Raw genomic sequence first — 143,679 nt, forward strand, 5'->3', positions numbered from 1 at the left:
CATAAAACACCTTAACAACGATTTCCTTAATTTAAGGTTAGCAACACATTGCCTTAAGTGGAAAAAAAGTGAACAAATGGCAGCGTTTTTTTGAGCCATTGGAGGAGGAAAATGTGCCTTGACAAATTTTTAGAGACAAAGACAACCCACTTCACTTGACCATATGAATGACGGCGCCGCTTAAACAGAACCGTGCAATTTCCATCTGGCACCGAACAAGAAGTCATCAAGATGGAATTTTTTAGGCAGCATGGCTTTCCACGTATCTGTGGCGTTATTGACGGCACGCACATGAGGATTCAGGCACCCTGATGTGCGTGCAGTCAGTAACGCCAATTTGGGTTTCTTCGTTTAGGCCTACTGTCCATTTCTAAATTTGGTTCGCTAGCTAGTTGATTATTATTATTATTAGGTAACTAGTTAGACTATGTGAGTTATTTTACTATTTAACTTGTTAAAATTGCCGTTAGAGATACAGTAGCTCGTGAATCCGTTTAACGTAACCTCCTCAACAAGGGACATCCGAGCCACATCCGAATCCTTACTAACTTATAGATTGTAAAGTACTAACCTCATTAATATACCAACATGTTAATATTACTAATGGATTAACAAACACTAGTTTTGGGTTTTTGATAGTTTAAATCACTATACTAATACATTAACCATTCTCCCCTTTTCCATGCTGCGCTGTAGCTCCGCCCATTTTCTTTCTAGTCTGCCCTAACGCTGAGTTCTGCAATTGCCTGAACCTGTCTCTTGCTCTAACTGCACCTCTCTCTCTGCACATGTTTTACCTGCTAAACCCAGGGCGTCTGTTATCATTGTTGTCTATGTGATTCCAGTCTGCGTTTTGTCAGTCCCCTGTCATTTAATTAGTTATCCTAATGTTCTTCACCTGGATGTTGTTTGTTACTCCGCCCTCACTCACGTAACCCCTCCTTGATTGTTACCTTCCCCAGTGTATAAATGTCAGTCTTTTCCTCCAGCTCCCTGTCAGAACGTTGATCGTATTCACTGTGCCGATGTTTTGTAAGCCTTTGTTTATCGCGATTCCTGAGACGCCTTTTCCGTACGACTTCTCTTTTGCCTGCCCCTTTTGTTTGATTGCTTTCTGGTTTGACCTTCGCTTTGTTTTGACTTCTCTTTTGCCTGTTCCTTTGTACCTTCGCCTATCTGATCTCCTGGTTTTTGATTTTTTGCCCGTTTATCACTATTCTTTTGGAAACTCGATTTTGTACCGTCCTATCTCTGATTACCTGGCTTTGAACTTTGGACTGAATAAAGACAACGTTTTTTGGATTTCCCTGGTCTGCATTTGGGTCCTTGCACAGAACATTACAACCTCATTGTTTTTGTATTTTGATTTATGTCAAGTGGCTGCTGTAACTGTCATGGTTCTGTGTTTCCGTCTGTCTTTCCATGTTGGGCCGCCAGATGGCGGCACTTCTGTTTTGTGTCCTGCTCCCCCTGTTTAATTGTATTATTGCTTTCAATTGTTCAATTATTGGTTTTTGGTTGTCTCGTTTTCCCTTCCCTCTCTGTGGCCTGATTGTGCATTGTGCCCTGCTGTGTCTCGTCAGTGTCTTGTCTATTTAAGTTCCCTTCTCCCTGACTCAGGTGCTGGATCCTTGGTTGTGTTTTTGTGTGTGCTTTCGGTCATGGTTCTGCCCTGTGTGTTTGTTCTTCCGTGCATTCTTGGATTTTTGGATTTTCTTTGTTCGCAGAGTTTTGTACATTCACTTTGTGTTTTTTGAAGAGTTGCCCTGCAAGGCCTTTTGTTCCCTTTTGTTCTGTTTTAAGTAAAGTCTTTGTTTCAATTACCGTTTGGAGTTTTGAGTTTTCTCCTCACTCTGCGTTTGGGTCCTAACCCCCCACGCCTGTGACAGTAACACTTTAATTTCCCTTTGGGATTAATAAAGTACTCTATATGATTGGCAGTTTAAAAACTGGTATTTTTATTAGGCCCACCCTGTACTAGTAGCTACATAAATTCCAAGCAAATCATTTTGATTAATGTCATACTTTGGTTTTGTAGACTTGCATTTTTGTTGTACCCTCTGCTGGTCAATGTTAAAAACTACACAAGTCATATTTCAGAGTAATCTAAACTTCAACTTTTCTTCTGTTCCCTCATTTCCCCCCACATCTTCCCTCCTATATGTACTGTATTTGTTTAATTGTTTAAATTTGTCTTTTGCAGCCCCCCCTCCCCATGCTTAATTTTATTTTTCTGCCAACAGAACAGACAGTGAAGAAAATGTAGCTAGCTAGGGGTTAGGTGTTGACAAGTTGCTAGCTGGTGTTTGCAGACTGCACTGAATTGTGATGATTAGCTTGGCTAGCGATGGCAGTGGTGTCTTATTCGGGAATCAACTGAATGCGTGTTCTTAAACTAGTAAGCATCTGAACACATTTTATCTCCGTTTTTTCACTTAAACTCGGGATCAAATCCTCTCCGTCCTCTGCCATCTTTACATTACAGGCATTTGCTCTTATACAGAGCGACGTACAACAAAGTGTATAACCGTAACCAGGGACAAGTGTGTTGAAAACCCTAGAGGGAAGTACAGTTCCAAGTGCAGGAAGCGACCGCGTAGTTTAACTTGGACCCTGTAGGATAATCTGATGAACACAAACAAAAGCAGCAGCAAAACTGTCTAAAAGTCTACGCAACATGCCTATCTTTTCATCAAGTAAAATCAAGCTCGCGTGTGTCTGTATTCCCTGCAGCAGACAAGTCGCAGGCATCAACCCAAGGATTGGTACGCGATGTCACCGTCATACGGAAGTGCTTCTGTCGGCTACACCAAAGATATTTTATATATTAAGCTTTGAGTCTCTCTGGCTACACATACAGGTCCGTGTATGGCGGTGACGTCACTCACTGATCCTTAGCAGTTTTATTTCAGACCACAGCAGAAAGCTCTGCTGCGCTTGAGCTTCAGAAATGCTTGGGAAAATGTAGCTTGTGTGGACGCTACCGCACTACTTGGTCAAAAGAGCTTTGTTACTGAAAAGCTATTTGATTCAGAAAACAGCGACGCTACCACCACGCTACTGAGAAATGTAGTTAAACTAGAAACGCCGCTACTTGTAGCGACGCTACTGTCCAACACTGACCATCTGAGTGAAATTAAGTGTTTTGTTGTGCGTGCTCTTAATTGTCATCTTTTCACTTACCTGTGTCTGTACGCTGCTTTTGCTCTTTGCTGAGTAGTCCTTTTGTTTTTTGTAGTTTTTTTAATGCTGCATTACAGCTCAAACCTGAAAGAAAGAAAATGGCCAGATAAGTGCCAATATAGAAACACTTTCTTTATGACAGGACATGAAAAGCTTATTACAGAAAGTTTACAAAAATATAACCATTTATTTGTCATTTGATACTGGCCCATTGTGTGGACTGTACAGTTTGTATGTGCTGTGGTATATAGTCAGAAAGATTATAGTTAGAGTGTTGTTATTACAATATTAAAACACATCTCACATCAAAGGAGTTTGACACCGTGCTGGCAAAGTCGATAAATAAAACACAACTTTAAACTAAACTTTAAACTTTTAAAATCTGAAAATACAGTAAACAGGATTTTATTATGATAAAAGATTAATGCGCACTCAGGGTGACGGTTATTCTTAATCAATGCTTGAGTCGAGTAGGTCTATATTAAGATACTAGTTTGGCCCAAGGGCTTGCCATATTCCGTAGCCTACCACTAAATGGCGAAATATTGTCAAAATAGAATAGATAACTTAAATTAGCGTTTTGACTAGTCATTAATGAATTACAGGTATCTTTAATGTGAATCCGGTCACGCTATTAAATATTAAAAGGGCTTGCCATACGTTAAATTATTTTAAAGACGTCTATACATATTTCTTGCACGTCTTACTCAAGACGATATTTGATCCACGGCGCTTCATAATCTCGTCATATGCATGACCCAGTTAATGTTACAGTCATAATATAGCACTGCAATCAACTACCGTTTTAGCGTCACTTATCCACATTTTTCACAACGCTCACGTTTTCAGTAACTTCTGCCAGTCAACCACTTCGGCACTCATATCACCCTTCTTAAACACTAGCTACATGTAATTACATGTAAGTAGTCTATACTTTTGCGTGCTCCCTCTCTCTACTAATTGTATTTGTAACCAGCAGGCTTCCTTACCATGCCGTATTTCAATAAAGGGCGATGCCGTCCCGCCAGGGCGTAACTTGGCGGGATGACATACCTGCCATCCCAATAACAAGAAAATACAGTTTGAGAACAAATTTAGCTGGCTAAAAACCAAGCATGGTAGCAGTTCTTGAACAGAGTAAGATTAACGTGATGTCAGTGTAAACACAGCTAACCGACTCTAGTAGGCTAAATATCTTGCAAAAACTAACATTATTTGTAATGTTGAAATACCCATCTTAGCTCAGAATGAGCTACAGACTAACTATAAAGGCCAGTTCAGATCAGTGATTCGCAACGAGACGAAACGGTTTTAGAATGTAGCAGAGAAAATTGCAGCGGTGTGAACTGGTTATTTGCAGAGCGTCTGAAGCCGTTGCCTGGGGTCTCAAAAGACCCACATTGTCAAATCGCCAAGTGCAGTTTTAGAACGTTTACAATCAGACGTCTTGTAATTTTGCAAGTTGCATCCAGTCTCGTTGCAAATCATTGATCTGAACTGCACTGTAAAAAGTTTTCTTGTAAAATTAAAAAAAAAAAAAAAAACAGTAAACAGCTGGCAGCAGGGTTGCCATTATGTTACTGTAAAATTAACATTTTCTTATTGTCACTAACATTTACGGTTTTGTACTGTTAATGAAAAATGCAGTAAAAACTGTTTTTTTTTTATTACGTTCACAGTATTTTACTGTTAACTGACTTGTTTAAAAATACATCATATAGCTGTTTTTTTACACTTCACTGATTTGTTTTAATGAACTATTTAGTTTGTATTTTTACATACATTTTAATAAACCTATTTTTTTAAAACCTAAATTAATACTGACTATTATACACATTATACACATAGGAATAGTCACACTACATATGATTAAAGGCACTTTTGTTAAGAAAAAGGCTATAATAGACCTTACTGGTTGTCAGTCTTCCCAAAGTCTAAAGCTGGCAACAAGCACAGAATGCAAACCATAACAAAATGTTCTTTGTGAATGAAGAACAGGGCTAAATCACTGATTTTTTTCAATCATGTGATTACATGTGAGAGAAAAAAAAATCCACAGCTTCTTATTGCACTGAGCTTTTTATTTTAATATAAAGTTGTTGTCTTTTTGTTGGTGACTTTGCCGGTTTTCTTTGATAACACTGTAAAAGGTTTATACTGTCAATACTATCATTATGCTTCATGAATTCACTGGCAAAATACATGTGTCTACACGTTAACTTAGACATGTAGAAATTAAAATGAGCTCCTTGTGTTGTCTGATTAATCGGCAATCATCTATGAAATTCTAGCTAGCTGCTGAATCCTTCTATCACGATGTGCACATATTCTGTAATGAAAACAAACTGGAAACATCACTGATAGACTTTGCACCGATTTATGAATTAAATAAAATTGCTACTCACCAAATAATTTAAAAAAAGATGGGGATGGATTAAGAAAAGAAAGGATCCAGCTTCACATGTGGAGTCCACGTGGAATTGCTCTTCCCAAAATGCCAAAAATACTGCATGATACCGTTACGTAAAATAGAGCCTACTTTGGACGATTGACTAGCGGTTAAGTGCTTTATTTTAGGAATACATTATAGTTCTGTTAAAAAAACAGTCAATGGAGCGCAATTTAACAGATTTTGTTTTGTATTAACAGTAAAACGCTGTATTGAAAAATAACTGGTTAATACTGCTAAAATACTGCTGTAACATCACCCACCGACTTTACATGGTCATGGAGAAAAGCATTTTCAAATCGCGGAAGTGCAGTTTTCGGCGCCACTTGAACCGTGCAAGAACTGGAAGCTGAACTGAAACCCCGGTAACGTGTCAGTTCATTTCTACTTCAGTTATTTCTATCGAGCTGAAACGTCTGACGTCTCTGATTACTGGAACTCGCTTTAGGATTGTGCGTATCTTAGTTCTTTAACGGGAATTCGTGATGAAAACACGATTTCTTAAAAACGAAGTTGAAATCGTCCGATTTATGGCTTCTAAAGGCAACAGCAGCCATCTGCAGCTTCATTAACTAATAGGCTAGTTGTTAACATTAATTAATGATGTACAAATCCATTAACAAAGCATTCGATTAACTTTTATTATTTAGTACCCTTATTGAAAGTACACACCTTTAGCTAATGTATTTGTTAACTGTTAACTAACTAATGGTAAGTTTAGCCCATGACAATGGACTTCATTTATCATTAGTTAATGCTACAATCCGTAATCGAATTCCGCCCACTACTGCTGCCGTTGTTTTGGTCAGAAATGTATAGCCTACCGATCTAGCTAATCATTTTCTTAGCTAGAAAACATCATGGCAGCTTCTGAATCAACTTTGGATGAGCCACCGAGGACGAAGATGAAACGTCGTTGTTGTCAGTAGCAGCTCGTGTTGTAATATTCAGCTAAACACAGCGCGGCGCATACATTACGGATTGTACTGTTAATAAACAGTTAAGAAATACATTAACTAATGGTTTGCCATTTCAAACCATTTGTTAATGTCTGAAAATACTTTGTTAATGTATTTGTGCATCATTAATCCATATTAACAACTACATTAGTTAATGCCAATTCATGTAACCTTATTGTAAAGTGTTACCAGATAGTCTTTGGTAGTCAAACTAAGGGCTTTGTTCTACCCTCTATTGTCAAACTTTTAACTTTTCCACGTGGGAAGGGAGGCAGCCACTCATAAACAAGTGTTTACAGTGGATTTTATCGTGACATGCATTGTTATACAACGGTATGTTTAATTCGAATGTTATCCACTTTAATCACGCCACAGGACCCCGATCACTTTAATCCTATTTTATAGTCTCTGCTTTAATCACGCCACAGTACCCCGCTTTGTCTCTGTTTTTCTCCTTCTGCTTGTAAGCGCATGCGCACTTCCTCGCACACGCTTGAGGGAATAATTAACCTCCAGCAATTAGTAGGAGTGCGCATTGTCACCACGCAGCGAAGCGTGCCCTATTGATACAGACACTGCATTGAGTTCCACCTCCTGACACTGGTCCATTGAGTCCCTCACCACAGCATTCATTTATCAAAAATGTTTTAGACAAATCACGTTGGCTCTGTTTGTCCTGGGCCATTCCATATCATTTAACACGAAAAATGTAATTTTGATAGCCATCATCCCAGATTGTTCTGAAATGTTTTCTGCAGTTAGAACAGATAAGCATTCATGTAATATTATTTTGTTGAATGATAATTTAATGTTAGACTGCAAGCTAATTGAGATGCCCAAATTGGGTATTTGGTACAGTTCACATATCATTCTGCATAGTAGCCTACCCAACACCCAATTTGTGCAAAATGTTTCCTGATAATGATTAAGACGAGGAATAATAATTAATAAAAATAAAAAACATGGTCAAAATACTATTTCTTCACACTATCTAATGTATTCTTAGTGAATATGGGGTTGGTTATTTTCCTGTGTGGAGAATGAGTCACCTAAGTAGTTTATTATCAATATCTTAGTACCTGTTTCTGATGACAAGATGCTGCTGCGATGGCCCACCCTTATGGGGTATGTTACAAATCCATGATCATGTTTAATTTACATTTTATTTTATAGACGGTTTTATCCAAAGTGACATACAGTAAGTGCATACCATAGGCCTTTGGAACAACTACAGAACACAAGTCTGATATGGTAGAGTTCTGGTTAAGTATCAGTTGTCCATAGCCATGGACATCAAGTCTAGTTCACACAGTAAGCATAGGCAGTAAAGTTATGGCAAGTCAAACTAGAAGTGAAGCATGCTTATAAAAGATATGATGAAGAGCTACAACATCAAGAGTTTGGTACAAGTGCATGTCTTCTCTTACTCTTTACAGGTTTGCAATGGTAACTCTGGAGGCTTCACCTCTACCTCCTGTGAGTGTCTCCATGGGAAATACAAGAGCATCCATTCAGCTGCTTTAACTATCTGGGCCATCTATAATATCAGCTCCACAGATGTTGAGTGCCAGTGAAAGAAGCCCAAACCTGTGCCATTGCAGAAGGCCAGTTCGGTTCAGCAACTATTTCCTCCAGTCAGAGATTACAAACCTCTGGCTAGAAAAGTAACCCCAGATGACGGTAAGTGGCTTAAGAGTCAGTTTCAGGGTAGATTCACTGGAATTTCTTGGCTTCTGTCTCCTGAACCTGAAACTCAGCCTGAACCTCTGTTGCAGCTGTCTATTGAATGTCTCATAACCAACCATAAGCACCTAGGCAAAGATGGCATCCTTGTGGCTATGAAGATGTCAGTGGAGCAGAGAACTGCCATACAGTTTGCTACGGTGGGGCAGAGGGATAATCCACTCTGGCATGCACTGAGGAAAGGTCAGTTGACTGCAAGCAATTTTGGGTATGTGCTAATGGCGAAGTGTGTCAACTCCTCTCTCATATTCAAGGTCTGTGGATATCAGGACATCAACAGAGTAATGGCTGTACAGTGGGGCATAGCCAATAAGCAGAAAGGGATCAGTACCTTTGAGGAAGCCACAGACATGGAGGTCAGAAGGTCTGGTTTGTGGCTGGCTGACTCCAGGATCCTGGGCACCTCCACTGATGGTTTGGTAGGGGAGAATGACATCACTGAGGTGAAGTCCCCATACCAGTGGGGTGACCTCACCGTTCAGGAAGCATTCCTTCCTATTGTCATCAGGAAGATGGCGCCTACTGCCTCAAAGATGACCACCACTACTGGCACTAGGTACTGGGGCAGCTTCACATCTCAGGAAAGCACATCTGCTACTTCACCATCTGGAAATCCAGGCAGTGTGTCATCATGCCCATCCTCTGTGATGACTGTTGGCAGCCTAACTTGGGCATCCTGTAGTTGTTCTACAACGAGCACATGCTTCCACAGCTTTTGTAGGACTCATTGGCCTAAAACACTATCATTTTTCAAATAACAAATAATTTGTATATTTTGCCCTGAGGCTTGTCAGTATATGGTTACAGGGAAGCTAATGATCCAAAACAATCAACAAAGGAAATCAAAGCACAATGGTTGCTTTATTGAAATACTAAAAAGTAATGGAATGTGTTAAAGAGCAAGTAAACTATGTCTTAGGAAGGGATGAATTAATTTTTCTAACAACTTTACAAGCCACATGTAAGATAAAAAAGTTTTTTTTTTTTTTTAATGTAGCTTTTATTGAACCAAGTGGTGCACATGAAGATTAGAAATGTATTTTATCTTTTTAAATGAGAAGTGGCCTAGAGGCAACAAATAATGGGTCACAGATACTCAAACAATGATTTCAATATCTAGGAGCACATGCTTCCACAGCTTTTGTAGGACTCATTGGCCTAAAACATTATCATTTTTCAAATAACATATAATTTGTATATTTTGCCCTGAGGCTTGTCAGTATATGGTTACAGGGAAGCTAATGATCCAAAACAATCAACAAAGGAAATCAAAGCACAATGGTTGCTTTATTGAAATACTAAAAAGTAATGGAATGTGTTAAAGAGCAAGTAAACTATGTCTTAGGAAGGGATGAATTAATTTTTCTAACAACTTTACAAGCCACATGTAAGATAAAAAAGTTTTATTTTTTTTTAAATGTAGCCTTTATTGAACCAAGTGGTGCACATGAAGATTAGAAATGTATTTTATCTTTTTAAATGAGAAGTGGCCTAGAGGCAACAAATAATGGGTCACAGATACTCAAACAATGATTTCAATATCTAGGATATACAGTTCATGACGATTCACTTTGACAATTTGATAAGTTAAAACAAGTACAAGTTTCCAGCTGTTGTAGCATAACTGAATGCTGGTTTGTTTAACTCTGTGTAGTTTTGTGCCAGTTTGAAAAGTAAGGTAGGTGCTGAAGTATGAGGGTAATAATAAAGAAAGAACCTTTATAAAAAAATATATACCTGGGGCTCAGGTTTTTTACAACTTTTGTAAAGTCAGTTCTTTTTTCCAGAACTTCACCTTGTGGAACAGGTGCAGTTCATCATCTCTACATCTCTTGACATCTCATGATATCAAGAATACCAATTTTTAAGTAGTTCAAATGTAATTCTTGATATCAAAAATTCTTATTTTAAGTAGTTCAAATTGAATTCTTGATATCAAAAATAAGTTGAATAAAAGCTTAAATGGCTGCACATGAAAGCAGAGTGAGATTCAAAGGAGTCTGTTCTGTAAAATGCCATGTGACTGAAGGTCATAATCAGTGATGATCAGTCTACCTTAAGACAGGTGGGGGGTTGGCTTAAGGTTGTTGAATGACACCTGCCTAATCCAAACTCTACTCACCGTTTTCCATATACTAAGCCTGATCTCTGTTTTCGTCCGAGGTCCATCATGTCCACCAACAGGGCTTCTCATTCCACCTCTGTGCACCAGTACAATTATTTGAATGTTTTCCCATCCGGTGGGCGTGGTTTTCAGAGTATCTATAGCAGTGGAATGTGCCATTGTGGTACAACTGGAGGAGCTGCAGCTAAAGGTGGATCTGACTGTACAGTCATTAGTGGTGCTACGGGGGAGGGACATAATACCACCTTAACTAAACCTGGACTCAACTGAACCACATACCTGTGCACAGGACAGAGAAGTTGGATGCTTCGAATGTGAAGCTGACAGAGCCAAACTTCAAAAGACAGATGGTAGGTTACTACTGTTGCTATATTCTGTGATCTTTTATTACACTTATTGTGTTTTAATTGTGTTTGTAATCTCGGCTACATTGAAAATGAGGGCCTGGCCCTCAATTGTACCTCCGAGAATTTAAATAAAGGTTCTGACTGAGGTTGAAGATATGGACGCTGTGAATTTCCGGGGTCCTTGATCATTTCAACTGCGTAATGCCTGGGAGTTCATTATCTTGTTTCTGCAACAGCTTTCCAATGAAATTGGAATTGATAAATTAAAGTATAATACCTCTATTGCACATATTTGCTTCGAAAAGCTTAGGCTGCAATTTGTTACAAGAATTATAACATTTCCCTGGCAACACAAATTGTTTATTTGTAGCTTCACATGTATTTACTATCTGGAAAACAATCAGTCATACAGATTAGATGCAATGGTACTGGTACTTATACTCCAGCAATTTGGTCAGTCTAGCAAGTGGTAACTTTTAAAATCCCTTCAGACAAATAACACTACACTAGCCCTTTTAACTCTATAGCTATTTAAAGCTATTTAGTTATTTAAAGTTAAAAAAAAAAAAACTCACATAGGGCATGACATACATAAGGTAGCCAATTTCTATTCCAAATTGGTTTCACCCATCAATTTTGAAAGAACAATTGATCACTAAGCTGATGTCCGGGTTGTACACACACTCACACACACAGAAAATACATACTGGAGCTGTCTGTTTCACTCAATATTTCAGATTGCGCAGCTCGGCTTGACAGGTGGATTAACAATGAGAAAAAACGTCTGGCGAGTTTGTGGCCGAGTTTTCACAAAAGACTTGGCAAGCCACCTCAACTGGTGCGGCAGAAGTGACTTAAACAAGATGGTCATCAAGAACACAAATGCGAGGGCGCTGACTACTGGTAAGTTTAGGAGTAGCATCCACACCCACTAGTGCTTAATGATATTTACTGATTCAACCTCAGGCCTGTGAACATAGATCTGAGAGATTCTTCATTGAATCCTGGGGAAACAGGTGGGTGCCACGCTTGAGAACTTTGTGTTGACAGAACAATTTACAATCCCTTTAATCTTTGTATCGCTCATAAACTTTGCTCTCTCGCCTTATCAATGTTCTGTCAAAGCCAGATTTGGTCAACTGCCAGCTGGATCAGAGGTTAAAGTTAGGTTAGGGCTAAGCATGTTGTGGTTCTGATTAAGGTTAGGATAAGGGGTTAGAGAATGAAAGTCAATGGCATGTTCCTACAAGGTAGGAAAATATGGCACGACCTATCCACAGGTACTCTCAGCAAATCTCATGTCATTCTCAACAATATACAAATAGACATAATGTCACCATTAACTGGTTGTTGAGCACTAACATTAATTGAATCTCGGTTGAGATCTACATGTTATGCTGCTGCAAAACATTTTAAAGTCTAGATAAGTACCTGTTAATAATGTTACTTGAGGTTGATAATTGGTAAGTGATAATCCGTACAGCCGTGTTGAGTTTCTGTTATTCATTTCTTGATAATTATCAGTACAGCCATGTTGGGTTTCAGATTCAACTGATGTGCAGTTGACTTTAGTGAAAAATGGATGCAGCTGAGAGCCACTTGATATTTGACAGCTATTGACAGTAGTTGATAATACTTGCTGGCCAGTTGCTACATTGCAACATTGAGCGTCAGCGTTGGACAGTCCTAAAAAGTGTCAGTAAAGTGGGATCGGTGTTTAATTTTGTAAAGCAGTGTTTTAACTTCCTGCTTCCCACCCTAAAAGTGGTGTCTCCGAAGGGGAATCTGAAGCTGCTGCAGAGACTGAAATAGCACCACTCTCAATTTGTTTCTGCCACACATGTACAGTCATTTTGATAAATATCACACCTTTTAGAGGATCAATCCTGCGCCAATTAATATTTCTCTGTCATCATTGTGAGTTGGCTTCTGTCTGTCAAGTTGGTACACTCGTGGTGGAATTTCCCTTTAATCACCCACACTAGATACTAGAGAGATGCATAATACCTGCGTACTAGCAACCTGTCACAGATTGCAGGGACTTGCTTTGCACATAGTTCTGCTTTGAAATGGCACTGAGCAATATGTCAGGGAAAGTGATGGCAGTTGCACTATATTTCTGTCACTTATCGTTTGAAAATCAAACTAGCATTTGGAATCTAGCGAAATGAGTGTTCAAACTGCCATGATGTGTTCCAATTCAAAATTGAAGTGCAGTTTTCTGTCTCTCAAGGGTGATATATTGAAGGCCAAGTCACCCAATAGGAAATGGGCGTATGGAACATTCTCAAATAGTGCTCATGGATTGACAAATTTTAACTGTGCATGTGTTATGCCCCAATTTCTTAGCAGGATATGACAACAGTGACATCTCCATTTAGCTTCCTTGCTCTCTCTTGCTTGCAGACTATCCAAACCAAATCGATTACATTAAAATTGTGCTAAGAGGGATCAGCAAGAGCACATTTATAATAGAGGATTCTGACCGCATAAACGTTCTTATTTACTTATACCACTTACATTTACACCACCCTTGTTAGCATTATTATTATTATTATTATTATTATTATTATTATTATTATTATTATTATTATTCTTCTTCTTCTTCTTCTTCTTCTTCTTCTTCTTCTTCTTCTTCTTCTTCTTCTTCTTCTTCTTCTTCTTCTTCTTCTTCTTCTTCTTCTTCTTCTTCTTCTTCTTCTTCTTCTTCTTCTTGCCTTATTATTGTGGTTGGTATCCAGCTTAAGTTTGCATTGCCGCCACCTGCTGCTCCGGAGTGTGGATCAAAGCCTCTATAACAGTGGTGTCAAACTCGTTGCCATGGAGGGCCGTGTGTATGCAGGTTTTCATTCCAGCCTCGGATCTTGATTATATAATTAGTTAAATTATTTGCTGAATTAGGGATGCAGGTTTGTGCACAATGGTGACCCGACGTCTATGGTGACCCGCATTGTCTAAATAAAAATTTTCTTATATTCTGTGCTTCAATGCAGTTAAACGCATATGGCTGAATGAGTAATTGGACTCAATTAAGGCAGCATTAATTGGTTGGAATGAAAACCTGCATACACGGCCCTCCATGGCAACAAGTTTGACACCACTGCTCTATAACCTTTCCCCTAATCCTGTGACTTATTATCATTACGTGACAGCTATTTTGACTGATATTTTCCACAATTTTCACAAAGCTAATCCCTCATTTGCGCTTCCCGTACCTTAGCTAACATTACCTCCTTTACCTGTGAAACCATCCCTCAGTGCATCATGACATATTCTGCAGTTTCTTCAACCTGACATAAATCACATAGCCCTATTGCATGCATTACAATCATCTTTAATGTTTCATTTAACAGACTGTGCCCTAGCCTTAACCATGTAATGATGATTTACTTTCACCTGTTTGACCCAACCTGTCTAGTTATATTGACTCTTTTCTGAATCTGATATGTGTCTATCTTTTACATTATTATCCCAGTGAGTTTGCCATATTTCTATTTCCCTAGTTTGAGTTATGCATTTTGCCTCTGCCTTACTGATTTTAATTGGGGCTTCTCTTTACTCTTTCCCCAAAGTACTCTTGGTGAGAACATCAACAGACTTGTTTCCCCTTGCCCCAAAATGAGGTGGAACCCATATAAAATTTACTGTAATGCCCTTCTGGACTATTTTATTATGTATTTGTAGATTGTCAAATAATATGTTCTCCCTACTAGAATTAAATGACTTTGATATCGCTGAAACCATTATATGGTTGAATCTGTGCATATGAGGACTTTCTTAGGTTTAGCTTTGATAACCCATTGTAGTGCATCTCCACTGAACAGACACTAAGAAATTTTGTGGTGTGTTTAAGTACTTCCACTTTCTAAGCTGGACAGAGCCCTGGTCTCACTGCAGTTAGAATAGATAATGTGTTACCAGTTATTGTAATCACCTACAGTTGTGGTTGCATGCCAGCTAAACCACTCCGTCTCCGCCTGCAGATGGCGCCCTAATCCCACCACCATTCCACACAACAACTGACTGACGAGTTTCTAAAGAAAGCTGTTTCTTTTTGACCATTTTTTAAACCAAAACTGATACTAGATGATGTAGCAACTGAAAGAAAGATATTTTTAGCTTAATTAAACAGCACAATTGCTTTCAGCTGCATTTGATATAATGGGCTCTAGTACCAAATAAGTACATTAGCACGGATACTTAAAGATGAGGTAACACTGTGTACTGTCAGTACACTGGAGTAATGGCTTCTGAAAATGTGGCTTTGCAACGATATGCAAAGATTTAATTTAAAAAAACAACAACAAAAAAAAAAAACAGTTATTTCGAACAGTAATAGTAATTTGTAACATTATCTGTCATGGTTCTGTTTCTGTCTCTGTTTTTTCCTGTTGGGCCGCCAGATGGCGGCACTTCTGTTTTGTGTCCTGCACGTTCCCCTGTTGGTTAATTGTATTATTGCTTTCAATTATTTTATTGTCTCGTTATTTAATCATCGTCCCCACCTGCCTCTCGTTTCCCCTTCCCTCTGGTTTGATTGTTCTTTGAGTTCACCTGTGTCTTGTTACCCCTGTCTATTTAACTTTGTCCCCTTGATTCGGGAGCTGGTTCCTTGTGTTTGTTCCCGACTTGTGTTTGTTCTGACCGTATGTTCCTGCCCGTGGTTTTAACCTGCTTGTGCTTCTGCCGTTTGATTTCTGTTCTTGTGAAGTTCAGTTTTTTAATATTCTTTTAGTTTTTGTTATATGGCCCTCGTAGCTCTTTGTTTGTTCTGTTTTTTGTTAGTAAAGTCTTATTTGTATCTACATTTTTGAGTTTCGTGTTTGTTCCCACTCTGCGCTTGGGTCCTAGCCCCCGTTTCGTGACAATTATCAATGTCTTGGCTGTATTTTAAAAATAATCTAATGCTACCTTGGTGAATGAAAGTATCAGTTTCTTTCAAAAACATAATTTCTCAGTGATTCCAAACATTTGAATAGTAGTGTATATATATATATATATATATACAACCAATTAAAAATTAAAGGAAAAACCTGAATAAATGAGTGAAGAAACATATTGAAGGCAGAAGACTGCTCAACTGGGTTGTGTTTCAATAGGAAAAGTGACTAAAGTTGCAGCTGCATTTAGATCTATGGGAAAGATATCAGTAAATAGGCTGGTACTTAAGATGTGAAGTGACAAAATAAATGGTTTTTTTAACGTATTTTTTCAAATATGTATGTTAGACCCAGCCTCATTCCTGCAATGGTCCGATCATGACAGTGTTTTTGTCCTACAGCACAGTGGGGAACATTGTGCTGATACAATATGGGCACTTATCTCAAAAGATATGAGACCTGGATAGATATTTTCCACTTCAGATTCTGAATACCCTCTGAATGACCTGAGTCATGGAACAAATCCCTGCAGTTAAATCCCTTTTTATTTATCTGTGAATTATCTATTTCTAAATTTTTTATTTTTTTATTTTTTTATTATTTTTTTATTTATTTATTTATTTTTTAATTTACTGTTAATAAAGTGTAGATATATATATAATATTAATAATATATTTAATATTATGTTACGCAAAACACAAATCAAGATGTGCTAATTGGTCTGTTATCATCTCCAATTATTTTAATATTCTAATGCCATAAATATTGATATTTTCTTATCTCCAGTGCTTATAGTTATCTTCTTATATTTATTTATATGAACTTACATTTCTGTATTCATATTTGAATACATTATGAGATTAGGTATTGTACCCACCAGTAGACAAAGCTTTTAGCATTATATCAAATCAAACTTATTTGATGATGTCATTATTTTTGACTGTGATGAACCAGGAGAATGACTGTTCCTTGGATGCCTGCAGCCTGAAGCAGGGCTACCCTGACTGGTAGCTCAGTCAGCCTATGATCCACCATGTCGTTCATCTCTGAAATTGATTACTGAGACTCCTAAGGCTAATTAGGAAAATCCCTGACTTCAAAGTTGTTTTTGCCAATTTATTTTCATACATGCAAAGACTGCAATAGTGTTTTGAGAGGCTATGGGAATTTCCCCATCCCCTCCCAAATCGAGCAAGCAGATCATAAAAAAATAGTTCATTGTTTCTTCTAGAAAAACTGCAGATTGAAGTAAATAGTCTGCTGAAATAGTGAACTAACTGTCTGGACAATTCATTGATTGTTGTATGAGTATAAAACAGTCCAAAATTATCATTTGCAGATGTGTAAGTCATCCTATTGGTTCATGGCATTTGAAAAGGGAGCTTTAAAGAAACCACCCAGTTGAACTTTACCACTTAAGTGCCTTATATTACATTACATTTCATCATATTGCACTCTATTTAGCAGATGATCTTAGGACATATGAGAAGCATGAAGTTGATTTCACATGATTAAAATGAGCAATAGTGTTAACAACATTTCAAGACCAGTAATGATGCAATATCACTAAAATGCTAGTGCAAGTTGTATCTTGACAGAGAACCCATATAAAAATTGTCAATATATGCATAAGAGAAACATGAAACCATAAAAATACCATAACCTGAATTTGTACAAAAGGAGGGAGGGAGTGCTATGGGATGTGGATGGGAGAGCAACCAAGATAAAGTCTGAAGAACTGGATCTTCAGTCTGCATCAGAAAATGGCCAATGATTCCGCTATCTTGACCACTTTGGAAGTTTATTTGACCGCTGTTTTAGGTGCAGCACAAGCAGGCATTGTGACTGGGGGAAGTGGCCGTGCAGAGAGGGGAGAGCCACTTACCTCAAGGTTGTGCAAAAGAAAGATCCTGGCTGAGTTATAGGGTTTGAAGATTTATTGAAAGCACAGTGGAGTGGTTGCATTTACTGCCCTGTATGCTAGTACCAACGTTTTAAAGTTGATATGAGCTGCAACAGTTTGGCAGTGAGGTGAGATGACAAGTGTTACATTTACTAGGCTAAATGTGAAATTCAAGGACAATTGTGAATCCTATATTTTTTTTTACCAATCAGCAGAAAAAAACTTCAGAAAAAGCCAACATCATCTGCTCTTTCCTTCCTGCTACAGTAATTTCATCCTGCCTTAATCATTGGCCTTGTTTATGGCCTGCTTTATGGCCTGTGATTGCTGTCATTCACCGGTCACCAAAAGCATTTTCTTCCTCCTCCAGCCTTTTATGATTACAGCCTGAGGTTAAGACCGTGTTTACAAAAGACAGACAGAAGAAGACCAACCCATTTACAACAGTATTGAAACCTTGGCATTCTGTTGCCTCAAAATGGCAACAGAATGTACGACTGTGTAATAGGTAAAGAATCTGAATCTGTAACCTGAAGGTCGCAGGTTCGATTCCCAGGTTGGACACTGTTGTTGTACCTTTGAGGTACTTAACCTGCATATATCTAGCTGTATAAATGGATGCAATGTGAGTTGTTCTGGAGTGTTGGCTAAATGCCTGTAATGTAATGTAATGCCTCAGTAGTTTAACATGCGCTATGAATCCTTACTTTAGAAATTTCCAGGCCGTCCTGCTCCCACTGACTGTGCTCCTGTTCAGTAGGTTTAGATAGAGCAGATGAAGATTTAGTGGCCAGTGTCAATTTTTTTATTTAAACATAGGCCTAGTATGGAATTGTAATTTCCCTCATCTGTGTTCATAGTCAGCCTGTGTGTGGAACAAGGATAAGTGACGGCATCTTTTTTGTTCTACAGAATGCAGCATTTTTGTTTTAGATCTGCCTGATCTAATGAGAGACACCTAGAAGTGAAGGGAAGCTGTGAAATTGTGAGCTGTAAATATGGGACATTGAATCAAAGTAGTTTCTCTGATGTATTCATTCTTGGTGTTTGCAACAAGGGGTTTTGGACAACATAAGCTAAGTGCACAGCATTTTAACAACAGATTCTGATTGCTGATGAAAATCGGTGCGATTTTGTGAGGTTTTCCACAAGCTATTATTCAAGCTACAAACTTTTATTCAAGACAAAATGTTTAGCTTCATGATAAGTATTTTTGCGATAAAATATAAACATGATAAAGCATATCAATAAAGAAATCGCTACTTATTTCAGAATTTATATACACAAATGGTGTCTTACTCATGACTGAACCAAAATACAAACGTTTAACAAATGTGGCCTTTGGGAAAAGCCAATGGAGAAGAGCAAGCAAGATGAAGCAAACAGAGCCGGTGTAGACGCCACAAGTAACATGCTGTGCTGCGTTCTGCATACCTGTGGCTACTGTGCGTGTAGTAGAGATCAGCCCTAATCTGTGAAGATAGCAACTACAATGTGAATGCTAGTTATACCGCCTACAGATAACAATGTGTGTCCGGGTATCACAGCAGTCATAAAGCAGTTCACAGGCAGGTGAAACAGAAAACACCTGTTATCTAGCTGAAACAAGCCTATTTTCAGACACTGCATAGCCTACTGCAGACCAAATAATAAATATGCCAAGAGCATTAATACAGTAAATAAAATGATTTGTGTGAGTTATTTGGAACTGTGAGTTTGTAGACTCTCCTAAGTAACTTCACTGGGTTTACTTTGCCTGAAACCATTTCTCTGGCGATAGGATTTATTGTGCGCATACATCATATACATATAATTGTAGAAAGTTATACAGTGTCATGAAAAAATAGTTGCACCCTTCGTTATTTCCTCTATTATTGCATATTTTATCTCTTTGAATGGTTTCAGATCTTTTGACGAAATGTAATATTAGGCAAAGGGAACTTGAGTAAACACAGAACACATTTAAATTGTAATTTCATTAATTAATGAAAAGTTATTAAACACCCACATGACCAAGTAATCTCCCCATTAAACTTAATGAATGGTTGCACCACCTTTAGCAGCAATAAAACAACAAGTGTGCTTGTAGAAACATTGTGGTGACTACTTCACTAAGGTTCAATATCAGTGAGGTTTAGATTTAACACGGCTGGCTGTAATCATGTAATCATCAGTCAGAATTTAATTTTGGTTTAATTGAGTAACTGAGGGGGCAATTATAATTTCACATGAGTGATAGGGGTGCTTGATAACTTTTTTCATAAATGTACATGTATCATTAACACAGATGACTAACGCAGACAGATATATAATAAGCACCAGTAGTTTTCCTGGTTTCTCCCTGTGACTCATCTTGGAGACCCAGTTTTACTGCACGTCAGTACTGATAGACTGATTGACTGTAACCGGATAACTGCCAGTTCAAGGGCAGGTGAGTGTTGGAAAACATGGGAGCCATAGTTTACCCCCCCCCCCCCCCCCCCCCCCAACCCACCCCGAGGTGTCTCATCTTGTAGTGGGCCAGTTACAGACAATCTTGCTTGTCTACCACCAAATACAGTTAAATTCACTTTGTGTAGTATCTTCTACCCTCTACTTCAGTCCAATTTCCCCACACCTTGTTTCTTCCCCCCAATGTCTGCTTACATCCCCCTGTGATGTGTATTCATTTAAGGTAATGACCATTTGGCCCTTTGTTTCCTTTATGGAACAGGGTATAATAATTCACTGTCATTCTCCGTCATTTGTTGGTTGTTTGTTTATCTGTACTTGGGTAACAGACCCACTAGTTCCTTAAACTACCTATTTGAAAACAAAGAAGTGCCTGCATTTATCTTTCTACTTACAAAAGTACGGCAGAATAAACTGAACTCTTAAAAATTCCACAGTGAGGGGTTAGCAAAAGGGTAACAGGTACTGTTTAAGGGTATGTACTGCTTTGGGGACACATGTACAGGAAGACTCACCAACAGACACTCAAGCGCACTGGCGAGCCGGAGACACAGCCACGCACACACTCTCTCTCACACAAACACACACAGACAGATATGCTTACATGCACACACACAGGACACAAACACACTCTGCGCAGGCCCCATGGCATTTATGAGCTGTGTGCTTCACACTGTTTAGCAGGTGATAAGAAGAATCACTCCCCACTGAATGCATTTATCTCAGTATACATTTATTTATTTAGTGACTTATATCTCCACCTGGGGGAGTTACTACATGCTTTAATGTAAAATAAATAAGAAATTGTATTGATTATGATATTATATATGATTCAGTTAATTGGAAGCTTTGAAATATTGTGAATGGGTAGAGGGCCAATATTGCAGTTTTGGGGGATTTCCAACTGCTTTTCTTTTGCAGGAACTGGTGATTGATTAGTGATAGACACGGAGCAGATTTTCCATTCACCCATGACCTGATGACCACATAGGAAAGTACTCAAAAAGATTATTTTGGACGAGGCACATTTATACATTTTTTATGGTTTGCTCTCAAAACTGTCCCAGATTCATGTTGAAGGGGACAAGGAAAGATCTGTATAATTTAGTAGTCATTGCCATACCATATAAAAAAACCAGAGTATTGTTTTGATTGCATGAACTGCGCATGACGTCTACCCCTTAAATACAATTACAGCACATTTCAACTAATGGTGGCTGGCAGCATGTGGTTTAAAAGAAAGTATCTATGTGTCTGTGCCCTTCTGAATTGAGCGAGGACACTGCAGGCATGAGACTGACTGAATACAATAGAGTATTAAGCCATATAAAGTAGCATAACAGACTGGGAAACATTGGTGCTTCAATTTGGTAAAAACATTGTGTACAAGGTCTAGAAATGTGATGACTCTGTGCTAGTGGCACAATAAAAATAACAGAGATCTGGATCTTCTCGGTATACACTGACCAAGTACCCACAGTACTCAAAAGAGAATCGGAGGAGCTCAAAGAAGCATCTTATTGTATAAAAGGATTGCATAAGAGAAGCATATGACCCTGGTGGGGAGGGAGACGCCCGGGCTCTATATAAACTGTGTTTCCAGCTCACAGGTTCACAACCGTCTTCAGATCTGTCATTCTTTACCCCCCTGATCTCAGCTATGGCTTCTGTCAATGCGAAAGGTAAGCCATGATTTCCAGGGTTATGGATGGGCTTTGCTACTGGCTTCTAATTTTAGTCCTTTCTTATTTCAATAAGACTGTGGATGTGTGTAATTGGCACAAATTTGTGCAGAAAAATTCAGCCCAAACAGTCCTGTGATTCAGTCCACTTGTTAATATTTTGTTTTCATGCTAGAGCTAAATAGGACTGAGCCACCCTGCTTCATGGCAATAATGCCATACTTGAAATATGTGTACATAAAATATCCATAAAAATGTTTTTTTTTTGTTTTTTTTACAACTACAAAAAATTTTTTGCAGAAGAATTTCATTAACGATTAATTAGGTGTACTTTTTCAAATGTTCCAAAATGGTGTGTTCTATCTAGAGCGTAACAGACCAAAATTTTGCCAGTATAGATAGAACACAGGCCTTGCACGTTGACTGCATAGTCACTACGTTATTTCCTAGAGAGAATGAAAAGACATTTGAAAGATGGCAGAGACGGAGTGACAGCAAACAAGCGAGTCATCGCCTGCTTTTCAACAAGTGTCAATCACAAATTAAGCGTGTTTACCTTCGGTACTTCAGTTTTGTTTAGAATAATTTTGTGGTTGAATTGCATGATGGCACCACAAAACCGGTGGGTTTTTTAAAGAGAGCCAGCCTTAGCTCAGAGCTTGTGGACATGCTAACATTTCTGCATTGCAATGCTGTGGAACCACTCTACCTTCATGGTTGGACTCCTGTTGAAACCAATTGATGTGTTGAACCCATTCGATATACAGTAACAAAGTAGCAAACACTTTGTGTTTTATGTTTTAATAATAGCTGTGTGTAATATCACACATGCTGTTTGCGGTGTTGTCGTCGCTTTTGGTACAATCTGGCTTGTTGAAAATTAATTTATCCAGTAGGTGATAATATAAGCTTTCTAGCAATGTATAACATGTCTAATTTTACTTTTGGAATAGCTTTCATTTTTATAAACATTTTAGTTTTAAAGCCCAGAATAACTAATAGTTTTGTCTCATCATCACCACCTTACACATTCACTTTGTGATAGCAGTAAAAGACACTGCACCCGCGAAACGTTATCACTGAGTTCTGTCATTTTATAATTACATATTACTATTCTTGAGAACATCTTGAGTATAGCTAACCCATATGTTTGCTGATAGACCTAGCTGATGTTGTTTTCTGGATTAAGTTCATTAATATTTTTTTTTTTTTAAAGAGGAATTCTATGGTTCTTTTCTTAGATATAACTGTAGAGTAATAGGCTCTTGATTCTAATTTTACAGGAAATTGTATAAATGTGAGGTCACATGCACAGCTGTATGAAGGCAGTATGAAGTCTTCACTCTCATGGTGCCCTCCCACTACCATGTGTATTTCATTGCCTGTGTGTGCACGGAAGCAGTCTTTCCTCGTGAGGTTATGATCCATATGTTGACAAGATAGTGAAATGTGTTTGTCAATAGTTAATTATGTGAACAATATAGTTGATTCTAGCACTCGTCGTTTGCAGTTACGGGCTGAAAAGAATATTTGCTATTCTTCTGTAGGTGCGGCTGTTCTTATAAAACTATCAACGGCATTACGAATTCTTTTTGCATGTTGTCCTCTAAATGCATTTGTAATGTTACTATAGGAGGTACCAGGTTGAGAGGTAACTGTTCTTGTGCGGAGCACAAAGCCATGGGGAAACAAAGAGTTCTTGCGTGGGGTGCAGAGTTATAGGGTAAGAGTGTTCCTACATTAGGTACAGACTGTGTCCTTCTTGCAGGTGCGAAGGGTTACTTCACAAATGAGCACGGCCTGCCCTGCATAGAGAAGCTGGTGCGCTCGGCGGATGAGGTCCCGGACCCCATTGGCACCACTGTCTGTGGCCACATCCCAGCCTGGATCAGTGGCAGCTTCCTACGCAATGGACCTGGCAAGTTTGAGTTTGGCAACAAGAGGTGAGCGGGGGCATAAGTCCGAAAAGGGAAAACGTAAGACCCATAAAGAGGTGGGGTTAATGAAAGTGGGATGGCAGACAATATTTATATCAAGTCGGTCATCCTCAGGTGTACAACTGTAAGCCCAGAGTAGTGACCACAGGTGTTATGAAGGCAGACATCAGTATACCAGGCATATGTGTACAGCACAGGTTAATAGAGGGTTAACATGGCTAACACGGTAGGCTGCTTTTGTAGACCTGCATTCAAATGCAAAACTTAGAAAGCTGATGATAAGAACAGTCTAGTCCGCCCATTTGTGGTCGGCTCAACATTTACCATTTAATACATTTTACTTTTGGTTAAATTGAGCATGGAATATGAGCCTCACGATGTGCCATTGTGATATCCTGTACCCCCCATGGGGGAGCTGTAATGCCATATATAATATTCATGGCTGCAGCAAGCTCTAAGCACCTTTCTCTCGGCAGCTTTAACCACTGGTTTGACGGGATGGCACTCATGCACCAGTTCAGGATCGAGGGTGGTCAGGTGACCTACAGGAGTCGCTTTCTGCACAGCCACTCGTACCGGGCCAACAGTGAGCATGACCGCATTGTGGTGTCCGAGTTCGGCACCACCTCTGTGCCGGACCCCTGCAAGAACTTTTTCCAGCGCTTCCTGTCGCGTTTTGAAATGCTGCGTGAGTCACAGCCCGTCCTGAATTACAGTGCCAGTTGCCTGAACTTGGATCTCATGAATCTTTCAGTGAGGAGGAAGTTCTGAGGTTTGGTGATGTTCCAGCACTCTACCCACTAAACACGATGACAGAAATGTCTCTCATACTGAAGAAAATAAATTAATTTCAATCACTTTTTTTTTACAAGAACCAATAATGTACGGTCACTCTGTACACAATGACGGCAAATTTTTCATTCACATGAACCCATGACAGCAATTTATAGGACAGGTTGTCTTTGGAAATACTCTGCTATACTTTGTCTCAACCAGGGACTAAACTGCAAAAGAGTGTCATTACATACTATAACCAATGAGAAGTAGGACATTTATTTCACCAGTGTCATGACATTTTATGTGAACATGTGGGTGCTCCTGAACAAAGTACACAAACGGCACATTAGATTCTGCAAAGTCAGACTGAACCCAGAGCCTTTTCAGTGACTGCTTTCAATACATTTTCAAACTTCGTTCATTCCATTTTGCACTGACAGATTCATTGTAGAGACCCATGATGTGTTCAGTGTAAAGGTTCATTGTAAATGAGCATTACCTCCCAGTGAACTCTCTGTGAACTGTTTCCCTTGCAGAAACAGATAATGCTAATATCAGCTTCACCAAATACAAGGGAGACTTCTATGTCAGCACAGAGACCAACTTCATGCACAAGATAAACCCTGAGACCCTGGAAACAAATGAAAAGGTACGCCCCGCCCAGTGACACCTGTGCAGAAGAGATCTCCTCACTTTATCTGATCTCATCAACTGCTGTAGTTAAGTATTAGTTAGACTCACTTACAGAGCTGTCAACTTAACACTGGTCTTGGATATATTTACATTTCATTCAACTAAAACTCTTTTTGGAAATAAATTTGAACTATTTGGGCTAATGCAGAAATGTGTTTATTTTGTAAATTTTGTTAATACTTTATCCACGCTTTAAAGGAAATTCAGACACAGCTGTTTTAAATGATTCAATGATTAAAGGTCCAGGCAACTGGATTCAAATTGTGGTTATACTCCCCAGAAGTGACAATTGATTGTCTTCTTAATATTTCTTTCGGGTTTTTAACCCAATTATAGCCATTAAATTGTCATAAACACTATTAGATTATTGTGACCTTTTCAGCAGATAAGGACAGGGTGCCTGTGTATCCTGCTTTCATTAACATTCATATCTGTAAGACACGTCATATGCAAACCATTCCTCATCGCTAGCTAGGTTAGAGTCGGTTAGAGCAGTAACCTTACACTACCATATAAAAAGGAAAGAACATAAACAAGGCTTTACCATCGTATAGTTAAACCTGAAGATCATTCAATGTGTAATAATGTTGGAATGCTGAACTACTGTACACTAACATTAGACTGTATAGCAATCTCAAACTCCGGACATTACACCCAAATAAAGAACGTCTTTGATTCAGCATGACTAAGCTTGAAAGCTATTTAATTGTCGTTACTTAATGGTAGGCCTACTTCTGATCCACCGTGTTCTGTGACTATTTCCAGGCAAGAATGGGCACTGCAAATACTGTATGTGTTATTGTAATATAGTGCCCATGGTCTCCAGAAATAAAACCCATTTCCTGTAGGTCTCTTTATTTTTGTGAAAAGAAAAAAAGCATATTGCTTTCTCTGAATCCAGAAAAGGGGCAATGCTTTGGCAGTTTCGAGTGAGCTTGCCTTACCCGCACAAAAGTGGCAAGCGAGTCATTTACATATCACATGCAGAAACGATTTCACTGGACTTAAGGTTTTTGTTCCGTAGCCAACACCCAGTTAACCCAGCGCACTTAAAACCAACAATTAAATGATTTGCAAAAATCATTTAAAAATATTTCTCGGCCATTTAGCATTAGAACAACACATCAACAAAGAATTTCCAGATTTCAGTTTCCTGGACCTTTAAGTGAATGTGGAAGTATTTGGGCCACATGCAATTCCAGAGGTATGTTCTTTTAAAATGGTAGATACTGGTATTGAGGTCTTGTGCTCAACAGGTAGACTGGAGCAAGTTCATTGCGGTAAATGGGGCAACAGCTCACCCACACAATGACCCTGATGGCACCACGTATAACATGGGCAACTCCTACACCAAAAAAGGTCAGTGGCATCCTGACTTTATACCAGCCACTGACCACACAAGTCAGGGGATTACTGCGTGGTGGCCATTAAACTGAAATTGGTTATGTTATATTTAATACTGTGTCAGTTACATTGAAACCGGTTATGAATGTGTCTGCTGTACTGTGTGCTTTACCATGAAACAGGTTTGAATGTATGTACGGTGCAATGTGAATTAGAGTGAAACTGGTTATACATGCAGTTGGAATACTGTGTGGAATACTGAAATGGATTACTGTAAAAATAGTACAAAAAAAACCCTCAATTTCCAAAGTTCACATCCAACCCTGTCTTATTTGGATTACATTAGTTTAGATGGGTCCAATTGGAACATGTACACTGAAAATTAATTTAACAGCTAATTGTGTAGCTATCACACCAAACTGTGTCTCTGCTTTCACACCAAACCAGAGGAAACCGTCCTAAATCACGTTTTCTCTCAGGTGCATTTTACAACATCATCCGTGTACCCCCGGAGAAGGCCAGTCCAGAAGACACCCTAGAGGGAGCCAAGGTGATCTGTAACATCCGATCAGTGGAGAAGGGGAAACCTTCCTACTACCACAGCTTTGGTGAGCCCCAGAGTCACTCATAAGCACATCACATATTATTTACCAATTTCAGAAGTATAGAAACGTTTGGGTATTTACTTGCATGCATGTTTCAGAATGTAGTGTAAAAATATATACATTCGCACATTCTCTTATTGTGCATTTCATATTTAATGTTACTTTTACATGAAATCTCTCTTTGCACAAATCCTGCTCATTGACATGTCATTGCTTGATTGGTCATAAGGAGGACTCAATTTCACAGCAAAGTGCTTCAAAACTCCTCCTAAACCAGGAGACAATAGCAAACATTACAATAAAATGTGGTCAGACGTGAATGCTTGTTTTGTGTTGAGGGAACGGTCAGGTCTGGACAGAACACCTATTGAAGAGCATAACTGTTCATCTCTTGGTTGTGTCATTTCAGCAATGTCAGAGAACTATATAGTGTTCATCGAACAGCCAATAAAAATGGACCTGAAGAAAATCATAATGGGAAAACTGTGGGGAAGAGAGATAAGCAAAGCAGTGTACTGGGACCCCAAGCAGGACACCGTGTTCCATGTAATCAACAAGCACACCGGCAAGGTGTGTCCTGGCATTGCAGTCACTGCCCCGTGGCTATGCTAATGCTGTCTTCACTGTCCCACATCTCTTAATATAGTTACTATAGAAACAGATGTTCAGTGTGTATTTAATGCATGCACAGGTCATCAGTATGCACAGTTAGGAAATGTTGTATTGACAATTTTAGAGCTGGAATAAGCGAGGGGGCTTAGCAGAAGTGTGGACTTGGAAGGCTCCAAGACTTCACTTTGAAGTCCAGGATAATGAAACAACGGTACTACTAGAGAACTGTGTACCCACTGGCTGCAGAATGCTGGTAAACCTAGATTAGGGATGATGGTAGAGACCTACTTCACTGGTATTATCCCCCATCAGTGGTCTACAGTGCAGACTATAGTGCTAGCCCGGTGTATTCTTTGTATTCTTTGATGATGCAGGGCTGACAGATCAATTAAATTGCGGTGAATGACTGCTTGCTCCTGTTCTGTTGCAGGTGAGCGCAGTCACGTACTACACCAACCCCCTGTCCACCTTCCACCAAATTAATGCGTTTGAGGAGGACGGTTTCCTGGTGATGGACATGTGCGCCACTGATGATGGAAAAGCCATCAACAATTACAACATCCAGAACCTGCGTCAGTCAGGCGACGCTCTGGACGAGGTGTGTCACATAAACCCACGCTGTCACACTGAATACTGAACACATATAAAGATACACATAGATACTCTCGCATACGCTTGTTTCATGCATTCAGGTATAAATTCACCTACACACACAAACTGGCCAGAGAGCATGATTCTGATCGTGCTTGTGGTCTTGCCCTATGTGACTGGCTGGTTGAGGTTGAAGCTTGGCATTTCTGTTGAAGGTGTACAACACCCTATGCAAAGTCTTCCCCCGTCGATTCGTCCTGCCTCTCAATGTAAATGCTGACACCCCGCTGGGCGAGAATCTCAACACCCGCAGCAACAGCTCTGCCACCGCAATTTGCATAGCCAAGAACAAGGTGAGCTGGGATCAAGTGCACGTTTGTGTTTCAGTTTGAAGTGGGAACGATGTGACATTAACAAGGAGCAGTGCTGTTCAGCAGTGTAACGAGTCTTATCTGCAGGTGTGCTGTGTCCATGAAGATCTCCATGGTGATGACCTCAAAGACCTCGGCGGGTTGGAGTTTCCGCAGATCAATTACACCAAGTACAACACCCGGCCGTACCGCTACTTTTACGGCTGCGGCTTCAATCACCTGGTGGGCGACTCCCTAATCAAGATGGACCTGCAGGACAAAACGCTGAAGGTCAGGTTCCCTCTGACAGTCCTCAATAGCCTTCCACTAAGGCAAATACACAACTTTTCACACCCCATGCTATCCTTCCACTCTCACACTCTCCGCCTTTTTTCATATTCTGTCTGGATGTGATGATGGGATGTAAGAGAATAAATGCAATGCCACCAGCTCATGTTCTCTCTTTCTTTCTGGTATCAGTTGTGGAAGCATGCAGGGCTGTACCCATCAGAACCAGTCTTTGTCCCATCACCTGACGCCGTGGAGGAAGATGATGGCGTCATTATGTCTGTAGTCATCACTCCCACAGTGGTAAGAGCAAAACTGTCCTGGAGGCACATGCCTGCAAGTCACCAAACCACAGACAGACTTGTCTGGCACATATTCACCGCTGAACTACAGACTAGCCTAACACATGTACACATACCTTTGCACCACTGAACAGAAAATGGGTCTCTTTACCATGACATAGCCGAAATCTCAGATGCATGAGACAGTCAGTCACAGTCACCACACATCAGAGTATGGTTATGATGACATGCCACTGCATTTTTACATTTGTCGAAACCCAAAACTTTAGAACCCACCGAATAGTTTAATAGGGTGTATGCCTATGGAATTCAAACACAGCGGACTGTTTATGAGCAGTTCAAATAAAGGGTTTTATTCCATGTCACAATATCAAGCTGCCCCCTCCAATCTTGCTGTAAATTCTGCAGATAAAGACCTTTCACTCTTTTTTTTGTTTTGACTACTTAATGTATTTTACCTGTTATTTAAGTGCTTTCAGATAAATTGGTGTTTGTAATGACTTAAAACAATGTTTTTTTAAAGATGTGAATAATTACTTTTAAATGGTGCAATTATTTATTTATTAAAATCTAATGTTAAGTACAGTTTCACAGTGACAAAATAAAAGACAATAATAGGTTTCATAATCTGGCCTGTGAGTAATTGTTCTAAAAGGGAGTCTGATGGTGACCCAGGCTGATTAACAAGTTATAATTTTTCCTAGGAAAAGAGCACCTTCCTTCTAGTTCTGGATGCCAGGACATTTGAGGAGTTGGGCAGAGCTGAGGTGCCAATCAACATCCCTTACGGCTTCCATGGCATGTTCAACTCCACAGCGTAGGCCAGCCTCCGACCCAGGGCTGAAGAACTGTATTCACCGGCAGCAATGTACAGAGAACAGCAGGGCACGCTGTGCCTACAGAGTGGTGCACAGCACAGCTGGCACAAAGCCACTGCACTATCCTGCAGCACAGCTACTCAGCGATATAAACCTATAATATATAAATGCCTAACAGAGCTGCAACACCACACTCCACACCAGACCTGGGTCAAATGCCTATTTGTTTTGGATTCAAATACTTTTCTGTGCTCTATTGATCTTGCCTGGTGTAACTGAGCCTGCCAATATGACCAGAATGCGAGGTTTGCAATTTCGAGAGTATTTAATTAGTTCCAATACACTAGACAAGACTATGAATCCAAAACAAATATGTATTTTACCCAGGTTTGCTCCACACACATTAATGACACAGACTCGTGTTTTACCATGGGTCCATTGGATTTGGCGTTTCAAACCAAACCGTTGCCATTCAACATTCATGGGTTGCACTAATTTATGTCTATATAAATCCATCTTGTGCCTTTCAACAACAAGCAAATTATGTGGAAATGACAGTTAGGATATGTGAATAATTGTGAAGCATTAGGTCTAGTATGTGCATGACTTTACAGCCTAGTCTTTTTCTTTTGAAATATGGCAGAACTACTACTTGTACAAACTGAACTTTTCTGTTTTCTTTTGATCCTTGTACTGTTCAATTTGTATATCATTTCACTTATGATTTGTTTTGAATTATGACTATTGTTGTATTATTTTATCCACAAGATCAAGTAACATGATGATCACATTTTTGAGAAAATGAATGAACTGAATGAACTGAAATGAAATGAAATATACATTTGCTCATGCTCATTCATACATTTGAGCACATAATCATGTGCAACCATGAAACATCTCTAATATTAAAAAACAAAAATTGTAAAATTATGGTGTGCTCATTTGTTTTTATCAGTTGATCACAAATAAAACATACGTCATTTTTACTGAAATCTCTAATCTTTTTGAGGGATCCTCCAATCTGGACACTCAAATCCATATCTGGCCCTGACTGTTCTACTCGGGAGCCTTGTCTTTCCAGTACTTAACGCTGTATCAAAAACACTGGTAAAATATACTATATTAAATCCTTTTTTGATGAGAAGAGTGAACACTAAAATGCTGGATGCACATATCAAATTCGTGTCAAAGTGCAATTTACTTAAGAATAAGTATACCACACCTCAGTTACAGAAAGGAATTCATGCATTCAAAATTCAAGTTCAACAATAAATAAAAACATTCCATCTACATAGTACATTTAGTCAGACTGGGCAGACAGAGAAAATGAGTTTGCAAGTTCTTATAAATTTCAAATAACTGCACTTTGAACTTCTTTAGAACAGCAGAAACCAACTTGTTAACATTTTAAAGTTACAAACATGCCTTAAAGATCCCACATGCTGACTTCTTGCTTGCGCGTAGGATAGTGAGAGGACAGTGATGTTTATCCCTGGCTGTGCGTATGTAAGGTAATGACAGGACAGTGGTGTCTATCTCTGGCTGTGTGTGTGTAGGGTAGTGACAGGACAGTGGTGTCTATCTCTGGCTGTGTGTGTGTAGGGTAGTGACAGGACAGTGGTGTCTATCACTGGCTCTGTGTGTGTAGGGTAGTGACAGGACAGTGGTGTCTATCTCTGGCTGTGTGTGTGTAGGGTAGTGACAGGACAGCGGTGTCTATCACTGGCTCTGTGTGTGTAGGGTAGTGACAGGACAGTGGTGTCTATCACTGGCTCTGTGTGTGTAGGGTAGTGACAGGACAGTGGTGTCTATCCCTGGCTGTGTGTGTGTGTAGGGTAGTGACGGGACAGTGGAGTCTCTCTCTGGCTGTGTGGTGGGGCAGTGTGAGAATGGGAGGATCTATCACAGCAGTTTGTCAGAAATGACAGCCAGTGAACGCCTCAGCTGCTCCTTCCTCTCCATAAGATGGGACTCCAGTCCCTTCACCTCTTTCACTATGTCCTCCAGTTCTCTGACTTGCGAACCATCTACGGCTGCCCTCTCACTGCAAGAAGGATAATAATGGGATCAGTAAGAGCAATACTGGACTGAACTGACAGTATACAGTGCCTTCCATGGATCTCTTAAGTGCTTTACAGATATTGGGGAATTTGTCACGCCAAAGAATTTGTAATGAGAATATCAATCACTTCTGTTTTATATATTTTGTACCGTAAGAGGGCAGACAGGAACAAGTACAGAACAAGTGGCACTATGAAGCTCTACCCTAAAAAACTCGCATATAAATTTATAACAAGAAAATATTAAGACTCATTTTCAGAGTCTTTAGAGATATTTGAGAAATATAGGTATTTTATTTTTTAATTTATTTACAAAGTGTGGTTTTGTCAAATAAAGCTTTAAGTTTATATATTTTATATCTGATTAATTTATGCTTGACATAGATTGGGCATTTGCTTAACTACAATGTTCCGCTGAAATTTGCTACTTATTACTCATTGGCATGCTCAGTCAATCAGGATTAGGTAATTGCAGTGCTTGTGTCTTGGCCTTAAAAATCCTGTAGAGAGGGGAAACTAAGACCTGTCAGCATATATGCTAATATTTATTTATTCATTCATTGGACAATGAAATTTAGTTCATTACAAAGTCTTTACAGAGTAATGGCTTTTAAGGTGGGTTTTATTCTGATTTCAGACACCTAGCCCCATTGGGTCCCATTTAATTGTGGACCTCACACACTAGTTCATCTGCTGCCCTCTAGCCATAGCTATAATATACGGCAAGTAACAGAATGAGGCCGTGAGTCAGCCTACAGTCTAATTTTAAACAACATTGAATGACCCTGTAACTGGCATTATATGCTGAAAAAGACAAAAATATATATATTTTAAAATAGACAACACCTACCTCATAACTTCTGCAAACATTGAAAATAAGACATTGACCTCTCTATTAGTATCTGTAAAAAGGAGAGGGGAAAAACTGAAATGTTTCTATAAAACTCCATGCAACAAAATACGCATTCTTCTGCTGCAATCTTAAAACTATGTGGAATTTGTTTCACAAAAGCCTGGAAAGTATCAATGGAACATTGGGTGAGTATAAGGTTTATTGTTCTGAGATTATATTTTAGTTCCATAAAATGAAATGAATACAGGAACTCACCTGTCACTGCAGCCTGAAAAACATTCAAGCTGTTTAAAGCAGGAGATTTGTCACACAGAGGTCGTTTCTTTTTCATGGGAGAACTTTCACAATACATGGGTGCTTCCTCAACCTGTCAAACATATACCACTGAATTTATTTGTTTATTAAATTCATATTGTGCAAAACAAATATTATTACACCCGCCAGCCATCACACCAACAAAACCAGGGGTAGGGGTTGGCTGTCCACAGGATCATACATTTATCTTTCTTGTAACTTTTTGGTGACTATTACCATTACTGTTACTTACTATTACTACTGGTGACTATAACTATTTAGTGCACTAATAAGAACATAATCCAAACATATTTTCTGACCTCTTTTGTCATTTTAGTCTTTGGTCCCTTAGCGTCCACTCCTCTTCCGGTCACTGTCTTGCCTCTTCCTGTCATTTCAACCTAATGTATCAATTTACTTTTGTTGTTAACCTGCGGGTTTTGGAACAGAAATGTTACGTTTGTCTGTCTACAAATAGCAATTTTAGATAGCTACTTTGGTAACGTTATAGATGGATGATTTGTACTCCCCATATATCACTGCTTTAACGTTTAAGTCACAGAGGTTGGTGGGTTAGCTACAACAGCAACTCAGTTTTAAATTAATATTGTCTACGAAGAGTAAGATACAGAATATAAGCACCACGCTGTGAAAAAATGTATAACGTGATAGTTGTAAGAAAGAAAAAAAATGACTCAGTTAACATGTAGCTAGTCTAGCTAGCAAAGTATCATCGCGACGCTGTAGTCTACTTAGCTAGGCTACACTCCAAAGTTTGCTTGCTAGCAAACGTTACGAGGAAGCTCGGTTAAAATATTTAAATAGCCACAAGACTTCTACAAGTAATAATTTGTGAAATGCAATTACGATAAGATAACTTTCTTCTATAACCAGCTGAGTATATTTATTTCTTATTTCATACTGACGTGCGGACAAAAGAGTAGGTGTAGACTACCTAGCTAGTTTCAAGCTCGCGCATCTTCCTGGCGCTCGAGGGGAAAAAACGATCTTTCGCGTGTCATACAGTGAACTAGTGATGTTGACAACGATAAACCTAGAAATGTCGTCTTGTGTCGGTTATATACTGTATGTTTGCATGTAGTTTGGAGAATGTTCGGGATTGTCCGACCTGAGTCAATGGAATAGCGTGTGAAGTAGCGCTTTTTTGCTGTGGTGTTGGTGACATACAAGCTATAATCTTTGCACCTTTCCTTGAGGGGAAAAAAGATGTCAATTCATACACACTACACATCTAATATACTTTGATGTTTGTTTTTATTTTTCAATAATAAAGAAAACTAGAGGAAACAACCACTGGGATTTAACAACAAAGACTTGGGGGCTTTAGCCACACTAGTTTAAAAGAAAAGCTTAAAGTGTGTGCCGGAATTACCATGTGAATTTTATAAATTGCTTTGGCTAAACATGTCTGCTTAACAACTAAATTGTAACTTTTGATTAACTCAAGGAGCTACATGACATTTCAAGAAAAAATTCTTGTTATTATGAAGTGCTGTACCAAAGAGAAAATAAGACTTTTTCACAAAAAGCCACACCATTTGACTATAAATGAATAGATAAATAAATAAATACATAAATAAATAAATATCAGGCAATCAAGTTTTTAAAAAATGAGATTATTACTCCTGTACAAGGGGTGTAGTCCTCTCTAGTCTACAGGAATATTCTAGCATGTCACACTACCCCATCCCCTCAGGAGACAGCCATCCGACTCTGGGGCTCAGTGGCCTGCTGTGGGTCAGGCCCTCTATGAGGACGGCGGGTCAGAGTTAGAGTAGTGTAATGGGTCTAGGAGGACAGTGAGAAACAACACTGATCTGTGTCAAAGGCAGGCATGCCTAAGCCCTTATTGGCTGTAGTAGGGGGAATGAGAAGGAAATGAAAAAGAAAGGAAACTATTTTTATGACTTACATACATTTGCAATATACACCCGTCAATATGGATATAGGAGCTTTAAAACTACATTACACATATTACAGCACAAATGCAGGCTCCTGCACTGGACATTAAAACATTTGTTCTTCTGTTTGTGCTTTCCCTGCTGCCCTCTCCCTTTCCTGCCCCCTTCCCTTATTGGCATCTGTGCAAGTAACTGCATGTCCTTCCCTTGAATCGGAGGGAAAGTGCCTTGTCTGGTGCTTGCTGTAAATGAAAGCAGGTGCTCTCAACATGGGTGAGAGGCACGATGCTTGATCAGATCCGGTTTCATAGTAACAGTCAGTCTTTGGAAACCTGCTCCAGCAGTTATTTTCACTCTAAAACTGACTTCATTTCATCCTTCAGTTCACAAAGCTACTGGCCTGAGGCTCAGGATCTTTGCATTGGAGGGCGCAGGAGGACACCGCCCCCCCACCCACTTCTTAGTCATCAGTGGTGGCTGGTGCTCCATTAACGTTAGCGTTGGCCTTGTTCTTTGATCTGGAGTGGAAGGAAAAGCGTTTGATGAGGCGTCGGGAGAAGCTTCCAGACTTCTTGCGCGTGACGGAGTTCTGGCCCAGGTTGGAGACGTCCTCGTGGGACCGGCTGAGGCTCGGGTCCTTCTGTTGTGCTCTTCTCCGAAACAGGAACTTTGTGCCACTGCGCAGGAAACCCACTGCAACACCACAGGAAGTTTGAGCTCACTATACAGGAAGTAAATTGTTACAACAGAGGAAGTCATAGAACATTCAAAGGATGATAATATCAAAGATTTCTGAAATGCATTCTGCTGTGCTCTCCTCCGAAACAGGGACTTTGTGCCACTGCGCAGGAAACCCACTGCAACACCACAGGAGGTTTGAGCTCACTATACAGGAAGTAAACTGTCACAACAGAGGAAGTCATAGAACACTTCAAATGATGATAATATCAAAGATTTCTGAAATGCATTAGTAGTTTACAAACACAAATACTAATCACCAGTTGTACAGATTGTTTCATCAGAGCTTGTACAAGAGCCATATGGTTTACATATGACGTGTCTTATGGATATGAATGTTAATGAGTGCAGGATACACGTCCAACCTGTCCTTATCTGCTGAACAAGTCACAATAGTTTAATATTGTTTTTTTATTTATTTAATGGTTATAATTGGGTTACAAATTTAAATAAATATGCATGGTCACTTCTGGGGAATATAACCACAATTTGAATCCAGTTTCCTGGACGTTGAAGTAGAATATTAATGCATATTTGAAATGTATTGTTTTATTATATTGTTTAATTGTAAATCACCTTGATCAGCTGTCCTGAAAAGCTCCAGATGTAAAGTTTATTATTAGATAACAATGGTACACTAATGTGTATTATATATTAATATGGAGGTGTGTCACCTTTGTGGTCCTTGAGACTGCGTGTCTCCAGGGCCCCGTTGGAGCCCGTCTCAGACTCCAGGTCATCAGCGGAGTGACGCTCAGAGTTACTGGAGCGAGCTGCCTCATCACAGCTCTGCCACACGACCCTCTGAGAGCTGGACCTGTCGCTGTTATTTCCCAGCAGGGAGTGCTCCCCCTGCAGGCCAGTGTCTGCTATTGAAGTGCAGCCAGATCCTCCTGCTGCCATGGGGTCCTGAAGCACCAAAACACTCTTTACCCACAGCACCAGAGCCATGTAAAGAGTTACAGTTGACCTCCTCAACTCGACACAGTATACGTGGTTACACCTTACCAAACTGCTTATTATCATTGATGCACAAGGTGAGTATACAGCCTGATTTATACTTCTGCGTTGAATCTACGTAGAGCCTACGCCGTAGCCTACGCAAGTGGCCTACGCCGTTGTGAGCATTTTTAATTGTGCGTGGTCTGTCTGTGTTGCTCTGCAATACACCGCCAAAACGCTAGTTGGAAATGCGTAGGAGGAAATGCGATGCTACCAAGCGGACCAATCACAGTTGTTGTGGTCTGCGTCGCCGCGACGTGTAGTTACATTTCTGGGGAGGTGCACGTCAGGCCACGGCGTAGGGAACGCGGCTACGCCGTACCTATGGCGTAGATTAAACGCAGAAGTATAAATCAGGCTTAACACATAAAGTCACAGTAATGAAGAGCTAGAACAGCATTGAACAATTAGCAAATTCTATATTGCTTTCATAACCTCATGTATAGTAGGTTGAGTATAAATGCTGAGCTCATGAATATTGACAGGGTACTGAATCTGACCTTTGACCCCGCAGTGATGATAGTGGCACCCCTTTTTGATGATGCCTGCTTCATAATTAGGTGTCTAATGGCAGTGTCATCTATGGGGTCTAGGCCATTAGAGAGGAGAGCCTTCACTGTGGACAAACACAGCAAAAAACGCAAGCATCACAGCAAGTGCAAGCAATATATTGGCTACATTTACACATTTTTAACCTTCGAGCAGGCGTACAATATCCCTCCCCAAAAAATGTAAGCCATTTAAACTCTCCTGAGGTCTGTCCCTAACTGGACCAATCACCGCACATCTGTTATAACAGCTGAACCAATCAGAGCATGCATCTGAACTCACAGCTGCTGGTGGGACTGGAGTTTCCACAGGGCTCTCTGAGTACTGCTATTTCTGCCTGCTTCACTCTGTGAGGAGAACAGGAAGGAGAACCAGTACCTGCAGAGAAAGAAAGAGGAAGAGAGAGAGAGTCTTTCCAATGATCTACCCAACATCACAATATCGGCCTGTTCACACCAAATAATATCAGTAGTCATACAACTCCCTGACTTCCTGTACAAATACTGTGGGAAAATTCCAATTCATTTCTAGCATGTCAAATAAATTGTAGTTCTAGACAGATTCTTAATCATTGTGTACATTATGAGTAACATTCTGGAAGATCTTCCAACTCTCCCGCCAGCAGGAACAGGGATACGGAATGATTCTGACCTGGTTTGCAGGCCAGAAACTGTTGTGTCTGAACAGTAGGAGCCATGCTGACCATCTTGCAGTCGGGAATTGGGCTGTTGTCTGTTTCCACCTCCTGCGTAGGGTTTGGCAGTACACAGAGCTGAGTGTCACGGTGACAGTTCTGGGCATCGCCTGCCTCCAGGAACACCAGCTGCAGGGGGAAGTGGACTTTTAACACAGTTGGAGCAGTTTTATTTTTATTTATTTACTTTTGTTAGAACACCACTAGGTGTCCAAGAGAGGAAAAAGACTGAACCTACTATACTATACCATCCTATGACAGCAGTCATAACTAATGGGAAAATTAAGGGGGGAAATTATGGACTTCTGATTAATATATTTGTGAGATCTTTTATTTGGCTACTTGAGCACAGACATGAGACATTCAAAAGTCGATCACTTGCCTCCAGGATGACAGTGGCTGTGGGCGGGAGCCCGGGGCCTGTGCTGACTGACAGAACCTGTCGTCCAGTGGGAGTTCTCCGTGAGAAATTCAGGGGTATGGATGCTTGGCCTGGCAGGAACTCTGTCAAAAAAAAAAAAAAAAAACACCAAGCTTTGCTTATGCAAGTCCTGAGATCAGCAGAACTTACAACAGCTTCCATATAAGATGTGTGGATTGCAAAAAAGCCTTGTGTGCAGATTCTGTTCACATGAAAATATTTTTACCACCTACATAAGCATCCTGCAGTGTGCACCTGTATAATGATAAGCTCTCATCATCTTTTCTCATCAGTGACTTTTATACTGAAAGGAATCTTACTTTCCCCCATGCTGTTCCTCTCCACCAGCCGTATCCTCAGCCCCTTGGTGTCTGCATCCAGGTCGCTGTGAAACCAGTAGTAATTCAGAGCTGAGCCCACAGACAAATTCACCGAGTAGTGTTTTAGTGTGCAATTCAGAATCACTAAAGTAGTGTTTTAGAGACATTCTAGCAGCTTCTAGCATTGCTAAATTAGGGACAGCCACAGGCCAGGTTCTTACAAAGCCACATCCTCGTTCCACTCCAGCTCCGCCCCTGGTCTGACAGGGGCAGGCAGGAAGTCACTCCTCGCCTCCTGGGTTGGTGGGTCCAAATCAAATGCACAGCAGAGCTCCCGCAGCTGGAATAACTGGCCCCCTGAGGACACAAACTACCACCGTCACTGTCGTTGCTCCGTGTGAACTAAAACCTTTCCCCCTCCCCCTGTTAAAGCCTTACGCCTTCCTCCTGTTGAAGCCTTGGCTCCATCTCCTATGGCTTCTCCTCCAGCTAAAACGTGACCTCCCTCCCCTCCTACAGCCTTACCCCCTCCTGTGAGGCCAGTCACTCTGAGGTGATGGACTGCAACCCGTTGCACAGGGGTGCCTGGTGGAGGAGAGCTCCGCCCCAGAGTCTGCCTCTTCGCTGGAGACTGATGAAAGAAAAATACAGGTGAGGTCACCCTTCCATGCTCAGTCCACAGTGAAAACCAGCAGATGGCAGGGAGGAGAGATGTTTACGTGTGTGAAGGAGTGCAGAGAGGAAGGGGTAGGTGACTCACTGCTGGGCCTTCACAGGCTTTCAGGTTAACCATCATGGCAGGGTGAGTGCTGACAATGGCATTCTCCACCAGATCCTCGATCATGTTGACATCCACCACTTCCTCACATCCCTGAACAAAGCACAGCACCCAGATGTCGCTTAGACAGCAGATCACATTCCTCATTAACTGACCCAGTTCAGTCTATCTGACCTCGCTGAGTTTTATACCGCGTGTGGATGGAGTAGACTGGCCCAAGATCAGTCTATATCACCTCTTGATGCGCTCGGCAGGGGGACACGGCCAGAGATAGCAGAGGCTGCTGGGAAAAAGACCAGGACACCAGAAGACCCTCTTCATCCACTTCCTCCAGAGACACCACCAGCTGGAGAGGGAGAGTAGAAATATGGTTCTAGTGTTTATGTGTTTTGAGAGCAAGAAAGGTATAGTGATATCTCAGTCAGAATGCTTCAATACAAGACAATGAACAGATCAAGGGGCAGAATGGTATTTCAGTTCTGAAATATGTTTCTATTTATTTGTCTTTATTTTGAAAGTTAGTAATAGATGCTATCTCACCATTCACCAATACAAATTACACAAACTGGTATTACCTGAAACTGTGCTGGTGCTATAGTGACTTGGTATGTATCCACGGACACCGCTGCTGGTGATTGCTGAGTGACAGTCACTGGGAACGTTAATGTGCCAACTTTACAATCGCACTGCAACACCTGGAGCAGACAGACAAAGAGAAAGAGAGGGGGAAGCAGTTATGGATAACAGCCAACAGACCATAAAATAATGGTAACTAAATGACCCTGCATTTAGAGAAGTATTTATTTACAGTTTAAATGATCCAAACTCACCATAGTGGATGCTGATTGGTCCATGCAGGTCACCTGACCGATGGAGGCAGATGGGGGGAGCTGCAGATTGTCCTCAAAAGTGATCTGTATTGAGCACTGCAGAGGGAGAGGAGCACCATGGCCTGGTTAGAGTATTCTCAAAAGGTTCTTCCAGCCTATGAACCTTCTTAAACAGCAGATAAAAGGCAGATGACAACTTGGATACGCTTCTGTTCACAGCTTCAACAACATGCTGGAATATCGTGAGGAGAGATGATATTGGTGGCTTCCATCATAAATCCCTTTTTAATAATAATCTTATTAAACTAATTTCTAAAATATGACAACAGCCTTCACCAATCTGAAATCATTTCTAAATTACATAAAGAGCCTTCAACTCTCTCCCATAATCCAGCAGTAACCCTCACTCACTGTATGCACCCCAACGGACCACTGACCTCACCACAAATAGCCTCTATGCTCTAGATCATTCCTGACCCAGAGCCTTTCTCTCTGGTCCCCAGAGCCTCTCTCACTACTCCCCAGAGCCTTTCTCTCTGCTCCCCAGTCTCCCTCACTGCTCGCCACAGCCTCCCTCTCTGCTCCCACAGCCTTGCTCTCTGCTCCCACAGCCTTCCTCTCTGCCCCCCACAGCCTCTCTCTCTGCTCCCCAGTCTCCCTCACTGCTCCCCACAGCCTCTCTCTCTGCTCCCCAGAGCCTTTCTCTCTGCTCCCTAGTCTCCCTCACTGCTCGCCACAGCCTCCCTCTCTGCTCCCACAGCCTTCCTCTCTGCCCCCCACAGGCTCTCTCACTACTCCCCACAGCCTCTCTCTCTGCTCCCCAGTCTCCCTCACTGCTCCCCACAGCCTCTCTCTCTGCTCCCCACAGCCTCCCTCTCTACTCCCCACAGCTTCTCCCTCCCTGCTCCCTACAGCCTCCCTCTCTGCTCCCCACAGCTTCTCCCTCCCTGCTCCCTACAGCCTCCCTCTCTGCTCCCCACAGTCTCCCTCTCTGCTCCCCACAGCCTCCCTCTCTGCTCCCCACAGCCTCTCTCTCTGCTCCCCACAGCCTCTCTCTCTGCTCCCCACAGCCTCTCTCTCTGCTCCCCGCAGTCTCTCTCTCTGCTCCCCACAGCCTCTCTCTCTGCTCCCCGCAGTCTCCCTCTCTGCCCCCCACAGCCTCCCTCTCTGCTTCCCACAGCTTTTCCCTGCTCAGAGGATCCAGGTAAGCCATCTGCTAAGGCTGCTGTTTCTCACAAAAGGCCACATTTTTACCTAAATCTGGTTGGCAAACCCAGGACACTCACAGATGCCAGGGTAAGTGTCATCTGACCAAGCCACAGCCTGTGACAACCGCATTACAGTTGCAACAACAGAGCCTTCAACAAACTGCAACATACTGTGCTCTTTACATGTCTACATACCGATATGCATGTTTCACTGAGCACATGCTCCATCCTGTGACCTTCATATACATGAATGTACACTTTATGGCATTGTGACAGTGGCATAACCACATATTGCATGAATACATACACCATGTTAACTGTGCACTTAGCCAGATCATTGCTCTCCAAAACAGAAGGGGGTGGGATTCTGAGTGCACCCGTAAAACACAAACTTTCAAACAGGTACAATCAGTGTCAACAAGTCTGCCACTGCAGCAGTGTCACAGAAGTGGCACAAATTGTTTCACTATTTGAGAGGAACATAGTAAACTGCACTCTTTCCCTTATCACAGATTGTCATTAGTGACTTTCATTCATGTTTGTTCAGCTATCAACAATGCAGAAAAATGCATTAGGCCTATATCACACTAAATCATTAGTTCCATTGACAACTGTATTATCATATCACAAGGCCTTCTTTTCTCTCCATATCCCCAGCAAATTACTAACACATACAGCAGTTAATCACCCTGCCTTCCCATGTCAGAATCTATAAAAAGCAATAAACCAGATAGAGACAGTGCCACCTCTGACTAGCTTCAAGAAAGAATTCACCCAGCACTGGTCTCACAATGTGAAAGCACCTGAAGCAGGCAGTTACATAAGGAACCCTTCCAGCTCTTGATAATAATGCACTTCAACTCCCACACCTCCCCTTTCCAGAGCCTCGGTCCAGATCCTTCAATCCCCTAGCATTGTGTGCCCTAGAACTCCCTCTCATCTCACTTCACATGTTCTCTCTCACAATCTTTTATTCCATCAATGTCTCACTCTTCTCTCTCAGCCTGCTTTACTGCCATGACAATAACCATAACTTCACATGAAAATCACAAAAATGTACAATGCACTGCACAGATGACAAATCTCCACGTTAAACAAGCATACAGACACGGAATGTGAAAGTGCTTACTTGTACACATTGTAAATCGAGATGCAAGAGTGTAATTAGTGTTAGTCCTATACGAACCAACGGCTCTCTGGACCATTTAAAATCCAAAGGCACCCAATCAGGACACTGCTGTAGGTGATACCTTCTTTCAGCTGGGATATTTAACCTACGTCCTGATTCAACACACTCTTAAAGGTCTCACTGTCCTATCAAAGAAGAACATGTCCACATTTCCAATCCATGTTATTAGCCTGAAACATGAATTACAGGTGGTAAAATTTAGTTGTTGAACTATATCAAATTGTGTTACTTCCTATGTGTTCACTGAAATCCTTTTTTATTTTTATTATTTTTTTAAAGTGAATACTTCATTTCCCCCGTATACTAACATGACGAAATACAGTAGTCTCTGCACACAGTAAAATGTTCAGTGTTAAATCAACTTTTACAGAGTACACACGGTCCCAGTTGGACTCATAAACTCTGCTAGAGTTTAATTAACAGTGGACATTTTACTGTGCCTGTACAGCGCAAAAAGTTCTATTTCTACATTAGGACTCAGCAAAATTACAAGACTCGATACTACTGAGTCTGACTCAGCCCAGTCCGACTCACCCCGTGTCGACACGCTTGCTCGTTGAGCGCTGTAATCCAGGCCCGCTGACAATTTTCTCTGAAAGACCTGAAGGAGAAAAGAGAGGACAGCAAGCTCTTGGCTCCAGCTGCGCACACCCCCTCGTCTCCGGCTCCCGCATCCCTTCTGATCCACAGTTTACGTAAGGAGCTCCACACGCAACGCGCCAGGACCTGGGGTTTCAGGTTCCCTGGCAGAGCCCACGAGGCAGCATCAGCAGTCCGCCCCCCAACATTGTGCTGTACCAGCCACAAGAGCACTGTCAAGACGGAGACAAGGAAAACAGCGACCAACAGCATCCAGCCGACGTCCTCAAACATCGTCACAGCCGTATGCATTAGACGGTATCACAACGCCCTAGAACGCTCAGTGATGGCATGTTGATGCTAAGGGAAAGTTTCGGCAGAGCAGATTGTGGAGGGTTAATTATCAGCTAGGCAGCCCAATGCTGCTACATCGTAGCCATATTTCATGCGCACATTTCTTTCCTATCAATTCCAGCCAAAATACTAGATTTTCATTGCACAGTTGCTTTAATTGCTCCCGTCGAATCCTTACTTATTGGCTAGTAGGCTAATTATCAAGAAATATATTTGCCATAATTACACAGCAATCCATTAATGTTCTCTGTTAATTAAATCGAATGTCTAGGTCCTGGCCGGATAATTACAAAACCAACTACACTTTCTCTCATTGCTCTTCCTTAATTTATGTGGAAAATGCTTTATTTGAATAATTTTTAAAACAATTACGATTGGGTATATGGAAAATAACGACACGAATCCGCTGTCAAACGTGAAAATTTTGCTGCTAACATCGTTTTAAATTAAGATATAAATACCGCCAAGGAGCCCTTGAGGTCAAAGTCGCCTATGTCAAACTAGCCTTGCAATGATCCGAGATGTCCAGCTCACGCTCTTCTACCCCATGTCCTCATTGATTTGTGACGCTCACGCAGTTACTCAAGCATGCTAACGGGTGATCACGTATGTCTTAGCTAACCTGTTAGAAATTTAGCAAGCTAGCTAACGTCAGTCATAAAAATGCTCTAGTTTAATATCTTCGTTTAACTGTAGAAGTGCATTGTTGTTGTTTCAGATAATTCACCGAAGTCAACGGTAGTCCGAGAATAGCTACTGATGTCCTCCCTTTTGAAGCATCACAGGAGCTGCATGCGCAAGAGCAGGAATGTCAAATCCATAGTTACACAGCGCCAGCGCTACACATATTTAAAGGGCGCGCACGTGTGTATCCACCAAAGGGGTTTTACGGTAAAATGCCTGCAGGGGGCGCTAATACTTTGTAAACTGAACTCAAAGTATTACAACAGTAAATGCGCATGATTGTGAGCCTGACTCTTAACTCTCTTTATTGCATGGAGGACTTCAGCCTCCCGCTCGCCTCCTTTCCAACTAAAACATTAGTTGTAAATAACGATGAGAATATCTGAGTAAACTCGGGCCTACATTTTCACTGATATTTTTTCCAGCATGCATACAAAGTTTTATTTATTTAGAATATTGAGCACGCTCCATTACAATGTGCTCAAGACAGGTCTCTGGAGTTGTTCACCCCGTAGTGATAGCAGTACGAGAGAAAAATAGTTCTGCTTGCTTTCATACTTCTCTGTAGACATGGAGTGATTGGACTTGAATTTCTGGTCAAACACTGCATTAATTAATCAATTACTGAGGTAGAAAAGAAAACCATTGTACTACTGGCCTTCAGATTATGACTACCTAGGGCTTAGACATTGTTCTTTATAATTCAAGAGAGTATGTAGACAAAATTGCAGCTACTATTATATAGATTGTTGCTGTTTTTTGGGCAGAATATTAAATGCATGTATTTGAAATACAACAGAGCTGGGGTGATAACAACCCTTTAGTAAATGAAGTTAAAATGCACCTGTTTTAATTAGGATTGTTTATTGTAATTGTTTTTGCATTCGGGTACTGTTGATTTATTTTTAAGCAGGCTCCCATTTTGTTGGGGCAATCCAATTTCGTGTTAATGTAAACCAGCATTATCCACACTGCAACTGGCACAAAGGGTTGAAGGCCAGCTCTACTCAGATTAATCTTTGGTGGTCTGCATAGAATACTCTCAGACAAAAGCCTACATTAAGGGCACACAGACTCTGTGAATGCAGCCTTGTTGCTTAAAGAGGTCACAAGAGGAAAAAAAGTGAAACAGAGCAGGCAGTGTGTGATCTCAGAAACCTACAGTAGTGACAGACACTTTCTCCCACTTGTCTCAAATGCTTTTTAATCAGAGACATGGGCATGTCAGTCTCTAAATCCACTCAATTCAGAATAAAATAGATTCTTGATTCAAACTAAGTTTGCGTTATTCATTTATGTATCTTTTATTTAGCCCTTTACGAATCCGTTAGCAACAGCCTCTCAATGCTTGAATTTGAGAGATAGAGAGAATTTGAATTTGAGAGATTTACAACAGGAAGACCTTGTAAAAATACACACACACACACAGACACACACACACACACACACTTGTGATCTGGGGTCTGTACAGGCCACCGGTGTAGACTGAAGTCACTGTCATGTTTGTGGTGCCAGCTTGAGATGATGTGTTTTGTGACAGGGCGCATTATCCTGCTGTGGCAATAAAGAGATGCACATGGTCAGCAACAATGCTTAGGTATGCTGTGGCATTCAAATGATGCTCAGTTGATATTAATGGCCTAATGTGTGCCAAAAAAACATTCCCCACACGACCACCAGCCTGCACCATGGGCACAAGGCAGGATGGATCCATGGATTTAATGCTGTTTACACCAAATTCTGGCAATACCATTTTACCAGATTTAACAGCCCAGGACACATTCAAGTTTTGGTGATCACAGGAGTAGAACCTGATGTGGTCTTCTGCTGCTGTAGCCCACCTGCTTCAAGCTCCAATTTGTTGTGTATTCAAAGATGGCCTTCTACACACCACTGTTGTAAACATTTGCTATTTGAGCATTTGTTCCCTTTCTGTTTGCTTGAACAAGTCTGCCCATTATCCATTGATCTCTCTCATATCAAGATATTTCCAGCCACAGAACTGCCAGACACTGGATTTTATTATTTGTTTGTTAATTTCACCATTCCCTGTAAACTAGAGACTTTAGTGCATGAAAATCCCAGGAGGGCAACTGTTTCTGAGATGCTGGAACCACCATGTCCTGGTTCCACCTGTTTGAAGGAGCAGGCTATTTGCATTAACGAGCCAAATGCTGGGAGAAACAAAGTTCAACAATGTATGCAGATTCTGGAATGCCCTGGGATCATGATTCTCGTTCTTGTCAGTTGATGTAGACATGTTTTACAGCCCCTGCTAACAGTATTGCCCAGCATTCCTTACTCCATTACGGTAACATCAGTGACCACAGGCGCTCATCAAAGACAGGTGCTCATCAACCCACCAACTGCCTGTTGATTTTTTTGAAACTTAATGCACTTGTTACAGTTTCTACAGATTGATATAATAAATTAATGTTTAAAAAAAGATTTCTTCCACTGTTCTCGGTTTTCTGTGATTTTCAACAACTTTTCCATGACTGCTCCACAGCTTCAGTCAATATTTTCTTTGACAAACACAAAAGCCTTAGTGATTAATAATATGTAGTATTTTCCCATAAGTTTCCCATGTCCCAGAAATGATCATTTCACTGGTCTCCTGAAAAAATGTGTGCATGTCCCCAGACCCCCCTACAGGGTTGCAGTTTCTCAGGGTTTATGCATTTTTCTCCCCAGCATTCAAACTAAAGTTACACCCTTGGGCAGGGCATTTCTCCTCAAGCTTTCTTAACCAACAACTTCACCGAATATCACTGCTTCTGGAATGTGTCATACACTTTTAAAACAGACTCTCAAAACACAACACATACCGTGCACACCTTCAAGTCTAGTTAAGGACACACATATTTTGTGTTAGTTTCAACGCAGTCTGTGTTAAAAGTCTCCCTCTGCAACACATCAATTGTATATTTGTAGCACAAAGTAGTAACTTTGACACCAAATGTGTTGAAATTGACAGAAGCAGAAAAAACATATTAGATATTAACACATTTTTTGAGAGTGGCGTCACTGAAGTTTCCAATTTTTGAACCTAACAAATTAATTTCATTGCTATTTGCCCATCTTAGCTCATCTTTAGCCGTTGCTCACTATGCAAATTAAGTCATTCACATGCATAATAGCTGACGCTAGCTAACGCCTGTGAAGCACACACTGGCTTACACAAGACATTTGGAGTCAACCTGCACTCTTCACGGACGGAGATTTTTACATTTCTGTTCAGAGCTTTAGAGAAGAAGACAAACAAAAAAAAAAATACACACAGACTCAAGATTACTTATATTAGGCCTGTGTTTGCTAACTAAAGAGGTGCAATGGTGAGGGTAGATTCTCCACACATCTGTGCAGGTAAAGCAGCAATTTAAACTTTTTTATTTGCATACGAAGTTGTGGTCTACATGTGTAAAGATAGACATGATATTTGTGTTGTTATGTAACAAAAATTAATATAGAAATACTTAATTCCAAAATCTTAAGGGTTCCCAAGCAAATTCTCTCATTATCTTTCACTGAGGCCAATAAAACGATGCTGCCTTTTAAAATAGCCTCATTAATATTGCTTTGTTAATGCCATTCAGTACATTTGAATATGTCTCCATCTCTGTCGTAACTGACGGGAACAGATTTTTAAAAATAAGCAACGTAGATCTACCAGCAAATATTGTATAAAAATACTGTTTTTAAATATGATATTTTCTTTTAGGTCAAATTTCAAAAGTAATAACATATAGGAAATATGAATATGCATTCACTTTTTATATTACCTATTAGATTGCGTTAGATTTTCAATATGATTGTTTCTCTAAAGTAATCTAAAACGAGAGAGTTCTTACCAGTGACTTGGAATGTGAATATTAAAACGGCTAGTCTACTGCATAGGTGAGAAAAATTTCAATGATTTAGAGGTCATTTTACTGTTTGTCATGGGCATTGGATCGTGATCAGATAAAGTTGTGTCCCTCCTGATTATAGATATTAACATGAGTGGAGAGCCTGTAGAACCCACAGATGCCCCCAATGAACAGGCGGGTAAGGATGTCCTTAGGCAATCCCTGCATTAGACAGAGGAAATTCTATCTCATTACTAAATAGTTACAGTATACTACACCTCAATTTGTGAAGAAGTTTATGTTCATGTGAAAAATTATATTTCTTTTGTGCTCTTTGCAATTATAATTAGTAATAATTATAAATACCAACATGACATTTTCTGAAAGATTTACTTTTGCCTCAAAAATGATTTTACCACTTTGAATATTAATTGTATTTATGCTATATTTATCATGCTGATGATTGTATATGCTTTTGTCACTGCATGTTAACATGTTCATAGAAAGATTAACTTTTGCCTAAAATGTTTTAAACTTTTACCCAGGGTAGTTTTCTTTGTTTCATGTTTCAAATGAACATACAGCATTACTTCTGTTGCAAAATATATTTATATAGCCTATGGTAGTCTCTTAATGATGGAAACAATTATAAATAAGTTATAACTTATAATTTATACAGTACATTACAGCTCTATATTCATTCAAAACCACATGGCAAAATCACAGAACAGAAATGTATGTACAATAATGATTAATGTCGTCAAACACAAAAAAAAAAAAAATTCTGCAAATCCACCCTATAGCTAATGGTCCAGCTGCAGCTACAGTGATACAAAGGACCCTATGTGAAGTGTGCAAGGTGTACAAAGCTGTCAAAACATTTACCGGAACATATCACAGCTGAGCAACATATAACAAACATATCACAAAAAAGAAGCATATTGCAGCTTTCACTGTGCATAGATAGCAGAGCTATGCAGAAAATGTACAAGAGGGCCACTAAAAGGTGATATCTCCCCTGAGAGCAATAACAAGAGTGCGATTTGTTCCCTGGGTTTGATATGTGGGTCTTATCCAATCAAACCAATTATATGGCAATGCCCATGGTTTGGGACCCCAGACAGATTGGCTCCCGTTAGAAAGCTTTCTTTCTCACATATATTGAGATTTGTTATGGAACATTACATTGTAGATGTTAAGTCCTATCTTGGTGTAAAAGCTTTTGTGAATTGATTTCTGAGAGAGTAGTATCTTATGATCAGCCTCTCACTGATGAAGAGAAAAAGATGCATTCAATCTATACTTTCATAACTGAGGAGAGAAGCAGGTCAAGTGGAAGTGGATGTAGCTGAGCATGAGGCCAGTTGTAGATTCATATATAGATAGATATATATAGTTGCTCAGTGTCAGTGTCCCTCCCACGTTCGTCTTATCTCTGGTCCTGTCAGTGAACGGGGCACCTGGGGGCCTGTAAACATTCTCCCACAATGGCCTGCACGGGTTACTATGGATACAAAGCTCTGCCATTTGCATGGGTGGCTAATTTGCATATTGGAACTTGGGATCCAGAGCAGGATGATTTCCATATGATAGGACAGCAGCACTGTGTACCTATCTTAAATTCAAATGAGGGTGATTGCTAAAGCACGAGAGGCTAACCTACATACCTGACAACACTGTAGGGGTTGTAGAGGTGAAGAGAAAGAGAGAAAGGGAGAGAGAGAGATTACATAAATATAAATATTCAACATCAGCACAAGTGGATGCAATGAGAAAAATTATCACAAATACCAAAGCAAGCTGAAAACTTTATTATTTATGAAAAAAGTTAGTACAACACCTGTGCTACATAGAACCGGAACTTGTTCGGATATGAAAAGTGCACTAATATACAAACATTCCTTATGTTCATGTAAAACCAGAATGTTTGCCAGTATAAATAAAATGTGTGATCACCTCATCGTTGAATTGAAGAGCTGACACCATAACTGGCATGAGGAGTGTGCTCTCTGCTTGTTAAAATCTGTATTCCATCAACATGAGCGTGTAAGTCCAACAGCTCCGTCCGTGAAGTGATTTATTCCATAAACTTTATTTCAAGAATTTTCAGTGAACACATCGGTATGTCAGTTTCTTACTGCAACTGAAAGATTGGTTTGGTTTCAGCTGCAGTAAGAACACTTGCACTTGGTTGTTGCTGCATGCTACTGTGATGGTGTGCTTCATATGCTTAAAATCACTTCTGTTTTCTCTATGTGTTTTCATACAGAAAGTGAATAATATTGTAGTTGTTGCTCACTGAACATTTTAGGTATGGTGTAAATATTTGTATGTGATGTTTTCACAGTATCAGTACAGTACTGAGTCTGTTGAACAGTGAACTGTGTGCTGTAGTTTTCTGCACTCAGTGATATGTTTGTTTTGTTTCAGATGAGCGAAATGGGCTCGATTTTGCCAGACAGGTAAGCACAGAGAGCTAATATGGTCCCGGCTGTATTAGACTCAAAATATGACCTCAGTTGTGTTAGACTGGAAATGTGACCACAGTGTATAAACGATAATGTACTTTGGGATTTTACATGATACGCAGAAAAGAAAAAATCCACGGCTGCTAATCACCCAAAACAAATGGGTGATTGGGTGATCTAAATGATATTTAGAAAAATCCATGGGCACTAGTCACACAACACAACAGGTTCAATTCAGGGTAGATTAAAAAGCATGTTATTTAGTATTCAGGCGTGCTAGTTTTGCCTTTTAAAGAATATATGAATCATGAGCATGAATAACAGGAGTACATCTAATGTCTATTTCATTTTTATACACATCTTCAATCTTCATCCATTTATGTTTTATAATATGTGTGTACCTGTATATGCATATAATGGCACATAAATTTACATAAATGCATATGCATGCATCCATGCACACATGCATGCACAGATGCTTGGAGATACACTGTTGATTGTGATGCGTTTGTCAGTTGGTCATGTTCTGTTCAGATAATATCAGGGAGTTACATCACACACTGGTTCTGAGAGGTTTAATCTCACAGATACTAATGCTCTCTGCCTCCGGTAATGAACAGCTCAGCAAGCGCTATTCAGAGCTTTGAGGGAATTTACATGCAATTGCCCAAGGGAGAGGAGGTGTGTGTTTTTTTGAGTGTGTGTATGGGTGAGGTGGGGTTAGGGGGGTGCCAGTGTTCCAGTTCTGCATAAACATCATAGGAGCCAAGCTCAGGGGCACATCACAGGACAGTCAGACCAGAACCAGAGAACAAAAGAAATATACACTTACCATAATTATTGTTATTTGAGCTTACGTTGTCTGGTGTTTGTACAACACATTTCTTAGCACTCATAAATATTTAACATGAGTTTTAATATTTTTAAGTTTCACAAGATATCTGCTCTCCACAAAAGTTACACTTTTTTAAATTTATGTTTGTAAACATAAAGATATAAAGTAACTGGGTGCTTAGAAGAGAGGCAGGAGCATTGGGTGAAAGAGCATGGTGCTTATAGAGAAGTCGAGTGAAATAAATGTTCTTGTTTGTTTTTTAGATAAAGACAGAGGATCTCAACACCTCCTCACCAGCACACAAGACATGTTTCCTTACTCAAGAATCTCCCAAGCCCAACGAGCACCTGACAGCGGTATGATCCTCTTGCTAACGCTAACTCTCCCAGTCACTGAAAAACTCCCTGTAACGTTTCCTGAATGTCCATGGCTCCATTTTCCATGGTACAGTATGACATCAGCAGACAACATTCTCCTTGCTGGGTGGTCCTAGTGTTACTCTGTCAGGAGACGCAGGGAATTTGAAAACGTATTGATTACAATTTATTTTTAGTCAAAGTATGAGATGCATGTATGAGGGCAGTTATATTGACATGTATGGGGCAGTTTTCCCCTAATATAGTGCCCGGTTCCACAGGACTTACCCCCACTGCACCCCCTTCAGCAGCTGGTGCTGGTGCCAGGGTCTCACCTCCCCTCTTCCTCACCCTTCCTCCTCTCTCAGACCCAGAATGGGCACCAAGGTAAACAGCCACCAACCGATTATACAGATCTGATTCAAATTTGAATATAAGAAATATAAACAGTTACAATTACCTTATAAAATCACAGAATAACTGCAAACACATACAGTATAGAGGAAATAACTTCTCTATACTGTTATTATAAATTATATATTAATTATTATTTATATATTCATATAAATAATAATTTGTTTATATTAATACATCAGTCCAGACAGGTGCAGGCTCTACAGAAGGAGAAGCTGTTTAATTAGTAACTTCTCACCCTCTTTCTCTTGTATTTAATGATAACTGTCATGAATTTGGTGATAAGCAGCTTGTATTTGGTGATAATATGGCTGTGTTTGGTGACAACCGGCCTGTACTTGGTGATAATACGGCTGTGTTTGGTGATAAGTGGTCTGTATTTGGTGGTAATATGATTGTGTTTTGTGATAAGTGGCCTGTATTTGGTGATAATATGACTGTATTTGGTAATAATAAGGCTGTATTTGGTAATAATATGATTGTGTTTGGTAATAATAATATGATTGTGTTTGGTGATAAGTGGCCTGTGTGTGGTAATAATATGACTGTGTTTGGTAATAATAAGGCTGTATTTGGTAATAATATGATTGTGTTTGGTAATAATAATATGATTGTGTTTGGTGATAGGTGGCCTATATTTGGTAATAATATGATAGTGTTTGGTGATAAGTGGCCTGTGTTTGGTAATAATAAGGCTGTTTGGTGATAAGTAGCCTGTATTGGGTAATAATACAGCTGTGTTTGGTGATAAGTGGCCTGTGTTTGATAATAATAAGGCTGTATTTGGTAACAATATGACTGTGTTTGATAATAATAAGGCTGTATTTGGTAGTAATATGATTATATTTGGTGATAAGTGGCCTGTATTTGGTAATAATAAGGCTGTTTGGTGATAAGTAGCCTGTATTGGGTAATAATATGATTGTGTTTGGTGATAAATGGCCTGTGTTTGGTAGTAATACGGCTGTGTTTGGTGATAACGCTCTGCTCTCTTCCCACACAGCTCTGCTATCCCTGCCCTCACAGTCCCAGTCAGGCCTGCTTCAGCACCAACCTGGCTTGGCCCTCACCCCCCAGGTACAAACCCCAGGCATCCATAACTGGAGCATAACGTCATGGTACAGCAATTAAATAAACTATAATTTTCTACAATTTCACATTCAAAAGATAGTTTCTGAAGTTTTGCAAACAGTGGTGTACTCAAACTCAGAGGTGTAGCCATCAGCTTTACATATCACCCAAGAGCTAATATGTTTTGAGGTTCACTGTCAGTAGGGGTCCTTGGAATAGTCTGAACGCTGAACCCGCTGATCCCCCAATCCCCATATGGCACCAATGCCTGAGATCACCATGTTTTGGGAGGAGACTGCCTTTTATTCACTGATATGTACGTTTCTGTCACTGAATGCAGTCAGCGAGTCGCGCGGGTTCGGCAGCGGCTCCCCTGGAAGGCCACCTGGGCATGGCCCACCTGCAGGCCCCCAAACACCTGGGCATGGCCCACCTGCAGGCCCCCAAACACCTGGGCACTGCCCAGCAGGATGAAGCGACCGACCTGGAGGAGCTGGAGCACTTTGCCAAGGCTTTCAAACAAAGACGCATCAAACTGGGCTTCACTCAGGTATCGCCTCTGCCCTGGCACTTGCCCAGTGAGGTAGATTCAGGTGACCCCCCTCCCCCCCTTTCAGGTGCACTCAGGTACCACCCCTGTTCATGACCCACTCCCCTATACATGATAAGTATCAACACTGAGCCACAAAGTAAATGCATTTTTAAGTTGTTTAAACTTAGTGCAAAGTCATATAATGTCACTGAGCGATTTCAGGGGCAGAGAATAGACTTGTTTGCTTTGAATGCTGGACATTACAATTCTTCTCTCTCAGTAACTTCATGTTTCACACACCACAGCGTGTACTGTATTTTCACAAGAAGTTTATTTATCATCTCAGTACAAATGTCAAACCATGTATAGGTGGCTGTCATGGGCTAGTAAAATCGTCCTTTTTAGGGGTATTAGTATTCCATTACATCCATTTCCATTAGCAATTTCTTTTAAGTCACTGTCTCCATGCAATGTGAGATTCTCCAAACTAGAAAGAGGGGAGGTAAAATACTTTCTGGGTTCTGTGAAAAATATTCAATGGAAACCATTTCAATGATATATATATTGGTGTTTGTGAGACATTTTTATTGCTGTCAAGTTGGTTAGGTTATGACAAAATATTTTAAATTTTTTCTTCTTTTTGTAAAAGGTATTTTGTTCTATTTGTACAAGCAAGGGAGAGCAATTTGATAAATCACCCATTTCCTTGATTTACTAATTGGTGCCCCCATTTGTTTCCTCAAAATTAGTAATTCATACCCTGACATTATACTGAATCAGTTCCCTCAGATTATACAGTAAATAATTCTTCCAAATTACACATTTCTATGCTTGTCATCATCCATTTAATGTTATCAGCACTTCACAAGAATACACTAAATGCCTTTTACATGCATGGAATTCTACACAATACAGAAGATGAGTTGCCACCATAGCCAGAAAGACAGAAATGGAAGTCATTTTAAGAGAACATCAAAGTTTAAATGAAGGAATTAATTATTCATTTGAGGCCACAAATGAATAATTTGATTATTGATTTGAGGGCATTGATTATAAACTTCTGGGAACAAATTAATTTCTGGGCATGAATGACTAATTTGATAAAATACTAATTAGTTAGGAGGATACAGATTACTGATTCAAGCTTTTCTCCCCTGACCCCTGGGGGCTCCATGTATTTGAAATTATTTTAGTTTATCTCTACATGTGTTCATAGATGAAAAACTGAATTATATTGTGACAAATTTAAGTGATGACTCGGGGGCTGGTCCAGTTTCGTGAGCTTTTCTGGGGTCCCCTGGCAGGGAGACGTGGGCCTGGCCATAGGGAAGCTGTATGGGAACGACTTCAGCCAAACCACCATCTCCCGCTTCGAAGCCCTCAACCTCAGCTTCAAAAACATGTGCAAACTCAAGCCACTGCTGGAAAAATGGCTCAGTGATGCAGGTAAATAAACGCACGCACAGCGTGTTTCAGATTACAGTCTTTTCTCAGGCTTTTTCAAAGGTCGCACGGCTGGACTTGAACTGCTGATGGCTCATAATGAACATATGGATAGTGCCCTACGTACAGGCTAGGCTGGGAGACACCCCCATAATAAGTTCTAGATGATTAGACAATGGTTATAGCAAGATACAAATAAAGGTGCAAAAAACTTGTGCAAAATATTAGTGGCATTTTGGGAACCACACACTCAAAATAAAGATAAGAGAAGAAAAAAACCATATGACATTTAAAGCTAAGTTATATTGACAATACAAACAATGCTTTTTGCTGTTGCTTGATCAGGTATAGTCCAAATGAATATGTATGTTTCTAGTGTGGTGGATGAATACTATTGCTTCAGAACCAGGGCATGGTGCCGGTTTGGTCATATAGAAAGTATACATTCAAATTCAGGTCAGGTGTCAGTATGCTTTTGCATTTTAATCTATTTAAAATAAAAACGTAATAAAAAAATAACAGGACTCAATGCAATATATCTACATGCAAATGCCATGTATAACAGTGAATGAAGCAGATGCCCCTTTTTTGCTCATCCAGGAAAAAAGATTCTCTGAAATCAATAAACATACAAAAATACACATTCTCATTAGCTTGATGTGTTTGGGCCTCTACTTGAACTGCTTGATTATTTTTAGAAACATTCTATAACGAAATTAGGATGTTTAACTGAAAGTTCCCCTCTACACCCCCACTACCGTCACCAGAAAACTCCCCCTCAGACAGCAAGTCCAGTAATGAAACCATGCCCCTGCTCATCGAATGCTTTGGGAGAAAGAGGAAGAAAAGAACGAGCATTGAAACCAACATTAAACTAACACTGGAGAAACACTTTGTGCATGTAAGTGAAAGGCAAACTCTCACTGCTATAATTTTAGGGTAGGGTTTTTGGTTTGTTTTTCATAGAATTGTTTGTCAATATTGTGACAGTAAAATACACTGAATCAAAGCCGCACTTTAGTTCTTGAAGGTTGAGGTTGTTCTAGTCACTATAACCATCTGAATAAGCTGAATAAGCTAATTTTAATTCAGTTGAGTCTTGTGCTGCCATTTACTTGTATGATCCAATCAGAAAAGGTTATTCTGCATAGCAAAGCACTGTGGTTTGTTCAGATCCCACAGGGTGCTCCAGCAGTGTTCCGCAGGTATTTGTGTTGTGTGTGTTGATTGGAACCCAGACCCGAGTTTGTGCTGTCTGTGTTGCCCAGAACCCAAAGCCCTGCTCAGAGGAGATTGTCATAATCTCAGATCAACTGGCCATGAAGAAGGAGGTGGTCAGGGTCTGGTTCTGTAACCGGCGACAGAAACAAAAGCGGATCTGCAGCCTGTCGCCTATGAAATCCCCCAACTACAGCTCTCAGCTGGTGAGGCCTCTCACATTCCCCAACACTGGCACTGTCCCCACGTCTTACCCCATCGCATAATCTTTCCCTCTGTCTCCACCTTTTTCCCTCTCTCTGCATTTTATCCATCTCTTTCAAGTGTCTGTTGTATAATGTAATTCAAATCCGTGCAGTATTTGGACCATCGATTTGGACAGGTTCAGAGTGATGTTTTTCTACTTCCTGTGACAGGCTCCTACTTCCAGGTCATTCTGTCCTCTCAATGAAAGTGGAGGTGAGTCCAGTGAAATTATGCTAACAATAACATTGTAACTGAAAACATATGAAAAGTCCTGTCTTGGTATTTTAAATGAAAGTGTGTGTGCTATTTATAATAGATTTCCCTGCACTCTGATAGGACAGAATTTCATTGGTATTTCAAAACAGAACTGAGATTTTTTAATCAACTGAAAAAATCTTTTGAAACACTCTGAAGCTGATGTACCCAAGCCCTTAAATTGGTGGCTTGCTTCGTTATGCTGTATTAAAATGCAATTCGCTATAAGGCTTCTCCAAATCAATCCAGCTCTATATGGACTCTATTACCACTGCAATAAAAATAAATAACATATGCGTTTAATAAAATATGGCGAGTTTTTTCCTGTAAATGCTGATTGACATGGAGGTGATTTTGTAAAAAGAGAAGACTGAAGCCAAGGTGATTTTCTTTAAGACTGATACTGAGATGATTGTGTATAACTGAAGAATGACACTGAGGTGATTCTACTTATGTAAATCCTGACACTCGGTGGATTTTGTTTAATTGAACTTTTGTTGGAATGGGCACTGATGCTGGGGTGGTTTCTTTTTAAGCGACGATTGACACAAAGGTGATTTCACTTAACTGAAGACTGATGCTAAGATGTTTCACTAATGCTGACAATAGGATGACTTTGTTCTCCAGTATCGTCTGGTTCCTCCTCCAGTAGTCCCAGCCGTGGGCCGTCCCCTGGCGCTGTCCCCTCTGGCATTAACACTCTGACTGCGCAGGGCAGCAGCCAGTCCCTTAACATTACAGGGTGAGTGAAACACAGCTACATCCAAAAACACTGACACCCGTTCAGTAACTACAACCTAAGATTTGGGCAGAGAGTTGTATCACAGAAACAGACAGGAAACAAACCATTACAAAAAGCAATTTCTCTTGGGATTTAAAAAAAAGTTATTTTTATTCAATTGAACTTACACCACAATGATAAAAGGTCAGTTTAAACTAAAAAACAATGAATGTAGCTATTAATTGACGTTATTACCACCGGTTGAGGACTAACAGAAATTTTACGCCATTTTCAGATCCTGGTATCGAGCATGGAACCACTTGTCCTATCTCCATTGAGAGCGCCATGTACAGAAACACATGCGGAAAACCTGCCAAACGTGCTAAAACTATCCAAACAAACACTGAAACCGACCACACACAACCATGCTAAACCAGAGAAAAGACACTCAAGACCAGTAGCCCTGGGAAACAGCCATTTTGTGAAACCTTACTCTGGTATAATTACAATAACTCAGAGAAAGTTGGAATTTATGTAAATATATGAACGGTTTTTATTTTTTTAGACAAATGAAATAACTTCAAACCATCCTTTCCACTTGTTCTTGTATAAATTTGACTGCAGCAAGTAACAGAGGATTGAAATCAAGAAGCATTTTGTGTGCTGGAGATTGTGATTCCTCTATCCTTATGAGGCTATGTGGGTACACTGGGAAAGACTCGTACTTATGTCAGGCTGTTTACAGCATCAATCATTTTAAAAACCGAAACCATGATTGCATCGTGAATCTTGACTCATGGTGTAAAATGCTAAACCTATGAAGGTGTACATAATCACTGTTTAGAATTTTACTGCAAATATTACCACATTCCACAGTTAGGCCTAATAATGGAGTCACTTTCTTTATATTTGTATTTTTCTACCATTTTTTATGTATCTCTAAGAATAAAGTGACAAATAAAATATGATAAAAAAAAACTATTAGAAAAAGTATCGAGTATGTTTTGTTTCCATGCATATGTGAGATTTATATCAGAATTATCTGACAAAAATTCCAAAGGCTGCAGGTAATATATTATGGCATGCATTATTGATGTAACACGTTAACTCCACAGTCTACGAAAGTATTCCATAAAGCAATCAAGGCAGGTGTTAATTTGAGGGAATAATGTGTAATGTGTGAATCATGTGTTTATATTGTGCCAAAACCGTTTTTCTTTTTTTGAACATAGACTGAGTGTCGCAGCTAGCCTACATTATTTGCACCAGAGCATTTTGTATTAAAATCACATACGAAGTTGGTTCACTTAATTGACCCCCAATAGTGGTTTAGGCTACTGATCGCCAGTTTGTCCATGAACTCCAAATTGTTACAAATGAGGTTAAAATAAGATTGTGGTACATTGCTCCATCCAGTAGATGTCGCCCGCACCCAAACCGGTGAAAACCTCCAAAGAGCCGTCTTTCCTGACGTTGTTGTTGACAACCGGTCCAGTGCCAGCTACGAACAGCTTCAACGTTATTTCGCTCCTTTGCCTGCACCACAGCGTTGTCTCTAGATCAGTATTTATTTATTTACTTTAAAAAAAAATTTTTTATTAAGTAAGGCTCTCGGTTCGTTGAGTGCCGTTATTCTGACTTGCTGTGTGATCAGACTGCCGAGGGCGCGGGTCTGCTGCAGGTAGAGGTGGTGAGGGGAGGCCGGGTCGTGCCTTTTTACCTGAGGGGTCCTTGCGCACTAGAGCTACAGAAGATGCGGGGGCGAACCCTTGGATTTCCAACCTGAACTATGGTCACAAAAATACAGCAGACAGAACTACCGGCTCACAGATGGAACCATAACAAGTGCAATACAGGTAGCTAGCTGTTTGTCGTCTTTATTTTATGCGTGATAGACCGTTAGCAAATTGTTATTTCAGCCCTGGTGCACAGCTGCAGAATGCAAACTAAATGCTAGCTTACCTAAATTAATCGAATGGTTGCTTGCTGTGAATGTGCAATAAATGTGTTCGTAGAGGATTTCAAATATAAGCTAAATAATATACGCTGTAATAATAGATCGGAAGAAGGCTCTGTCTAGACAGATAACAAGGATTAATTTCTGGGGTCAGCAAAATGTAACATGGAGTCCGGAGATGTTGGTGATATAGTACTAGGGAGGACAATCGAAAAATTTATTTCCGGAAATTAGCATAAGTATTGTGATTAAAATACCAGTTTAGCCTTAAATTAACGTATTGTGAACAGCGATCGTACATATATGGAATATTAATGTGATATATTGGCTGTTTTGTGGCCTTTTAGCTCGCACTTTCCCAAAATTCCATCAATGATAAGATCGGGACTCCGACGGCACCGAAAACCGATAGATTTCACTGAACATTCGACTGTTTACATTTATGGGGTTCAGAACGAGTGACATCATAATAACTCTTACTGGTTGATTTTACGCGGTCATTTATGGCAGTTGGTTCTCTCAGAATTCTGACTGAGAGCCAGGTCAGTATTTTCACTGGACACTTGATACATCCCGACTTATAACTTCAAAGTCCCAAGTCATTTGTGAATGGTTTAAATGGATTTTGAAAGTAGACACTTCATGTTACAAGCATGCTAAGGGATTTGAGTGTGCTGTGAAGTTTAGGTAGCAAACAACAAGGCTGAATCCTTCTGACGTAATTTACATAGCGACTATATGCTCAGATCGCCTAGTTTCACTCACTACGGCCAAGCGGAATCGATAAGCTTTCAGAAAATATATAACTTTTAAAGATTTAATTCAGTCTTCTACTGGGACTTTTGCTGTTTATCGAGGGTGTGACAGAAAATTTCGGTGCCGCTGACTATAATCGAATGTTTTTCACATTTACCGTTCGATTGACCAAGTACCATTCAAAGTATATTTTTATGGGTTAGTACTGTCAGATTGTGCTAGGTACTTCACATTAACCTTGTACAGCGATCAATAAAGGCTAACAGCACAGTACCACTTAATTCTAGTAACTTCTATCACCACTGTAATGAACTAAAAAAAGGTAACAAACGACCTTTTCTGTGAGAAATGTATTGTCAAGCTCACGCGCATACACTGCTGGCGACATTCTAAAGCTTCGTTTTGCCCTCCCTAATAGTACGAATGTGAGTAATAACGGTATGCAACGACGCCCCATAGTAGATACAATAATGATGTTGGTTTATTTTGAAATTTTGACAATTTGTTCGTGATAACTGGATAATATATCCTAGCCGTATAGTGAAACAACCGCCCACCACTTCACTTCACTACAGCCTATCCATAGGCAACTAAGGCCACATTGCCAAGTGTCGTGCAAGTGCACAATTGTCACCTCCTTACAAAGGGCATTGTTTTTGTTTAGATGGGAGAAAGCAGTGAGGGTTACGGATAGAGATGGGTTCACAGGCTGGGCGTCGAGCCCCGACTTCGGGGTGAATTGGGAGTCGGTGGTATGACTGTATGAGGAGCAGTTACTCGCACGTGTCCGTATTTGCACTTACATTCGTACACAGAACGCTGTAGCATTCTTGTGTAAGTCTGTTGAAACTCATATTATGCCCTCCTGAATATCAGACACTCCTAAACAGAGCAGCACGTGACGCCAGTAATCTTAAGGTTCGAAAGTCAATCAGTTTATCAGCTTACTCATGCCACTGGGTCAAACCCAGTGCGGTGTTGCGCCTTTGTCAATCGCTTTGGCGAAATGTTTTAGTTAAACAGATCATGTTAGTAGCCCTTACAGTTTTGAATATCGGTGCCAGTCATGTAAGCCTACAGGAAAACACTTTGCCTGAGTTTTATTTTTTCCTCAGACTAAATGAGAACATAAAAAAAAAACATTTAAGAGGGTTGCTGTTGAGCATTGTTATGAAGGTAACAGCTGCAAGGACTTTTGAACCAGTTTTGAAACAACCTGCTGTGTGCCAGAATTTATGTTGAACAGAGAGGGTTGTTTGCTGCTTCTCCAGACAGGATCATTTCTCAATCCCAGAATGTCAGACCCCCCCACCCTACCCCCCTCTCCTTACCCGTGTGGATGCTGGTCAGCGCAATATTTGTGTGGAGAAAGGTGGTGAAGCACACATTGGTCAGCACAGTGTCAGGAAAGCACAGGTTGGTTTGTGTGGTGTAAATTCATCTGGAAAACCATGGCTTGGTAGTGCTGACTTGGAATTTCTCCAGGGTGAATTTGGAATAAAGCGTAAGTAATCTCTTTAAGAAACCAATGCTGTTAGAGAGATGGGAGACAAGGACACTTTGGGGTAATTGACTGGGTGGAGGCAGTCTCTCACACACCATATTAGAGGAAATATTTTTGCAACAAGTATTTGATTCCTAAAGTGAATGAAGACCAATGGTGGATAGCTGTCGGTGTTTATATATGAAAGGTGTTGTTAGGAATGTGAAAAGAGGTAAATGTAAAATGTCTAGCTGCGTGTTTATAGTTGAAAACTGGTTATCTTCTAAACTGACAGTTTCTAACTCGCCTGACATCAGACGTAGATGACATGAAGAATACAAAGCAGGACTGTAACTGCACAGAGCTCTCTGCTGCAGACAATATTCTTTTAGGGTTCTTATGAACATATTCCTTATTTTAGGGTAATGTACTGTAAGAAGGATGCATAAAATCAGTTTCCTCTCAGCTGTATTACAATATTTTTGGTCACTCGGTCATTTAAAAAAACAGGAGAAATGTGTTACATGCTCTGTAAGTGTCTTATTTCTTCAAAATAAAGTTGTTGTCCATTAATTCATATTTTATACTGAATCAAAATACGTTTTCAGTGACAGGATAGTCAAGATAGTTCTTGATTTTTTGTTTTTTTTTTTTGTTTGTTTTTGACCCATTCTTTCAATGCTGCCTAGTCAATGGAAGTGTAATTTAATTCTGTATAAATTCATTTTACCAAGGTAAAGTTGGTAGTGTTGACTTGTTCTACTTTGATTTATTTTCTGTTATCTGTTAGGATTGTACAGTTCTTCACTGAGATCAGTCAAGGATTAATATTTATTTCTGCTGTCAAATTTTGCAATGACTCTTCTTATACATTTTTTGTAATATTTTAATTTTCATATCAGATCCAAAAAAAATAATTTTACATTGACAATACCTTTTATATCGATAAGGTATTCTATACATTACATTTCTTTGGCAGAAGCTTTTATCCAAAGCGACATACAAAAGTGCATACCAATGGTCTTTGAAACAACTACAAAACACAACTGTAGATACTATACATACTGCAGAATGTAAATACATGCATGTAGGCATGTATGTAAAAGTTCATATATGTTTAAGAGATTGGGTTATGCATACCTAACATATGCATTCTGTTTATTATTATTTATTTTTTTTACAAAAGATGGAGCTTTATTGCTGCCTCAAGCTGCAATAGCAGCTGTTTCCATATTAAGTTCTTACTCAGACAGCTGCCAAGACATGCAGGTTTCTAGGGAAAATGGCGATGAGGAAACTCTCGGGCCAAAATCCACATTTGACTGTAGTCATAGAAAATTATGGAAACCCCGCTGCAGATCATATTAAATTGTGCTTGTTTTAAATTTGTTGTTTACCCAGCCAAGAGATGACATCATTATTTCTGGAGGTGTGTGCCAGCCTGATTGGCTGGATCGCTCCCTATGCTGTGCTCTGTCACCTGAATGGTCACCGTGGCTACGAGTGGAACTGCCGCCTGGTCACGCTGTTCCACGGCATCCTGGTAGTGTGTGTGACTGCGTACATAGGCTATGTGGATGGACCCTGGCCTTTCACACACCCAGGTAAGAGACCCACATCCATTCCACTTGTTTTTATGCTTTAATTCTGCTCTTTGACCTTCTGACCTGCATGAAGATAATGCCCGACTAGAATATTTTCTCATTTCAAGATGAGTTTTTCTTATAAAGAAATAATACAGTAGACATTCTTATATGTCTTTTCAACAGATAATTTGTGTTTGAACAAGCTTTCTTCCGGTGTTATTTCTAAACTAAAGAAAAATAAAATGTCTGAATTTATTCTTTAACTAGCTTTAGTACTTTATCCAGCTTTAGGTGTGTTAAATGACTGGGTGATGTGGTTGTACTTGTGATTGTTATGTGCATTATTTGTGTGTGTGCGTGGGTGTGCGTGTGTGCGTGCGTGTGCGTGCGTGCGTGCATGCCTGTGTGCATGTGCAGGTACGAAGAACACACCACTCCAAGTCACCGCACTGGTCCTCAGCCTGGGCTACTTCATCTTCGACATGTGCTGGTGCGTGTACATGGGCACGGAGGGGCCGGTGATGCTGGCGCACCACACGCTGAGCATGCTGGGAATGGTGCTGATACTGTGGCTGGGCGAGTCGGGCATCGAGTCGTGCGCCGTGCTGTTCGGCAGCGAGATCACCAACCCCCTGCTGCAGCTGCGCTGGTTCCTGCGGCGGCTGGGCCGCTACGAGGGGCTGCTGGGCGACGCCGTGGACCTGCTGTTCGTGGCGCTGTTCGTGGCCATGCGCATCCTGCTGGGCGGCTACATGCTGTACTGCGAGCTCTCCTCCGCCCGGCCCCGCCCCGTGGTCAAGGCCGGGGGCGTGGCCATGTATGCCCTGTCCTGGGTCTTCATGGTGGACATCGCCCGCTTCGCCCACCGCAAAGCCAGCACCAGGTACCGCCGCTGGCAGGAGCGCCATAAACTGTCCAATGGACACGATGGAAAGGTGGACTGAAAAACTCCATAATTCTGATTGGAGGAAGCACCTAACCCTGCCCCTGATTATCTTAATATTAATTTCAAATTCCCTTAACCTCACTGCTCAGATTCAAGCAAGTTCTATGAAGGTTAGACCGAACAGTGCTTCTAAGTTTCTCCATTCTTCGAAGGTAATAGTCCAACTTGAAGAGATTCATGGCGAGCATTTTGTTTTCAGATGTTCGTCTGAAATATTAACGTAATATTTCAAAACATGAACATGAGAAAGAAATTGTCAGCAGTGTGCAGCAGTTCTAATTTAAACATAAGGACATGAGTCAAAAAGAATGCCTTTGTTTATATCCCCATGAAACATAATCAAGTCTGCAACACATCGGATGATTTGAGGTATTTTACAAACTTATTGTTGAGATTTGTCTCTTAGCAACGGTACCATCCCCATCACTCTTTGACCAGTGTGCTGTGGTCCATTTTTGGGTAGGGTGCAAGCCTACTTAAAGTTTAGAGAAAGTAAAGGCATCCATCCCATCTGAGTTAACTTGGGAGGATTGGGGAAAAAGTCTGCTGTACTGCGAACAGTTGATTATAATTTTCTCAGATTGTATTTTCTGCTAGCGGGATACCTTTTGCTCATGTTGACATTTCTCGCAGACCTTTTTATTACAATTTTTTCTATTGGTGAAACAATATTTTTACATTCTTGGTGCAATAGTCTCAACTCTTATTAAAAAACACAGAAGTGTGTTTTTAAACTGAAATATTTCCAAAACTCCACAACTCCTCTGTACATTTGTACAACTCTATAAGTAAACTTCTCAAACTTATGTATCTTGCTTGAAAATATTCACATAAATACTTCAGAATGATTATTTCTCCATTAAGAATGTCAGCAACCTTCTAGGAAAAGCTGAGAAATGTACAACACCACTGTGAAATGGATAAGAGAAGAAGAAAGCTGACACCAGCAGAGAGCAGGTCCGGAAGCATATTCTGGACCAGGCTGTGACGTTAGTTGTGACTGTTGTGACTTAAGTTGTGGTTGCACACTACGGCCTGCTGTGGTACAATATATGGCAATATTAGACTTTTAATTGAAATTATCTGTTGTTGTCTTCATTAAGTGTACTCAAAATGTTGAGAGCAGGCCCTGTGTTGGCTTAAAGTAAGTATCAATTGACTATAATTTTAACCAACTGACCAAATGTTTTGAGTAGGATTTTATGACTCAGTGATAGACAGCATGTGGCACTGAGCAGTGTAATAACTGTTCATGTAGACAACATTGCTCTGATGGCACTAGCTTTTCAGAAGGGCTTCTTTGCAAACAGCAGGCTTCCTTCAGTCTGGTGTACACTATGCAGTGGAGAATGGTGGCATAACATTGCAGTAGAGTACATCCCTGTATGGATATCACATTTTTGCCCCATGTTGCAGTGGAAATTGAAACAGCTGCTTGGGTATTTCACATGTTTAAAACTGTTTAATGTGAATATGATTTTTATTATTATTTTCAAATGTTCAAGTGTTTGTTTGTTTGTTTGCTTTTCTTTTGTTTGCACTTTAACAATTGTGAAAAGGCTCCACTAAGAAAGCCACTTGAAATGCTTGTGCAATCCATAGAGGTTCCAGCATTTCTTGTAAAACTGCCATCATTTGTGAAATAGCGGTATATGGTGATGACTTCAAAATCTGTCAGCCCAATTCTTGGAGCACTGTATAATAGAATAATAAACTGCTATGGTCTCGTTATTAACAAGCAACGTAGTGCATCTCCAACAAGACTGAAGATCATATTTTTAGATGGAAGAAATGTGTTTGTCTGTATGTATTTTCTATATTTTTCAAGTCTCGTCTGCTCACAATTTTGTATGTTTGAACAAAGCTGTGTTGTCATTATTAAAACTGTCCACTAGATGCCACTGAAGGCAAATTTGTAAAATTTGATCAAAACATTCTAATCAGTCCTTGTTCCTTGTTAACACTGACATGAGGTACATCTAACTAAGCCATTCAGTAGAGCTGTTGGTTTTATTTAGTGTGCATATGCTTATTAAAGTGCTAATGTCACCTTATTAACAGTTGTTAAATGATTGACAGTTATGTGCACTTGAAACATTTTTAATGAATCCTGACTGAAAACATACGCACTGGTATGATAACTTTTACACAGCAAAAAATAAATGTTTATGTATATAAAAGTAAAATATATTGGTATTCGTGATTTTTTTTATTTTGTGAAAATGGGAGGGGTTGTCTATTCTAATTATATCTTCAGCATTTCATTACATATACAGTATGTACAACCCCAACTTGTGAAATAAGACGTTGTGACTAGAAGTGTACAGTATATACAGTCATTTGTGATGACAACCTGTATTGAATATAGCAGTTATATGCCACTTTGGTCTCGGGTGGATATGAGTTAATTTAACCAGATAATATTGATGAATAATTACAAAAACCTGATCCATATTGCAAAATAGTTGGATTGCCTCTAAATGGTTTGTTCAGTGTATTGCAGTATATTTTGTTTAATGTACTGCAGTTTATTTTCAAACATATGGCAATTCCCTTATAGTGTAAGTCCTGCAGATATTGCTTGACAATACGACCTAATGTGGCTGGTTGCAGGGCCATGCAGTCACAGTATTGATGTAAATCTATTCTGAAATGATTCTTTGAGATATAATTTGAAGGCTGCCTTTGGGTTTTTGCTTTTAGAGAATGGAACACTATTCAGCCGAGTGAGCAGCACTATGATTAATGGTCCTGGCGTTTTTGTCTGTTAGGAGAAGCTAGGTGATGTTAAGACCCTATCTTTTGGCACAGCACAAAGGAAGAGCATTGGGCTACATAACTGTAATCAGCACTGGGGAGTGGTATCTAGAGGTGAAACTTTCGTGTGAAGCCTTTACCCCGACTGAATGGAATTGATTAGGGTTTTGTTTTAAAAAATTAATATTGATGTTCATTTATGGTTAAAAACCGTCAACCAAATATTGGGGTTAAAAGCAGTGCTCCCTGCATGAATTCTGACTGTTCTGATATGCTTTGGTTGTTAAAGGAATGGCAGTAAATATCATTCCCACGCAATGTTTTCTGGATATTTTTCAGTTTTCTGCAGCACTGTAAGTATGCGTCATTTAATTGTGCTGGTAACAGTAAGACAAGTACAAGGCTGAAAAGGAGTCTTATTTCTTGTAAAAGAGTCGCTCTGCTCTGTTCTACTCCACTAGTCAAGTTGCTTGACTCCTGCACATTACAGGTAAAATCTATTCATTGTACACTTGAAACTTGATTATTTGCTAAACTGATGCCCTTATTCAGACTCCTGAACCTGCAACTTCTACTTGCAGTTCCATCAATGCAAAATCCATCCATTCAAAACCATCCATAAAACAATCCTCCAAACAAAGGCAGCCAAAATCAAACTGGTTATATTGATGTATTCTCAGACATATTGGACCAATTAAAATGGTCTTAGTAATGCCTTAAACCTCAGATTTAGACCATTGATCTAGACCACTGTACTAACAGGAATTGTTGTTGATAATGGACTGAAATCAATGTTTAATGGTATACAGTGGCCATACAGTTGGCCAAGTTTAATGCAATTTCTTGGCTCATGTACAAGAAAGCTAACAAAAGATCTAGTTATTCTGGGTGTGGCTTTTGCATTTGAAGTCTGTTACTGTTGTCTCAAATTGAGGAAAAAGTGTCAATGCCAATAAATCAGGCCATCGTGAACATTTTGAAAAAAGTAATCAGAGATATAGCCAAAACCAACTGTGTCAAAATCAACTGTTTGATATTGTTAGGAAGCATGAATTCTGAATGCAAAAAGCCCCAGAATCAAACAGGAACTGAAGATGGCTGCAAGCAGCAATACAGGCCTGGCAAAGCACCACCAGGGAACATACCCAGTGTCTGGTAGGTCACAGACTAAGGTAGTCATTGAATGCAAAGGATTTGCAACCAAGTAATAAACATGACTACTTTATTTAATATTATGTAAAGGAATATAAGACTAAAGGGAAAGAGTAGAAAGTGTACTCAGCTTTTAAAAATCTCATTTCACAAAATACCGAAGGGGAGTAGACCTATACTCTTATCTGTTCTTGGGCAGACCTTATTTTCTCCTTGAAAATAATAATAAATAAAAAACTGTGTTTTGATGCGTAGCACATCACCATATCCACAATATTGGAATGAAATTAAAAGAGAATCGCATTATATACTACTGTAAACTTTTAAAAATGAAAATACCGAGTAAGGTGTGCATCGAGGAAGATTTTTCAAACCACCAGACTCATAAATGTCCTAAAAATCCCCATCCTCTGCCGCATATTGCATGGCACTTAAATATGGCAGATGAAATTGAGTGTTTTTGAAAGTCTGAGTTATTTGCAGTCGCAGACAACGTTAAGATGAAGGAAGAAAGTTTATCACCGATGTTGTGAGTTAGCCTAAACGGGCTCGGTTCAGATGGATGAATCTGAATGTCAGAGGCAAATTGGAACATCATAAATAAAATACACGAAAAATGTTTATTCCCTGTAAATAATTATAGGCCTATATTGAATAATGCCGTATATAATATTCTTTTTAAAAATATAGTTGTAGCTGTTTTCATCGTCACACGAAAAACAGTTATTTTTGTAAGGTTATATGTATTGAAACGTTTAGCCTAATTATTACACCTGTTGTTGTAAAATATATTTTTGACAACGATAATGTTGCTCAGTAGACGCTTTCACCAAGATGTCTTCTAGCTACAAGCCTTTTTCCTGTGGCGGAAGTCTACACACAGAAACGAGGGCGCAATTGGCCGGGCGGAGTGATTGGGAGACACTCTAAATTTATTGAAAGTAGTAAAATGTTTTGAGGGAAAAGACAACCGTGTAATATCATTGCGCTATCCAAGTAGGCTATTTAAATATTATCTGCATTTCGCGTCAGTTGTTCACAGACAATTTAGTTTTGTGTTTTGTTTGTACTTGCTTGTTCGCGGCACAAAAATATTAACTTGGCAGCAAGGGAATTCCGCTAAGAGCACAGAAAAATGACTGGATTCTAAAAACATGGAGACAAGAGGAGCCGCGATCTGAAAGCAAGTTCTGTAAATTTTGTGCCTCGAGTGATAACATCGGCAGAACGCTGGAGATCGACTGGATTTTAACATGCATTGGACAACTAAATCTCCTCGCGTTGTATTTTTTTGTTGCGAAGAATTTATTCGAGACTTGACAAATGAACAAAAATAGAATTTGGAGTAAAGCAAAGCAAAGTTTTAGGCAACGTCTGTTTTTTGTGAATATTTTGGAATTTTGTCAAAGGAAAAATATATTGCATAAGAGACTATCTTTTAATCCACGGACATGAGACCGGTAAAGTTTGGTTAATGGCAATAAACGGAAAATATTGGAGAACATACTGGTTTTTAGGTAAAAGCCCTTGCTACCCATAGTAACAAGGCTGGCAAACTGAGAGAGGCCTGCTCGAGACGGCTCTTTTTAAATTAATGGTAGCCCACAGACAAACGTTCACAGCTACTGGTATAACATTAATCTTTTCCTGGAATACTTTTTGACGGATTCATTTCTTCTTCTGCATAAGCTTATGGAATCTGAAAGACAGGAAAGCGACTGGTCCCGGAATATTTTGTTGGCTAAAAGGGAATGCTAACAACCTCTGACGGGAAACCGAAAATATGATCTAAAAACCACACCAAGTTAGCTTGGTATTTTATACCAAAATTAAAACGAGGTCGAACAGGAATGTGGAGACATTCGTGTTGAACGACAGAGGTTTGTTTGAGTGTCGAAGAGGTAAAGTCTTCAGTGCAGTTATTTTGTGAGGAATTGCATTAACAATGGGAATCGCACTTCTCTGGCGGAATTGACAAAGACGACCGCCAGACAGCGAGAAGGAAGCGTGCCGTGGAATAGCTAACAGTAGCCTGTTACACAGGACACAGTCGTGAAATGATCATCGCCCACAAGATAGACATATTTTAATAAATTGTTCACTCCTCGATACAGGTATATGCGTTTGATGACGATTTTCTGTAAGCCTGTAGTTTTTTTTTAAAAATCAGCGAGGGAGAAAAATAGCCTACAAAGGCTAGTCTACACTGGACTTGGCAACGGCGATCAATCGTTGATGTGGCGTAATGGCAGTTAAGATGAATAACTGATCGCTGAGAAAAACGCACGTCTTTACGGATGTTAAGGAGAGACCTGATGCTTCCCAGAAAGACGGAGGGTTTTTTGTCTGCAAAATGCTAATTGGATAAAAGTCGGAGAAAACTAAAACGAAGCCCAATGAGCGGCATACAGGCTACAGTGAGTGACAGGTAAGGAGCGTTATGTAATCCACGTCGCACTTACGCCCTTGTTAATTAGCACAACCAGCCTGTATGATGTTGGGTGTAATTAATCTCTTGTTATTGGAGTAGCTGCCAAGCGGCTGCATTGAAAACCATGCAGTCATAAGGGTGTCTGAAGTAGCCTGTAGCCTTGGTCTGCCCTGTGAAATGGCTATCAAGCAAAGGCGCTATTAAATAGCCTTGATTGCAAAGTATGATGCTTGCTTGTCAAACATCCTCTTTCTTGAATAACAATACGTGTATTCTGACGTTTTTCCTTGACGTTACTAGTACAGGAACATTGTGTTGCGATTGATTCAGGTTGCAGCCTGCTGCAGTTATGACTGCTAGTGTGATGTTCAGACTGACAACCTGTGCATAGGCTATGTAACACAGTCTGTAAAATGAATTGCGTTTTAAGCAGAGATACAAAACAAGAATACGAGGTTAATTATTATTTACTTGCCCTCCTACTTGGGTAAATGTGAGGTGCGCAGTTTTGTTTCTTGTACTGGTAAATCGAACTGGTCAACTTTCACCACAACTTCAGGTCATATAGACTAACACTAAAGGGATGTCTGGGGACGTAATATGAGGTTAAATAGTCTTTAATTGTAACATTGTATCCGGGCATTGCCTTGGTGTTTATTGGTTGATTTCCGGCTCTACTGGACAGCAGTGACTGGGGAAACATTTGTCTCCTCGACGTCGGCACTAAACGGCAATGGACACTGATATGTGTTCACCTTGTACAAAGTTTGCCACAGTAGATTTTTAGTGTCCCGAAGGTGTTTAAAGAAATAGTGTTTACTCACCGTTAAGGTTCACCCTGTGCCGTGAGAACTGTGTCAACACCTTGTTGCACAGTACGACGCCGTGCCGTTACTGTGTTGCTTGCGTAGCTTTGATTTATAGGAGCTATGAGGTGCGCTGGGGTTGAATGATTTCATTTGAACTGATCCCTGTACTCGGAAGTAGATGTTTTTGTGAGAGTGCATTCGTTTTTAATCCGACCATATTGATCAGCCTTAATTGCATTGTCCTCAGGAAAGTACTGAATGAAGCATATGAAGCATTGTTTTTCTTTCATTTCGTAACTAAACTGAACGTGATGACTGCGTTTCAAATCTGAGACTCATCATGGCTAAAGGTCAGCTGGACTCTCAGGACTAGTTTGAACCTGTGTGTTGAATAAGGTTAACATAGCTTAATTTATTTTCTTTTATTTAAACTAAGTCCTAGAATAAAACTCGTAATTGACTACCTGAATGTATCTGGCATTAGTGCCAGTACTATGGGCTGTGTGTGTAGTTCCATGGGCCATGGCTTGTGCAAACAGTGCAGTCAAGCAGCTGATATGATATGATCGGTCTTGACAGTCGAACTGAGAAGCTCTTCAATTTGGGGATTCTACTAATTGTTCATCCCATCTCCCTGCATGAACGTGAACACAAATCATCTAGCACTGTCTCGTCTGGCGCCCACAAGGTCTGGTGGAGGTGCATGTTTTTGTTTTAGCGCAGCTCTACGATGCCTGATTCAGCTAGTTAACTAATCATGATCTTCTGTCAAGACCTTGATAAGTAAAATCAGGCGTCTCAGTGCTGGACTAAACAAAAACCTGCATCCACTTTGGGCCTTTTCCAAAAGGCTGGACATCCCTGATCCAGCTGGTCAGCAGTTCCACCTGTCGTCTTTGGCCAAGGCCAAGCATTACGTGTTCTTTCCCACCCATGCTATTATAGAGACTAGGCAGCGGGACATCAGAGATGAATTGACTGGTTGGAGTCTGTCACTATTGGGTGTATAAAGATGCTCGTGCCGCCATTATGTAGGATGATTGACACCTGTATCGCTCGTCCCTCTTATGGACGCAGCTTCACACAGTGTTCTGGCCCAGAATGTCGGAGGCAGCCAGAGGAGCTCACAAAGCTTCACTATGAGGCTTCGCCACACAGTGCGGATGGAGAAGAATCTGTTTACTGTCATGATGGAGTCTAACAGAGGGAGGCTTTGTGTGGAAACGGGGGAGTGGTGTACGGGTATGGGGTTTTACAGTGCGTCTCAAATGGAAAGGACCGGTGGCCAAAATGGAGGAAATTGCTTTGGGCAAGAAAAGCAGGCATTAGTGTGCGTAACAAGCCTCCATCAGCCTGAGAGTCGAGAACTGTGGTCAGAGAAATGAATCGAAAGAGCTGACTGCCAAGGGGGGCATTGTGATTTACGGTATGGCTCGTTTGGTTTCGGGCCCTTTCACTTAAAGGGGATGGATACCATTTTTATTTGACTGTATTAGCATCCTTATTGTAGTACGATTGCTCGTCAGATACATGCCTACTCAGTCTTTTGTATTCTCTCACAAAGGGTATGCTGTACAACTGTGTTGGCTCCATTTATTCATTTAGCGTATGTGAAGGAGAAGAAACGCAATGGAATAAAGCAAATACATACTTTGAAAAGCATGTTTGGATTAAAGCGATGCTTTTTGTTGTTAAGCCGTTGTATAAGCCTGATAATGACCAAGGGACTGCGGTTTCAATACAGGCATGATATGGCTTATTGCCTGTGTGCTGCACCCCAGGCACGAGCACCTGCGTTCTGTGCAGCCTGGAATGGGCCTTTGGCAGTCTGACGTGCACAGGGTGGCCAAACTGAGCCGCGCGGGTCCATGAGGGAGTTGGTAGTGACATTCACATGGCTGCTAGCACTGAAGCGCTCAACACCTTGTTTGGGGAGGACTACTACACTGATAACGCTACCAACTACGTGGACTTCAGTGAGCCCTGCATCCCACCAAAACAAAATCCCTTGCAGTGGTGGAGAACCAGTGAGCAGCGGTTCAAGAAGCTTAGTGTCCCAGCAAAAGAGTTCTTGAATACCTGCTACCTCCGTGCCTGCGTAGAGGGTGTACTCAACAGCAGGACTACTTGTCTTCCTGAACAAGAATGACTAGATAGATGGCATAGCAAACTGCAATCGATAGCCCCCTTAATTTGGTGGGGGTTTTCTTACATTTAAAAAAAAAAAAAAAAAAAAAGTTTTGCTTATAAAATTCTTTCTCATGTCTGACACTGGCTGTGTTTACGGACACAATAGGCAAAGCATTTTGACTTTATTGTGGAAAAACTTGGGTATTGATTTGCATCATTATGCGCTCATGCATTTTCTATACAACCAGTGGTGCTGCTCGGCCAAGATGTGTTGTAAAAATGGATCCTTCCATATGATCAAAAATCAATTTGGAATAAAATGCATTAGGCCTATATGGTCATTCAATCTGTGAAATAAGTGAAAATCACCATCCCTAGTACAAATTAAATTGTTCATACTTTTTGCAGTTATAAAAATTATTCCAGATAAAATGAACTGGATTTTTTTATGTGCAACTTCCTGTTCAGGTAACTGGAAATAAAATCTCCAACATGCATTTTTTCTCTCTCTTGTACTGTAAGGCATAGTCATGGCTTGGTGTGGATCGGGTAGGCCCTGCCCTACGATACAGTATGGCAAATATTTACTGTCATAGAAGTTTCAAACTTGACAAGGGTGATTGTTCTGGTTTGGCAGTTGAAAAGTAGTCTACCACAGTTTACGAGCACAGATAATGTTACCCAGTACAATATATGGTAATGTGTCAGTTTTTAGGGATGCTAGCTATCTAAAGCCTTTGAAACTGCAATTACAACAGTTGACTTTTTCCCACTGCATCTTAGCTTGGCTGCAAACCAACAGTCCTGGTGTCCTTAGCCAGCCAGTATTTCAAAATGTATTATTAATACTTGTAATACTTGCCTGGCAGGGAAAACTCTGAGACATTATTGGGTTGATCAGGAAAAATAGGTTGTTTGTCATTGTTTGCTCATCCAATACTTTACTGCAGAATAGGCCGTCTTCCTCCATTGATGTCACTGGACATTTTTTGCGAAGATGGTTGTGATTGATTAGTACTTGCTGCCTGCTTGCAGGGTAAACCAGTTCTCTTTCCTGTTTCCCTGCTGCTGCTCATCTTAATATTCAGGCTTAATATAGACTTCCTGAAATTTGCAGTGGCAGATCTCTTTTGGCAGATTTGCTTGGCTGGGGCATTTCACACACACACAAGCCTTGCCCACCGCTGCCTGCGCTTGTGCTTCCTCTTGTTTGTTGGTATTGGATTTCCCATGTAGCATAACTAGCATTGGCGGATAATAGGTTGCTTGGACTAAATTTGTTAGAATTCTGTAAAATGGCGTACCCACTCCTGGTTAGCACAACATTATGGTAGCTGCTGTTAGCATTCACATTATTTTTGACAGAAGTGACTATAAGTTGAACTGTGGGTGTCCAAAACAATAATTCCAGCCTAAATTCCACAGAATTTGAGTGTTGTTATTTCTATGTTTAATACTCAGTTTGTCTGGAACAACTGGAAGCACATGCCAGGAGACTATTATTGCAATTTGTCTCCAATTTGGAAGTGGAGAATGTAAACGAACACCCATTCATATCATTTTTGAATGGCAGTGACATGTTTCTTCCACTAGCTGGGAAATTTCTGATATGACCTCTAGACGTTGTATGGTTTATATTGTGATGTTTTCCATAGGTAGATTATGGGATGGTGAACAAAATGTACAATACAGATTCTTGGGTTCCTCTTGGATTAGGTTTATCGACTTGTTGGCTAAAACATTCTGTTTTTAACAACTCTTGACATCTGCTTAAGGTAATGTGCTCTGCAAAGAGATCTGGTGTTGAATTAGCTTTTTTTGTGAACGAAAGTGGTTTAAGTAGAATTTATTTTGTACCATTTATTTAACCTGCATCATGAACAGCTTTGTGTGGGTGTATCCCAATGTTCATTCATTAATTAGCTTACTTGTGAATTGGGCCTAGTTGTAGCCTAATAAGATAAATGCGTGGATCAGTATTGTTTTCTCATGAACATAAAATAAATAAAAGGCGGAATTGTGTTCTGTTTCATTAATCTTTATAAAGGAGACCCTCAGAGCTCTGTGTAGAATAACATAGGCTACCTCATTGATGTTATTCATTTTCCGTTTAAAAGCGTGAATGGATTCCACTCTTTGGGCTGTGAGTCTTTGTTTTCACTGAGTGCTGGAGGCTTACGCCCAATGGGGAAACGCGGGGTCTGATAGTTCATCTTTGAAGCTATAGAATATTTTAATATTAAAGTCCTTGAAAGACATGCCCCTGTTGATTGGGGGCCAACACAAGATTCAGATTCCATTAACGGCTCAGTATAGCCCAGGCTTTAAAAACGTGTAACCATGGAAATCTGGCATTCCTCTGTTTACACTGGACCTAAAGTGAAACCTTCATGAATAGGTTGGGAATAGGTGGCTAACTATCAGTCCTCTATTACCCAGCTCTCTGTGGACATGTGACTGGTTGTGTATTTCACATGCAGGTCAGTTTGCTTTGACTTTCACAGAACTGCTTTTTATAGCTGGATCTTTATGATGTGGATACCATTTGAAAATGGACCGTGTAAATGATAGCCTAATAAGCATCATTTTGTTTGTGAATCTTGGTGAAAGCAGGGCCTCTCAGTTTGGTTTTTATACCAATTTTGGTGGATATTTAGGTAGACTGACGTAGACTGATTACTCAAATTTAAGAATAATTTTTTATTGCAAATTTTTTACTAAGACTACTTTTTGTACTTGAGTTGCATGCAGTTGCATCAAACCATAGTGCATGTAATGGCCTGTTATTGTCATTCTTTTAAAGAAGTAGTAACATTATTAGCGAGTGCCTCCCAACATCACAAGCGCTCCATTGAATTGGTAATTGGATAGCCTATTTGGTTTACTGAACAGTAATTGTAGACACTTTCTTACTGACTGCTTTAACATTTGCTAAGTGTAGTCTCTTTGCTATTTAATAAGTTTTGATGAACTGATTTGTTGAATTTGAGCTGCTGATTTGTTCTAACTGCTTTAGAAAGGAAGTCCTGTAAGTTCATGTGTTGATATCGAAGTACGTTGATATCTTAGTTTTTACCTATAATAACATGGGAAATACCATTATGTTACGAACTCAACTCGCACCATTCTCAAGACTTGTAACTGTGCAGTGTTTAAGTACATGAAAAACATGCAGTGCTGTGGGCTGTATTTCAGCAGTTTGAATGTGAAAGGCCACTGGGAATATCTTCTCTGATGCTATGATTATAGGGCTGCTCTAAAGTGTTTTTTATTTCCTGTAGAATTTCTGAGTCAGGAGAGCAGATTATGTAAAGCTACCAGCTGCAGTGAAAGCTGTGAGTGTGCCTTCAGAAAGCGGTCAGTCCACTGCCAGAGCTGAGCGACTGGGCAACCAGGCCACCCGAGCAAAATCCTAATGAATCCTAATGAGTGGCTGAAGAGTGAGGAATGAGGGATCAAGGGACTGATATTGAGGGAGAGGAGGAGAGGTAGTGAGGATGCTAGGCTGTGAAGGAGAGCCTGAGAGCAGTAATGAGGGCACTAGATTACCAAGGGGAGAGGGTGTGAGGTAATTGGGGATACAAGGCCCTAGATTACCAAGGGCAGAGGATGTCTTTGCACATCATTCCTGTCTGTCTGCCTTAAATTAGCAGTGGGATGCAACTGTCTTCAGCCCTTCCTGGACTTCCTGGGTGTTTCCAGAGCAGCCGGGGGTGTGTAGAACGTGCTTTGGGGTTTGTGGAGAGCTGCGGGGAGTGCTTTGTCGCAGGGTTTTGCTGATCTGTACAGTTTTCGGAGGCCCTCCTGGGAAGCAGTGACATCACTGATAAACAATGTCTGTCGGCTGGGCAACCAACACTTTCTGACTGAGCGGCTGCCAGGGCAGTTCTGAGATGTGAAACAAATCTGGATTTAGTTGCAAGTACCACCACTCATGGGTATATAATTTTGCTTGTAAGCTACTTACAACCAATGGTAACCAATCTCCAAGTGAAACTACTCAAATAAGGAATTAATATTTGTAAAAAGACCTGTGTCAGCCTCTGTTGTTTTTGTGCATGTCAGGTGGTGCACTTTGTATTAGATTTTTTTTAGGGGAACTCCACGTTTCACTCACATTTTACTCAAAATCAGGAACCCTCTAGACTCTTCGTCAGGGCCTCAGACTTGGTTCAGAATACTGTTTACAGTGGAAAACAATGGGGGTTGTCACATTGCTGTGATATAGTAGGGCTGGGCGATGTGGTCAAAAGTTGATAACGATAAAAGCTAATATTTGATAAAAATATATTTCCTTTTTTCCCTCATTGAGTTTTGGCAGTGCATTATGCAGAGATATTGGGTCGATGACCTGTATAATGCTCTCGTCCTTCCTGTTCCTTAGTGCTGATGGCAATGCAGGGCTAGAAAAGGCAGTGACAGTTGTTTGTTGCTTGGGTCACACTCACAGCAGTTGTACCAGTATCTTGGCTGGTACAGGCAACTGGTACTTTGATGGTGCCTAAAACTCACTGTTTATGCTCTAACTAGGGGTGTAACAGTACATCGAACCGGGTCGATGTAGGCTATCTGTTCAAACTAGGGCAATGATTTAATTAGCCTACAAAGTCTAATTATCTGTACAAAGTGTAAAATTTGATCCATACCGTTATGAATCATAGCAAAATACTTATTGAATCCCCATAATCTTACGGCAGTTTGCTCTCTTATGACACTGCCAACATGCTGTTTACATTTCCAGCTCACCACATAATCACTCGTGCTATTGCCGTTTTTCATTCTGTTAGACATGATGTCAATGAGTTTTTGCGCTCACAACCAAAATGAGGTTGAATGTGTACGTCATAACAGGATTGTGTTAGCTGGATCAGAGTCTTTTCCCGTCCTGTTGAAGCCTGGGGTTTACACCCCAAGCTCTTGCGAATGGTACGGTTTCCGATGGAGGAAAAGACTTGTTGTGTTGCCTGTCTTTTTCGCCGCTGGTCTGCGGCATGATGTTCAACTAACGCTACTGTTTACCTTGTCCGACTTTAAGAAACCAAATGACTTCTGGGTGTCTGTTTGGCCTTTCTTGCCCACAGTTTCTTCATCCTTACGGTGGTGGACTCATTTGCGGTCACTTGAGCTTTTACTCATTATTATCGACTCGCCAAGTGAGCTTACTCCTCATTAGCTACAGAAATAGTGTGTATCTCTACTTGCTTACTGTTCCATACGTTTATTTGTGGGACGCGATTGGTTATTTGTGTAGCATTTTCCTGCAGGCTATTGGTGTGATCAGAGCTGGCCAGGAGCGCTGCCTGGGATTTTGGACCCTGTGAAAAGATTTTGTATTGGGCCCCACCCCCTCAGGCCCCGCCCCATCACTGCACAGTTGCAGCGCCAGGGCCCTTGGAATCGTCCTAACATCGCCTTTGGAGCCGGTACTGTGTGTGATGTCAATTTGGTCAGAAGAAAACGGACACAGTTATTTTTATCGAAAATTACGCTCAAGATTTTATCATAGGTATTTTGGCTGTCTTTATTGCGGTACGTAGTGATATTGATTTAGCTCTCTGCCCTATGACATAAGAAGCATAAATATGCCAATGTTTAATAGCCAGGTCAGAGATTGAGAAAATTGTTTAATTGCATAAAGCATCTTATGCTTAGTGTAATTGGTGAAAACACACACAGGCTTTTAGCAGTGGTCTGGTCACTTCATTGTATTGCATGTCTGCCCATCAGCAAGCGCCCCTAATCAGAGTCATAATGGACCGAGTTGTCCATGTTCTTTAATAAGATGATGGCCATTTGACTGATGCTGGAGTCATAGAATGCTTACTCCAGCATTTCTCCAGTATTTCTCTCAGGCAGTGAAGTCAACACACTGTATAAACTGATTAAGAGGATCGATATTGATCTTTTCTTCTGTCCTTGTAGTAGCACGCATGAAGCTCTATGGGGCAGACCAAAAGGTGGAGTATGTGTGTTATAGGCTAACTCTGCAGAGATAGGAGATAGACTGATCACCTGTCCGGTGATTTTTGTTATGATAGTGCTGTTAGAAATGTGTGTGTGCACAGGTGCGTGTGCCTCGGTGATGCTTGTTTGGTCGGTGTGTGGGTTGTGTTCATGGCTGGGGGGGGGTGGCAGGGTGGGGGGGGGGGGGGGGTTTGTGTACATCACTCAGTCTCTCTTTCAGCTGGCATCGGAAGGGGGAGGGAAACACAGTGAGGGGCATCCTGAGGCTGTGACCTTCCGGCTGCTGCTGGATTTACATTTTTTACGACAGAATTTTACAACCGAATAACAATTTAAACTACTATCCGCCAGGAGAATATCCTGTATAATGTGAAGCTGTGTCAAACAGTGTGAAATAACTGCAGAGCTGTCTGTGTAGTTATGCTTATGCTCTGCTCCCACCACAGTCCTATTGGATCACCTCCTGTGGCTGAAGCTTGAGGGATTAAAACAGCAGCAAGACTACTGCAGTACAGCAGTTACCCTGGAATACATCCCACACCGGAAAGCAAGCTTTACCTTACCCTGCCGGGAAAATACTCATTTTTCCCTGGCTGAATTTATAGTTGGACAAGGTCTGTCCCAGAATCCAAGTCTGTAAACCTATGGTATTTATGAAATCCACTAATTCTGATGGCAATTCGTCTGGACAGCACAACCGCTCGCTGCTGGTGTGTCTTTCAAAATTCCAATCAAATCCAGTATTGCTGATTCATAGCTTTAAGCCTTAGTATTGGTGGGGTTTTCCCCTCATAACTGAAATGTTTCCATTTGGCTAAAGAGAGGGTGGTGATCGGATGTCAACATTCTCACCAGGGCTGAAGAGTGAATTTGCTGACAGGCAGTGTTTCCACTAATGCCAAAATGTCTAAAATTTCACACACTTCAGTGAGAGAAACTCCTGCCTCATGAATAAAATATTTGAGACATTTGCGGTAACATCTAATCGTAGCCCTCAGATTTGTGGTATAAGGCCAGTGAAGAAATAATCACAATAGATTGTGTTTATGTAGTGGCATTACCAATTACAAAGCACTTCACAGTGCAGAGAAGACCTTAACCTTAACCGCTACTAATTGCTGCTGAGTTGGAGGAGGAGGGAAAATAATTGAAGACAATTAAGCTTGGTCCCAATGGCTTCCAGGATGCAGAGAAAGCAAATGAGATGGTGCATTTCAGCTCTTGGGCTCACAGTCGGGTAATTAGTGCCGATTCTGGCAAATCTCGAAAATACACGTGTATTGACATGTGTAGCCTTATATTGAAGGGATGCATTGCTTGAAACTGCTTGTCATGTTCTGAAACACAAACACATAATGACCCAACCCATAGTTGTGCTGCAAGTGCCCTCAGCAGGTGAAAAATCTGACATCTGCCAGGTCTTAGCTGAGTCAAGATATAGCAGTATGTTGAGGCTCTGTAACCACTGCAGAGCCCTTAGAAAAACTTCATGGTGTCAAAGCCAAAGCCAGCAAGCCAATTGGGTTTCCTGTCATTTGGTTCTTATTTTTTGGATTGTGGTTCTGCTGACCATATATGTCTTAAACCCAATTCGCACGGGACTAGTATTAGCTACCTGGGGACCTCTAGTAACTTGTAATAATTGCGGAGGTCGTCTGTGATCTTAATCCCGTGCAAATCTGCCATGTCCCTAATTTGTAAAGTAAAAATTCCACCGCAAATTTACCTGCCGTATTTTGCCAAACACAGAGGTCATGTGATAATATTAGTCCCGTGCGAATCTGCGTCTCGGTGATTTGGGGTCGTATTTTACTGTTACGCAGAGCAGAGCCTTGACATTTTCAATCATATCCGGGGGGATAATGTCAGTAAATTTGAGTAAAATACAGACTTCACTTATCCCGTGCGAATGCGCTGCACGAAACACAGATGTGGGGAGGTAATTTCTAAATCACATGAGGTCCCCAGGTAATACTAGTCCCGTGCGAATAGGGCTTTAAATGATATTCAGAATATCTGAAATCAGGAAAAATAAAACCTGAAAGCAAGACAGTAAAACTGGCTTTAGGAAAAAAGTTAACTGCTTTTATAGGGCCCTATTAAAGTATTGAGATTGAGAGCCAGGTGGGAAGAAAAGAACCCTCAATAAAGACAAGGTTTAGGCCTAACTGAGTCAATTCATAGTAGCCTAATCATAGCTACAACTGTATAGTTGTACATATAGCCAGGGAGATTCTTATGGCAGTTCTGTCCAATTGAGATTGATTACTTTCACGAATGCTGATGAAATGGGGCCTCTCATCTATCACTCCGCCACAATGGAGTTGTGCTCCCTCTGTTTAATCAAAATGGTCACGGTGGCCTTTGGGTTTTACTGCTGTAATGAGCATTTACTGGAGCTCCTGAAAACGTGACAACTTTCATGTGGAAGAATGATGGTGGCAAATTACAGCCCGGCTAATTGAAATTGGTGTTCTGTAATTGAAGGACCTTTATTTAACAGTGGGGTCATGTCGCGCAATGTTAACTAAGGAAGACGGCCCTACCTACCCTGGAGGAGTCCTGATTAATCACATCCTCACTGGACAGTCTGCTCCCGTATGAAGGGGCGACATGGCACAGGAGGTAAGACCGATTGTCTGGCAGTCGGAGGGTTGCCGGTTCAAACCCCGCCCTGGGCATGTCGAAGTGTCCTTGAGCAAGACACCTAACCCCTAACTCCTAACTGCTCTGGCGAATGAGAGGCATCAATTGTAAAGCGCTTTGGATAAAAGCGCTATATAAATGCAGTCCATTTACCATTTACCATTTAATAGTTTTACTGGCTAAAGTAAAAGAAGAAGAGTGGTATTCATCCATTCCAGACCAGGGGCCAGGTTTAACTGACAGTTTCTAATGGTACAATGATAGTGTGGCTGCGTAGTGGCAAAAGCACATTTCCGCAGGTTCACCCCAAACCTGTTGTTTACAGTGGTCCCTTAGCTCTGTGAGCAGTCAGTCCAGCATGTGTTTGCACTCAAACACTTTAATTCTTCAGCTTCTGTTGACCAAACACAGATTTTCGATTCGTTCTGTGCTTTTAGGTTTTCTTTTGTATCCACAAGGGTTTTTTCCCGCCGTGTACATGTTGTAGCCTATATCAGACCACTGAGAATGCGTAACCTCAACTGTGAAATGTCGTTTGCCCTCGTGTTTCCCGGATACGAAGCGATATTTTAATGTTAGTCATTCAAGCCGTAGTCAACCAAATAGAAACCAAAATAATGTCAAATGTAAGTTTAAAAAAAAAAATCAAACATTATTAGTCATGTTATTAGGATTATTTTGTTTTTATAACAATCTGCAAATTTTGTAAATGTTGGAACTTTGCTGCTGGGTAGACTTTCATGATCAGAAGTTTTCATTGACTGAAAATTTGGCCCCCAGATCCCCGCCGTATGAGCCATTGCTCCAGAAGGGAACCTAGAGGGAGCACTGGTTTGTATTGGCTGTTTTATTGTCACTTAATGGAAGACCATTTGACCCTGGGACAGTGTGAATGCAGGAACTAATTGAAAAAACAAAGACCAGCTCAGTCTCACCCACCCAGTCTCAGTGCCACCTACTGGCTTGGAGTTTGCTGACCGTTCCACCTGAATATTTTAAATAGGTGTGTTTTAAGAAGTTTCCACACCTCTGGCCATGCAGCCTTAACACCACTGTGGACCTGTCCACAGGTGGGTCCACCTTCCTGATTAGGAATGTATCTGCCAAATCTGGGAGTCCTGTGAAGCAGACTTATCTGCCATTGAGTCCTATAGAGGCTGTGTGGAGAGTCCCGGCAGTTGCCATGCGGGGTGGTCACTTGATGGCCCTGTCATTTTCCTGTGCTGTTTCCATGTAAATACAATAACTCACAGTGGTTACCCCAGTCAAACGCATGGAATTCATTAGTCTGCCCGTATGGTTGGCAGGACCTACAGCAGTTGCGTAGCCAACTGTGTAATGCCCTGTGATGTGTTTCTGTTGGCTTGTACCGGTTCTTCTGATTGTGGTTATGTGGTAACGGCATCAGCTATTTTTGCTACAGTGTTGGTGAGTAATGTGTACAGAGTATGACTGTAGCTGTCTGGTCTGGGTAATGCTGCCTGGTACCTTAAGAGTGCCAGTGGTTCTATGTCAACATATAGCCTGTCAATATCATTGTGTGTAAAATGGCAGGGGTGTTTTATATTGTACAGTAGCGAGGCAGCATGTAAACAGTGGCATATTTTAGCCAGTTTGCCTTATTTACCATCATTGTTAAACAAAAGCAAACTTTGGTATCATTTTGCTGTTATGATAAATGCAAATATGAAATAAAAGTAATGTTGGTGATACTAGAATCTTTAAACACTCAAATCATTGTGGGCTGATGGCTTGGTTGTGTCCCTGTTTGCAGACTACACAGCTGAGAGCGGAGCTGCGGTTTAGCGAGCTGTGTATTGTGCGGTCTGTAGTGCAGTCTGTACTGCTGATGGCAGTGCCCAGGGTAAACTCAGAGGCCTGTTCTATAGCACTCCTCAGCCTGGTCTCAGCTGCTCACGGCTGGTAGCTGATAACCCAGTGGGCGTGGCCGCAGCTCATGCCAGTGCTGATATTGTGAGCCCCTTTTCCCCTGGGGAACTGAACGAGGGCGGGGACCACACTGTTCTTGGAGCACGTCTGTGTTTGCTTCCCACCGCACCTCGAGAACCGGGAAGATTAGGCAAAGCAGGAGGAAGTGGGGGGGGGGGGGGGGGGGTGCTAGACGTACATTTAACCATTCACTGGTCCATCTATGAGCTACTCTCTGGTTATTGTGGTCTTTAATTTCTTTTGTAATTTCTTTTCCTGGCACTATTTAACTGAGTGGTGTATGCCTGTTTCAGCTGAACGTGTAGAACTCTTTTGATACGTCTTTTTGTTACAGGTAGCCAACTCAAATTCTCTCTGAAGTAAACCAGTAAACTGATCAAATCTTGCACCTTGTTAGTCCATGGTTTTCGCTGGTTTTGTCATACCTTTGAAGATTCGCTTTCTCTTTTGTTTTTGCTGTTGCTGGTATTTTGAAATGGTGCTTGGTCTGCACTGCGATTTTCACAAATATTGTGTTTGACCTATCTGAGATGTTCAGTACTGCACTCTCCACCCAAAGAGTTTGCTGACCATAGAAAAGTACTCCCTTGTGAGCGGGGACTAAAAAAGGGGATAGGAACCATGCCCCAGGCATCAAAATCGGTCTGGGTGGAGAACCAGAAAGTTCCGGAAAAGGTTCCTCCTGTGGAAAAGGAGCTGTAGAGGACTAGCTTCTTGCTGGAGCAGCCCAGCTCCAAACCGCCAGGCGCTGTGGCCAGACGGGCGTGTGCGTCTCCTCCCTCCTGCCGCTTCCCTTCAGCATTGTGCAGACAGGAAACCGTTCTGCACCCAGCAGACCGTTACTAGCAGTGCTTTAAAAATGCTGCACTGGAACTGCAGCTGAACTCCTGAACACCATGCTGGAGTGGAGTGGAGAGGTAAATGCACCATGCATGTAAATGCACCATGCAAATAGTTTGGCTATAATAAGCACGCCGTAGTGCATTAATGTGGATATCGGAAGCACGCCGTAGTGCATTAATTCGGTTAGTGGAAGCACGCTATAGTGCATTAATGTGGTTATCGGAAGCACGCCATAGTGCATTAATGTGGATATCGGAAGCACGCTATAGTGCATTAATGTGGATATCGGAAGCACGCTATAGTGCATTAATGTGGTTATCGGAAGCACGCCGTAGTGCATTAATGTGGATATCGGAAGCACGCTGTAGTGCATTAATGTGGTTATCGGAAGCACGCTGTAGCGCATTAATTCGGTTAGTGGAAGCACGCCATAGTGCATTAATGTGGATATCGGAAGCACGCTATAGTGCATTAATGTGGATATCGGAAGCACGCTATAGTGCATTAATGTGGATATCGGAAGCACGCTATAGTGCATTAATTTGGTTATCGGAAGCACGCCATAGTGCATTAATGTGGTTATCGGAAGCAGGCCATAGTGCATTAATGCGGTTATCGGAAGCACACCATAGTGCATTAATTTGGATATCGGAAGCACGCCATAGTGCATTAATGTGGTTATCGGAAGCTCGCCATAGTGCATTAATTCGATTAGTGGAAGCACGCTATAGTGCATTAATGTGGTTATCGGAAGCACGCTATAGTGCATTAATGTGGATATCGGAAGCACGCTATAGTGCATTAATGTGGTTATCGGAAGCACGCCATAGTGCATTAATGTGGTTAGCGGAAGCACGCCATAGTGGATTAATGTGGATATCGGAAGCAAAGTGGCCTGCAGACACTGAACAGAGCAGGTCTTTGGCTGGAAAGGCCTGCTGAACCATCACAGTGCATAGAAGCTGCAGTCTACTTGCAGTGGGTCTGCACTTTACTTTGGTGATATTTGTGTGTGATTTATTCTTGACTTATGAACCTGTTTGTTGCATGGCCTCCTTCTGACCTATATTTGGTATAGACCACTGCTAAATTTGTACCTACATTATCCATTTTGGTTTGTGGTGCCGCTGTCCGTAGGTGATGATTGGGTGTGCGGTACATTTGGTTTTTGATCAGGCTGTTCAGTGTATATGAGGTTGACAAAGGTAAATACAGGAGTATGTTACAGCAGTGATGAGATATATGTAAACTCTGAATCCACAATGGTGAGGAGGGGGCGGGGACGGGGGCAGATCAGCTTGTCTAGCTGCGCTGGGAAGAACTGCTTGGAATTTTTGGTATTTTTGGCATGGATGTAATCTTTGGATTTTTGTGCACAATCCTGTGTCTATAAATAGCCGACAGGTTCTATCAGCTGGCAGATTCTGAGTGTAGCCACAGCAACACCCAGCCTGTTCTGGAGAACTTCATCTGTCTGAGATCTCTTACCTTTTCCAGTTTTGCACATTGTTTGAACTTTTATTTACACATATCTCATGTGTAATTATGGGGGTTTTATAAATGTTAAATATGAGCAGCTTTCAGTTGTGAGTTCAGTTCTAGCCTGTACTGTTTCTAGCCAAATCACCTGCAGTGATGTGACTTGTTGAAGACTGGAGGGTGTGCCAGCAACCAAGAAAAAATTGTACTTTCTCTAATATAAGGTGCCCACAGGGATCTGCCGTTTCTAAACTGTTCCCTGTAGAACCACAGGTAGGTAGAGCTAAGAGGAAAGACGTGGGCAAAATATGTGATCATCAGACTAAAGTCAGGTGGTGACATTCGGACTGCCAGATTTCATCCCTGACATCTGATGGCTCAGGAGCCTCGTAGGTGTGTACTCGGCACATCTGGATCAGGTTTATTAGTGAAGTGTGCACCTGAAGCACGTACGTCCGAAAATATATAAAATATATTTCATATTTAATTGCATGAAGAAATGTTTCAGCATAGATTTTAAAGTGCTCATTTGTGTTTGTAGTTGATCAGCTAATCCATATTTGACCTGTCATAGTCCAGCAAATGTGGTGAATAAGAGAGAGATGTGGTTCATCATAGCTGTCATGGTTGAATTTGTTTCCACGCCAGAATCACATAACATCTGTGATCTGGGGGTCTATGAGTTTGTCCTTCTGGCTAACGGAACACACGCGTATTCTTATAGTTTCGAAATGTATGGGAAATCTGCTGCTGGTGTGGGAGGGGTATTTTCCCCGGTACAGAAGTGGGCGGGGCCACAGAGGGTCTCTCACAGAGGCGTTAATGAAGAGGGCAGGTGGGCCGGCCTCACGCTGCTCTGCGACTTCAGCAGGTACACACAACCTCTCCACAGAGAGCGCGGAGCTGCTAACGGCTCACCCCTGTGTGTGTGTGTGTGTGTGTGGGTCAGTCTGTGTGTGTGTGTGTGTGTGTGTGTGGGTCAGTCTGTGTGTGTGTGTGTGTGTCAGTCTGTGTCTGTGTGTGTGTCAGTCTCTCTGTGTGTGTGTGTGTGTGTGTGTGTGTGTCAGTGTCAGTCTGTGTGTGTGTGTGTGTGTGTGTGTGTGTGTGTGTGTGTGTGTGGGTCAGTCTGTGTGTGTGTGTGTGTGTGTGGGTCAGTCTGTGTGTGTGTGTGTGTGTGTGTGGGTCAGTCTGTGTGTGTGTGTGTGTGTGTGGGTCAGTCTGTGTGTGTGTGTGTGTGTCAGTCTGTGTGTGTGTGTGTGTGTGTGTGTGTGGGTCAGTCTGTGTGTGTGTGTGTGTGTGGGTCAGTCTGTGTGTGTGTGGGTCAGTCTGTGTGTGTGTGTGTGTGTGTGGGTCAGTCTGTGTGTGTGTGTGTGTGTGTGTGTGGGTCAGTCTGTGTGTGTGTGTGTGTGTGGCTGTGGGTCAGTCTGTGTGTGTGTGTGTGTGGGTCAGTCTGTGTGTGTCTGTGTGTGTGTGTGTGTGTGTGTGTGTGTGTGTGTGTGTGTGTGTGTGTGTCTGTGTGTGTGGGTCAGTCTGTGTGTGTGTGTGTGTGTGTGTGTGTGGGTCAGTCTGTGTGTGTGTGTGTCAGTCTGTGTGTGTGTGTGTGTGTGTGGGTGGGTCAGTCTGTCTGTGTGTGTGTGTGTGTGTGTGGGTCAGTCTGTGTGTGTGTGTGTGTGTGGGTCAGTCTGTGTGTGTGTGTGTCAGTCTGTGTGTGTGTGTGTGTGTGTGGGTGGGTCAGTCTGTCTGTGTGTGTGTGTGTGTGTGTGGGTCAGTCTGTGTGTGTGTGTGTGTGTGTGTGTGGGTCAGTCTGTGTGTGTGTGTGTGTGTGTGTGTGGGTCAGTCTGTGTGTGTGTGTGTGTGGCTGTGGGTCAGTCTGTGTGTCTGTGTGTGTGTGTCAGTCTGTGTGTCTGTGTGTGTGTCAGTCTGTGTGTGTGTGTGTGTGTGTGTGTCAGTCTCTGTGTGTGTGTGTGTGCGGCTGTGGGTCAGTCTGTGTGTGTGTGTGGGTCAGTCTGTGTGTGTGTGTGTGTGTGGGTCAGTCTGTGTGTGTGTGTGTGTGTGTGTGTGTGTGTGTGGGTCAGTCTGTGTGTGTGTGTGTGTGTGTGGGTCAGTCTGTGTGTGTGTGTGTGTGTGTGTGTGTGTGTGTGTGGGTCAGTCTGTGTGTTTGTGTGTGTGTGTGGCTGTGGGTCAGTCTGTGTGTCTGTGTGTGTGTGTGTGTGTGTCAGTCTGTGTGTGTGTGTGTGTGTGTGTGTGGCTGTGGGTCAGTCTGTGTGTCTGTGTGTGTGTGTGTGTGTGTCAGTCTGTGTGTCTGTGTCTGTGTGTGTGTCAGTCTGTGTGTGTGGCTGTGAGACAGACGCCTCGTCCAGCTTTGCTCCGCCCCTACGCGTGAGTCACCTGTCTGTTCACAGCTGCTCAGTGCTGTGCTGCTTAGACTCCCCTAATGCTGAGTCGGGGCTCAGAGAATGTATCTTTTGCAATATAAAAAATGATGGCTTTGGAAGTGGTTACTGTCATATGACAAACCTGAAAATCAAATAGTGCTTTCAAACATTATTATTAATTTTCCTGGTTTGTTTTGAATAGGCTGTAATTAGGCGAAATGGTGGAAATGAAAATGGCACGATTAGCTTTCCTTATGGGTAACTCCTCAGCTCCCCCTTCACTCCCTAGCAAATAGTCTAGCTGTTTTGATAGGACCTACAAAGACTCATCAGATTCATCCAGTCTAGCATCATTCCAGGTTTAGGATTGATTCTCAGATGACAGGTATTGTCTCTCACGCATAGATTACAGAAAGAATGTGGATGACGTGACTGTGAAGTCACCCAATGAGGGCTTATGAAAAGCATTTTAAAACCGCGGAAGTGCAGCTTTCATCTCGCTGTGCAGTGAGGCAAACTGTCTCTGATTCGTCTGATTCGTCCACAAAATATGGAAATATTCTCTGAATGTCACTATAACTTAACAAATCAGCGCATGGGGAGACACTAGATGAAGAGTAAACACCTACGTGTTCTTGTGGGGAAAAAATGATTGACTTTGCATTTTGACCGTATTGGTACCATTGACTTTCATTGAAATGGGTGGCTGAAAGACCGACGCTGGAACCAACTGCACTGTCACTAGTGAGCAACGTCTCCCAACAAGACCAGGAAGTGAGCTTCAAAAACAAATCTGGTTTTTGGCCGCTTGATCTTACGTCACCTTTTTGCCCCTCAGTTGTGCACACTGCAAGCAAACTTAATTCCTGTGCAGCCAGAGCTTCAAGCCTGTCAGCTTGAGTAGCTGTGAGAGATTGGACCCGCTGCAGTACTCTGCTGTGTAATCTGCTCCCTGTGTTAGGAGAGGGAGTTGGGTTATTGTGCAGTGTGCTGCTACAGTTTCTGTAGAGCGTTTGTAATGTATGTGGATGGAAACAGGGGTGTGGCAGGGTGGTGGTAGTTGGATGTTAAAATGGTGGTGATCATTGGGGTTGGGCACTGCTGAGCACCACTAAAAACAGCAAGGTTCCCTCCCCCCCCCCCCTTACACCCCATCCAGCCCGCAGACATGAGTCACTGTGGTCTGAACACGTCACACATGGGGAACACCAGCATCCCCGCTACACTCACCCAGCTGTGTTCCTGAACACACCCAACCTTCCCCACACCACTCTCTCCAACACACCCAACCTGCCCCACACCACTCTCTCTAACACACCCAACCTGCCCCACACCACTCTCTCTCTAACACACCCAACCTGCCCCACACCACTCTCTCTAACACATCCAACCTGCCCCACACCACTCTCTCTCTAACACACCCAACCTGCCCCACACCACTCTCTCTAACACACCCAACCTGCCCCACACCACTCTCTAACAAAACTTTTCCCTGAGGTTTTAATCTTATTAGGAATATCTATGTGGGGCAGGGCAAGCACATAGAAAGGTTAAAGGCATTTCAACATTTGACTAAAGCACTGCAGATATAGCACACTGCCTTCTAGTCATTATACAAAGTGTGGGTCTGAATGTTCATATATTATCCTTGGACCTCAGTCCTATCCCCCATCAACATATACACATGCATACACACACACATACACACTCACAGACATATGGACATGTGCACACACACAACACACACACGCACGCATATACAGACATGTAGACGTGCACACACCCACACACACACAGACATACAGACATGTGCACGCACACGCTGCGCACAAGCACACACACACACACCGCTGCCATCATAGTGATTGTGCTTCGAGTGACCGGGGATTGTCTGTTGCTTTCACTTATAAAGGCGGCTTAGCCCTGTTTGTTGACCAGCGAAGCAAGCTTAAAAAGAAGTTAATTGGGTATGGGGGAGAGATTAGCCAAATCCCGTCCCCTTTCCCCCCTCTTCCCCTCGCCCCCGTCCTTCCTCCTCTGACTCAGGAAATGGGAGTTCAGCCAGCAGCCCGCACTGTTTCCGGGAATCCGTCCCATGATGCCTCAGTGCAGTCAGCGGACACGATATGAGCACCATTGTTCGTGCAGCCACAGGAAAACTGTCCGAGCCTGTTTCCAAAAGTGAGCTTCAACTGCCCAATCGCAGGCTCAGTGTGGCCGACTCAGACTTCAGCCAGCCAATCACGAAGTTTGTTCCCAAGCTTGTGAGTGGAACAGCACATATTCCTGAAAACGGCTTGTGAGAGGCGGGCTACACTATTGCAGCTGGAGTGCCTGTGTGAGTGTGTCTGTGACTGTCAGATTGTCCCTTTCCTAACAGACTCTCTGTGTCCACAGGCCCAGCAGTCTTCTCACTACTGACCCTCCTGATAAGAAGCTTCTGTCGCACGAGTTTGACACAACAGGTAAATGCCCCCCTACACACACACACACACACACATGCACAAAATGCAATCGTTGATGTACCAGCTGATATGATATTATTTCATGTTGATAGAACACCCACATTGTTGCTGTTCTCACATCATACCGTGCCAGACTACTTTATCTTCAACATCTGGTCACACCCAGAATGAGCATGTAGCTAACCCAACAACAGTAGTGTATCTGCAAGATACCATTCACAATTGTAGCCATACCTTTCAAATTACACTTGTGAAATAACAAATGACCATTTTATATCTCAACTAATCAAAGATGCACATGGAGCATAGAAAATGTAAAAAAAAAAAAAAACTGATGTGGGAATTATTTACTGAACAAAACCCCTTTATAGGGAATTCCTTTGAAATCAGTGGCACCTCCCAATCCAGCCAAGAAGCTGCTGACAGCTTCTGTAACTTGATAGACAGTTTAGCCTGAGTGGTTCCATTAACTCTTATAAACGGCCACTGGAGCTTCTTGGTTGTTGCAGCGTGCTTCATTAGATTCCCCTGGAGTGTTTTGTGTTTATTGTAATAGTGAGCAAATTATTAAATATGATAGCTTGTTTTTTTAGCAATTTTTGCTGTTCCCACATTTGACTGGGCCCTAAAGCTGTCTGTGCTCTTTCAAACCTGCTAAGCACATACAGAAATGACTGGTGCACACACATTTTGTTTTCTGCTTTGTCTACTGGTGAGCAGACAGGCAGGGAAACAAACCAGAGTGCAGGGCTGTAAATGAGTACATTTTACCGTTGCTAAATGGTGAAAAACAAAAATGGAAAATGGTAATTAGGCCTACATGTGCCTGTTGAGAAATGTGTATTTCTCTTGAAACTGGGATGAATGTGAGGCGATCACGCTGACAGATCACAGGGAAGCCGGGCGGTGGAGCGTGCGTGTGCCCCATCTTCCTCATATCCCGGACCGTCCTTTCATCTCTCCCTTAAACAGTCATGGAAACCTTCTCTGAGGGAATGTGGGAGTGGTCATGTGACCGGGAGGCTGGTCATGTGTGGTTTCAGTCATTACCCGCTCGGTTCACTTTTTCCGTTCGTGCCGCGCGTTCAGGCTGGGTCTGGATGACAGGGCAGGAAGGCTTTGGGCTGACTGACTGCCTCTGACCTGCTCAGTGTGCCACTGAGCTACCGTTATGTATGCCACTGAGCTACTGTTACACATGCCACTGAGCTACTGTTACACATGCCACTGAGCTACTGTTACACATGCCACTGAGCTACTGTTACACATGCCACTGAGCTACTGTTACATATGCCACTGAGCTACTGTTACACATGCCACTGAGCTACTGTTACATATGCCACTGAGCTACTGTTACACATGCCACTGAGCTACTGTTACATATGCCACTGAGCTACTGTTACAAACTGTTACACATGCCACTGAGCTACTGTTACGTGTGCCACTGAGCTACTGTTACACATGCCACTGAGCTACTGTTACACATGCCACTGAGCTACTGTTACACATGCCACTGAGCTACTGTTACATATGCCACTAAGCTACTGTTACATATGCCACTGAGCTACTGTTACATATGCCACTGAGCTACTGTTACATATGCCACTAAGCTACTGTTACAAACTGTTACACATGCCACTGAGCTACCGTTGTATTTTGCTAGTTTGCCTATTGCGTTTAATATAATGCGGCATTATTTATATTTTAGAAAATGCATAGTCTGACTGAACTTTACACAGCTCACAGGCAGTGTTTGGTGGCAGTGTGAGCTTGCATGGCGTGCATAAAGCCGAATTCTCAGTACATATACACACGACCCATTTCTCCTGAAGGGAAAATGTCCTCTGATGCCCCCTGGTGGACTGTGGGTTGGTTATTTTGATGTTTGTGTGTCTTGCGCATAATGTTTTTATTTGGTATGCGACGTGTGTAGGTTATTGCGGTGCGTGTGTGCGTGCGTGTGTGTGTGCGTGTGTGCGTGCGTGCGTGTGTGTGTGTGCGCGCGCATGCACCAGCCCCTCCCCTCATTACCAACCGTACCACTGTCAGGCTGACTCCCTGAGACCACTTACATGTTACAACGGAGTTACAATGCTGCAGGATCAGAATCAGGATCAGATTGCCAATGTTGTGCTTTTGAGTGCACATATGAGTCTTCAGACAATACGGAGAGGCGATTGGTTGACCTCTGCTTGTGTTTCAGTGGGTATATTCAACAGCAGCAAAACACAAGGTAAACATTCTTAAACCAAAATAAATATATCTGATCTGAACATGCAGTGCATAAAGTTGTATGTATGGCAGGTGTGGCAGTTATGGCCTTTACACTGTGGCCAGTTGCATACGCTAACTCATTGTGATATGTTATTCACCCTCTGACCTCACGGGCCTGGCATTCCCACCCCTACGACACGTCCACAGAACGAATGTCTCCCTAAGAGTGTTGCAGAATGTAGCAAACAGTTTAAAGGAAATTCAGAATGTTACAGCATGCTGTGCTTTTTAAATTCGCCTAATTTTTTCAACCATTTGGTTTTTAAAAAAAAAAAAAAACCAAATGGTTGAGTTCTGGCTATGTCACACTTTTCCTTTGCTGTTGCAGTTGTGTGTGTTCTTTCATAAATGGGGTTTCAGAAGCTGCTGTGAGGGGCGGTTAGAACAGTCATTTCCCCCACTGTGTGTGACTGTGACTCTGTAATGAAAAGAACCATAGAGCCTCTGTCCATCAGCCAGTACAGGAAACTTGTGCTCTCGGCCATCTGGCTCTGTGGCCAGGGCAGCCTGTGAGTGCACGTGCGTATGTGTGCGTGTGCATGCGTGTGTGTGTGTGTTCCATGCTGTGTGCGGTGCCGTCATGCCAACGCTGGCTTTTTCTTAAAGCTCCAGCTCCCATAGGCCCAAAAAGACCCAATTTCATCATCTTTTACATGCCAGTTATCGACTAATATTGTGCTAGACAGTCTTTATGGAGGAATACTCCCCTATACCAGGGGTTCCCACTCCAGTCCATTAAAGCATAAGTTGTTTGAAAACTTATTTGATAAAAAGCATTCAATGAATATGGAATTTTAATTATTTGGAACATTCTGACATAATGTGGCAGTGAGAGGATAAAGCATACCTCATTAGACATCAAAGCTGGCTAATTGAAACCATTTGATGGCTTGATATACCTAAGGAGTACGCCTGTTGTTCGGCTGGGAAGTGGGATGGCGGTGGGGTGGGAGGGGTGCAGGAGGACCAGGGTTGGTAAAGTTACTGTCCCTAATAGCACAACAAGATGTGTGTATTTTAACAGAAGCATGAAGAAGCAAGTGCACCTACAGTGTGTGGTGCCTCCCTCTCTTTCACACCATATGACACTGTCTCTCTCTCTCTTTCTTTCTCTCTCAGGGCTCGTGCAGAGATGTGTGATCATTCAGAAAGATGATAATGGCTTTGGCCTGACCGTGAGCGGAGACAACCCTGTGTTTGTGCAGCTGGTCAAAGAAGGTAAGAGCTCTGCGCTGGTTACGCAGGTAAGAGCTCCGCGCTGGTTACGCAGGTAAGAGTTCTGCGCTGGCTATGCTGGTAGTAGCTCTGCGCTGGTTACACAGGTAAGATCGCTGTACTGGTTGCACAGGTAAGATCCTTCCACTGGTTACACAACTAAGAGCCCTGCGCTGTACTTGTTGTGCAAAGAAAAGCCTTGTGTTAATTACGGTAGCCTGTGTGTAATTAGTGTGCATATGAGTGCTGCTCTTAAAATACTTATATCAATCAGTTAATCACATAAGCAATCTTTAATGGTGTATAAAACCACATATACATATACTTTCGAGTATTGACAGGTAATTATTTTCCTGACAGGTACTTATGATGTGTTCTGTGAATTAAGCATGGCTGTTTAGCTGGGCAGGCTTTGAGAGTTTTCTCCGCAGGTCTTGTTAAGTGTCTCTTAAAATGTCTGAAATAGATGCACATAACACTGCATCCAGCATATCACCGTGCCTGTTGGGTAATCAGTCGCTCTACCTGTCGTTCATCATTATAGGACTCTCTGTGTTGTTCTCTTGCCTGCTGTGAACAGCTGTCTCAGCCCTGTGGCAGCCTGTAACTCGCTGTCCCCTCTGTCTCCTGCAGATGGCGCTGCAATGCGGGCGGGAGTGCAGACAGGTGACAGGATCATTAAGGTGGGTTAGTGAGAGCTCTCAAGCAGGAGCATCAGGCTCTACAGACAGCATCACACTGACCCCTGCAGGACTGGCCTGGTAGCACAATAAACGTGTGACTCGCACCCCTGTAAAGATGTCTGTGCTTTACATTCATGTGATGGTCCCTATCTTTTAACTAGTGATGTTCCTTCAGTCAAGTGTCAGTTTTAAAAATATTTTTGATATGAGATCTTTTACAGTGAGTGAATGTGGCATTTTTGGTTTAATGTATTTATTTCTTTTTTTATTTTAGGTGAACGGGACCTTAGTAACACATTCAAACCATGTAGAAGTTGTGAAGTTGATCAAATGTAAGTACAGTATAAATAGTTTGTGGCTTTGCGTAATATTTTTGCTACGATTGGTCAATGGAATGTTATTTGATCTGTCAAACGGGGTGCCACAAAATCATAGCTGAAAGGGAACGGGAGCATGGGTAAAATTGCTTTACACTCGAGTGGAACGGTTTGAGGTAATGAACAGAACACAGAATAATGAAATCTACATACCAGTCATTTCTTGTCTGGTATTCAGATGCTCTCACCATGATAATGGTAAATTAAAGGAAGATACTCAGAAGTCTGTATTTAACAGTGGAGATATGGAGAGTGAGGGGAAATGAAGAAACCAGAGAACTGGCCTGTCTGCAGTTGAATTGATGGGCTAATGTGGATCATATCGGCTGCATGTTAAAATTGCAATCTCTTCAGTGTTATGAGTATGAGAACAGTGATATGAGAACACAGAAGTGGAATAGTGGAATATTGCCATTGGAAGCATTGCTGGGTTATTAATCTGAAGGTAACAAGCAGATTTCAGCAGGAAGTGCCTGCCTGCTGAAAAATAGAACATGGCTCAGTTTCAGGCAAATCTAGTTATACTCCCTGTGTTATAACAAGCTTTGGGTAGCAGCATCTGAAAAAGTAAATGTAGTAAATGTAAGTTCAAGTTTCCTTCTCTGCATCCAGTGAGGACATTTTTCACCCTAATTGACCTCTCCTCTCTGTTCCAGCCGGCTCCTATGTGGCCCTCACAGTTCTGGGACGGCCCCCGGGGCTCTCCCACATCCCCCTAGCCGAAGGGGATGGGGAGAGGGGATCCATTCTCACCTCCCCAAACTCTCCAGGACAGGCAGGAGAGGACTGTTTCCCCTCCCCCCGGCCCGCTTGGGTAGGCACTGCGCTGCTCCTCTCTCCCCTCTCATTCTTCCGCTTGTCCTTGAACAGCCCTCCCTTACAGCCCGTCTCTCTGCTTATTCCCTGTGTTTCTCCTGCAGGAGGAGAACAGTAATGTGCTCAGCCAGAAGGTGGACATCTTGCAGAAGATGCTGTCTAAGGCACAGAGAGATCTGCAGGTGAGCTTTACCTGTGTGTGACTGTAGATCTACAGGTGAGCTTTACCTGTGTGTAACTTTAGCTCTGCAGGTGAGCTTTACCTGTGTGTGACTGTAGCTCTGCAGGTGAGCTTTACCTGTGTGTAACTGTAGCTCTGCAGGTGAGCTTTACCTGTGTGTGACTGTAGCTCTACAGCTGAGCTTTACCTGTGTGTAACTGTAGCTCTGCAGGTGAGCTTTACCTGTGTGTGACTGTAGCTCTACAGGTGAGCTTTACCTGTGTGTGACTGTAGCTCTGCAGGTGAGCTTTACCTGTGTGTGACTGTAGCTCTGCAGGTGAGCTTTACCTGTGTGTAACTGTAGCTCTGCAGGTGAGCTTTACCTGTGTGTGACTGTAGCTCTGCAGTTGAGCTTTACCTGTGTGTGACTGTAGCTCTGCAGGTGAGCTTTACCTGTGTGCGACTGTAACTCTGCAGGTGAGCTTTACGTGTATTTATTTGTGGTTTGTGGGTGCTGTTCTCTCTGTGTGGGATTAGGGTTTGAAATGTCCCATTCTCTCCTCTTCCAGGTGCTGAAGGAGGAGCACGGCAGGAACCCCAGTCCGAAGCTCCTGAAGGAGATCCACGAGGCAAATAAACACATTCCACAGCTCCAGCGCCAGCTCAGCAAGGCCATGGGAGGAGGACAGGTATCACATGCTACATGCACTACATGCTACATATACAGCATGCGCTTTACATGCTACATATACAGCATGCGCTTTACATGCTGCATATACAGCATGCGCTTTACATGCTACATATACAGCATGCGCTTTACATGCTACATATACAGCACACACAGCACATGCTATACCTACAGTACGTGCTTTACACACTACATGCCCTATGTACATGATACATTGCACACTTCATACTCATACTGAGCTATGTGGGGCAGGGACGGATGTGGGGTTTGTGCAGCTGACCAATGGGTATTATTCTAACAAATTATCTTCTATTATCAGAACATTTGTTCCCTCTGGGAAGTGGGGTACTACTTTTTGGATTGTTGGACCATTAATAGATGCCTTCATGCAAAATAGAAAATGTCTTTAGGCGACAATAGCAAATAAAACTTTGTAAATTATATTGGTAAATGTTTGTCATTTATGCTGTGCTAGTCTGAGAGTTTGGGCTGTGCTGGTCAGTGAGTTTGGGCTGTGCTGGTCAGTGAATGTGGGCTGTGCTGGTCAGTATGTTTGGGCTGTGCTGGTCAGTGTGTTTGGGCTGTGCTGGTCAGTGTGCTTGGGCTGTACTGGTCAGTGAGTTTGGGCTGTGCTGGTCAGTGAGTTTTGGCTGCGCTGGTCAGTGAGTTTGGGCTGTGCTGGTCAGTATGTTTGGGCTATACTGTCTGAGTTTGGGGTGTGCTGGTCAGTGAGTTTGGGCTGTGCTGGTCAGTGTGTTTGGGCTGTACTGGTCAGTGGGTTTTGGCTGCGCTGGTCAGTGAGTTTGGGCTGTGCTGGTCAGTATGTTTGGGCTGTGCTGGTCAGTGAGTGTGGGCTGTGCTGGTCAGTATGTTTGGGCTGTACTGGTCAGTGAGTTTGGGCTGTGCTGGTTTGTGTGTTTGAGCTGTTCTGGTCAGTGAGTTTGGGCTGTGCTGGTCAGTGAGTTTGCGGTGCACAAATTAGTGAGTTCTGGGTGTGGTGGTTTGGCTGGTGAGTTAGTTTGGGGTATGCTAGTTATGGTGGTAAGTTGGTTTGAGGTGTGGTGGTTATAGTGGTGAGTTGGTGTGGGGTGCTACACTGTTGAGTGACTTTTGGGGGTGCTGCTCTGACGCTGTTGGGGTTTCAGGATGGGGCACCCCTCGGTGAGGTGGAGGAGGGCAGCGTGGGCCAGACGGACCAGCAGCTCCCTCTGCGGGCTTTCGGCAGCACTGACGGGCCCTGGACCGGCAGCACAGCGCCCCCTGTCAGTACTGCCGCGCAACACCTTGTCTGTCTGGGTTTGCCTTTGCAGGCCTGCTGTCTGAGCTCTGTTGCGAGAGGATCGCTTTCTGTCGTCAGTCGGTGATTTGCGGTTTTGTGTTTGTGCCAGTTCTGTTGTGCCCTTGTGTTTGCATGAGTGCAGTTGAGTGATATCTTCTGGTAGTAAATTTGTCTGTCAGGACTAATGCACTCGTGTGTTTGTCAGTCCTGTGGCGTTATATTTTTGTCTGCACTGTTTTGTTTTGCATATGGTTGTCTGGTGTTGTTTTGTGCACACAGTTTTGTGGTATTATTTTGCATGCGTGTCGGTGCCATCGTGCGGCCTTGCGTGTTTGCACAGAGTTGTGATGCGCGGTGTTTGGGACAGACGCGGTGCGGTGCTGCATGTTTCAGGAGGCGGCCATGTTGGGCCAGAAGGGCTGTGTAACGCGTGCGCTTGCTTTCTGGCTGCAGGTCACGCACGGTCTCTCGGACAGCGCGTACCAAAGAGACTCCGGCCAGAGCCCAAAGACCACGCCCAGGGACGGCCTGAACTGCCCCTCCTCCGACGCGGAGGACACGCCCGACCAGGTGAGAGAGGGCCCGGGAACGAGCGCTAACGCGACCCCTCTCACCGCCGCGCTTCACTGACCCTTTCCCTCCTGCGGCAGGACGGCTCCGCCACGCCCCATTTGGGAAGCCCCGCCCCCCGACTCTTCCCAGACATCATCGTTCCTGAGGAGGAGTACTCCGACGCGGAGCAGGAGCAGGAGCAGGTGCGGTCTCCTTCAGCCCGTTAGCCTCGTGTTGGTGTGACCGCTTCTTCCGCCCCTCTGACCAGCGTTATGTCTCCACGCCTCTCAGGTCAACGGCCAGTGCAGCTGCTTTCAGAACATCGAGCTCCTGAAGGCCCGCCCCGCCCACCTGGCTGCCTTTCTGCATCATGTGGTCTCGCAGTTTGACCCCGCCCCTCTGGTAAGAGCCCCGCCTCCCCTAAGAGCAAAAAATCTTCTGTGTGCCCTTGTGGGAAGGCTCTGTTTTACTGCTACACCTGGAGGTCTGGATCCCTTCAGTGGGTAAAAAAGGAGGCTGTAGTGTCACGTTTAATAATGCGACTGCACTGTGTCCTCAGCTGTGCTACCTGTATGCTGAGCTGTACAAACAGACCAGCTCTAAAGATACACGCCGCATATTCATGGAGCTGAACACCTTCTTTATGGACCGAGCAGCAGTGAGTACTAATCTACCGCACATCCTGCAAGATACCACAACACAACCTCAACCAACCACATGACACCACTGCAGTGACCTCCTGTCCTGCTTGGGGACCCATAGTTAAGGCTGGGTGTTTGTCAGGAAAAATATTGGCGAAAGTCGCAAAGCAATCACGGAAAATTTGTTGAAAATAACAGAAAACTGAAAAAAGCAGCAGAAATCACGGGGTGTTTTAAAAAAAACATACGTTTATTTCATTAATTAATATATCACATGTGCAGCAGTGTGGAACCGTTGCCATGATATTTGAAATAACATTCAAGTTTGAAAGATAATCAGTGGTTAGTCACCACTAGGAACAAATCCAAGTAAAATGCATTGATTGGCTGGTTCTTTTAATCACTTCAGTTCATCATGGAAAGGGCACGCTTTCTTGCCTTTAATTTAACTGAACGTTAGAAACATAGTTACATTATTCAAGTCACGTTGTTAAAATTATGAAAATGGGTTACCATGTGTCCTTTAATTATTTCTTTGAATTGAATTTTGGTACAGCATGTTGTACACTGTGAGCTTTGAGTCTTAGATGGAGTGCCTGTTGTGACTGAACTAGGGGAAGGACCCTGTGGCATCGGCACTGTTGACTGGTTTAGATGCCCTTAGATGTCTAATTGCAAGAACTGACAAGGATAAGAATCTTGATCCCTGCGCGTTCCAGAATCTGTATATACTGTTTCTCACTGCACTTCGTTTCTCACAGCATTTGCCAATATGGTTAAAAGACTTAGGCTTGTACAAATCACAATGTGGGCTACATTTAGGTTGACAGTTACCATCCAAAACTGCCGAAAAATCATATAAACGGCAATCACAAAAACAGGGAATGTCATTGTGTTGAAATAATACATTTTTGGTGCAATTCTTAAAATGAATGTGAGTGAATTGTTAGCCTAATAATAACCAGGAGGAACAGTGATGCCAGCGGTCAACAAGAGCATCTGATGTTGCTAGTATTCACGGTATGCAAATAGAATGGGGTAGGCTCCACAAAATTACTTGCAGTATAAAAGGGTGAAATATTCCTTTACGGTTGACAGTTTCCATCAAAAACCGGCGCAGAAATAAAGAACTGGGAGTCACAAAACTGCCAAAACAATGGCAGAAATTTCAGAAACCGTGACAACTGCAACTTCCATGACGAACACCCAACCTTACCCATAGTTAATATGTAACATAATTACATAATGAATACTATTCATTTCTCATTCTTCTTAATGTTCACAGATGCAGTTCACAGTGCAGCTATACATTACTAACAAAAATAGTTTAAAGCAATTCTGGGCTTTGCTTTTGATTTTGCTTGTCATGTAGTGCCATATTATCAACCTTCAGTTTAGCCTGGATGGTCTGCCTGCATGACCTTCCTCAACAGTGATGAGCAGGGGAGACTAGGCAGGTAGTCCTCAACAGTGATGAGCAGGGGAGACTAGGCAGGTAGTCCTCAACAGTGATGAGCAGGGGAGACTAGGCAGGTAGTCCTCAACAGTGATGAGCAGGGGAGACTAGGCAGGTAGTCCTCAACAGTGATGAGCAGGGGAGACTAGGCAGGTAGTCCTCAACAGTGATGAGCAGGGGAGACTAGGCAGGTAGTCCTCAACAGTGATGAGCAGGGGAGACTAGGCAGGTAGTCCTCAACAGTGATGAGCAGGGGAGACTAGGCAGGTAGTCCTCAACAGTGATGAGCAGGGGAGACTAGGCAGGTAGTCCTCAACAGTGATGAGCAGGGGAGACTAGGCAGGTAGTCCTCAACAGTGATGAGCAGGGGAGACTAGGCAGGTAGTCCTCAACAGTGATGAGCAGGGGAGACTAGGCAGGTAGTCCTCAACAGTGATGAGCAGGGGAGACTAGGCAGGTAGTCCTCAACAGTGATGAGCAGGGGAGACTAGGCAGGTAGTCCTCAACAGTGATGAGCAGGGGAGACTAGGCAGGTAGTCCTCAACAGTGATGAGCAGGGGAGACTAGGCAGGTAGTCCTCAACAGTGATGAGCAGGGGAGACTAGGCAGGTAGTCCTCAACAGTGATGAGCAGGGGAGACTAGGCAGGTAGTCCTCAACAGTGATGAGCAGGGGAGACTGGGCAGAGAGGGAGAGCCAGGCATTGTGCAGCCTGTCGTCTGTGAGGGCTGATGAGCACGCCTCAGAGTTTGGGCATTTGGCCAGAAGACGCGGTTAACATCCCTGCTCTTCCAAGGGATCGTTAATGACATCCTGAGAACGCGCTCTACCGAGAGCTCGCTTCCAAAGAGCTTCCAAAAAACGGGGCAGAGCTCAGCTGGATGTGCTGTGTTTCTAACATGGCCTGCTGTTTGTGCTTCTAACATGGCCTGCTGTTTGTGTGTGCAGAACCTGAAGGTGCCAGTGCCCGAGACCATCTCCTCCGACCTCGGTAAGCACACAACCAGGATGTGCACCTATAAACCCTGTGCGCTGATCCCTTTATGCTGTATCTAAAGGCTGCTTTAACCTGGGGCACAGGCCCTGCAGTAGTACACCCCTGAGTGTGTAATGTTCTGCTGTGTGTGTGTGTGTGTGTGTGTGCAGAGCGGAGGAGGCCGGAGCTCATCCCAGAGGACTTGCACAGGCAGTATGTGCAGCTGCTGCAGGACGTCCTGCTCACGGACATCCAGAAGAACCTGGAGGACTTCAGGTGAGACAGCTGCCCGCTCCCGAGAAAGATGGAGATGTGCAGTGTGTGTGTGTGTGCGTGCGTGTGTGATTTATCTGTGTGTAATGTGTGTATATATGACGTGTATTCACGCAGGCAGAAGCGCAGTATGGGGCTGACTCTGGCGGACGGTGAGCTGAACAGGCTGGATGCAGAGCAGGTCAGAGACCGGGCAGCGCTGGAGAGAGAGCGCTCCTGTGCGGAACAGATCGTCTCCAAGATTGAGGATGTGCTGTAAGTAACGGTGCTCTCTCTCTCTCTCTCTGTCTCTCTGTCTGTTTGTCTGTCTGTCTCTTTCTCACTGAATATGGGTGAACTGAAAATATCTTGTGTTGTGTTTTAGGTTGACTTCATCTCCGTCAGAAGAGGATAAATGGTAAGGGAGGTTCTGCGCAGTGTCCTGCGTATTGCTGTATAAATCTGTGTGTGATGGGGGTGCGGTGTCCTGTATGAATCTGTGTGTGATGGGGGTGCGGTGTCCTGTATGAATCTGTGTGTGATGGGGGTGCGGTGTCCTGTATGAATCTGTGTGATGGGGGTGCGGTGTCCTGTATGAATCTGTGTGTGATGGGGGTGCGGTGTCCTGTATGAATCTGTGTGTGATGGGGGTGCGGTGTCCTGTATGAATCTGTGTGTGATGGGGGTGCGGTGTCCTGTATGAATCTGTGTGTGATGGGGGTGCGGTGTCCTGTATGAATCTGTGTGTGATGGGGGTGCGGTGTCCTGTATGAATCTGTGTGTGATGGGGGTGCGGTGTCCTGTATGAATCTGTGTGTGATGGGGGTGCGGTGTCCTGTATGAATCTGTGTGTGATGGGGGTGCGGTGTCCTGTATGAATCTGTGTGTGATGGGGGTGCGGTGTCCTGTATAAATGTGTGATGGGGGTGCGGTGTCCTGTATGAATCTGTGCGTTACGCCGGTGATGATGACGATGGTTAACTCGTCCGTCGCAGCGCCGCCATGCAGTTTGTCATCCTGACCTACATGAGGCACCTGGGGGTGAAGGTGAAGGAGCCTCGCAGCCTGGAGCCCAAACGCGTCCGGATCAACTTCCTCCCCAAAATCAAGGTGCTGCCCCACCCCACGGTCAGGAGCACACGCACGTATGCACACACACACACACACGCAGACCTCTCACACACTCGTCTCTCCTCTCCTGAAGGGCATGCAGAAGGGTGTGAAAACGGAGAAGGAAGGGGAGGAGAAAGTGAAGAGGACTCGGTTTTCCAACATCCTCGGAGGCCCCCCCCGGCGGCTCAACCGCATGGACTCCGCGTCCAGTAAGTGCCGCCGGCGCGGTCCTGCCTCCTTCAGAGCCCCCTCGGGCCCAGCCCTGGGGCCCCTGTGCCCACCGCGCGGCTGTAAACGCTGAGCTGATGCTAACGTTAGCGCAGGAAACCGCCATCTGCAGATCAGATCCGTATCGCCACATCACAGCGCCGCTCCGCCCGCCGGATTCCTGTGCGCAGCGCCACCCTTTCCTGCACGGATTCCTCAGCGCTCGCTGGGGGACAGCCTGCACAGGCTGGCTCTTTGTGCGTCTGATCGTCTGTGCAGTCAGCAGGACGGCGGAGAGAATCGTGACCGCTCGTGTGCTTGTGACCAGTGCGTGCGTCAGTCGGTCTTGTCAGCGGGACGGCCGTGTGACCCCCTCTCTGTGCGATCGTCTCCGCAGCCGCCGTGGAGATGAGCAAGCAGCGCCCTCAGAAGCAGCTGTCCCAGCCGGCCCTGTCCACCCCCGAGCACCCCGACGGGGCTCGCGCCCGCGGGAGCCAATCCAGCGAGGGCTCGGACCTGAGCTTCCCCCCCGCCCTGGTCACCTCCCCCACCCACAGCGCCGCTGCCGTCCTGAGCTCTGAGGGAGGGGGCAGAGACCCCGACACCGGTGAGTACCCCCGCCCCCCCGCACTGGGGTGTGCGCTCCTGCGCAATCACACACGTAGACACACACACAAGCACACACACACAAACACACGCACACAAGCACACACACACGTAAACACACGCACACGAGCACACACACTTGGTTGTGCTTGCATTTGTGCTGTGATGTAAAATGGGACAGTAGTGGACAAATATGTTAATGAAATAATCCCAGACTTTCCATATAATACACTTTTTTTACGGTTGCAAGCCCCTGAAGTGGCTGGAACCTATTGTTATTTATATTATTATTCAGAAAATGTACGTCTTTCAAAACTTTGTTGCTTTTTATGAGGTTTGGCACGTAAGTTGAGGACCCAACGCTATACCCTCACAGCAATTTTGATGCAAATAAATCCTTAAGGGGGCACTAAACTAAATACACTTTTTTGTCAGAAAATTAATTCATGCCTTCATTCATGTTTATTATAATAGGCTTGTGCCCTTAATTGTCGCTTGCTATGTTTTTGAACTATTTTTTTTAATCCAGTAACAATTTTGTGTGGTGTTTTTGCCTTTGCCAGTTGAAACAATTGAAAGCAATGTCTTGTATTATAATGGATTTGACATAAAGAGAGAGAGACATGTTTTCCCCACTTCTCCCCAAGGCTTCACGCCCTCCTCTGCCTTCCCCAAACTGAGTGAGGGGCTGACTGGTGGGGACGCCCTGGACAGTGCAACACACACCCCTAACACACTCTTCGACTTCAGCCTCTCCAGCCCGGACCAGCTGCAGGAGGACGAGCGAGAGAGCGACAGGTGAGCAACAACTTCATGAATGCCCACCACACACGCGTGCTGTGTGGGCTGTGCTGAGCTGTGTGGGCTGTGCTGAGCTGTGCTGAGCTGTGCTGAGCTGTGTGGGCTGAGCTGGGCTGGGCTGGGCTGTTCTGTTCCCCCTGAATACTTTCCCATTCAGTAAATGTATGGAGATGTAAAACACCAGATTCAGTGTGTGCTTTCTCCTGTTGGCCTCAGGCCAGCATGGCGGTTAGAAACAGGCTCAGTAAAGTGAGCTCTCCCTTGTGTCTTCCTCAGGGCCGTGGAGGGTGGGACGCCCAGGCCCATCAGAAGGTGAGTGGCGTGTGTTTACCTGCCCCTGGGCTCTTGGATGGGCATGTGGTCCTCCTCTCACTGGAGGCACAGCAATGGGATGGGCCTTCAGTCACACCTGGGCATGTCAAATTATATCTCTCTCTGCCTCGCCCTCTCTCCTCCTCTCCCTCTGTTTTCCTCTCGCTTCCTCTCCCTTTCTCTCCCTCTCCCCTTCTCTTACTCCCTCTTTCCCTCTCCCTTTCTCTTACTCCCCTCTTTCCCTCTCCTTTTCTCTCTCTCTTACGTCCTCTCTGTCTCTCTCCCTTCCTCTCTCCTTCTCTTACTCACTCCCATTTTCTCTCTCTCTCTCTCTCTCTCTCTCTCTCTCTCACTCTCACTCTCTCTCTCTCTCTCTCTCTCTCTCACTCTCTCTCTCTCTCTCTCTCTCTCTCTCTCTCTCTCTCTCTCTCTCTCTCTCTCAGGACGGATACCCTGTGTGCAGCGGAGGTACAGAGCGAGGACGATCAGGAGCGGGACGCTGAGCAGGACCCCCCAAACTGGCAGCAGCTGGTGGGGAGGGAGGTCCTGGCCAGCCTGACACCCCACGAGATCAAGAGACAGGAAGTCATCAATGGTGAAGCCCCGCCCCTCCTCTAACACACAACTGTGTGATGACATCATCACTCACCAAAAGCAGGCCGCATATACTTGTACATATATCTTATGTACAAGTATCTTTGCACAGAAGGAAATGCTGTGATGGCTGTGGGTGATCAGATTTGTAACAACGGCTGTATGCAGCTGGGTGGTTTATGAGTGCTGTAAGCAATCAGGTGTGTTGTGATTGCAGTGGACCTTATTATACCCATCAGAAAGGAATGTTGTGATCATTTGTTCTGTTTTGATCCGCACTGGAGCGAGAGAATATGTCATAATTCACTGTAATGTGGCCTCCGGACGGCTGTGCAGCACCACCTAGTGGATGTTGATGTATGAGCATGCTTCTGACGTCTGAACGTTCCTCTACCCCGTAATCGAAGCATGCACGGCTTGTTCTGTATGTACTGTGATATAACACGGATATATGTAACTGGCATAATGCAGTGTTTATGTGTAACGGTGGGGCAATGCAAGAGCACTGATGCATTAGGGGTCGGTCTGGCACCTACTGATAAGCCCAGGGGAGCGCTAGGAAGTGTGACTGAATTATGCGTTTATAGTGATGGCTTTTATCCAGCCAGAAAAGGACAGTATTTTACCCATAGCTGTACTGTGTGTGTGTGTGTGTGTGTGTGTGTGTGTGTGTGCATGTATTTATGCAAGGTCTTTATTGTGCTGAAAGTGCCTGTGTGTGTCTGTACTGATGGAGATCGTCTGTGCCTACAGAGCTGTTTTACACAGAGCGTGCTCACTTACGCATCCTTAAAGTGCTGGACAGCGTCTTCTATCAGAAACTGACCAGAGACACGATACTGCCCCCTGTGGACATCAAGCGCATCTTCACCAACCTCGAGGAGATTATCCAACTTCACGGTACAGCCTTCTAAGCCGTGCACCACACTTAACCACATACCCACCTACTCATTATACGGGAATTCACACTGGCCCTCTCATTATGCATAACACATACTGACCTCCTCATTGCATATTGACCCAGTACACTGGTACATACACTGACGTACTCACCACACTGACTCAGTCTTACATACTGACTTACTATACATTAGCACATGCTGACTCATTATACACTGACATGCACTGCACTCATCATCACCTAATGTTAACCTACTCACCAGCATACTCCACAGCCTGACACATACGACCTACTCCCTATACACTTCACATTACGTATGGACACACACTGACCTGCTCGGCCTCTTTCCTTTCCTTCCTTCCGCAGGCTCGATCGCAGAGCAGATGACCACCATACGGAAGAAGAGTGAGACCGTGATTGGCCACATAGGAGAGGACCTGCTGTCCTGGGTAGGAGTGACTGCTGCTCGGCTTGTGGAAGTGCAGAGTGCACCGGCACAGCTGTCCAGGCTGATGTTCTGCTTGTCTGTACTGTGGAAATTCCCAATTTTGTTTGCACCATGCACTGTGCGCTTTTTTCCATTTGTGTTATGAACATCGTGATTCAATGTGGAACTGAACCAAATTTGACAGCTGATTTGACATGGGGCCTCAATGACTCTGTATAGGACAAACTCAACTCTCACATGAGAAGCAAAATGCTTTGACATAATAATTAGCCGCATTGATGAGCAGTGTGGTAGCGAGCTAGCTAGCCGACCTACTGGTGATTCAGGTTAACTGTGGTACACTGTACTAGTTACTGGCTGAGACTGTCACATTGTCTGCACAGAAAAGAAGCATGTCTTCACGTGGGGCTGAAACTAGATCCGTGTGTATTAGACATGGTTGTAATCACACGCGGTTCATGATCGCTGTGAGTCAGCTTCAGTTGTAAGCAGTGAAAATATTCCTGAGGAGCTGTGGTGAAATCATTCAGATCTTGCGGTCGGTGCTGGTCTGCTGAGTGCCTGTGATGTAATGGCGGCTGTTAGTTTAGCGCGGAGTGCGGGGCTACAGAGCGGCGTGTGGCGCTCTGGGGTGTCCTGGGTGCTGCGTCGCTACGGTAACTGACCCCCATACGCCCCGCCCGCTGTCTTCCAGTTCGGCGGCAGCGAGGAGGAGAAGATCAAGCGGGCCGTCGGCACCTTCTGCAGCAACCAGCCCTTCGCCCTGGAGCTGATCAAGAGCCGGCAGAAGAAGGACGCCCGCTTCTCCTCCTTCATGCAGGTGAGAGAGAGAGAGGGGTTCAGCTGGTCTCCATGGAGCCGTTCTAACTGGCACCGTGGTGAAGTCGCTCAGACTGGGACCATTATTAAGGCTTTGGCTTGATAAATATGCATGTGAGACTCACACTGTGGCTTAGTCATGTGGGGAGCAGATGATTGGTCATCTCTATTCAGTTTGATTCAATTTTGTGGTTACCTGAGGGATGGACTTGCTGTTGCGTGTTTATATCACTGTATTTTTTATTTATTTTTTAGTTGACACTTTGCATGCACGTGTGAGTAGAGGCAGATAGTGACCGTGTATTCGTGTGTGTATTATGTAGGAGCCAGAGTGTAACTGTGTGTGTGTGTGTGTGTGTGTGTGTATAGGAGGCGGAGAGTAATCCTGTGTGTCGCAGACTGCAGCTTAAGGACATGATCCCAGTGGAGATGCAGAGACTCACTAAGTACCCGCTTCTGCTGGAGAATATCGCCAAGTACACAGGTACCCAGCCCCGCCCCGCCCACTCCACCCAGCATGCATTAGCCCCTCTGCCTTGTGAAATAAGTGGTCCCAGATAGTTAATGATTGCTTTGGTTCCAGTGTTTGGCTAATATCTAAAGTGATAAAGAATTAAATACCAATTCATCTGTTCAAATTTGGAATTAACCCCAACCATGAGCCGTGGCATATCCACAAGAGGAGTGCTAAGTGGATGCGTCTCATAAAGATGTGGCTAAGAGCCCGGGCCTCTGCAGCTGTGTGCTGAGCGCTGCAGTAATGGCTCTGTGCATTGTGGGAAAGGGCCACCCACAGCGGCGTGCCGCCGTCGCCGGGATGCTGTAATTGTTCAGCCGGCTGTAGAGTCTGGGCTCAGGAGACCCCCCCCCGCCTCAGACCCGTGCGGCTCCGGCTGCAGAGCCCTGCGAGTGTGACCCGGGGCCTGTGGAGGTGTTTCCTCACGGCGTCTCAGTCCCGCGCTCCCTGCTTAATAAGGTCGTTATCTCCGCTCTCCTGAGCACGGGAGTCATTTAGCACGTCCGCTTAACCCTGCCTCTGTTTGCAGTTACATTAATAGTCTGAATGCGCCGCGTCATCGCTGTTTTCAGTTACAAGTGTGTAATGGATGGCCTACTTATTGGAGTTGGTTTTAGTATTAAACTCTGTCCTGTGTGTGTGTGTGTCTGTGTGCGCGTACTCAAACTTGTGTGTCTGTGTGCATATGTTTGTGCTCCTGTGTCTGTGCATGCATGCATATGTATGTGATTAACAGATGATGCGGAGGAGAAGGAGAAGGTGAAGAGGGCAGGTGAATGCTGTAGAAAGATCCTGAACTATGTGAACCAGGCTGTGAAGGAGGCAGAGAATAAGCAGGTGAGCCGGAGCTGTGCTCTCTCTCCCTCCTCACTCTGAGACGAGCTGCTCTGAAGGCATGACGAGTGGCAGGCTCCTCCCACACTGAGGCTCCTCCTATACTGAGGCTCCTCCCACACTGAGGAGTTCTGACACTGAGGCTCCTCCCACATGCCAGCCCCTCCCACATTTAGGCATTCTCAGACTGAAGCTCCTCCCACACTGAGGAGTTCTGACAATGAGGCTCCTCCCACATGCCAGCCCCTCCCACACTGAGGAGTTCTGACACGGAGGCTCCTCCCACATGCCAGCCCCTCCCACACTGAGGATTCTGACACTGAGGCTCCTCCCACATGCCAGCCCCTCCCACATTTAGGCATTCTCAGACTGAAGCTCCTCCCACACTGAAGAGTTCTGACACTGAGGCTCCTCCCTCATGCCAGCCCCTCCCACATTTAGGCATTCTCAGACTGAAGCTCCTCCCACACTGAGGAGTTCTCACACTGAGGCTCCTCTCACATGCCAGCCCCTCCCACACTGAGGAGTTCTCACACTGGGGAGATGCTCACACTGAGGCTCCTCCCACACTGAGGCGCTCTCACATGCCTGTCTTGCCTGTGTTTGCGTTGCAGAGGCTGGAGGATTACCAGAGACGGCTGGACCTGTCCTCCCTGAAGCAGAGTGAACACCCCATGATCGCTGAGTTTAAGGTGTGCTACTGAGCCAGATGTGACTACACCTGTGCAGGGTCTCAGACCAACTTTTTGTTGAACCAGCCAGTGTCTGATGAATGAAATATTTACCAGACCCTAGGACATTTTACTATACTCTATTTTTTTGGTGCAAATATGAAAATTAAAATTGCTGAACCGCACAACCACGCTTTGTGAAATGTTTTCTAAATCTTTAAGACTAAATATTTTACAATGAATAAACAATAGTAATTAGCTCATCACCCTGCTCTCCTGTTTTCTGCAGAACCTGGATCTGACTAAGAGGAAGATGGTGCACGAGGGCCCCCTGTCCTGGAAGATCAACAAAGACAAGACGATTGGTGTGTCCCACAGTCTCGCTTAAACATGCTCACGCTTGCTCTCTCTCTCTCTCTCTCTCTCTCTCTCTCTCTCTCTCTCTCTCCCTCTCTCTCTCTCTCTCCCTCCCTCTCTCCCCCTCTCTCTCTCTCTCTCTCTGTTTCTCTGTTTGTATGTAGAGCGTTTGTGTATGTCAGTCTTGAACACGTTGTCCACCCTCTCTTCCCCACAGAGTTGTACACCCTCCTGCTGGAGGACATCCTGGTCCTGCTGCAGAAGCAGGACGAGCGTCTCGTCCTCAGGTGCCACAGCAAGAACCTGGCGGGCACGGCCGACACCCGGCACATCTTCAGCCCCATCATCAAGCTCAACACTGTGCTGGTGCGCTCCGTCGCCACAGGTAATGACCACAGGTGTGCTAAGTTGATACAGGTAATGACCACAGGTGTGCTAAGTTGCTACAGGTCATTCTCACAGGTGCACTCCATCACTACAGGTGAGGCACACAGGTGTGTCATGCAGGTGGGCTGTGTAACTACAGGGGTGGCCAGTTCAGAACCACACAGGTTGTTTATCAGCCCTTTTTCGGTCCTGTTCACAGAACCCCGATCTCTCTCCTCTCCTCCTCAGATAACAAGTCGTTCTTTGTGCTCTCCATGTCGGACAACGGAGCGCAGATCTACGAGCTGATGGCGCAGACCGTGTCCGAGCAGAGAACGTGAGTCCCTCACTGGGTCCTGGTCTAGAGAAACCCGAGCCGCACGAGGGAATGTGCAGCTCTATAAATGGAAAGTGTATAAAAAGCAGTCTGTGTGGGCTGCTGGGTGACTCATTCAGGGGGGCACTGTTCCAGTGCGGATGGGCCCCAAGGCCTGGTACTGAGTGTGGACTCTGCCTGTGCCGATTTTGACTGGCAACACTAAAACGGCAAAATATCACCCTGGAAGGGAGGGAGGAATTAAGTTGGTCAAAATGTGGCATTGCTCGCCAGTGACCCCTGCTGGTCGAACAGCTTGCTGGAGCTGTGCATGTCTTGTCTGCAATGTCTTCCTCCGACTCATCTGTGAATTGAGGTGTCCGCTTGGCCAGTGATGCCATGGAAATGTGCCTGTGTCTCATCCTCGTACCACCAGGTGGCAGTGTCAGATCACTCAAAGGGCAGACTCCATCAAGTCCAAAGAACACAACGACATACTTTTACCTCAGCCAGAGTGAGTTGATTCCCCTTGTGAGTGGTGCTGTGTGTTGCGTAGCTGTTTCTGTTGGGGTTTATTTGGTGGAATCACACTCTCTCCCCCCGGGTCTGTTTCAGTGGGGAGAGAGAGGCCTTAGACATGATGAACAGCGCCGTGCCCAGGCTCAGCAAAGACCCCGACCGCAACTCGACCGCAAGTGTTCAGTCCCCAGGTGACACGTGGCTGCATCCCCAAGTCCCTGTCACAGGGCATACAACAACATTTTATCTTCCTTTTCCACACTTTTTTATTGCCCATAGTGCAATGCAGCGAAATGTAATTCCAGATATGCTGCGATGTATATGGAGTAAAATGATAATGGGTGACTGGTTGATTTTCATGGCTGTGCAGAGAGAGACGGCAGCGCATCATCTCCCAGGCTGAAGCAGGCCCCTCCCCCTGGGCCCAATCCCTTTGAGGAAGAGCCAGAGGAGGAGGAGCCGGCGTTCCTGGACTCGGACCTGACGGACAGGCTGCCCTTCCTCAAACGGGGGTCACGTCAGGGCCTTGCCATCGGTGACGATGAATCCAACCTCTTCAGCGTCCCGCCCTCCAGGGCTGAAGAAGCTTTAAAAACCTGTAAGTGTTGGAGACATCGCTGCATGACCATGACCACTAAACCGATGACTACGTAACAGCTAAGCTACACTGACTGCAGTATCCCTCAAGCTTGGCCACTTAACCAACTGCTACATAACTGATTCAGCCTCATGACTACTGGACTGTACTGACTGCTGATCGTGACATGGCACTGAGAACTACATTACAGCCACATCATCATGACCATAGAATGGACTGAAACGCAGCTACCACAACAGCTAAACTACACAGACTGCAACTTCGCAATGGTAATATATTAACTACTAAATTACTGCTGCATCATAATGACCATTCTACCTGATGTATTTTAAGTCTTGCTCTATGAGTCCTGTTGTGTGCGTCTGCACTCTGACCATGTCTCTACGGTCACGCTCTGTGACCGCATCTTTATGACCGTGTCTCTGTGACCGTGTCTCTGTGACTGTGTCTCTGTGACCGTGTTTTTATGACTGTGTCTCTGTGACCGTATCTTTATGACCGTGTCTCTGTGACTGTGTCTCTGTGACTGTGTCTCTGTGACCTTGTTTTTATGACTGTGTCTCTGTGACCGTATCTTTATGACCGTGTCTCTGTGACTGTGTCTCTGTGACCGTGTCTCTGTGACTGTGTCTCTGTGACCGTATCTTTATGACCGTGTCTCTGTGACTGTGTCTCTGTGACTGTGTCTCTGTGACCGTGTCTCTGTGACTGTGTCTCTGTGACCGTATCTTTATGACCGTGTCTCTGTGACCGTGTCTCTGTGACTGTGTCTCTGTGACCGTATCTTTATGACCGTGTCTCTGTGACCGTGTCTCTGTGACTGTGTCTCTGTGACCGTATCTTTATGACCGTGTCTCTGTGACCGTATCTTTATGACCGTGTCTCTGTCCCAGTGGCGGCGCTGAAGCAGGTGCTCTTAGCGCAGGAGGACTGGTTGAGGGGGGAGAGGCCCGCGGGGGCTCGTCTCCAGAGGACCACGTCTCTGCGGACCAGCGCCGTCCCCGTGTCCCACGCCGCCGCCGCCGCCGCGCTCAGCTCCCCAGAGAACGGCCGAGACGAGCGGCTCCAGGACCGCTCCGCTGGGGACACCGGCTACTTCGAGGCCTCCGATGACTACAGTAAGCAGCGGTTATATTACCTCATATTCTCTCACCGGAGTGGCTGACCTGAGGTCAGTGTGCTCCTGCTGCACCCGTCTCTGCAGATAGCGCTGTCGCTCTCTGTGCTGGCCTGAGGCCAGTCTGATTCAGGCCTGCCTTTCTCAGCAGGTTACGTGGTGCTGGAGGGCTTGGGGGAGAGCAGCACGGAGGAGGAGGTCAGCGGGAAGGAGCGGGGCGCAGCGGGGGATTCTGGGATCGACATGAAGAAGCTGCTGTCCTCGGCAGCGCAGCCAGGGGGCGCCCCCAGCTTCACCCGGCAGGTCCTGACGCACCTTCGCCTTCTGCAGGTTAACCTGCAGCACCTAAAGGTGAGGTCACGTGATCACCGTGTGCTCACAGGGTCCGTAACGCCCTCCTAAATGCACGGTAGCGTGTTGCGCTGCTCCGCCAGGGTGCCCGTGCGGAACCAGGCGTTTAACAGAAAAGCAGGGGCTGATGGGTGATGTGCTGGGTGAGATGGGCGGCTCACCACTTTTTGTCTTACAGGAAGTGGAGACCAAGTATAATGAACTTTACCAAAGGCAGGCCAGGCAGACTGCTGAAACGGAGGATAACAGAGGTACAGTGCTTTGCTGTGCGTCCCGCGGGAGAGTAGCCTAGCGAGGGGCGTACTGCGCCGTAGTGACTCTGCTGTTTCATCTCATCTCTCCCCCCCAGGCAAGAGTTAGCAGGACGGAGCTGCCAGCCACTACGTCTGACCAAGAGGGAAGGTGGGGGATGGGGCCCTGGCTCCTCCCCTACTGCAACTCGGCGGCTGATTGGCGGAGCCGACTCGGTGCCCCTCCTCCCCGTCGGCTCGAGCCAATCGGGGAAGACCGGCTGCCCCAAACCCGGCCCCTCGGCTTCCTCTGCCCTTCCTCGCTGCCTGAGCGAGAAGCAGACTGTACCAAAATGTATAAAACTGTGTGTTTAGGATATATATGAAGCACAAAGCCAGAAGAAAAAGATATTTTAATGTATTTAGCTATGTTTTTTTTTTTTACCCCAAGATGTATTTATTAGATTTTTTCCTGTGGTTCTTGTAAGTATTCCCCCACGTCACTTGCATGCTTCTACCTGTGGATCCCTCAGGCCACCTTCTACTGGGTGGATCACCCACAGCGCCCTCTGCAGCTTGGAGGAGTGTATGCAGAAACGTGGAGCACAGCCGCACTAGAGTGGTTACCCCTACATGCACACACACGTTCTGAGTAACACATGAAGAAAGGACATCTTAAGCAGAACCTTTTGTCACTGAATTGCAATGAAGAAAACCAAGATCCATTGCCAAGCTGTTCAGGCTTTTATATTCAAGGTAAATTGGAAATTTAGTACCATAACCATCCTTCAGGTCTTGTGGTCTTGTAAATTGTGTATGCTAGGTCATATTTTTCGCCCTGAGCAGGCTTTGGCTTCTGAACACTTACTGCAGTTTAAAAGCACCGGACCTCCACTGCCTGTGTACAAGATGAGTCTGTTGCTCTCAATGTAATGGATACAGAAATATTCTTATCCTTTCCTTCACCGATCTTGGCCTCTGTTTGCTTTAACATATCAGACTGAAGTGGCAGACCAAGTCCCAGTAAAATGCATTGAAGTGTACTAGTCCAAAGAAATGAATGCATTACTGACAACCCATGTGTCTGTGCATTGTGGCTTCTGAACACCATTAGCAGGTTAACCTTGTTCTAGAGTTTCAGCGGTTCCACACATTCTGAATGGAAGCCCGTGGCTGGTGCCTGTTTGCGCTGGAGTCTCATTGCACAGCGTTTTCATCATGTTTCGCTGGTGCCACGGGGCCATTTCTCCCGCTCCAATGGGCTTTCATTATTCTATTAGCCCGACATTAGTGGTACTTTTGTGGGCGTGAAGTTTCAGATTGTGGCCCCGCGTTGGTGCTGTAACCAAGACTGAGCTGCCTGTTTACACCATTCATTTAAAATTAACCAGTATTTATGTAGACTCTCTTTATGAGTGCGTTTTGATTGGGGTGTGCTATTCCTGGTTACTGTGTAGTCCTCTAAGGATCTGTTCACACTCACTGCTGCAGGGTTGGGGGTGGGACTCCATTAGGAAACGGAGTTCCAGTTTTGGAACAGGGAAAAGAAGCAAGGTAGATGTCAATTGAAATCTCCAGACTTGAAATCAAGCCCATTGGAAGACATTTTGTCAACACTGAATACTAAAAATGTTAAGTTAAAGACAGGATAAAATGCCGATGCTTTTGGGGGGGAAGGAATCTTAGGGGATTTATGCTTGCACAAATTGTACAATTATGGCCAACATTGCATCTCTTAAACGATAAAATACTTTTTTGGTTATTTTGTATTGTTTTTCTTTCATAACTATCAAACGATCATGATTTTAACAGAAATCACTGAGGAAACTGAATAAAAGTTGATAAAATATGTATATAATTCTGTTAATGTTAATGTATTCTAGGCATCTGACATGTAAATTAATATAAATGCACATACAGTACATGTAAATGTCCTGTTTTCTATTTACTTTTGAAAACTTGAAAATGGAAATGTATAAAAAAATGAAGAGGGCAAAACATTAACATTTTTTTGGGAAAGTGTTCAAAGCCTGAATGAAAACAGAACAATAAAAATGTTCAAATGTTAAATAAGCTTAATGGGAAAGCAGCTACAGCTGTATGTAAACCCTGAGCATGCAGATGACTAAAGTAGATTCTGCAAAATAATATCTGCAGGTTTTAGTCGTGTGTGTGTGTGCTTGTGTGTGTGCGAGACCGAGTGAGTCTACGTGTATCAGTGTTTGTGTGTGTGTGTGTGTGTGTGAGAGTGAGCAAGAGAGTGTTTGCATGTGTGTGTGAGAGTGAGAGTGTGTTTGTGTGTGTGTGAGAGCGAGAGTGTGTGTGTTTGTGTGTGTGTGAGAGCGAGAGTGTGTGTTTGTGTGTGTGTGAGAGCGAGAGTGTGTGAGAGTGTGTTTGTGTGTGTGTGAGAGCGAGTGTGCGCGCATTTTTTGGTTTAGAGATGTGCAGTAAATACGGCGGTATGGGAATCCAGATATGAGCGCTGTGCCTGTTCATAAGGGTGTCCACTGTAAATACTGAGATAATCTCATTAATGAACATGGCAGTAAAGAGGTATGATGTGCCACATTCCCCTGCTCTCCGCAGTCCATCATTAATCACCGCCACTCGCCTGACAGAGGGCTTTATTGGACTGGCTCAGTTATAAATTGGCTATGGTGAATTGGACTCCGGGAGCCCTTGTGTTTAAGCTCCTGTGACAGTGCTTGTAGATCCATTTTCCCCCCAATGCATTAACAGTTTTATGCGATGACATGTTCCACCTGTAGGGGACAGATGTAACTCATTTTTGTGGCGGTGGAAGGGAGGCTTGTGCGGGCGCCGGTGTCCTTGGGCTGTCTGACAGAGTGCGTTTCTCCTTCGCTGAATCTACTTCAATTGACTTAATTATTGTGAAAGGCTCTCGTGTCACCCGGGCACCTTTGGGTGAGAATTACGCGGCTGCGCGGCAGCTGTCGGCGTGCGCGTCCGCGGCTTCCATGTCCGGCGCGGACGTCATTAGCCCGGCACAGGGAGCCCTCTCCAGTGCCGCTTGATTTCTCATTATCCATCTGCTCGGCCGGGGCGTCGCGCGGACGCTCTCCGAAGACGGAGTGCGTTACAGCGCGAACACGCTGTTCCGTCCGCAGGGTGCTACAGCACGAGCAGCACCCTTAAAGGGAACACTCACCCAAAATGGCTGTTTTTTTTTTTTTTCCCCCTATGCGCAGACAATACAAACAGCCGGAGCGCGATGTATCCGATACCCTGCTTAACGAGCTTCTCCACTGATTACGGCCAATCGCACGATGCAGGCATGGATGAAAACCTGCTGCTGTGTTATTCCTTGAGTATGTGCACATCAGAGTTCATGTCAATATCTTTATCATTTCAAATGAGTCATCTGTACACAAGTGGGTAGTTGTCCTCTGTCAATCAAGCAATTGGCTGTGTTAATGTTCCTGTCTTTGAAGGTTTATGTTGAAGGAATGTGTCCATGGCCTCCGTGTTTCCTTTTCCCTTAGCTCCCGCACTTCATTGCAGTCAGTGGGCCTCATTCACAAAGCGTGTTCGATCACATTTGATTTTAAACCGTGTGTAACGTTTCCAAGAACTTTGCAGCATTCATCTTTTTTTTTCTTCCTTGTTTGTTCATGGCTGTTTCCTTATGCTAATTACATGAACAGGATTGCTCATAAAATTTACACATAGTTAACATTAATTATCTCATACAGCTGGGATATGCACAAAAATCTCTGCACGTCATGAATCCCAGTTTGGTTTTTCGTAGGAATATTTTTAAGAACAAAAGTAGGAATAATATCAGGGAAGTTTTGTGAATGAAGCCCAGTGTCTATTGTTGGGCTGCCCAACCTTGTTCCTGGTGATCTACTGTCTTGTAGGTTTTCACTCCTACCCTAATTTCGCACGCCTGATTCTACTAATTATCAGCTGAATGAGATCTCTAGCTGTTGAATGAGGTGTGCTTTGTTAATGTTGGAGTGGACAGGAGGTACCGCGGGATGGTAGATTTCCAGGGACAGGGCTGGGTATCCCTGGTCTATGGTCTCTGTTAGATGTTGGTGCAGTACTTGAGAATTGCATTATGGGGCCAAATTGGGTGAGAGGTTTTCAAGCATGACCTAAGTAGTAAAAGGTTTATTTTTAACATGAAAATTCTTACATTTTCTGTAGATTGCTACCACAATAAACATCCAGAGTGTCTTACAGTATAGACAAAACAAGTGAGTTCAGCTAATTAATATGAACGGTAGTGCCAAACCTGGGTAACGACATTCCCTGGCCAGTGAATAAAACTGCAACATGATTATCTATACTAACCAAGAACCAAAGCATAAATTCTAAATGTAGGCTGACTGCATGTTTAAATAAGAGTTAAAACCATGAGTGCAGACGCACTGCTATGCTGACTGGAGGAAGCAGCCACGCAGGGGGACCGTGGGCGACGGTCACCTCAAGGTTTCGGAGCTGGAAGATCGGGCCGGGGCGTGAGGTTTGAAGATTGATTGAAGGCATTCCGTTCGTTGCCCTGTAGGCCAGCACCAAGATTTTAGAGTTGATGCGAGCTGTATCAGGTAGCCGGTGAAGTGAAATGAGAAGGGACGTGACACGGGCACGCTTGGGAAGATTGTAGCCGAACCGTGCGGCTGTGGTCTGCGTTATCCGTCAGGGGTGTAGTGGTGCAAGCAGGGAGACTGGCAAGAGTGGAATTGCAATAGTCCAGGCAGGACAGTACCATAGCCTGCCCTAGGAGCTGTGGAGAGCAGGTTGTGACACCCTAGACTGTCAGCCTTTCAAAATACATCTTTCGTTTAGCCCGTTCTAATAAATGGTGTACCAAACAACTCTGTCTCCATTTCATTGACTTTCCCTGGCCAATGAGATTTCTCTGTGTCCTCCACTGTCATTGGCCAAAGTGTAGGGACCTCTCTGTGTCCTCCACTGTCATTGGCCAAAGAGTATGGACCTCTCTGTGTCCTCCGCTGTCACTGGAATAAAGAAGAATGAGACCTCTGCAGAATTTAATCTGTCTCTCTCTCTTAGAGTCCTTCCCCCTCCTCGACAAACAATTAAATCCAATCCAGAACAAAGAAAACAGATAATTGATTGTCACACTTTCCACATTCACCTGTCAATTATCTACTGAAGTGCCTGGGACAAAGAGGGGCTTCGTCTCTCTCTGAGGTGCGTACAATTGGTCCCCTGCGGTTCCCCGCGAATCAAAGGCAATTTATTTTCGCTTAAATTGCACTGGTATCATATGAGTTAAGATCCCAGAAGAGGAGGAATTGCTATTTTCTTAAATGTCATAGTGAAATTATGCAAAACAGGAGTCGATGCTACCATCTGCGATCAATAAACACTCACGCAGCTACATGTCCCTGCAGGATATACTGCTCTCACGGGCCAATATATGGCATGACTGCTTTGAGAGAAGCTGACTGCCTGTGTTTCATATCACTATTTGGCAGAGAGACACTAACGAAAATGAAGTCCTGGTAAAACCTTATCAGTTATTGGATTAACTGATGGAAAATTTGACGTATGCAATATTATATGGAACTATAAATATGTAGTGTACTTCATACAGACTAGTAGTGGAACCCCTTGTGTGGGCTTTAAAATGGCATAAATAGCTAGAGCTATGTGCTTTAGAATCATAACTAAGGATGTGTGGTTCTCCTTTCTTGCAGATGAGAGAAAGACAGAGGTGTTCATCATGGTCACCATGGAGCCATTCTAACTGGCATTGGAGTGAAGTTGCTCAAACTTGGACAACTATTAAAACTTAGGCTTTATAAATATGGATGTGAGCCATGTATTAGTCATATTGGGAGCAGAGGATTGGTCATTTCTATTCAATTAACAGGGAATAACTTTGACTCAAATTTACAATTACCTGAGGTATTGACAAATACGAGGGCATGTTCATATAAATACGTTTCTTCTGAGATTAACTTTACATGCACATATGTGTAGTTGGCAGATGGTAACCATATGTGTTTGTGTGTATTATGTAGGAGCCAGAGTGTAACTGTATGTGTGTATGTGTGCATGAGGATGCACGTATTCACACCTACTGATTCCAGCTCAACATTGTGACTGTGCTACACCTGAAACAGCTGTTCATTCACTGCCACACAAATGCACAGCGCATCACCCAGGGGAGCAGCTCAGCACAATCCCTTACTGTGAGAGAGTCCTCCATTACTGCAAATCACCTGGATCAATAATGACCCAATACAGAAAAACACTTTCATTCTTTTATGTACAAATTTAATATTCCGCCCTCACTGGCCAATCGATCAGTGGTCCAAACATGTAGGTCTTCATTTTCAGCTGCCTCTGTCGAGGTCAGAGCTCAGTTTGACACTTTTAATTATAGCATTGTAATAATGACACAAGGGAGGATGATTAATGCATGGAGAGTATGTGCTGTCTTTCTACATCTGTTTATCTTTATTGCTTATTACTTATTGATATATTCTACGCTTGCACAGAGGTTGGCTGATGTAATTTGCTGAAATATTTATAGAACTTCAAATTCACCACATGAACTGTACATATGTTCACAATAGTATCTCATACAGTCCATTGCTGGGATTGGATGTTTTTGGGGAAGGCTGTAGTTCTGTAGGGAATAGGTTCTCAGACTGCATTGTCCAGTAATGTAGCAGCATGCTAACAGTACAGCATTCTGACTTTTTATCAGAATGTCATCACTGTTTTTGGAGTACATACATATTGTGTTTGTAAAAATGGTGGTTAAAATTCAGCTATGATGAATACTGTGTGTGTGTGTGTGTGTGTGTGTGCATGCATGTACGATATGTAGATAAGCAACAGGGAGAGCCTTGCGCTCAGACTTTCAAAATTTGTGGAAATTGTGGACTGATTTGACGCCTGGAACAGAAATACCTGCTGTAACTGAACATTTATAATTGTCTTTTGCTGGTAAAGTCCACATACTTTTTTCTCAAGGCCTAAATTAGCTGCTGAGTAAAATTTACTCATCGTCAATTACTCGTCATCATTTAGACTTTCCATCATTTTTATGAATAGTGTACTGTATTAAACAAGCAAGTTTAAAGTGGTAAAGTGACAATAGGGAAACTAACAGTTGTTACTGTTTGCAGACATATATGCTCACTGAAGGAAGTTGAATTTCGATGAATGAGTCCTTTAAACATTGAATTATTTAACCATTTAAAGCTACGGTGGGTTAATTATGTACACTGAAGAAGATAATGAGAATATTCCACCAAGTTCCACCAAGTTCCACCAAGAACATGTTGAGCAGCTGTGAAATTTTGCGGATATACTGCAGGTATGACCTCTACAAGTGAACAAAAATTCTGGGCTTGATATTTTCCAATTTGTCTCCACAGTCCCCCTCTCTCCGTGTCCAATAGGTGTGAAGGCCTTGGAGAATGGCATCCACAATCTGCAGACAGATCACAGTCAACCAGAAACCTCAATGAATTGAGATCAAAGCATTTCAATATCAAGATTTAAATGAATGTTCCTGAAGAATGAGGCTATTAAATAAAACAATCCTCAGAGCAGCAAAACGGAAGAAATGTGCAAAAGAAAGTACCGTGTAGAATGAGGGTCATATGAAAAGTGTTTCACAAAATGCCCTTATTGTCACATTTGCATTCTCAACAGAATATTATTGACCGTAAAGGCATTTCTAATCAATTATTCAAAAAACATTATTTTGTGAGCAAAGTACCTCATCTGACAAATTCATAAAAAAAAATTTAAAAAAATCACACAATTCAAACCAGAAAACTAGCTCCTGTCAATAATGTTGTAGTTTACAAGAAAATAAAGGAAGTCTTTCCTAGTGCTACATGTCCAATGATTAAACATTAAAACATCAGATTAAACATAAAAAACTTTGGAAATGAAGCCAGAAATCAAACATGTTTTCCCTTCAATAAACATCTACATTTCCAGGTAAGATGACATTTAAATTCAGAATTGATATTAACAGTAGCATGGTAAAGAATATTGTATCAGCTTTTTTATGTGATTCCAAATAATAATAAAAGCAATAACAATAATAAAAAACAACAACAATAATAATGTCTTATTTATATACTGCTCTTTATATACTTCAGTAAAAATCTTTTGTATATGGTCAATATCTCCTAGCCTCACCAACTTGTTTTTTTTTAAATGCTCCATGCACACAGCCTTTCTCTCTCTGTGATTTTCATTTTATAAGAAAACTGGATCTGAAGGGGTGGAGCTGCCATTTTCTTGCTGACTTGCAGTTTTTCTGTTGTCGCCCCCCCGTCCCCCATCCCAGCGGCAGAAGGCTGCCTGGGAGAGGGCAACCTCCAGCAGAGGCTCTCATTAACACCGCTTTGATAGGAACGTGGACTCCCTGCCAATACAAACAGCGTTAAAATCAATGCTTCCTCTGGGCCCGCTGGTCACACTCTGCCTGTGATTACAGAGGAGATGCTAAGGGGGCGTGGGTATTGGGTTCATCCCCTGCCCCCCACCTTTCTTCTGGAGCCCAGAACATGGCTGTCCTCTCCGCGGTGTGCTCCACTCCCGTCAGCTGTAGCTATACTCACCGCCATGTGACAGGTGCGCCAGGTCCCCTTATTCTGAAAGCATCACACATGCGGTAATGGAACTGAACTATCCGTGTTTTCGCTTATGTGATCCTCAGCTTGAGACACCCCCACCTGTTAGTAAAACAATCAGCAATGTGGAAATAAGAATTGTGTTCTGTAAATTTAAGAGTGAGCAGCTGGGTCAGTTATGTGGAGTGAAGAGTTGGGTCAGTAATGTGAAGAGGAGAGTTGGGTCAATAATGTGGAGAGGAGAGTTGGGTCAGTAATGTGGAGAGGAGAGTTGGGTCAGTAATGTGCAGAGTTGGGTTAGTAATGTGTAGAGGAGAGTTGCATTTGTAATGAGGAACAAAAGGGATTGACTTCATATTATGTGACGTATTTGTGCTGCAGGTGTATTGGTATGCATTATCAGAAACTAAGTTTATTTTTATTTCTATACAGACCACAAAAGAAGCACAAAGAATAAATCCACCGTGAGGATGACATGTTGTGCATCAAATAGTCACATTGAGGTTATAATTCATGCAGAAAGGGTTGCATCATACCATCTGTTCTAAGAAATAAATCTTTTGCTCACACTGTCACGGTGCTGTTCGAAGGCTTGGTACTCTCGTAAAGGAGCAGCTTGTTTGTTCCAGTTAACCCTTAATAGAGTGGGCAAGGTATGATTGACATCCACAACACAAACACATCACCAGGCTATCGACACTTGGAGGAGAAATGGAAGTAGTTGTGACACTGAAGGTCATATCTGCTGACATTTATAACCTAATATTAACCAGAACTTTCTAGAAGCAATGGTAAAATATCCATAAATACTCAATCAGCTTATCCAACATTAGACTTCGCCTCACCTTTTTTGAGAACAAAAAACTGATTCAATCAGTGGGTGGAGGGAAGAATAAAAATGTTCTCTTTATTAGAACCTAAAAACTAAAAATTATATCATTATTAGAACCTAAAAGTCCAAAACAGCATTTGATGGACAGCTTGAATTTTTCTCGGCCTCTGTGTCTTATCCACAATTCAACATGTACAGATGAGGTAGTTGGAGCTGTTTCCAAGTCGTTAACGAAGCCTGTACAGCTCAGCAGTTATTTATGTATTTATTTTGCTCAGTAAAATTAGAGGCAGCTGCATTAACCTGGGTGGAGGTGAGTACTCTCTCCCAGTGAGCTTGCTCCACTAAAATAGGTAATTGTTTTCAGACCATGTCACATACCATTTTTTAGCCTGACATCACGGCAGAGGAAGATACATGGGCGTCCAAACCCCCATTCCCACCCCCACCCCCACCCCCACCCGGGACACTGCTGGGACTATTAGCCAGCTGTCTGTCTGAGGGAGGACAGGAATCTATATTGTTAGCTGATGCAGACAAAATCTCCGAAACGGAGAATTTAACCCCAGAGAGTAGAACGGGGTGTAGGATCTCCCCCGTTCGGGATGAATATTTATCAGCCTGGTCCTGCCAGGAGCGGCCTGAGCTCCAGAGAGACTCCCGGGTTATCTGACCTGTTTCAGATAACGGCTGCAAATCACATTACCTAAACACGGCGACCCGAAGAGCCTAATCCATATTCATCCAGCAGGGGCCGAAAGTGCGACCTCTTCCAGCAGGGGGCGTGTCAGAAATGTCTGCCCTCGCTGAATGCACAGATTTATCCACATGTAAGTTAATAAATACAGACATAAGAAAAATGAAGGCAGGCATTGCATTAAAAATATTGCATTCTTCAAACAGTTCCCTCACACTGTGATGTAAATTTGAGAGGAACTCAATGGATATGGACTAATCCTACAGTCACGCTGTTCCGCAAACGTGTAGAAAAGCGCAGCTGACTCAGCTGTACCTGCAAAGCGTTTCTCCAATGCACATGCACTAAGCATTCCGGGTGGCGCTACTTAACAACCTGAACAATTACTTAAGCTGAATTGCTTTGGTAAATATCCAGCTGTATAAAGGGATTGTACTTAAAAAGAATGTAAGCTGTATAAGATGCCCCAGGTAACAGCATCTGCTAAATCCCACAAATGTAAATGTGATGTAAATTACTCTAACTGTTTATTTCACAATGCTGAATATCCCTTGAGTGTCTTATACCCGTCAGATGATTGGCTCTTTCACAACGCTGTAGCCACACTGTCATGAAGTTGTCCAGTCCAGAAGCATGTGTACATTAAGCAGGCATATCTTTTACACAGAATGGTGCACCCACGACCTCTCTCCTCTCCCCTACCACTCCCCCAACAGCTTGAAATACGTCTGTGTTTAGAAAGAAAATATGCCCAACTTTCCACTGGGCGAGCCTGGGCACTCCCCGTTTCCTCCGCAATAAGAGTTAATGGGCTAGCCGCTAGCGGGAAGGAATACTGGCCGGCTTTCTGCAAATAATATTTCTTTCTGCACACAGCAATTTCACACAAACAGCAGACGGCCAACTCCGCTCTGTTCCATTTCCTTCATCCGATGATTTACACGGAGCGAGCGTGGCTCCGCTGGTGGAGAGCTCAGCAGCAGTAAAGCAATCATTAATATGACTTCAACCGAGCCTCCGGCCCGCCGTTCACACGCAAACAAGCATTCAGGAAATCAGGAGCAAGGGGAAGATAATTACATAAAAACCCATTTGGTTTAAAAGGCTGCTAATGAAATACGTTAAATAACATGAGCTTAATCATTGCTATTTAAACAGTACAATTTAATAAACATTGCTAATATGGAATTAAAGACATGCACATTCAAAATGTATTTCTGCAAACATTTACCTCAAAGTTAATGTTAAATATTAATTAGTTCAAATTCCCTGATAATGAGGTAGATTCGCACAAGAATATGAAATTGTAATAGATTAATGTTATGGTTAATTTTGTGCTGGACTGGACTATTATAGCATATATTCATAATTAAGTATTCGCGGTAGTGGTAGTATGAGCACTTATAGTACACAAGCACCAATTAATCACAACAGGCCCAGATACCTGTGCTGTGCTTGTACATAATAATGAGCAACTGTTAGCACAAGCACTGTCAGATCTAATAAAGGCACATCCAAATTAGTTTTGGTTCATGGGATAATGGGATTAAACTAGATATGGTAAACGTGGTATTGCTCGTTGTCGTTACGTGTAGCTTACAGTGCAGAAGGAGGAAACAGTGGGTTTTCAATAAAGCAATATCCTCTTTCAATAACTACCCTTAGACTAAGTAATTTCCCAACTACCAAAATAACTTTCCATCAAAATTTTGCTTGCCAGCGCACAAGTGTAGGCTTACAATTTTAGTAGCTACAAATTTAGATTTTAAGGAAAACTGTATTTCATTTTTTGATACAATGTTGAAGTGAGCTAAGTAATATATAATAAAAAAAACTGTCCGTCATTCCAGTGCACCAGACCATAGTTCTCCGTGAATTTTCTGTGAATGTTCTTCTTGAATTGTTTTGCGAGCCATACTGTTTCCTTTGGAAGAACAAATTATCTGCACAGTATTGTGCTTCTCCTCTCTGATTACACAATGGGAAAGACATATTACTGGCAAAATATGGCAAAAAGATATTTTTCAAATTCTATTTTTAAATTTGCATTGCAGCAGCCTTTTGATTCACATAAAACATAATGCAGTTCCTATCACACTTACACAGTGAATTTCAGAAATAATACATGCCAGTTTCTGAGCGAGGTGGAGCTTCTATGGGCTGAATTATGTTGAAACAAGATAGCTTTGCTCTCAGAGGTCATATGTGACATCTTTAATTAATTTAAAATACCAACCACGAGATACATATTTGCATAGCTGCGCGGCTCGGCAATATCAATCTGCCTTTGCAACAGCTGCGTTCGTGCTGGCAAGGAACTTTTTGTGTCTTCAAAATAGAACTCAAAGACCGTGTGAGTAAACAGTGATTGTGGGCAGGGTAGGCCTACTTATGTGTCTGATGTGCTGATTCATGATCCCCTGGATTTGGTGGGATTCCTGATTGCAGCTTGATAATTGAAACTGTGGAACTCCAGCAAGCCTGCAAGGGATACTAAAATTCAACTCCCCAGCAATAAAACCGGCTGTGCCTTTATTTGGGGAGTTTAAATCTGTGTGTTATGTTCTATTAATTATCCTCCTTAAAGGCCACGATGGGATGTTCTCCAGAAAATTATCTGCATTTTCAACGCACGCATCTAATTTAACAGGTTACTAACTGCAACATCAGAGGGATGCTTTTATTAGCATTTAATTTGACCCGTCTTTGTATCAGTGAGTGTAGCCTTTCTCAGTCCTGATAGCGGAGCTGAATAAATCAGGCTCTGTAGCAGTACGCTGATTTGCAGTGGGCAGAGGAATACTGACCAGATAAGAGTAGAGTCTTCCATGAGAAATTCAGAGTTTTGTTGCTTCGGCTGAATTTGTTTTTACCTCAGGCCACGTTGAAATTAACACTGATCTACTGTGCTTTTAATAGCCCCACAGGACACACACTTATTTATATCCCTCAAAGTTTAAGAGAGTACAGAGGCTGCACAAATTAAAGCCAGAGAGTGTGGAGACCATACAAGTGTAGTTTCCGACCAGACAATACAGCATACAATGTTTCACAGTAATTAAAGATGTTTCAAGCGCTACACAACAACCCAACAGAGCACATGAAGGGTTTACTGTACTATTTGCTTAAGAAAATCCTCAAGGCTTTCTTTTGAAAATCCAGCTAAATGAAGCAAATAAAACATTCTATTCTTCTGCTTTCATTTCTTCCGTGAAGTGAGAAGACTCAGCTAACACACCACTGCTACGCCACATTCCATTGACCTTGGTATATATAGTCTCTCAACTTGGTAGCCAGTAACAGATAACCTAACCCTAACCTTAATCACAACGTTGTATTGCAAAAAAGGAAACGTACCCAGAGTCAGTGCTTGCAGGCCGAATGGATAAACACCAGCAGTGTGTATGTGCTGTTGCTCGGAAAGTGCATGAATCTGCTGAGGCAAAGCCCTCTGAGATAAGAGATGTTCGTGCTAAACACACTCATATTGTCGGCCATTTTCTGTCTTCATAACATTGGATTTCTGCAACTGCTGAGTCTGTGTTCAGGATGCCATTGGCCGGTGGAAGATAATGGCGCTGCACAGAACACTCATCACTCCGAGGCTCAGCGATGCACCTCACTGATGCACAGCCGGTGTGAGATGGTGCTGTGCACAAATACATTGTGGTTCCTTGGAGAAGGCACACACCCCTTGCAAAAAAAAAACAAAAAGCATTATAGGCCTCTACAAGCAGAAAAGGTCAGGCGGTCTGACATCTTACCCTCCCATTATCCTGGACTAAAAATTGGCTCTTTGGAAGCAAATGTCAGGAAAACATGGATTAGATCCGCAATGGCCACGGCTGTGAGGAGCCCTCACCTCATGGCCTATTAGGGGCGTTTACAGAGGGCGCAGGACGTAATCTGGATTGAGCCCCCTCTTCAGCCGTAAGACTGAATGTGCGCTGGGACTCTCCTGGTGCAGTGGGGATGAAGGGTACAAAAACAACAGCACACAATCCCGCCTGAACCTTTCTATCACACTGAGTACATTCTGCCCACTTTCAGGTTTATTGACTACACTGTAACTGTGCTGAGGCTTATTCTCATATCACCACACTGAATCTTTGCCAATCCATTGACCATAAAAAAGCCATACAATATTGCTTACATTTTCATCTGCAGTGCGTTCTTGGACATACGGTTCAAATAGAGTATTTTCTTTCTAGGCTATTTATAAATATACATTAACACTTCTAAAAGTCATATAAGAAATATTGTCTAAAAGAACAAATACTGTATACATTTTTTCAACTCTTACATAGGTAAATTTATCATTTAATTACTGTATATTATTCTCTAAACTGTTCATAATTAATTAAAATCAAATAGAAATATTACATTATGCTGTAAAACCAATTTATTCACCTTTTCTTCAGTTATACCACTCAGCAGCCGTATAATTTAAAACTGTTTAATCTAAGCAGGGTTGGGCTTGATTAGTACTTGGATGGGAGACCGGGGAAAAAAAGTTACTTCTGAAAGAGGTGTTTGTGGACCAATAGAATGTGCTCTTTCCTCAAGATCAAATTAAATACAATACCTCAGCAGTGATGGAGGCACTACACTGTAGAAGGTGCAGTCAAAGTCAGGACTCGCTGTGATCATTAAAAATTCCATGGCACTTATTGAATGAGTAAGGTTGTTAACCCTGTTGTCCTGGTGAAATTCCTACAAAACTTGTTCACTACATCTAGCCACCTAACCATCCCCTGTATCAAATTGATAAACAATTCCTTGCATTCCCTACCTTTGATTACCCCGTTTCTTGCTGCAAATGGAAATTTGAGTTACCTGTTGTTCTTTCTCTTTAAATAAAAGCGAAAAACTAATTAAAAAACAAATATGTCAAAACACTTACATTTACGATGTATGTCCCAATCACTTACTGAGAAAGAAACGCACAATATGCAGTTCAAACAGAAATGTACAGCATGCAGTTCAAACAAAAACATACATACTATAAATTCCTACTGTGATAACGGTTAAAGTTATTCATCCAAAATATCTGGCGCCAAAGTACTCAATAAATAAAATATGACATCATTGCCATCAGAACATTCAGACTTGCTAAAGTATTACCTGTATATGAATTATATACATCTAATTTTCTTCAGATAATCATCATCTCATTACTGTGGGTTTCACCAGTTGGGCCCTGATTGGCCTTGCATAACTTGCTTTTGTGCTTTCTAAACTGTAATTTAAATACATGGGCAAATGGATGAAAACTATGGAAAATTACAGGGACTCGCCTTTTGATCATAGGTGCGCACTCACTCACAGCTACTTCAGTCTCCAGGTTACATAATCATTCACAGCACACACTTAAATGACTTATCAATTTAAACAGAGCCCTCTGAGTCATACAGTACATACAGTCTAGGCTAGCATGAATTCAATATAGGTTGATCAAGGAGTGGTAATGTGAGCACCCCCCGATGGCAGGAAAAGGAATCACAGCAGTGAAAGCTGTTGGTTGCACTGCTGTTCAGACATCCAGGCACATGGAACCAGACCTGGATCAAACACGTATTTGTTTTGGATTCAAATACTTTCCTACGCATTACTGATCTCATCTGGAGTACTGGAACGAATGAAATACTCTCAGAAAGTGCAGACCCCACCTTCTGGTCATATTGGCAGACTTAATTACACCAGGCAAGATCAATTGAGCACAGAAGAGTATTTGAATCCAAAACAAATATGTATTTGACCCAGGTCTGCATAGAACACAGGCACTGTGCTTGGGGTACACAAAGGATAAGTCAAGTGGTAAAGCAACAGGCGAGCTACCAGATCACTATTTCATGCCAGATTACTACAATCTGACCACACACGACATGTGACAGGAGAACGGTAGCCTTAAATTATGCCTCCACTGAAGCCAGTTTCTAAAAATGCTAAGGACTGCCATGGGCATTATCAAACAGCTGCTACAACTATCACTCTCTCTTCAGCTTTCTAAGATCGCTGTGGCAAACAACAACCAGGGCTCATCAAGAGAACAGCATCTGTGCCCTGATAGCCAGACTTAGCTTCTGGCAGAGGACGCCATGCTTTGGGGTGATTCTGTTGAGTGAGAAAAGGTAAACCGAAGTGCACAGAGATAAGAGCACAGAACCAAACTGCATGGGCGAAAGTAACTAAATACCCCTCTAGGTGCAAAAAAGACAAGGATGTCTGATGGAGATATGGTGTGTTTTTACAGAGGAGAAGCATTGCGTGCAGGGACACTGGGCTATAGGGAAAATATCTGGTTGTATTCCTAAGAGCTTGGGAGGTTTGGTAGTGTCTGAAAGGGTGTTATTCCATGTGCATATTTCTGCTGATAGGCCTATTGGCAATAGTGAAAAGCCCGTTTCTATTATACAGTCATTACTGGGGTACAGTGGCTACTGGAGGCTAGTTTCCTAAAATGGTGGGCAAATGCTTATTTAATTATTCTGGTTGTACATTAAATATTTGTAGATGGAAATATATGTGGTTAAAAGATGGATGGAAGAAGATACGTTGTTTAATATATAGGGTGACCATGTATTGGATTTCACAAAAAGAGTTCAGCGGCAGGCGGGTATTATGAACATAAAATTAGGCTAATTGTTTATATACGGTCTTTAGAATTTAGAAATCCCGCCTGGACAGATATTTTTGGCCACAAAAAGTAAAGAACGGGATCAAGAGAAAGTCTGGTCAGCCCAATCATGCATTTCAGTGGTGTAGCTAACTATTGTTTTGTTAAACTCGTGTTTTCATTTAGTAATATATTAGCAATTGATTTAATGCACCAGAAAAGAATTAGACAACAACTTAACTATGAACTGGTGCTGTCGTAACATAGGCTACATGCTTAATTAAGTACGGAATATATCTTTCACGCGATTTTCTTCTAAATCGATATTTGCAACAACAACAAAAAAACAGCAAAAAAACAAACAAACAAACAAACATGGAAATCCATCATGGTGAAGAAAATTGAACTTTAAATTCATTTCTTTTAAACGACTCGCATTACAAACACGCTCTGTACATGTAGGATTTGCACAGGAGCAAGTTTGGGATCTCGAGAAACGTGCACAGGTTGACAGCGCATTAGAGCAGAGAGCAGAGAGCAGAGAACTGCGCAGTGAGCCTTTAGAGCATTGCCGGTTGTGTTTCATTGTCTGTTACCTTGCTTTCGCCTATTGCGTTTTATTCAAAAACTGCTTGCTTTTAGCATTTATATGGTAACGGGGAGAACCGCTTACACTGTTGGCTTCTGCGTGATCGTCGCTTGGAAGAAAATATCTCAATTTACGTACTGAATTGCTTCATGTTCTCTACCCTCCCGAAGCTGTGCAGAGCAGCTTCAACAAGCAGGATCGAGGGGACCTCTTTTCAGAGGAGGCACTCATATGTACCTGCTTTCCTGCCAGTTTTCGTTTGAAAGGAGAGGGAAGAGAAAACCTTGGACAGACGTGTGATGCGCAAACCTTAATCAGATCCAACACGAGGATACTTTGAATATCTCCAACTGTTTAATGCGGATGTAATACTCTATCTATTTTATCGACATGCATCAAACAGTATAAAGGACAGTAGGCTACCGGACGGAACGATGAATATTAAGGGCCGTTTTCTTTTTAGCTAGACAGCTATATAGAAATACTTTGTATGCGCTACTGAAAAGAAAAAACTTATTTTTGAAAAGAAAAATATCAGACAAGCAAAAACACGGACAACACAAGGGGCACGCGCGGATGAGCTAGGTAAGGTGTTTGGTTTCAAGCTGAATGCGCTTCATAATTGCGTGTCGAAAAAATTACATAAATAAAACAGAATATTTATTTTAAAAATGTCATGTTGATCAAAATCCTGATATATGATAACTACCAGTTTCTGCTGTTTTAGTTCGTCTTTTGTTTGGTAACCTACTTATTTTTAAAATAATTGAAACAGCTGCAAGTATGCTTCCTGATCCAGTACCTTGCACCTGTTCTCCTCTTTAACGTATTTTGCCTGTTTGGTTATATGTTTGCCAGCCAATATCAATTTAGGAGTTTTGTTTGTCTGGATGCTTGTAGTTGGATAAAAGTCGATGCGGTCCCACCGCTCCCTCGTTCCTAGTGCAATTTCTCAGTTCCTGGAAAATTTGCGTTAATATATTTTAAGATGTTTGCATCAGAATAGAGACGGCTGTAGCAATTACATTTCAATGTGTTGTGCACATACATTTAAAGCGCATTCCCTCATAGGCATTCGTTGTAGCTTATTTCAATTAAATGTTGTATTCGGTATAAATTAATGGAAGGTGGACAGGTTGTAGATTGATGGTCTACATTTGTGTATTTCACTGACGTGCGCCAGAGTGGTGTTCTAGAATTAAAGTGAAATCGTTTAAAATAGCCTACAATTTCAAAATACAACTGATTAATTAAGTGTTTTGATTTAAAGAATATCTGGTATCAGTCCGGGTTCCTAATTAGAATGGTCACCTTTCATCATTTTGTGAGTCTGAAAGATGCCAGTTTATCCGACATACATGGTTGGAGTACTTCACCTTCGAACGGAGAGCGTGATTGTGCCCCCCCCCCCCCACGCACACACACACACACACTCACAAATATAATTATTTATTCACATTCACATTTTATTAGAGTGCTGCAGACCAGAACAGTGGAACACGTGCCAAGTTGTGTGGGATTAATTTAATCAAATTGCCAATGGGACAGCAGACTTGGCAGCGCAACATGTGACATTTCAGGTGTCAGAAACACTTTGAAGGGTGAGCTTTCAAGGTCTGTTCACACCAATGCAGCACATCTCGCTAACACGAGTCACATAGCACTGCTAAGGCATCACATAGCTCAGGAGGCCTAGTTCAGCATCTTTACTTGGTTTCAAGTTGGCTTTAAGGCATATGTTTTATTGGATACTTATTTCTACGTCAAATTAAATAAATTCTAGTGTTGTGTTGTATCTGACTGGAAAGAATTGTCAGGTCTTTTAGGTTTGTGGCTGGCCAGTTTAAACTCTGTAAATATTCAGTTTTACAGTAGGTAAGAACATGACTTCAGAGAAAATGAACACAATTGTAGGGATGCAAATGGTTCTAAACGCATATTCATATGTTAGGAAAGTAGATTCTTCCTGTACTTGAAAGTTCCCATTTTTGTTTGTACACAGTTTTTGTTCATGTTGTAGCACATATGAGACAGTTCAAAAAGTGATATTGTGTACTATTTATGAATGAAGGATTTGCTTGTTGATGACTTGGAGCAAATGTTTAAAAAAAAAAAAGTATTCTGAATGATTACACAAGCTCAAGATATATTTTACTGTTTATGTGTGTAGATCACTTTTATTATATTAATTTGTGTTTCAAGGTTCTCAAGAGGAGGTATAAATTGATTAATTAGTTCCAGTGGAAACTCTTACTTAAACCAGCCTGTCACTCTTTCACCATTCTCTGCTCTCCCTCCCTCCCTCCCTCCCTCCCTCCCTCCCTCTCTCTCTCTCTCTCTCTCTCCCCCCCCCCCCCCCCCCCCCCCCTCCCTCCCTCTGAACTGGAACATCCATCCCCCCCACCCCTATCTCAAATAAAGATTTAATTTCAAGGTGGTATATGTACCTTGCTGGTTTTACACAAAACACACACATTTTTTTAACAAAAACAACAACAACATATGAACAAGAGAAAGGACGAGACGGAAAGCGGGGATGAAATACAGATTGGGCTGATGAGGTGTTTAGGACTTTTTTTGATGTTAATGATCACCCATTGTGTCCCACGCTGTGAGTCATGGTCCGTGGTCCTTAACCAAATTGTAATTCCTCTGATTAAGCAGAGTGAGGGCAGGTTCTTGTTCACATCGAGAGTGGCTCTGTCCATTCTGTTTCTCTCACTCTCTGTCACCCTCCCCCTCCCCCTTGTCATACCACCTTCTCCTGAAATACTGCATGAAGAATGGGGTCTTTTGGATTTTGATGTTCATTTTATTTAGTTTAGACTCCTCTCCAGTGTAAACTTTGGAGTCGAGCCTTTTCAGTGTTAAATTAAGCGAGTTCAGGATGTCTTTCACTGTGGTTGTGCACGTTTGCCTGTTCTGATAACATTCTCATTATTACATATAGCCATGCAGTCCAGTTCATTACACTGATTGCCTTTATTTACCTCTGCTAACAGCCAGTGGGACATTATCTACATTATGCCTGTACTCAGTTGTGCCTTGATTCCATGCCACAATGAAATAAGAGATCAAATTTAAAAAAAACATAACATTCATCTCACAATTGTAGATTGATGCTCAGTGGAATAGTATGAAAAACAGCCTCTCCAGGATTAACATTATTTCTGGGCCAATCAGAAAACCTAAACCTAATGTGAAATGTTATTTCATCCTAGTTATAACAGAATGTACCTCACTATATGCTTTTTAATAAGAAAAATGCTTTCATTAAAACAAGCTATACCTTAAATTAAGGCTTTGAATGTAAGAAAAGAAATCAAATGGAGATTGAGCTGAAGTACTAAGAATATCTTAAGAGGAGCTGAATGTCATTCATTTTAGTTTCAGTGTGACTGAAAATCTATAGAGTAAAATATACAGTAGCTTCTGTCATGCTTTAAAAACAACCAGTCAAAATGTTTGTGTTGTTCGAGGAGTGAGGATTAATTAAAAATATGTTTGATTTCTGAACCCAGCAGTTTTACCAGCTGACGCCGAACACAAGTGCACAACAGTTAAAAACCGTTCACTTATCCAACCTATAAAATACATTTAGTTGATGGAATTTGTTAATTTTCAAAGATATCAATAATTAATTCAGTTGCCAAATGATAGGTACAGCAATCTGTTGGATCAACCTTTATCAAATGTGCAACTCACAACCAAGAAACCAAGATCACCGTCCAAATTCAGACAGCTGAATATTCCAAAAAGCAAGCGATGGAAATGTAAAAATGGCAGGTGAGCTGTAAGAGAATCATGTCAGATCCTGCACACACCAAACACCACACATCTCTAGGCCCAGATGCAAAGTTCAGATTCCTCAGATGGCAACCACGGATATCCACCCCAGAATGTCCACCGCACACAACAGCTGTTCCTGGCTGATGTTAAGCATCCCTGAACCACTTTTTTCCTCCTGACTCTGAAAACCTAGCTAAAGAATAGTCTGCATTCTTTTTTTTGGGGGGGGGGGGGGGGGGTGGGTGGGTAATGTTTGAGAGAAAGGGGGTGCACATGACTGCGCTGTTTGGATGAGGTGTGAAGTATGGGGGTGTGGGAGCAGACTGTCTTATCTGAAAACTAGCAAATTTATGTATTAAAGTGGCCTTATGTTTTGGACACAGGGCTAAGCACTATTATATTATTATCAAAAGATTTATTGTCCTACGGTCTATAAATTGACCAAACATGAATATGTTAGGAGGTAATCCAGCTCAGTTATCAAAGAAGGAAACATGGAAGTTCACTTCTGCCTCCAACAACATGTTTGTAGATGAATAATTGTTTAATCCCACCAGCTGAAATCTCCCCCTTCAGGCAAAATATTCTCGATGTAACAAAACCAAATCATACCACGTTGGTTTCCGCTTGAACCTGGAAGTGGTTCTAAAAATGGAGAATTCAACTATCAGGCCTCAACAACCATTATCCATAAAGACATTATATTTTTCACTCAACAATTTCAATTACATATCATAGATTGCATTCAAACTTAAAATCAAAGGAATATGGTCCTTGTGCAGCATTCTTTAGCCAGATTGATCACTGGGTGTCCTGAATGCCTTCAAGTATTGAGGTAGTAACTTTCAGCGAAGTGTGAACTCTAGGACCCCCCTGGCCTGTATAGAGATAAGCCCTGCTACATGGCTTAATTGCCTCAAGGATGTTTACTTTAATGTTTGTGGGGGGGGACGGAAATAGAGCAAAAACAGACAACATACCTCTGCTCACCCTGGGCATGTTTGCCAGATCAAATTAAATTGTCTGTTTCTCAAAGGTGATAATCTAAAAATGAGATATCTGACTGTGTATTTTGGTGGATTTGTTTTCCCTTAGTTGAAGGGCTTTGCAGCTTTTCTAATTAGAAAAATTAAAGGAACTCTACTACCGAAGGAAGATCAATTAAACATAGAAGTAGCTTTTTGTATTTTTATTTATTCTTTGTTCAACATAGAAAAACATTACGTTTATCTGATTATTCTAAGTATTTGAGCAGGAACCTGACCCCAGGTGAAAGGGGTAACCTCTGTAAACTCTTGGCCTTCTCAGGAGAGCCTGACTGAAGAAACACATGTATCTGTGTTGTAATTTGCCACCGTTGACAGAAGATTGGAGTAAGATGCATGAACTCATCGCCTGTCTGATCAATTGATGGATGAGGCCCGGAGAGGTAGGGATCCCCAATGCAGTGAAGGTTAACCAGCACCTTGCGCCCATCGCTCTGAGTTTAATGCACTGCGGCCTCTACAGAATTCAGGCGAGTGCAGTGATTTGCCACAGCTGACTCCCACCGCCATTGCTATCCTTTTCCGCCCTTTACAACACCTACTTTCTGAAAGCATTATACCAGAATTTTCCACATCTACTTTCAATGGCCACTTAGGATGTTTGTCAGCCCTAAAAAGATATATGGGACGAGCAGAGAGCTGAAAATCTATTATGCTGTTTTTGGGGAAGTCTCAGGCAATAGACAGATAATTTGGCTATTTTAATCAAATGAGCTTTAAGTTTCAAACTACCACTAGTTGGGGGGAAAAAGGAGTTGATTTATTGTATGTACAAAATCCACTTAATCACAAACATGGCTGTTTGTCACTTTATTTATTTTAGTATCTGTAAAAGCTTTTCAACAATTAAAGCTGCCATTCAATTTTATACTTTGTTTGAGATTAGTATAATTTTACAAATATGATATTTGAAAGAGCATTTTTTGAAGCATATGGGTTACATTGTGACTTTCAATCTATTTTAATCATCTTATTTCACAGATCGTCACAAATCATGATAATTTAGCTTGTAGTCATAAAAAAATTATCTTTCTAATACCTTTGCCTGTAATTGCATTTGATTAATTATATTTCTTGTTTGAAAACTACAAAATGGACCATCTTACTAGACTTTAACCTAATCTGTGAGTTTGCACAATTGAAATGGAAGAACAGATCAAGGAACTGACCTTGCAACTTCTGAGAAGTTGTTCGTACATAAAAATCTGGAGAATGTTATAATTCCTCAGAGTGCTGTACCATTGTAGCAAAATGGAGAAATATGGCACAAGCCACTGCTAAAATCAGGCCATTCTACCGAACCAAGCGGCCAGATGGGAAGGGCAGTTGCCAGAGAAGTGACCAAGAGGAAAGCTACAACACTGACTCATCGCAGAGCTCATTGGCTGAAATAGGAGAAACTCTCATTGAGATCAACGATCTCTTCAACACTTCTCAGATTTGGCCTCTTTGGCCCCATGAAAACCCCTTCTGAGAACATTAAGACACGCTGTGTGGCAGGCCCTGAGACCTTCTGGAAGGTTTTGCGGTCTGATGAGACTGAAGTTGAGCAATCTGGCCTGAAAGCAAAGCACTGTTTTTGGCGCAAACCAAACATCATCCCTAGCGTGTCAGGCATATTGGTGGCAGCATCCTATGCTATGGGGTTGCTTTTCAGCAGAAGGGACTGTGAAGACTGTTTCCATCTAGGGCAAGATGGATGCAGCCAAATTCAGGCAAAACCTTGAGGAGTTTCAATCTGCAAGAGATTTGCATTTAGGGAGAAGATTCATGTTCCAAGAGGACTAGGGCCCAGAGCACACAGCAAAATCTGCAAAGGAATAGCTTATAAATAAGAAGTATTCAGCAATGGCCCAGCCAAATCCCAGTCTTATGTCCCAATGAGAATCTGTGGTATGACTTTGAAATTGCTTTCCATCGACACTCTCTATCTAAACTGGCAGAGTTGAAGTGCCTTTCCTTGGAGGAGTGGGCAAAAATTCCAAAAATCTAAATATGCAAAGCTCATACAGACATGCCTGAGAAAACTCAGAGCTGTAATTGCTGCCAAAATTTTCCTGAGGTGATCAAAAAATATTTTAATGCATTCAAATGTTAAGGCACAACAAGACAAAATCTGAACAAGTTAAAGGGCAGTGATTACTTTCCGAAGGTTTTATACCATTAATGCAGAAGTATTGGAATGATGACACTTTCTGTTTTGGCTCTATACTCCAGCACTTTGGATTTGAAATAAAACAGTAAATATTAGGTTGAAGTGCAGACTGTCAGCTTTAGCGTTTAGGGGAGCTACAGCGATTGGACAAATTAACATAATCTGAAATTAAATGGTCATATTTAGTACTTGGTTACAGATCTCTTGCAGTCGATGAGTGCCTGAAATCTGGCCCATAGACATAATCAGATGCTGGATATCTTCCCTGGTAATGCTCTGCCAGGCCTGTACTGCAGCCATCTTCAGTTCCTGTTTGTTTCTGGGATGTTTTGCCTTCGGTCATGTCTTCGAGTGAAATGCTTCCTCAATGGGATTCAAGACGAGTAATATCTTTGGCTAGCCAAGAAAATGTCACTTTTTGGCCCTGAAAAATTCCTTAGTTGCTTTGGCAGTATGTTTGGGGTCAATGTCCTGATGCAAAGTGAAGCACCATCCAATGAGTTTCAAAACAGATGAGGTGTTTCTGTACTCTTCAGAATTCATCCTGCTGCTGTCGCTGTCAGCATTCACATCATCAGTGAATACAAGTGAGCGAGTTCCAGTGGCAGCTATACATGCCAAAGCCATGAAACTACTGTCTCCACAATGTTTCACAGATGAGGGTGGGTGCTTTTGGGTCATAAGCAGTTCCTTTCTCCATACTTTCCTCTTTCCATCTCATTGGTACAGGTTAATACTCTGTTAGACTTTTTAAATGTACTCTTTCAGCAAACTCTAACCTGACCTTTCTGTTTTTGAGGCTTACGAATGGTTTGCATCTTGTGGTGAACCCTCTGAGGTTATGCTGGTGTAGTCTCCTCTCTATGGTCGTCTTTGACAAATCAATGCCTGCATTCTCAGTGTAGTTGATCTGTTTGACAGTTGAATCAAGGTTTTTCTTCACATTTGAATGTATTCTTTGGTCATCCACCAGTGGTCTGGTGTGGTTTACCAGCTCATTTGGTATTGCTGAGCTCACCAGTACCTTGTTGTTTTCTAACAATGCATTGAATAGTTGATTTTGACATTCCCAATGTTTTGGCTGTGTCTCTGATCAATTTATTCTGATTTAACAGCCTGCTTTACTGGCATTTACACTTATTTTGTTCTCATGTTGAGTGACAACAGGTAAAATAAAAAAATTCCATGCCTAGAATTGACTGTAGACCTTTTGTTAACTTTCTTGTGTATGAACTAATGATGCAAAGACACAGCTGGCCAAGAAACAGCTGAGTAGCCTATTGTCCAGTTACTTCTGCTCCCCTAAAATGGAGGACTATGTATAAAAATGGCTGCAATTCCTACACAAATCACCCAATATGTATTTAAAATTCAATGTGCTGGAGTAGAGCTAAAACAACTAATTGTGTTATTGTTCCAATACTTTTGCATTAAACCGTATATACATATAAATGAGTGTGTCTGTGTGTGCATGTGTGGTGTGTGTATGTTATTTCCTTTTCCCCACTGCCAAGTTTTTCTAGACTGGTTTTATATGGTTGTGGGCATGAGAAATGCATTTTGGGAGATTATAGTGTCAGTACATTGAACAGGAAGTTACAGAGGAACATGTATTTTGGTTCATATGGTTCATATAGCATGAGTAATTTTTATATCTGCAAAGATCTATCTCCCTGTCTGTCTTCTATATGTGTCTGTACAAATGTCTCTTTGAGGATAATGGTGCTTTGATGAGCACTAAGATCGACACTGTTGCAAAGAGCACAGCTGTGTTTCTGTTTTTCTGCTGCTGTGTGCTAGCAGTGTGGGATGGAGAGGGGTGTAAAAGTAGACACTTTGTCATCTTTTCTGTTTCTGTTAAGTCATTTAAACAATATTCTTCATGTTTAATCATGAGATCAACTCAATCCGAAGAACTGAGTCATTGTTTCTTACCTTACCTTACTCTCACCTGTTTGTGAAAGCTCTGTCCTATAGTGTCACTGACACTGCGTGGACATCGGAGAGCCATGTCCAGCTCTAGCTTATCTAGCTTTGGTCAGTGAGGCTGCTTTCCTCACAGTATAAACGCACAATAAATATTTGTGCCTCACTGCAGAGCACACGATTCCCAACATGATAGTTGTTTCCATGACAGCAGTTGCATATTTGCTACTCTTGTCACTGGACAGAAACAGGTGGAGGGGTACCTGTGGTGTGTTTCCCTGTTAGGGAAGGCTTTGGGAAAGAGCTGCTGTCCTGCCTGTCCAAAGTGGGCTTTCTTGTGCTCTTTGCCCCTGTTTCGCTCCCTGTGGGGGCACCAGGGTGTTTTCCAGAAACAGAGTGTTACCACAGTCATGCTAGCACACTGACTGCTCACGACTAGAGCTTCTCTAGGCATTCTTTACATAGCTTAGCCGTGACAAAAGGTCAGAATTATTTAACGCATAACAATACCACGTGTAAAAAGAAATCTGTCACCACAGTGGGTGTACACTAGCTTGCCAAGAATGTGAATATTTGTTGTGGGATGGTTGTACTCACACCAAACATATTTTTGTTTGAAATAGGTTATCTTAAAAATACTCTTTTTCCTAACAAAATAATATACTTTTAATTATTATTCATTTTAGGTTTAGCATCAAGAATTGGTCCTGGGCCACAATATTCAGTGACCTGGTGCCCTAAGTCCAGTAACCTGGGGGGAAAATGCTTTATCTTCAAATATAACCTTTCAAACAGTACAGAACATGGTGCTTCATAAAATACACAAAAAATTAAAACAAAAGCATGGCAGTTGAAGCCAAACAAGAGAGAAGGACGGACATGGTCAATAGGAAGCAAGAAAGATAAAAATGATAAACTCAATACAATGATAAAAAGTTGTACAGTACACAACAGGGGTTAAAGGGAAGTTAGTAAGTAGTAAGTTTTTAAAAGAGATTTAAAAAGGACACAAGTAGCTGTTTTGATGTCTATTGGAAATCTGGAAAATGTATATCCCTGCTGAAGATTATGAGAGGTGGAAGTAACCAAAATTTCCAAAAAAATTGGTCTTCCAGACCTCATAGAAGATGGTCACTAGGTCCTGTTAAGATAAGTTCCCATTCAGAACACATTTATTCTCATTTTGTTTACAACCTGTAGACCAGTAATAATGTGATAGAAATACTCAATGCGTAAGGATGTATCATCTCAGTTTCTCTTGAGTGTTTTCATATGACTGGGTGTGTGAATGTTGGATTGGACATCTTTTCTTTCATTTAAAACTTCATTTAGCTACTTAAATACATATGAAATTTACAATGCAACATTAACATGCAGAATTAAAAACAAAAAAACTAAATGTGTAGAAGCAAAACAAAAAATCAAAATGACAAAGTTTGAACTAAAAACATTCTGATGAATGGCATTGGCAGTGGAAGAGAAATCATGGTTTATTATGGGAACATCTGATCAAAGAAGATGTACAGCATTAAATGGAGTGTGAATAGAATAGAAATTAAAGACCTCAGTTTGATTAGCATTTTAATTTACACTGCTAACACTGATAAAAAAAAACCCTTCTCTGTGATCATCAGCCCTGCTGTCTTTCCTGTATGGCCGTTTGGTCCCGGGTAGGGAGTGAGGGGGCTGTTGGGTTGATGCGTCTTAGATTAGTTAAATTGGAGCATAATCGCAGCAGATTTTGTCAGCGTTTCTGCTAGTTGGCAGCGCAGCTGAAGTGCCGCGATGTAACTGAAGAAATGGTTTTTTATCGTCCTTTCCACCTTTCACTCAGGTTTCCAGCCAACTGCCGTAAATGAATATTGTGGGGATTGATTTTCTCAGCTCCCTAACTACCTACACATTTCCCCGGTCTGAACATGCCCAAAGCGGCCTCATAAATCTCTTTGATATGTGAATCTGCATTCTGTTGTACATCATTGTACCCTCAGACTCACCTCCAAAAAACGCTCCGATGGGACTGGTGTGCTTTCGGGTCCTCCCATTCACTTTAACGGCCCTCTGTTGCTTTTCATTTAGCGAAGCGGAAGCGTTTCTCCCCTCTGTGCCTGCGACGGGCTCTGTCCCAATCAGTCTGCGTGCAGGCGGGTTCTCTCATTCATCCTAACAGGCGTGAGCGAGAGAGAGAAAGAGAGGGGGCTGTCGCCCCTCCTTTGCACACGCTTTACACACAAAGTGAAAAGAGGCACCATGCGGGGAACCTGTGTGATGCAGTCGGCGAGGTGGCTGAGTCTCATCCCACATACTAACCCCCCATGCAGCCAGAGGTTCTATTCCCCTGTCCTGGTGCTCCTGTGATCCAAACTCTATCTCTAACCCTCTTTTCTTTCCCACTGTCTGAATGAAGTGGGGGGGGGAGGGGGGTGGGGGGGACTTATGGAAGGCAGACTGTCCAGTCATGAAAAAAAAAGGAAAAGCATAGTTTTACTCTAGCTATATTTCAGCAGCTGTGTTTTGATAAATGGGAGATAAAGAAAAGGGGCTGATGCTGATCTCTCTCTGATGTGACTCCACTGCTTTGCTTCCTCTAATTTCCGGAGCCCGCCTGTTATCCCTCTGCCCCTCTCCAAACCGGCAGAACTCTGTCCCTCTCTGCATGCTTTACTAAACAGCAGGTCCCCAGAGGTACTCTTTGTGTGGCACAGAAATTATGGTCCCGGCAGTCTAACGG

General features: G+C 42.5%; 6 protein-coding genes across 14 annotated transcripts in view; 5 read left to right on the forward strand and 1 right to left on the reverse strand.

Moving 5' to 3' along the window:
* The first annotated feature begins 10,151 nt into the window (after positions 1-10,151).
* Positions 10,152-30,966, forward strand: LOC118209519 (beta,beta-carotene 9',10'-oxygenase-like). Of its 3 annotated transcripts, XM_035384855.1 has the most exons (13): positions 10,152-10,809; positions 11,544-11,709; positions 23,491-23,665; positions 24,136-24,347; positions 24,973-25,085; positions 26,386-26,488; positions 26,953-27,081; positions 27,488-27,648; positions 28,121-28,288; positions 28,497-28,634; positions 28,740-28,922; positions 29,112-29,222; positions 29,926-30,966. In XM_035384855.1, the coding sequence occupies exons 1-13, from the start codon at positions 10,807-10,809 to the stop codon at positions 30,040-30,042; spliced, it is 1,779 nt and encodes a 592-aa protein (XP_035240746.1). In that variant the 5' UTR covers positions 10,152-10,806; the 3' UTR covers positions 30,043-30,966. The 3 variants fall into 3 exon arrangements, with proteins under 3 accessions (XP_035240746.1, XP_035240748.1, XP_035240747.1); XM_035384857.1 differs by lacking the exon at positions 11,544-11,709 and having other exon boundaries at positions 10,744-10,809; XM_035384856.1 differs by lacking the exons at positions 10,152-10,809; positions 11,544-11,709 and adding an exon at positions 21,454-21,722.
* A 3,531-nt stretch (positions 30,967-34,497) lies between these two features.
* Positions 34,498-44,665, reverse strand: LOC118209518 (phospholipid transfer protein C2CD2L-like). The gene is made up of 14 exons (XM_035384854.1): positions 43,432-44,665; positions 40,501-40,596; positions 40,246-40,365; positions 39,906-40,016; positions 39,653-39,763; positions 39,418-39,523; positions 39,114-39,249; positions 38,893-38,957; positions 38,534-38,655; positions 38,109-38,280; positions 37,740-37,835; positions 37,409-37,524; positions 36,581-36,815; positions 34,498-35,861 (listed from the first exon to the last, which is right to left on the reverse strand). Exons 1-14 carry the CDS (start codon positions 43,786-43,788, stop codon positions 35,629-35,631), a joined length of 2,076 nt encoding a protein of 691 aa, XP_035240745.1. The 5' UTR covers positions 43,789-44,665; the 3' UTR covers positions 34,498-35,628.
* A 3,057-nt stretch (positions 44,666-47,722) lies between these two features.
* On the forward strand, positions 47,723-58,870 carry LOC118210084 (POU domain, class 2, transcription factor 3-like). Of its 2 annotated transcripts, XM_035385947.1 has the most exons (13): positions 47,723-47,880; positions 48,505-48,561; positions 50,793-50,824; positions 51,929-52,021; positions 52,303-52,408; positions 53,439-53,512; positions 53,847-54,056; positions 55,343-55,484; positions 56,249-56,382; positions 56,750-56,905; positions 57,116-57,158; positions 57,828-57,942; positions 58,217-58,870. In XM_035385947.1, the coding sequence occupies exons 1-13, from the start codon at positions 47,847-47,849 to the stop codon at positions 58,257-58,259; spliced, it is 1,239 nt and encodes a 412-aa protein (XP_035241838.1). In that variant the 5' UTR covers positions 47,723-47,846; the 3' UTR covers positions 58,260-58,870. The 2 variants fall into 2 exon arrangements, with proteins under 2 accessions (XP_035241838.1, XP_035241839.1); XM_035385948.1 differs by lacking the exon at positions 48,505-48,561.
* Positions 58,871-59,394: 524 nt separating this feature from the next.
* Positions 59,395-66,835, forward strand: tlcd5a (TLC domain containing 5a). Of its 2 annotated transcripts, none has more exons than XM_035383954.1 (3): positions 59,395-59,777; positions 63,519-63,721; positions 64,121-66,835. In XM_035383954.1, exons 2-3 carry the CDS (start codon positions 63,526-63,528, stop codon positions 64,645-64,647), a joined length of 723 nt encoding a protein of 240 aa, XP_035239845.1. In that variant the 5' UTR covers positions 59,395-59,777; positions 63,519-63,525; the 3' UTR covers positions 64,648-66,835. The 2 variants fall into 2 exon arrangements, with proteins under 2 accessions (XP_035239845.1, XP_035239846.1); XM_035383955.1 differs by lacking the exon at positions 59,395-59,777 and adding an exon at positions 61,431-62,138.
* A 2,612-nt stretch (positions 66,836-69,447) lies between these two features.
* On the forward strand, positions 69,448-116,548 carry arhgef12a (Rho guanine nucleotide exchange factor (GEF) 12a). Of its 4 annotated transcripts, none has more exons than XM_035384808.1 (39): positions 69,448-70,986; positions 91,583-91,650; positions 95,044-95,142; positions 95,773-95,822; positions 96,097-96,154; positions 96,856-97,013; positions 97,120-97,197; positions 97,745-97,864; positions 99,009-99,125; positions 99,596-99,712; positions 99,793-99,897; positions 99,986-100,096; positions 100,254-100,352; positions 102,739-102,781; positions 102,937-103,042; positions 103,157-103,294; positions 103,404-103,436; positions 104,014-104,128; positions 104,223-104,340; positions 104,736-104,945; positions 105,592-105,742; positions 106,022-106,057; positions 106,501-106,652; positions 107,405-107,551; positions 107,919-108,001; positions 108,695-108,820; positions 109,189-109,303; positions 110,073-110,173; positions 110,785-110,862; positions 111,131-111,206; positions 111,416-111,583; positions 111,814-111,901; positions 112,317-112,394; positions 112,496-112,590; positions 112,770-112,997; positions 113,891-114,115; positions 114,263-114,465; positions 114,644-114,716; positions 114,815-116,548. In XM_035384808.1, exons 1-39 carry the CDS (start codon positions 70,955-70,957, stop codon positions 114,823-114,825), a joined length of 4,209 nt encoding a protein of 1,402 aa, XP_035240699.1. In that variant the 5' UTR covers positions 69,448-70,954; the 3' UTR covers positions 114,826-116,548. The 4 variants fall into 4 exon arrangements, with proteins under 4 accessions (XP_035240699.1, XP_035240700.1, XP_035240701.1 ...); XM_035384809.1 differs by having other exon boundaries at positions 114,266-114,465; XM_035384811.1 differs by lacking the exon at positions 69,448-70,986 and adding an exon at positions 91,332-91,449.
* Positions 116,549-131,696: 15,148 nt separating this feature from the next.
* The window catches only part of grik4 (glutamate receptor, ionotropic, kainate 4), a 201,066-nt gene continuing 189,083 nt past the window's right edge, over positions 131,697-143,679 (forward strand). For both annotated transcript variants that reach the window (XM_035385732.1, XM_035385731.1), the window contains exon 1: positions 131,697-132,617. The gene's annotated coding sequence lies outside the window, so the exon portion shown is untranslated. The remainder of the gene's footprint in view (positions 132,618-143,679) is intronic.

The sequence above is a fragment of the Anguilla anguilla genome, chromosome 12 (genome assembly GCF_013347855.1).
Source record: "Anguilla anguilla isolate fAngAng1 chromosome 12, fAngAng1.pri, whole genome shotgun sequence".
NCBI lineage: Eukaryota > Metazoa > Chordata > Actinopteri > Anguilliformes > Anguillidae > Anguilla > Anguilla anguilla.

Coding starts and splice junctions, on each gene's coding strand:
- tlcd5a (XM_035383954.1), top strand. CDS start 63,526: ATGACATCATTATTTCTGGAGGTGTGTGCCAGCCTGATTGGCTGGATC. Junction 63,722..64,120: donor CTGGCCTTTCACACACCCAG/GTAAGAGACCCA, acceptor GTGCATGTGCAG/GTACGAAGAACACACCACTC.
- LOC118209518 (XM_035384854.1), bottom strand. CDS start 43,788: ATGCATACGGCTGTGACGATGTTTGAGGACGTCGGCTGGATGCTGTTG. Junction 37,836..38,108: donor GTTTCTGGCCTGCAAACCAG/GTCAGAATCATT, acceptor CTTTCTCTGCAG/GTACTGGTTCTCCTTCCTGT. Junction 36,816..37,408: donor TCATCACTGCGGGGTCAAAG/GTCAGATTCAGT, acceptor TTGGTGCTTCAG/GACCCCATGGCAGCAGGAGG.
- LOC118210084 (XM_035385947.1), top strand. CDS start 47,847: ATGGTGAGGGTAGATTCTCCACACATCTGTGCAG. Junction 56,383..56,749: donor TGGAGAAACACTTTGTGCAT/GTAAGTGAAAGG, acceptor TGTGTTGCCCAG/AACCCAAAGCCCTGCTCAGA. Junction 57,943..58,216: donor CAGTCCCTTAACATTACAGG/GTGAGTGAAACA, acceptor CGCCATTTTCAG/ATCCTGGTATCGAGCATGGA.
- LOC118209519 (XM_035384855.1), top strand. Junction 11,710..23,490: donor TGCGAGGGCGCTGACTACTG/GTAAGTTTAGGA, acceptor TCCTTCTTGCAG/GTGCGAAGGGTTACTTCACA. Junction 28,289..28,496: donor CAGGCGACGCTCTGGACGAG/GTGTGTCACATA, acceptor TTTCTGTTGAAG/GTGTACAACACCCTATGCAA.
- arhgef12a (XM_035384808.1), top strand. CDS start 70,955: ATGAGCGGCATACAGGCTACAGTGAGTGACAG. Junction 95,143..95,772: donor TGTGCAGCTGGTCAAAGAAG/GTAAGAGCTCTG, acceptor TGTCTCCTGCAG/ATGGCGCTGCAATGCGGGCG. Junction 103,437..104,013: donor CCGTCAGAAGAGGATAAATG/GTAAGGGAGGTT, acceptor CGTCCGTCGCAG/CGCCGCCATGCAGTTTGTCA.